Consider the following 132,750-nt stretch of genomic DNA (forward strand, 5'->3'; position numbering starts at 1 on the left):
CCTGCCCCCCTTCCTTGCTAAATACTCACTTGATAGGTAATGGCCCATCAGCTTTGATGACACCTGGCTGGGGAGTCAACTTGTCCTTTGTCTTTGAGAAACAGGCTTATCCACTCCCAAGAATTGTCTGGTAAACACGCTTCAGTCATGATTTCAGCTTATGTTCATAACTTTACATATAATGTTGCTACATACATTTCACCATAATATTATTTACCAGTAAGTTATTAGTTTTCAAATAATACCTTACAGGGCATATTTTGTACAAAAATTATTACAATAGTATGTAGGGTGTGAATACAGGGGTGCATTCTGTCACACTGGGTCAGATAAATGGTCCCGCTAGCCCAGTATCCTGTCTCTGACACTGGCCAATACCAGATGTTTCAAAAGGAATGAACAGAACATGGCAATTATCATGTGATCCATCCCCTGTCATCCAGTCCTGACTCCCAGCATCTGGCAGTCAGAGGCTTAGGGACACCCAGAGCATGGAGTGGCATCCCTGACCATCTTGGCTAATAGCCATTGATGGACCTGTCCTCCATGAACTTAGCTAATTCTTTTTTGAACCACGTTATACTTTTGGCCTTCTGAAGATCCCCTGGCAATAAGTTCCACAGGGTGACTGTAAATTATGTGAAAAAGTACTTCCTTATGTTTATTTTAAAGCTGCTAACTATTAATTGCATTGGGTGGCCTCTGGTTCTTGTGTTATGTGAAAGAGTAAATAACACTTCCTTATTCGCTTTCTCCACCCCAGTCATGATTCTATAGACCTCTCTATCATATTTTCCACTTAGTCATCTCTTTTCCAAGCTGAACAGTCTCTGTCTTTTTAATTGCTTCTTGTACGGAAGCTGTTCCATACCCTTAATCATTTTTGTTGCCCTTCTCTGTACCTTTTCCATTTCTAATATCTTTTTTGAGATAGGGCAACCAGAACTGCATACGGTATTAAAGGTGTGGGTGTACCATGGATTTATACAGTGGCATTATGTTATTTTATGTCTTCCCTTTCCTAATGGTTCCTAACATTGTGTTAGCCTTTGACTACTGCTGCATATTGAGCAGATGTTTTCAGAGAACTATCCACGACTCCACGCTCTCTTTCTTGAGTAGTAACAGCTAATTTAGTCCTCATCATTTTTGTATGTATAGTTGGGATTATGTTTTCCAGTGTGCATTACTTTGCATTTATCAACACTGAATTTCATCTGTCATTTTGTTGCTCGGTCACCCAGTTCTGTGAGATCCTTTCTAACTCTTTACAGTCAGGTTTGGACTTACTATCTTGAATAATTTTATATCATTGTTTACCCTTTTTCCCACATCATTTATGACTATGTTGAACAGTACTGATCCCAGGATAGATCCCTGGTGGACACGACTATGTACCTCTCTCCATTCTGAAAACTGACCATTTATTCCTACCCTTTGTTTCCTGTCTTTTAACCTGTTACTGATCCATGAGAAACCTTCCTTCTTATCCCATGACTGCTTACTTTGCTTAAGGGCTGTTGGTGAAGGCTTTCTGATAGTCCACGTACACTATATCCACTAGTGTCAAGTATTAGAGGGGTAGCCGTGTTAGTCTGGATCAGTAAAAGCAGCAAAGAGTCCTGTGGCACCTTACAGATTAACAGACGTATTGGAGCATAAGCTGTCATGGGTTGCATCCGACGAAGTGGGTATTCACCCACGAAAGCTTATGCTCCAGTACATCTGTTAGTCTATAAGGTGCCACAGGACTCTTTGCCGCTTTTATAGATCCACTGGATTACCCTTGTTCACATGTTTGTTTGACCGCCTCAAAGAATTCCAATAGATTGGTGAGATATGTTTTCCCTTTACAAAAACTGTGTTGACTCTTCACAACAAATCATGTTCATCTATGTGTCTGATAACTCTGTTCTTTACTATAGTTTCAATCAATTTGCCTAACACTGAAGTTAGGCTTACTGGTCTATAAGTGCCGCTGGTGCCTTTTAAAAAAAAGTTAGCTATCCTCCAGTCATTTGGTACAGGAGCTGATTTAAGTGACAGGTTACATACCATACTTAGTAGTTCTGCAATTTCATATTTGAATTCCTTCTGAACTCTTGGGTGAATACCATCTGGTCCTAGTAACTTATTACTGTTTAATTTATCAGTTTGTTCCAAAATTTCCTCTGACACCTCAGTCTGGGATAGTTCCTCAGATTTGTCACCTAAAAAGAATGGCTCAGGTTTGGGAATCTCCCTCACATCCTCAACTGTGAAAACGGAAGCGAAGAATTCATGTAGTTTCTCCTCAATGGCCTTGTTGACCTTGAGTGCTTATTTGGTACCTCTTTCGTCCAGCGGCCCCACTGATTATCAGGCTTTGTGCTTCTGATGCACTTAACTATTTTTTTTTTTACTGTTTTGGGGTCTTTGTCTAGTTGCTCTTCAAATTCTTTTTTGGCCTGCCTAATTATACTTTGGCTCGCCAGAGTTTATGCTCCTTTCTATTTTCCTCAGTAGGATTTAACTTCCAGTTTTTAAAGAATGCCTTATTGCCTCTACCTTCTTCTTTTACTTTGTTTTCTGATGGTTACATTTTTTTGTCCTTTCACTATTTTTTGTAATTTGGGGAATACATTTAATTTGATCCTCTATTATGATATTTTGTTAAAAAAAAAAGTTTCCATGCAGCCACAGGCATTTCACTCTTTTTGTGGGAGGGATAGCTCAGTGGTTTGAGCATTGGCCTGCTAAACCTGGGGTTGTGAGTTCAATCCTTGAGGAGGCCATTTAGGGATCTGGGGGAAAAATTGGGGATGGGTCCTGCTTTGAGCAGGGGGTTAGAGTAGATGACCTCCTTAGGTCCCTTCCAGCCCTAATATAAGTTGGTTACTCACCTTTGTAACTATTGCTCATATCCATTCCAATTAGGTGTGTGTGTGCATGATAGTCAGAAGATTTTTTACCTTAGCAACACCCGGTGGGTCGGCTGAGGCGCCCCCTGGAGTGGCGCCTTCATGGCGCCGAATATATGCCCCAGTCGACTCAGCGCCCCCTCAGTTCCTTCTTGCCACTACTCCAACAGAGGGGAAGGAGGGTGGGTTTGGAATGGATATGAGCAACACATCTCAAAGAACAACAGTTACAAAGGTGAGTAAGTTACAAAGTTACAAAGATGACCAAGTTGCTGCTCTACATATCTCCTGAATTGGTACATGAGCCAGGAAAGCAGAGGATGAAGCTTGAGCCCGGGTGGAGTGGGCAGTAAGGTGTGTAGTTGGGACACCAGCCAAGTCATAGCATGCACGGATGCATGATGTGATCCAGGATGAGATGCGCTGGGAGGAGACTGGGAGGCATTTCATCCGGTCTGCCACAGCAACAAAGAGCTGAGTTGTTTTCCTAAAAGGTTTTGTTCACTTGATGTAAAAGGCGAGGGCTCTGTGAATGTCTAGGGAGTGCAGCTGTTGGTCCTGTCGAGAGGTGTGCAGCTTTGGATAGAAGACCAGGAGGAAGATGTCTTGGTTGACATGGAAGGCAGAGACCACCTTAGGAAGGAAGGCTGGGTGTGATCACAGCTGTACCTTGTCCTTGTGGAACACCGTGTATGGTGGTTCCGACGTGAGGGCTCTAAGCTTGGACACACACCTCGCCGAGGTGATAGCTACAGGGAAGGCTGTCTTCCAGGAAAGGTACAGGAGCGAGCAGATGCCATCGGCTCGAACAGGACACCCCTGAGTCCTGATAGGACCAGGTTGAGGTCTCACATAGGGACCAGACGCTGAATTTGAGGGTACGGGCGTTCCAATCCTTTGAGGAACCTGCTGACCATGGGATTGGAGAAGACCGAGCGCCCATTTTTGCCCGGGTGGAAGGCTGAAATCGCTGTTAGGTGTACTCTGATGGATGAAACTGCCAGGCCCTGCTGTTTCAAGGATAAGAGGTAATCCAAGATGGTAGCTACTGACACCTGCAGGGGGCCCGTATCACCCAGAGCACACCAGCAGGAAAAACGCTTCCACTTGGCCGAATACGTGGATCTGGTAGAGGCTTTCTGCTACCCAGAAGGACCTGTTGCACCGAGCAGGAGCAATGTAGCTCAGATTGAGTTAGCCATGCAGCATCCACGCTGTGAGGTGGAGGGATCACAGGTCGGGATGGCAGAGTCATTCGTGTTCCTGCGTGATCAGGTCCGGCCACAACAGAAGTGGAATTGGAGTGACCACCGACAGCTCTAGGAGAGTGGTGTACCAGTGCTGCCTGGGCCATGCCAGGGCGACCAAAATTAAGTGGGCTCTGTCCCTGCGCAACTTGAGCAGGACCCTGTGGACTAACGGGAATGGAGGAAAGGTGTAACACAGGTGGTCTTTCCACAGTATTAGGAAGGTGTCCAACAGGGAACCCGGGGAGCATCCTTGGAGAGAGCAGAACACCTTGCACTTCCAATTCTCGCGAGAGGCGAATAGGTCTATGTGGGGAGACCCCCACTTCTGGAAGACAGAGTGGATGACGTCCGGGCGAATCGACCACTCATGAGCCTGGAAGGATCTGCTGAGGCGGTCTGGGTTCTGGACTCCTAGGAGAAAAGACATCACCAGATGGATCGAGTGGTCTATGCAGAATTCCCACAGGAGAATGGCTTCCTGACAGAGGGGGGACGATCGTGCTCCCCCTTGTTTGTTGATATAAAACATGGCCGTTGTGTTGTCTGTGAGAACTGCAACACAATGGCCCTGAAGGTGCCTGTGAAATACTTGACAAGCCAGGTGCACTGCTCTCAGCTTCCGTACATTGATGTGCAGGGATATCTCTTGTGTGGACCAAAGGCCCTGCGTGCGAAGGTTCCCAAGGAGAGCACCCCAACCCAGAGAAGATGCGTCCGTGGTTAGGGCCAGGGAGGGCTGTGGGGCATGGAATGGTACCCCCTCGACTACTGACTTGGGGGTCAGCCACCAGTTCAGGGAGCCTAAGATGTCCAGTGGTACCATGACCACCATGTCCATGCTGTGCCGGCCTGGATGGTATACGGTTGAGAGCCAGGCCTGAAGTGGACGGAGGCATTGTCTGAGGTGTCTGGTCACAAATGTACAAGACGCCATGTGTCCTAGGAGACCGATGCACATCCGTACTGTTGAGGTCAGGAAGCTTTGCAAGCCACGGATGATGTTCACTAGGGCTTGAAAACGTGCGTCCAGTAGAAACGCATGGGCAAGTCTCGAATCTAGGACTGCGCAGATGAAGTCTATCCTTTGGGTCAGCTCCAAAGTGGACTTTTCTACATTGAGCAGCAGGCCTAGCTGTCTGAATGTGCTCATGGTGAACTGAACATGAGATTGCACCTCGTCCCTGGAGTGGCCCCGAATGAGTCAGTCGTCGAGGTACAGAAACACTTGGATCTGATGTCGACGAAGGGAGGCAGCTACGACGGCCCATACACTTCGTAAAGACCCTTCGTGCTGTGGATAGACCGAAGGGAAGGATGGTAAAATGGAAGTGCTGTCAGTTGACCACAAAGCAAAGGAAATGCCTGTGTGGCAGGTAAATCGCAATGTGGAAATACGCGTCCTTCATGTCGAGGGCGGCGTACCAGTCTCCAGGATCCAGGGAAGGAATAATGGTCCCCAGGGAAACCATGCGGAACGTCAAATTTACCATGAATTTGTTGAGTCCGTGCAGGTCCAGAATGGGCCGTAGGCCCCCCCCTTTGCCTTGGGGATTAGGAAATATCGGGAGTAAAATCCCCTACCCCTCAGTTCCCTTGGAACCTCCTCTATCGCTCCAATAGCTAGGAGCGTTTGCACCTCCTGTAGAAGGAGTTGCTCGTGAGAAGGGACTCTGAAGAGGGATGGGGAGTGAGGGTGGGAGGGGGAGGAAAAAGCAAACTGAAGGCTGTATCCACTTTCCACCGTGCGTAGCACCCAGCAGTCTGACGTTATACGGGACCATGCATGGAGGAAATGGGAGAGGCAGTTGTAGAAAGGCAGGGAATGATCCTGGAAGGAGATTGGTGCTCCATCCTCGGGCGCACCTTCAAAAGTGTTGTTTGGGTCCCGCTGATAGTTTGGGGGGACCCTGGTTCTGGCCCGTCTGCTGACCAGACTGTCTTCGCCTACCACCTCGGCCGCGTCTTCTAAAGAAGTCCTGTCTGGGCCGGGGTAGGTGCGCTGCGGTTGGGGTCGGAAGGGCCTATGTTGCATTACCGGGGTATGCATGCCCAGTGAACGCATGATGGCCCTGTTGTCCTTCAGACTCTGAAGCCTGGAGTCTGTCTTCTGTGAGAACAGACCCTGGCCATCAAAGGGTAGGTCCTGTATGGTCTGCTGGAATTCAGGTGGGAGACTGGAGACCTGTAGCCAGGAGATGCAGCGCATAGCTACTCCCGAGACTAGAGTCCTAGCTGCCGAGTCTTCCATGTCTAACGAGGCTTGTAGAGATGTTCTGGTTACTTTCTTGTCCTCCTCTACTAAAGCCCCGAACTCCTCCCTGGACTCTTGAGGGATAAGCTCTTTGAACTTCTGCATCGAGTTCCAGATATTATAATTGTATTGGCTCAAGAGAGCCTGCTGGTTAGCCACTCTGAGCTGCAAGCCACCAAGAGAGTATATTTTGCGCCCCGAATAAATCCAGGCATCTAGTGTCCTGGGCGGGGCGGGGGGGGGGCTTGTTGGCCGTGTCTCTCCCTCTCGTTGATGGACTGTATGTCTGGGGTTAAGTATACAAGTACTCAAAGTCTTTGGAGGGGACAAAATATTTCCTCTCCACCCGCTTGGCAGTAGGAGGAATAGAGGCCGGAGATTGCCAGATTGTAGTGGCATTAGCCTGAATAGTCCGAATGAAGGTCAAGGCTATTCTGGACGGTGTGTAGGCAGACAGAATGTCCACTACCGGATCCTCTACCTCCACCACCTCCTCCCCACCTGGAGGTTCATGTTTTGTGCCACCCTGCAGAGCAGCTCCTGGTGGGCACGGAGGTCTATAGGTGTGGGGCCAGAGGAGGACGTACCCGCTACCACCTCATCTGGGGAAGACGAGGAGGATACCGCCGGGACTAATGGGTCCTGGGGAAGGTCTTTCTGGGGAGGGTCCGGTTGCCTTAGGTCCACCACGCTAGGGGCATGGGCCTGAACTGGGGGCAGGGCAGTCGCCTCCGAGCAACCCAGGGGAGGGCGACTCACGGGGCTCCGAGTGGGCAGAGCGAGAAGCCCCCGAGGGGACACCCTGGGCCTGATGGTAAGCCCAAGGAGTCCAAAAGGACCATTGCGGAGGACCCTGACCAGGGTCCTGGCCCTCATCCTGCCATTGGCTAGCCCCGTCCACCTCTTGGTCCTGGACGTGGTAGCCACTTCCTGTTTGAGATGACCTCGAGGCGGAGCAGGATGGCCAAGGTGGTGCCGAGTACATTTGCGGTGCTGTCTTGGCATGTGGTACCGTAGTGCGCTGGGGAGATGGAGATCAGTGTCACGACCCCGATCAGTACCGGTGGCCATATCGGTTCTGGGAGCCGGATCTGGACCTCGACGAAGATCTATAGGTGGATCGGCGCTGGGATCAACTCCGAGTAAATCGGCGCTCAGACCGGCGCCGTGATCGGTGCCGGGAGCTGGACCGGTACCGACCGTACCAAGAAGAAGATCTTTGTGAGGCGGAGTGGCGCCGCGAGTTCGACTGGCGCTGAGATGGTGATCGGTGCCGGGACTGCATGTGGTGCCGTGAACAAGACTGGCATCTGGACCAGGATCGGTGCCGTCCTATCTCACTCTGTGATGGAGGGTATAGCATGGAGGGCTTTCCTTTTTGAGGGAACAGCCTGTACCGGCGGCACTGGACGCTGTGATGGTCCCAGCTCGGTGAGCGCTATCAGGTCGCGCGCCGTGGAGAATGTCTCCAGCGTGGTCAGTGGCCTAAGCTCGACCACCGTGTGCACCGGGGAGCTTACATGTGCCGGACTCGACGGCCCTTGCCGCACCGGAGTCAACAGTTCAGGGGTTGGTGCCTTTGCCGGTCGCTCCAACACTGGACACAGCTCCGAGGGGGGCACAGGTGGTGCCAGCAACTGCAAAGGGGCAGCATATTGCTTGTGCTGCCTCTTCGGTCCCGGAGACAGGGAGCGACGCTGCACTGGTAGGGGTGCCAGAGACATCCAGTGCCGGGAGTCTTTGCCAGCGTCTGGACATTGCCCTGAGCGCTATGGTGCTGCAGGCGCGCTCCAAACTGACGAAGTCGGCGCCAGGTGTCGGTGCAGGGCTGAGGACATCGGGCTAAGTGCTGCTTCCATAAGGAGCTGCTTCAGGCGAAAGTCCCACTCCTTTTTAGTCTGAGGCTTGAATGCCTTGCAAATGCGACACTTGTCAGCTTGATGGGATTCCCCCAGGCACTTCAAGCAGGAGTCATGGGGGTCTCCCACAGGCATCGGCTTAAGGCAGGTCGAGCACAGTTTGAAACCCGGAGACCTAGGTATCAGCCCGGGTACCGGGAGGGAGGGAAGGGGAGAAGCCCCTTACCCCCCCAACTACTATTTACACTAAGAACAATAACTACTAACTACTTACTAAAGAACTATTAACAACAATTTAAACCTATTTACAACTATTAACGAGTGCTAACAAGAGAAGCTAGGGAAAGTGGAGTTCAGCTAAGCCATGCTCCACAGTTCCAATGACTGTCACGGGCGGTAAGAAGGACCTGAGCGGGCACTGGGTTGGCTGGGGCATATATACGGTGCCATGAAGGCGCCACTCCAGGGGGCGCCTCAGCCGACCCACCGGGTGTTGCTAGGATAAAAATCTTCTGAGGATCGTGCATACGGTGCGCACACACGTCATTGGAATCGATATGAGCAAGCACTCAAAGAAGACTGTTCCTTTTTATTTTCTGTTTAACTAGCTTCATCATTTTTGTGTAGTTCCCATTTTTGAAGTTAAATGCCGCTGTGGTGGGCTTCTTTGGTATCTTCCCATCCACTCCCAAGGATGTTAAATTTAATTATATTATGGTTGCTATTGCTGAGTGGTTCAACTATATTCACCTCTTGGACCTCCTGTGCTCCATTTAGGACTAAATCAAGAATTGCCTCACCCCTTGTGGGTTCCTGGACTAGCTGCTCCAAGAAGCAGTCATTAATAGCTTCTAGAAACTTCAACTCTGCATCCCATCCTGAGGTGACGTACCCAGTCAACACAGGGATAGTTGGAACACATACACGTACACTGGTAAAACTGGTTGTTTTTATCTAATGTGCTGAAGTGTGGCAGAGGCTCTTTCAAGCATGAGGCTGCACTGTTTGTTTGCAGGTTGGAAATTATGTATCCAGGTCAAACATAATTGATTTTGATCTAAAGACTATTGCAACCGGTGGTGTTACTTCATTAATACAGCACTGTGTTCCATGGGAGCACTAACTGAACAACAGAGGCTGGTAAATACATTTCCAGGGTTCCTAGCAGAAGGTGTTAAGGGATACTAAGACCTGGTATGCTGGTTAGAAGATTGATCAATCTGTAGAATATTCATGTTCCCGTAGCCCACTACTGCAGTACAAGCGTATCATGTTATTTTCAATCCAGCAAGTATAGAAAGGGACCTGGGCATTCCCACCAATGGCCCCCATTGTGTGGTGTCTCTTGTTTGCAACCATCCCTACCTCTGGCACACAGATTCTTTTCTCCTTCCCCTCATTTGTGAATGCTGCACTACCTGCACCTTTCAATGAGCTTTGACTCTCCCGTTGGCTGGGTCAGTGAGACACAAAACTTTGGGAGTCTCTCGCTGCCCTTGTGGTCTTTATGGTTCTTTCCACATGTTCATAGACTTTCTACACTGAAATGGTTAAAAATGCTGGCCAGGGCCACGAGAACAGCTGCCTTGGAATCCCTGATACAAAGTGGACATCAATATAAAGGCCACTGTTAGGCCTCTGCATGGGATTCATATTCATAGATTCCGAGGTCAGAAGGGACCACTGGAATCCTCTCTTCTGACCTCCTGCATAACACAGGCCAGACACCTGCCCCCAAACCATTCCTAGAGCAATGACATGTGGGGAAGGGGCTGGGTTCAGGCGGAGCCAGGGGAATGGCAATGGGAGCCAAAGCCTACAGGACTGCATGTGGCATCTCTAGATGAGAGAACCAGTGAGGTCCAATGACTAAGGCAGCAGCTGAGCTCTTCCATTGCTCTGCTGTGTGAGTCAGTTCACCTCTTTATGCCTGTGTTTTGGCTCTTTAGAGTGGAAGACCTGCAGTGAGGGTCTGTCTCTTACTATGTGATTGTACAGCGCCTAGCATGATGTGCTGAGCTGGAGCGACCAGAAATCATTAATAACAATAAGGGAGCTACAGCTAGGGAGTGGCGGCCTGCAGCCCATGAGTTAAAAACTGGATTTGACTTCCTTAGCCCATGTGTGTTTACTCTAGCTTCAGGTGCATTCCAGCTAACACCTTGGACCTGTGACAATGTAAACTCATTTACTATTCTAGAGCATGTTTGGTGGGACTCTTTCATTTGCTTTCCCCAGACAAAAGCTCCAGAAGGAACAATTTAAAGGAAAACCCCGCTGCTGAAACAAACACGTTATATTGAAGGAAGTATTCACAAATAGGCTGATCACCAGCCAAAAAGAAGGATAACGTCTGTTAAAGTAATTGTAGAGTATCAGGCCTCGCTATGACACTGTAGCCATAATAAATAATTAATACAAATAAATCATAATTCTTTCTTAAAATGGGAACATTAATTAGTGATGAGGTGTGTGGAACACACTTCCGTGTTTTCAGATAGGGTTTGTTTATATTTGTTTTGAGATTGCTAGTTACCAGGTGTTCTTGATATTTTATGAAAGCTCAGAAATATCATTTTGGATTGAATTTCTATTTCCATTCTCCTAAACTCAGACTCTTTTATATTCCACAGACAATGAGACCAGATATGTAAAATGTTAGTTTAAAATATTTTTTCCCTAATGACACTAGGCACTAGAAAGGCACTAGAAATTAAAATTGGTTGAAAAAAGTGGGAAAATGTAATGAATTTTGCTTTTAATTTGACCTTTTTTTAAAAAAAAAATGAAATTACAAAATGTAAAAATTCCAACCAGCTCTATACTTGGTTGAAAAAAAAGGGGGGCAGGGACATGGAGGTTGTAAAAATGTCACTGATTTTTCCTTTTTTCAAATTTACAAAAATTAGAAATCTGAATTGTCAAAATTGTCTCAGACACAGCATATAAGTAGATGTACAAAAATGTATAGATTTCCTGGCACTTACTTCATTTTTAAGGCTAAATTTTAGTAGCAAAACTCATTTTGTGCAGTAACTTATTTTCATGGACTATATTCATTCTTTGGATAGGGTCCTCCAATAATTTAAAAATAAGAAGGGGGGAGTAAAGCTATGATATGCATTTCTGTTCAGCTGCGCACAGGCAAACTCCATTCTAGAGCAGGAAGTCCCTGGTTGTTTCCCATCATATGGAGGGTGATATAACAAGAGGATAGGTCCAGCAATGGCAACTAGCCAAGATTTTCAGGGACACAACCCCTCCTCTGGGTGTCCCTAGCCCTCCAAATGCCAGATATGGGGACTGGATGAAAGGGAAGGGATCACTTGATAATTGCCCTATTCCCGCTGAAGCATCTGCCACTGGTCACTGTCAGAAGACAAGATACTGGGCTAGATGGACCATTGGTCTGACCCAGTATGGCTGTTCTTATGCTCTTGAGAGTCCTTTTGCTTTCTAAAACCAGTTCCAAACTCATGCATAGATGTTTTTGATGGGCATAACAAAGGGACACCATTCATTTAATACCCACCCCCCCGAAGTCTGACACTTCTTCACATACTCTTCTTTCAAGCAATGCTTCAGTCTCTTCAGTGATGCCAATCTGAAAACTAATTTTGTTCCTATTTTTCCATTAAATTTTTACCTTTGACAGCACTTTTTGTCAAGTCACTTTGTGTTTCTCCTTGTCTAGTCAGTTTCCCTTGCACCGGGGGGAGACAAATCATATTTAAAAAAATGAAAATTTGATTGTACAACAAAAAAGGGCAGGCGGACTCAGGGTCAGGGTTAATACCTGGAATAATTTTTAACTGTTTTAAAAAGTCACCTGATTTCAAAATGAGTGTCCCTTGAACACAGATTGGATTTCTTTTGATTCACTTGGCTGAAGGCAGTTGCCTCTGAAACACTCATCTAGCAAAGCACTTAGGCCCAGCTCCTCAAAGGTGCCTAGCTCCCCTGAAATAACTTTCAGGATCTAGGCCTTAAACACATGCATAATATCAAGCACTGATGCACTGAAGACAGTGGGACCATTCCCATGCTAAAGTGCTTTGCTGCATCAAGGCATGGGAGCAGAATAACTCTCTTGCTAGGAGGAACACAGAGGAACTCTGCAACAAATAAGAAAAATACCCTGATTAGGAAGGACAGTGCAAATCAACAGCAGATATGTTGTAAAGCAAAGGGAGCTCGAGCAAATGCAGTGAAACCTTGTTAACCCTTTGGAGTCTGTGGAAATTTATCACAGCCTTGTAAAAGTACCATGAAAAGCATCCTCAAGTGAGTGGGAGGTAGCATTTGGGAAGGCTGTTATATTGATTATGTAAGTAATACACTGTATCCAGCCATTCTAGTCACACAAGGAGCCAGATCGGTCATTAAGGCAGAGCTATCAGTAGGCAGAGGTGCGGCTCTGCCCTATAGCTCTGGGGCAGCATTGTGTGGCTCCACTCACTCCCTGTCCTTTTGGCATGGCTTGAGATTCAGGAAGCACTCGCAGGGGGCAGCTCCTGCCCTCTGGAGTGGCCATAGACTGCAGAGGTCCCTTGCCAGTGGGACACTAGGAAAGCGTTTGCATCCTCCTCCTTTTGCACCTGAACAAGGCCCAGCCACAAGCCACACTTGCAGATATACCTTAAATTCACAGTGTTATCGGTCGTAACAGCTATGGGCTGTGTCCCTCTGGTGCAGCTGAGGAGATTGTGAGGCACTGTAGAGTTCATTGCTGAACCTTGTGGATTCTCAGTACACAGAGCCCAGGATGTGGTTTCGTATGCTCTTCAGTGCATGACACTGTGGGGCTGATCCTCTGCACTGCACCTTGTGTAACAATTTATGCACATGCAAGGGGAGGATGTAAGTGGCTACCGTTCTGACCAGGTAATATTTTACGCTCCTTGGCGTAAGCAACGGCATAAGGTGCAAGCTCACGGAGAGCCAGACTCTGCGTATTTATGTGACAGAGCTCTGCTGCTTTCTCTAATGTGCTTTAGACAAGTGCACCTGCTTGATCAGATCTGTTCCTACAACCTGCTCCTGAGTTTCCAGCAGCTCCCTTAGTCAGTACTAAGTATAGCAGCCCTGCCCATTTCTGGGGCTATGGCGCCATCGAGTGGACGTTTCTGTACATGTGTGTTCTCAGAGAGAACTTGCCAAGCATTCCCAATCCTTGTTAATGTTTTCTCTGTCACCTTCTCTCTGCATTGCTTTGCCAGCTGTAGGACACGGCTCATCTGAGCTGGCATACGCTGTCAGAGGGAGTAGCTGCAGCCAGGCCCATGCTGAGGGGCCTGTCCATGCAGCGCTGAGGGGGTTAACAGAGTCCTGTTTCTTGTATCTTATCTTTTGCTCCCCGGCTATAAAATCAGGGCCGGATTCCCGCTCCTAGGGGAACACCCCCAGTGTGAGGTGGGGAAGAGGGATGGAAACCTACTGAGGCTCTCCTTGTGGACAGTGTTCCAGTGGGGAGAGGAGGTTTGCCCCCTGAAGAACAGGCCGTGGGGCCAGCCCAACCATCCCCCAATGTGGGAGGACCAGCCATCCATCTGAGACCCTGTGCCCCTGGCAGGCTGCCCCAATCCCTCCTCCCCTGCCTGCTCCCTGGCAAAGTGCATCCTATGGAACTGAGCTGATGGGGCCTCACAGCCAGCAGCTGTCATTAGGATCCCTCCTAAAGGGGGCTCCCCAGTGCAGACAGTGGGGAGGCATTAAAATAACCTAGCTGTGGCCTGTGTTATCTTTTCATGGCTGTGCAGGGCTGTGAGGGTCCAAAATACATCCCCATCCCTCCAAGGGCCCTGCCCTATCTCCTCCCCCAAGGCAGACCAAGGATCACCCGCCACGGGCCTGGAGGAATGGGGGATGATGCCACCAAGGCAGCTGACCCCCTAGCCGCATGGAAGGGGTTGATCTGCATGAGGAGAGTCTGCACTGTGCATGGAGCTCTGGGGCACAATCGGACTTCTTTGGGGCCTGATCCTGTGAATCTATGCACAGTGAGCTGTCTGCTGGGGATCTCTCTGGGTGGGAGGAGTGAGGGGTTCCTTCCTCCGCTCGGCCAAGGAGGGGATGAGAAGCTTGGGGGATGTACCTGCAGCCTTGATGCTCCCGTGGCCTTCATACTATGCGTGACCCAACTACAGAGTGTCCAAAGGATGGCAACCATGCCCTTGCCCTGCCCCCACACAGCCCTGTGTATCCCCTGAATGCTGACACAGTATCTTCCCTCCACATGCTCAGTCCCACTACTTTCTTCACACTGGTGGCTGGGCAGCAGAATGTGCCCCTCCACACGCAGGGGTGTTGAATGATATGTTTTTCCAACCAGCCCAGGATATACTGACCCTCATGCACTGTGGAGAGGGCACTTGGGCAGCCATTGCAAAAATGCGTCATGGCTAGGTAGCATTTGAGGCCAGGGGACAGGGATTCCCATTCTGATCGCTCTAAACTGGTGGGTTGTTTTTAAATTAGAGCCCAGTGCCTGATCTTCCTATGAGTAGCGGGATTCCAAAGCCTTGTGGCCACATGGCAGGAACTTCCAGCTTTGGGACTGGGCCCTGAAATCCAAGCACTTGTAGGGTACGGCGAAGGGAGCTATCAAGCAAGTCACCAGCCTCCAGCCCTCATGCTGTTGGAACTCCAGACGCTGGTGCCCTGCGACCCTGCCGAGTTCCCGCTGTGCCTCACAGCTGGTTGCTGCTGCTGCTTCGTCTGGCTCTTGGCGTCCAGGAGCTGGGTGATCTCTTCAAGGGAGGAAGTTTCCAAGTCGCTGTTCTCATCCACAAACTGCATGGGGAATGGGAGGAGACAGAATGAGCAAACATGGCGAGCATTAGCCGGTGCTGTCTTTGCTGATAATGGCCCTGGCTGATTGCAGGGGGCTGGCATGGGATTAGTATAGTGCTTGCCCTCTGCACCCAGGGGAGCATTTCCACGTGGCAAACCCTTATCATTCAAATCCAAATATACGTTTATCAAATGCTTCCTTCAGCTACTGGTTTTCTGCTGCAGCTCCCCAGCACTTCCCAGTGCAAGGCAGGGCTGGCCCAGCAGCAGAACTACTTACATGCTCAGATGTGTATTATGGAGTATGAACTACAAGGACTCCCTAGGAAACTCAAATACTCAGTTATAGGCCTGACCAGGCTGTTGGGATCATATAGTCTGACCTCTTTCATAACACAGGCCGGAGGTTCAGCCTGGGATTCCTGCACCAAGCCCACATCTTGTGGGTTGAGCTAGAGTATATATTTTAGAATGACACATCCAGTCCTGATTTAATGAAGCTGGGAGAGGAATTGGGCAGAGCTGCTTGAAGTGTGTCAAGTTACAGAATTTCCATGACATTTCAAAAACTGAAAAAAATATACATGGGGGAACAATGTTGAGATAGTTGCAGAAAGTCTTCCCCTGAGTCTATTCCTAAACAATCCCTCATGACCTATGGCCAGTGGGCACTGACATTCAGTTTTGGCTCGGCATCTGTTTCAATAAAACCAATGACATTTCATTCATTGAACAGGTCTGATACTTTATGTAAATTACAGCTACAACCCAGGCTTTCCAGGGATCTAAGGACCCAATCCTGCAGCTGGATGTGCCAGGATAGTTCCTTGTACCCTCAAGTCTCTTATAGCAGGATTGGGTTACTTTACACCCAAATACATCTTTGTATTTTCTTGGGCGAGATTTGGCCTTACTTTGAGTGTCATTCATTTACCCCACCTTCAAGGAGTGTTTTCAGGTTCCTATTGTGATTTCAGTAAGGAATCCCCTGTGTTAGTGGCTTGGCTGGGATTATTTCTGATTTATCCTACAACACCACATTGTGCCCAAGTTGCATGAGAAGCAGAAGATTTAATGTGAGGATGTAATTTGATGCTTGCTAGACTCTTTCCCATGTTCATGGGTTGCAAATCATTTTATAAATCACACTCTTGGCTTTCTGCTTTGCCAGATGAAGGCAGAGAATCTCTTTCACATTGTTGTGAAGAAACTTTTTGGTATGCTCAGTGGGACTGTTCAGGGAAAGTAATTTTAAAAAGCAATAGGACTTCAGTGCTGCAGCCACTTATGAGAAAGAGTTAATGTAATTAAAATTGAGGTTACATATGTCACATTTTTTCATCATGTCACCCCGATTAGCTCTGGACATGTTCCAGAGACTTCTGTTTAATTTCATTCCCAGGCATTTCATGTCTGTCTTTAACCATGTGAATTTCCATTTTCCAAAGATTGTGAAAAGGCAAATATTCGGAAGGGGCTACAAAATAACTGGATGATGGGGCAGATCCTCCACAGCTGTAAATCACCATCGCTCCTCCCAGCAGAGACTGTCTATGTGACCAGGCTGCTGGGCTGATTTACACCAGCTGAAAATCAGTCCCATTGGGCTGAACGCTGAGATGATGTCCGCACAGCCGCATCTAGATCTCAAAGGCTGGTTCTGGTAATGCTGCCGAACCTGCAGCTTCATGGGCTCTGAACACTGGGGGCAGATGGAAATGCTGCTGTGATACCCACTGCTGTCGCTCCAGCGCAAAGTTCTGTACAGGACGAGCTGGCCTGGAGCATCTTGGCTTCTCTTTCCTCTAGCTGGGGCATACTGCATGTTCTCCCCTCCTCCATGCAGTTGCCCTAGCTCCCTCTACAAAGACCCACCTGGTCCGGGATAGGTTCCCTATTCTCACCCCTCACGCTCCATGGTACTCTCGATCCTCACCCAGCTTATATGGCAGAACTGTTCTATGGGGAAGTATGGGAGGAAGGGGGAAAAAAATCACACACTGAGTCTTTAGCTTTGTAGCTGGGGGACCCAAATGAACAGTTGAACCAGGGACACCAGATTTACCTGAACCAACCGTGGGGCTGTCCAGACATCACTGAACTATTGTCAGCCCAGAGCATAAACACACATTCCTCCTCCCCAGTGCGAACGCTCTAAAACTCCTTCCCCTACCCCAATGGCTTGTTATTTTTTGAGTCTCTGGCTGTACAGTGGTCGCGACTGGGAAATGGTTTGAGACGATGCTGGTCTCCATACTAAATCGTTACATTCCTGAATACCAGACACTTCCCATTCTCTGTATGGCTTGCCCAGCTTTCTCCAAAAGTCTGCCTGTTGCACAAGGTACCTGGAGTTTCTTGTCTGAGTGACTTGCTTTCGGAGAATCAGAGGGCGCGGCAGGGAGGAGTTTTCTCCCACCAGCAGGCTTCCTTGCTGGCATACTCAGTGTGCGCTCCAGATTTTTAGCCATTGCGGACACCAGCGTCCCTGCACAGAGCACAGCTTGTTAGAACTGGAATCCAGGGCCCTGCAATCACATGGTCAATATCGCTGCACAACTGAATTGCTCATCAGGACTCAGAGTGGATGGGAAAGGATTTCCTTCCAGACCTCTTTTCCAGTTTAAAAGGGAACATGTTGCTGGTGAAAGGTGTCAGTGATGGAGCTCAGAAGCCAACTATAGTTCATAGAATCATAGAATATCAGGGTTGGAAGGGACCTCAGGAGGTCATCTAGTCCAACCTCCTGCTCAAAGCAGGACCAATCCCCAACTAAATCATCCCAGCCAGGGCTTTGTCAAGCCTGACCTTAAAAACCTCTAAGGAAGGAGATTCCACCACCACCCTAGGTAACGCATTCCAGTGTTTCACCACCCTCCTAGTGAAAAAGTTTTTCCTAATATCCAACCTAAACCTCCCCCACTGCAATATGAGACCATTACTCCTTGTTCTGTCATCTTCTACCACTGAGAACAGTCTAGATCCATCCTCTTTGAAACCCCCTCTCAGGTAGTTGAAAGCAGCTATCAAATCCCCCCTCATTCTTCTCTTCCCCAGACTAAACAATCCCAGTTCCTGCAGCCTCTCCTCATAAGTCATGTGTTCCAGTCCCCTTATCATTTTTGTTGCTCTCCGCTGGACGCTTTCCAATTTTTTCACATCCTTCTTGTAGCGTGGGGCCCAAAACTGGACACAGTACTCCAGATGAGATCTCACCAATGTCCAATAGAGGCGAACGATCTTATCCCTCAATCTGCTGGCAATGCCCCTATTTATACAGCCCCAAATGCTACTGGCCTTCTTGGCAACAAGGGCACACCCTTGACTCATATCCAGCTTCTCGTCCACTGTAACCCCTAGGTCCTTTTCTGCAGAACTGTTGCCTAGCCATTCGGTCTCTAATCTGTAGCAGTGCATGGGATTCTTCTGTCCTAAGTGCAGGACTCTGCACTTTGTCCTTGTTGTACCTCATCAGATTTCTTTTGGCCCAATCCTCTAATTTGTCTAGGGCCCTCTGTATCCTGTCCCTACCCTCCAGCGTATCTACCTCTCCTCCCAGTTTAGTGTCATCTGCAAACTTGCTGAGGGTGCAATCCACACCATCCTCCAGATCATTAATGAAGATATTGAACAAAACTGGCCCCAGGACCGACCCTTGGGGCACTCCGCTTGATACCAGCTGCCAACCAGACATGGAGCCATAGTACACAGGACTGGAAAGGACCTCCTGGGTCACTGAGTCCAGTCCCATGCTATCTCAGGCAACCCGATCATATCACTTGCAAACTTACCAAGCTCCGTCTTCAAACAAACAATTTGGTTGTTTGCCCCCAGTGCTCCTATTAGGAGGCTGTTCCAAAACCTCACTCCTCCGATGGTTAGAAACAGTCCTAACTTCCAGCCTCAATTCACCCATAGGACAAATACAATCAGCTGCAGGCTACCACAGCAGTGTGCCTCAATCCTGAGTTACTAAGGCTCCTGCTAAGTGTTGGAGCTTCTAGCTCCATGTCTAGTCAGTCCTTCCAAAAAGAGCTGATGTGGACTCTGGTTGTGGTGACAATTTTTGTGATGCAGATGGCTGCCAGCTAGGCAGTGGATAGAAGGCACCTGCTCATTTCGTAGACAGGGCTGACTAGCAGCCAGGGAAGAATGACTTTTGTCCACGCCCAGCATGGTTTAGCTCTGAACTGCTGGCCTGCACAAGAAAGGCTTTGTGGCTCATGGCCAATCACTGAGATTACCCAATTATTGGAGATATCGATGCAAAGTACTGACATCATGGAAGGTGGAGCCACTGGGTCATTTCCATAGATGCCAAGGCCAGAAGGAACCATTAGGACCATCCAGTCTGATCTCCTATGTAGCACAGGCCAGAGAACTTCCCCAAAGTAATTCCTAGAGCAGAGCTTTTAGAAACACAGCCCATCTGGATTTAAAAATTGTCAGCAATGGAGAATCCGCCACAAACCTTGGTAAGCTGCTCCAATGGTTTAGGGCCTGTTTAGTGCCCTCCAGCTAACTGATTGCCAGTTAACTCAACATAGTTAGCATGCGTGTAAGAAATAGTCTTAACATGCCCCAAATGTCTGTTCCAGGATAAAAGTGCCTGTAGTTGACCACGGAGCTGGGCACAGGGTGAACCACAAAGGCAATAGTTTTCACTGCCAAAAACCATTGGTTTTACTGCGGGATAATTAACACGCATTAACTATCCTGCTGGAAAGCCGTAGTGGAGACAAGGCTCTGAAGTTTTTACTGCAAGGAAGGTCGGTGAGATCAAAACTATACCTCTGCCCATGGTTCACCAGGTTTATATCCTTCAACAAACGCTTGGCGAGCATTCACACTAGCCTTTACAAAGGGGCTAGCTAAAAAACCTTTGGTGTAAACAAGTTCTTTGCCAATAATGTGTATCAGGAGTGTCATTTAAAGGGACAACTTCAATATGTGGGACTAAACATGTGGTACCCATGTAACATGCTTGCCAAATGTCTGTCTCTGCGGTGGCTGCTCCACAGATGAAAGGTGCCTACTGCTGCTCCCAGGCAATGGACATCATTTAGCTCAAGCAGGAGAAGCTGGCACGTTGGAGAGAAAAGTCCTGGATTTATTCCCCACTGGGGATTCAGCCAGGGAACCGTGGTATCTACTATAGCACCAAAGGCTTCTATAGTCGAAGGGAGCTACTGGAAATAAGTGATTCTTTCTGGTGTCCATTTGACAGCCCTTTGTATATAGTTTGTTTCATTGTCTCCCTGTATAGTCAGTTTCTATCTTGCTAGAAACTCCCCCCCCCACCCCATAAACTGACACTAAACTGGGAGGAGAGGTAGGTACGCTGGAGGGTAGGGATAGGATACAGAGGGACCTAGACAAATTGGAGGATTGGGCCAAAAGAAATCTGATGAGGTTCAACAAGGACAAAGTGCAGAGTCCTGCACTTAGGATAGAAGAATCCAGTGCACCGCTACAGACTAGGGACCGAATGGCTCGGCAGCAGTTCTGCAGAAAAGGACCTAGGGGTTACAGTGGACGAGAAGCTGGATATGAGTCAACAGTGTGCCCTTGTTGCCAAGAAGGCCAATGGCATTTTGGGATGTATAAGTAGGGGCTTTGCCAGCAGATCGAGGGACGTGATCGTTCCCCTCTATTCGACACTGGTGAGGCCTCATCTGGAGTACTGTGTCCAGTTTTGGGCCCCACACTACAAGAAGGATGTGAAAAAATTGGAAAACGTCCAGCGGAGGGCAACAAAAATGCTTAGGGGACTGGAACACATGACTTATGAGGAGAGGCTGCGGGAACTGGGATTGTTTAGTCTGGGGAAGAGAAGAATGAGGGGGGATTTGATAGCTGCTTTCAACTACCTGAAAGGGGGGTTCCAAAGAGGATGGATCCAGACTGTTCTCAGTGGTAGCAGATGACAGAACGAGGAGTAATGGTCTCAAGTTGCAGTGGGAGGGGTTTAGGTTTTATATTAGGAAAAACTTTTTCACTAGGAGGGTGGTGAAACACTGGAATGCGTTACCTAGGGAGGTGGTGGAATCTCCTTCCTTAGAAGTTTTTAAGGTCAGGCTTGACAAAGCCCTGGCTGGGATAATTTAATTGCGGATCAGTCCTGCTTTGAGCAGGGGGTTGGACTAGATGACCTCCTGAGGTCCCTTCCAACCCTGATATTCTATGATTCTATGATAAATCTCAGTAGGGCAGCAGAAAAACCCTGATATTTGTTCCCCAAAAGCATTTTTTAAAAAGACAGCACTCACACTTTCAGGGTGAGCTAGCAGAAACTAGCATTTTAGTCCATTTAAAAATGCCAAGCTAAGAGGTCCCTTTGAACAACATTATTTCTTACACCTAAAGAAGATATTGAGAAATCCCCTGGATTAATGGCAAGGTCTATTCTAAAGGGATAGAGAAGGAACCATGCACCCCACTCTCTGGGGTTTAAGAGGGGAGCAACAGTGCATTTTGAAAGCACATCAGTGTTAATCCCCTCACAAAGGCTCTGATCCAGGAAGGTACATGTGTACATGTGTATCTTTATGCGGGTGAATAGTCCCATGGACTTCAGTGGGACTGCTCATGTGGATTGGAGCCATAGTGACTTAGTAATGGCTCTGCAGGAAAACAGAAGCTGGTTTTGTTTCTCATGGGGAGGACTACCCCAGAGCAGGGTGCAGGCTATCTATCTGTGAACACCCCTTAGCTGAACCAGCAGCATGCCACTGCAACTGACTTCCAAGAGTGCAGATGCATCAGAACAAAGTCTTGCTCCTGACACCCATTATCTTGGTACCTCTGGGTCTTGTGTTAGGAAAAGCAAGGTGAGAAATGTCCTTTTCTGGGGTCTTGGCACTAGTGCATTTAGGATTCTATTCCTGGAGAATGACCACCCCATTCTCTTCACAATCAGTTTCCCCCAGGCTGAGAACGGGCTTAATAGACACTAACATAGATTTACCTCTTTTGTTGGCTTAAGCTGTCAAATGTAGAAACAGATGTGCATGCAAATCTCCCCTTTCCTTCAGTATCAGGGCATGAACTACGATAGAGATTTCTGATTTTAGCACATTAACTATATTCTGATAGATGAAAATTATTATTTATGATTCACCTGTTGGAGTGGTTCTCATGGGTGGGCTGGCTTTTCCCTCTGAGGAATCGATGTCAGACCAGTCTGATGTGGTTTCGTCATTCTGGGTCAGCCTCAAAGGGGTTTGCGCTTGCTGCAGGGTGATGGGATGTTTGAATTTCACTGGGGTGAGGCTGGCGCCGTCCTCCCCAGAGTCCTCGGAACTGAAGGGTGGGGTGCTGAAAGTAAAATGATGGAAGAAGGAAAGGTCAGACATGGAGGAAGTGGAGGGCTCTGAGCAGTTGGGTCAGGGATATCTGGGACAATCTGTGATGAGGAGACCAAGACCGTTGTCATTAAATACAGATTGGCAGTGCTTTCAGCGGTTGGCTAGAAGGTTGTGTGTTCAAGTCCCCTGGTGGGGCGAGAGCATATGTAAAACCAGCAATGAAACTTTGAACAGCAAGGTAGAGTACAGGGGCAAATATTAGGCCTGTTTTCCTTCACCCCTATTCCACTGGTACTTGCAGCAGCTGCTCCATGCACCTCAGCCCTGGCTTAGCACCACACCACTTTCAAGAGCAGGCTATCACAGCTTCGGTACCTAGCTTGTTCCCAACCAGCAGGAGGAGCAGGAATTTCTGACTGCCAATTCATCCTCTTCAGTCCAAAATGCTGCCACAAAAACTCAAGTATCTTGTCCAATTCTTTGTCTACTTCCAGCCCATCTTCAAAACCCTCAGCTGGCTTCCTCTTCCTCCCTGGGGCAAATGTGAGCTCCTTGTTCTCACTTTTAAAACCCTACACAACCCAGTTACTCCATACCTCTCCTCTGTCATCTCTTATCCCCTCCCAGTTGCCCTCTTCATTCTGCCTAAGCGGCATGGCCTCTCCGTTCTTGTCCTTCTAGTCTCTTTTATTACTAGAGCTACTTGGACATTTTTCATCAAAACATTTTTGGCATTTCATTTCATCAAAACAGTGTTGGCATTTCCTGTAGAGGGGAAAACCCCCCAAACAAAGCACTTTGATTATGTCAAAATGTCTTGGTTTGATATTCTTGGAATGAAATGTTTAGACTTTTCAGTTGGAAACAAAATTAATTGGGATACTGTTATGTTATATAATATTTGAAAAAGTTAAAGGTCAAATTGGACAAATTGAATCTCAACATCTACTCTCATTAAATTTTCACAGTTGTGAGAAGTTATGGGGGAGGCCAGACAATTATTTAAATTGACAAAAATAAAAATAAAAGTTTATTTTTAGGCAATGGCATTATCTGTTGAAATTATAAAACAATAAAAATGGAATTCTGCAAAGTCTATCTGTATTGGAGCTGGAGGTGTCCTTTCCAGCTCAGGTGGACATATCCACACGACCTCTGGTTGAGCTAGCACGCAAAAAGTAGCTACATGATTTAAAAAAAACAAACTGCAGCTGCATGGGCGGCGGGATGAACTAGTCACCCCGAGTCTTATCCCATCCAAGACCCTAGGCATGTACTTGGGGCGGCTAGCCCATCATGCCAAGCATACCCTGCTATTTTTAGCATGATAGCTCAATCATGGCTGTCATATTACAACACGTGAAAGCTCCTTCCCTGGAGGCTTTCAAAAGGAAGCTAGATAGTCTTGGATGGTTTAGACATAACAAATCCTGCACCTTACCAGGGGGTTAGCCTAGATGACCCTTGCAGTCCCTTCTCACCCCATGGTTCTGTGAATCAGAGTTAGTGCTGGTGTATCTACTCGAGCTGGAAATTCCCTAGGGTAAACATACCCTCCATGGGCCCTGCAGCTTAGACATTTCAGGTGCACCCCATGCAAAGCTTCCTGCCGCAACAAATGATCTGCATTTGCACTTCACCTAGCACTGTGGGGCCCTGGGGCTACTGCAGTCCACATTGTAATAGAATAGCGATGTCCAAGCTCGGTACGAGGCTGCTTGCCCCAGTAAGCATGCTAGTGAAAGGCATGAGTGCAATGTCCGTAGTGAGGATGGGAGGTGTGGATGGGCCTCACCTCGGATGCTGGATGGCAGCATGTCGTGAGCTGCTGGCTTTGCTTTGTGGCATTACTCTGGGCACCTCTACTGGGCTGTGGGAATAGCTGGCTTTGCTCCGAGGAGCTGGTTTGGGCGTCTCCTCCGCATAGGGCTGTAACTCAACTTGCAGTGTTCTAGGCTTGGCAGATGCAACCCGGCGAGGCGACAGGGGGCTCTTCTGGCTTTTAGCTGGAAAGGTACAAGGGACACTGAGAGCAAAGGCTAGATGGACCTTTGGTCTGACCCAGTATGGCTGTTCTTTAACACCTACAAGCTGCTTGGCCCAAGCAGGTTTTTGCCCAGCAAAATTAATTAAGCAGGATTAATGCTTGTAAATTGATGCTGTTAAACTGGATTGGCTTAAAAAAAGAAAAAAAACATACAAAATGAGTGGCTGATGAGAACTCCCATGCTTTACCATCTAACATTCTCAAAATGTCACACAGCCAATGTAGCCAGTGTTAGGTGACTTCCTTCCCCTCCCACACACACACATCCACTTCACATTGGGAGGAGAGGTCGACATATGTGACTCTGTCTGATCCTTGGCCAATGCAGTAACTCAGCTGGTGTAACAGACAGCTGTTTTTAGGCTGCTCTAAACTATTCTGAAGGATGTTTTGGTCCCTAGCTGGCCCAAAAATAGAGAAGAAGAAAGGTGGGTTAGAATCACCTTCATTCCCTCACCCCACCCACTCTCTCCACCTGCACTGTCCTTCTGGTATTTCCTGTGTGGCATTCCACTAATGTGTGCTGACACTGTGCTTTGTGGCTCGCTATAACCCCCATTTGATGCTGATAAACTGGATCTCTGCATGTTCTAGCAACAGGCAGAAGGAAGAGAGTTTGCGGACCAGGTTCTTCTTGCAGCTCTTTTCCCTTTGAGCTCTTCCCCGTCCATTCCCCAGAGCTGAGAAGTGTGCGTTTTATTTTTATATATAACTTTTTTTTGCAAGGTCACTCAAGGCAAGCAGTGCACACTGCAAGTGCAAATGGTTATTTGACACTGAATACAATATCTATCTTGCCCAGTTTTCCTTGGGGATGCACAATGGGTCACGGAAATGTCTCATGACAATAACACTATGTTGGGATTGAACTCTTGTCTGCAGCACAGGTTTCCAAAGACCGCATCGCAGCCCTTTACCTGAGACTACTGAAAGTTGCTGTGGCAAAATGTCATCATCCTTCTGGCGCTGCTTGACTTTCCAAGTGACCTCTTGAACTAGCTTGTCCCTCAAGCTGAGGAGATTTGGAAATTTCTTGGCCTTCTGCTGCTGCTGAGTCATTACGAGGGAGCTCAGATTTTTATAGGTCTGAGCTGGAATCCCCTTCGCAGCCTAAAGCAGAGAGAATTGTGGGTAACATTAAAACCAGCCCGACATAATTCTGACACTGCCTCAGATGGTGAAACAAGCCTTCTCCCCTAAGGTTTCCATCACCTCTGAAAGAGAACCCGGCCTTCTGCAAACTATGGACCTCATCTAACTTTCCATCAGATTCACCTGGCTTTGGATCCGGCCTTACACCCAGAATGGTCATCAGCATAAGATGGAGAGACTCCTACCCCATCAGGTGACCGAGTATAAGACTCCATCCATCCTTTGTGCTGCTGGTTGACATACATGTAATAAGAGTCTCAGCCCAGAGGAGTGTACGCTCCATTGATGTGTGCTGCAGCAGGTTACCTACCAGTGGTGTGGACAAGTGAGCACTCTCAACCCTCCACTCCTGTCAGCATCACGTAAGCCAGTCCCCAGACACACGGGAGATTTTCAATGATTTTCCTCACTTATCCCTGTCTACACTAGAGACTGGTGACATTCAATCCCCACCTCTCCGATAACACACCACACACGCACAAAAGTGCAACTGGTAGCACACAGGGGCGCACATCTGGACTGTACCTGCTCTGAGTAAGGCTAACCATGGGGTACATCTGCACTGCAAATGAAGGGGTGATTGTAGCAGGGGTAGATATACCTGTGCTAGCTTTAATCTAGCCAGCACAGGTAGCAATAGCAGTGAGGACATGGTGACATTGATCCTGGCGTAAGCTAACAATGTAAATACATACCCAGAGTCCCTGCTGGGCTAGTCCCCACTACCAATGTTACCCATGCCACCTTCATCTGCAGTGTAGTCATACCCACTATGCCATCCACCATCATGTTGCTCTATACCAGTGATTCAAACTTTTGTACTGGTGATCCCTTTCATATAGCAAGCCTCTTAGTGTGACCCCCCCCCCCTATAAATTAAAAACACTTAACACCATTATAAATGCTGGAGGCAAAGCGGGGCTTGGGGTAGAGGCTGACAGCTCGCGACCCCCCATGTAATAACCTTGCAACCCCCTGAGGGGTCCTGACCTCCCATTTGAGAACCCCTGCTCTACACCTGTGAAGCACCAGCGTACACAGCGAGCGTTGCTCTAGCACGGGGTGGGCAAACTTTTTGGCCCGAGGGCCACATCGGGGTTGCGAAACTGTATGGAGGGCCAGGTAGGGAAGGCTGTGCCTCCCCAAACAGCCTGGCCCCCGCCCCCTATCCGCCCCCTCCCACTTCCCGCCTCCTGACTGCCCCCCTCAGAACCTCTGACCCATCCAACCCCCCCCTGCTCCTTATTCCCTGACCGCCCCCTCCTGGGACCCCTCCCTCCTAACCGCCCCCCCCGGGCCCCACCCCCCTGTCCACCTCCCCCTGCTCCCTGTCTCGTGACTGCCCCAAACCCTATCCACACCTCCTGACAAGCCCCCTTCTCCCTGCCCCCTTACCATGCCACTCAGAGCAGCAGGAGTTCGCAGCCCCACTGCCCGGCCGGAGCCAGCCACGCTGCTGTACTGCCCGGCAGGAGCGGCGGGCCAGAGCGCAGGCGGCGCAGCAAGCTGAGCCTGCGGGGGAGGGGGAACATCAGGGGAGGGGCCGGGGGCTAGCCTCCCTGGCTGGGAGCTCAAGGGCTGGGCAGGACGGTCCTGTGGGCCAGATGTGGCCTGCGGGCCGTAGTTTGCCCACCTCTGCTCTAGCAGCTGCAATGGTGCGGTTAGTCCTCCCAGTGCAATCCCACACGTTTCTGAAGGGGTAGGAACAATCTCAGAGAACTGGCTCTGTCACCTGCAGGGTCACTCACATGCTCACTGCATGCAAGCCCTAGAGGACCTGAGGTGGACTGGGGGTGCTCCCATCTCTGCCATGCCCCACTTCAATGAAGGTCTCAGTTGCTTTTAGCTCTGCCGGCTCTCCCTGGGAAGGGTGCACCCTCCCTCCCTGGAGCATGAAGGAAGGACACAGAAACTGGATGACAAGCACTGGGCAGGGACTGTCTAGGCAGCACCTGTTACAATGGGATCCTGATCTCAGTTAGGACCTCTACATAGCACAATAACTTAAATGAAATTTGAGGTGCTCTTTATATACATGCAATGCTCCCTCACAAATATTAACATACCTGGGCTAGCTAATTAACATTTGAAACACCGGAAGGAGTGAAAGGGACAAGGAGGGAAGGGGTTGCACTGCAAATAGAGAGATGTCTCTCTCCCCGCTTTTTTGGTTTCCCCTCTCCTGATACTCACCTTCTTCACGCCCATACTCTCCAGCTTCTCCTCCAACATCTCCTCCAGAATGGGGCGGAACTGCTTCAGCAAGTTGGGATTCCTCCGCAGGGCTTCCAGGAGCCTCTGCTTCCTGTCCAGGGTATCCTCCAAGTCTGCGGCAAAACCCAAAATCACAAGGGTGGGTTTGGATGGACTGAAACTCTCAATATCAAAGTCAGAGCCAGAGACTCAGGGACCAGAGGCCTGGTCCATCTTGGGGACCCTCCTCCCTAGCAGAAGATAGATTGGTAGCTCCCTGTTCCCCAGCTGTGGCACGTTTTGAAATTTTTCTTCACAACCACAAGGGCAAGACATATATAAACAAAAGCTGAGATTCTAACATCACAAGAGGATCCTGGGAGCTGGGCCATAGGCATGTGTCTCCTGTGCCTCTGCCTTAATCTGTCTCTGCCATAACTTTCTCAATAAGGAAAGTGTGGGCCCCTTACTGAATGAGGGAGGCAACCTAGTGACAGAGGATGCAGAAAAAGCTAATGTACTCAGTGCTTTTTTTGCCTCTGTCTTCACGAACAAGGTCAGCTCCCAGACTGCTGCTCTGGGCAGCACAGTATGGGGAGGAGGTGACCAGCCCTCTGTGGAGAAAGAAATGGTTTGGGACTATTTAGAAAAGCTGGACGAGCACAAGTCCATGGGGCCAGATGCACTGCATCCGAGAGTGCTAAAGGAGTTGGCGGATGTGATTGCAGAGCCATTGGCCATTATCTTTGAAAACTCATGGCGATTGGGGGAGGTCCTGGACGACTGGAAAAAGGCTAATGTAGTACCCATCTTTAAAAAAGGGAAGGAGGAGGATCCGGGGAACTACAGGCCAGTCAGCCTCACCTCAGTCCCTGGAAAAATCATGGAGCAGGTACTCAAGGAATCAATTCTGAAGCACTTAGAGAAGAGGAAAGTGATCAGGAACAGTCAACACGGATTCACCAAGGGCAAGTCATGCCTGACTAAACGAATTGCCTTCTATGACGAGATAACTGGCTTTGTGGATGAGGGGAAAGCAGTGGACATGTTATTCCTTGACTTTAGCAAAGCTTTTGACACGGAATCCCACAGTATTCTTGACAGCAAGTTAAAGAAGTATGGGCTGGATGAATGGACTATAAGGTGGATAGAAAGCTGACTAGATTGTCAGGCTCAACGGGTAGTGATCAATGGCTCCATGTCTAGTTGGCAGCCAGTATCAAGTGGAATGCCCCAAGGGTCAGTCCTGGGGCCGGTTTTGTTCATGTTTGGGATGTATAAGTAGGGGCATTGCCAGCAGATCGAGGGATGTGATCGTTCCCCTCTATTCAACATTGGTGAGGCCTCATCTGGAGTACTGTGTCCAGTTTTGGGCCTCACACTACAAGAAGGATGTGAAAAAATTGGAAAACGTCCAGCGGAGGGCAACAAAAATGATTAGGGGACTGGAACACATGACTTATGAGGAGAGGCTGCGGGAACTGGGATTGTTTAGTCTGGGGAAGAGAAGAATGAGGGGGGATTTGATAGCTGCTTTCAACTACCTGAAAGGGGGGTTCCAAAGAGGATGGATCCAGACTGTTCTCAGTGGTAGCAGATGACAGAACGAGGAGTAATGGTCTCAAGTTGCTGTGGGAGGGGTTTAGGTTTTATATTAGGAAAAACTTTTTCACTAGGAGGGTGGTGAAACACTGGAATGCGTTACCTAGGGAGGTGGTGGAATCTCCTTCCTTTGAGGTTTTTAAGGTCAGGCTTGACAAAGCCCTGGCTGGGATGATTTAGTTGGGGAGCTTTGAGCAGGGGGTTGGACTAGATGACCTCCTGAGGTCCCTTCCAACCCTGATATTCTATGATTCTATAAGCTGACCCACCCCAGACCACATCCCTGACTCTGCTGTTGGAAAGCAGATTATACCACTTTAATGAGTAAGGTGGGGCCCATCCCAGGTTTCACTGGGAGAATCAGGTGCTCAGTTGTGCAGTTATTGTGTTGCCACACATTCACACTACGTTTCCCAGGCTGGTTGCAAATTTTCCATGCACAATCCATTTTAAATGGATTTTGATGGAAAATTGGATTTTCATCTAAACAAAATTTTTCATGAAGTGTCTACTTTCTCTGAAATTATTTAATTTTTTTGTCAAAAACCGAATCCCGCAAAACTGAAATGCTTTGCTGAAAACTCATCAGACAACATATCCCATGATGCACCATGGTCTCCTCTTGGGATTCCCTGATGTTCCACCTCCCTCTCCAAGAGAAGATTCCATGGTGCGTCCTGGGAGATGTAGTCCAACTCAGAATCATGGGCTATAGAGAAGAACGGGAGCATGAAGCATCCAAACTACAACTCCCACGAGGCACCACAGCAGTATTTCCAAATTGAAATAGTTTGGTTTTCAGCTGATTTTTTGTTTGGTAGTTTTTTTCAATTTTTCAGCAAAAATTATTTTTGTGGGAATAAATTAAATGAAAATGTGGGGTGATTATTTTCTTTTATTTTTGTCAAAAACTTCTCCCCATTTTTGACCAGCTCACAGTACATGGCTCCATCAGGCTGGGTCGGTAAGTGATTCTTGGCTTTCCCTTCCACTTAAACTCTCCGCAGAGCTTAGGGATTGCTCCTGAAGACAGCACTACTCTTCTGAGGGAGGGGTAGAGTGCTGACATCAGGGTGGCGTTACCCTCAGGGTGCTGTTAGGTTGTACGCTGTTGAGAGCCGAGGTACAGTCAGGTTCTTTCTAACAGGGAGACAGTGTGGGCCTGAGTGCAAGAAGGGCATCCTTGCTGAAAACGTCTAATCACAAGAAGCATGCAGAAGGCTGCTTGCTGTGATGCTGTTGTAATCAAGTGACCGTGCTCTGCTCAAACTTAGGGAGAAAACATTGGGGACAGAGTACCTCACCCAAAGCCTGTTTTGTCCCGAAATTCCTCCTTTTTGCACACCCTCATCAACGTCTAAAGTCCAACACCTGCATGACACCAGGAGAGAAGGACTTTCATTTATATGATAGATACCTTCTTCAGAAGACTCCTCTAGATCTGGTACCCTGGATGTTTCCTGGGTCACTGCAGAGAAGAGAAATCCTTGATGACTCAGAGACCTACGCATGAGTGGTTACATATCCCACTGGAAGGGACCTTCTCCCCAGAAAAGGAAGACTCAATCCTCTGATGAACGCTATGAAAACAGTGGTCTTCAAAGCTAGCAACTCAACAGACTCTTAGGACCTTGTAGGATGTGAGGAGGCGAGAAAGTCTGCCCCATTCGTTTGAGTGTAACTTTGTATTCATAACAGGTGGGTGCAGAGCCTGGGCCTAAGCCAGCCCTGATTACAGGATGGGTCCCATCTGAGAGGAACTAGGTGATTACTGAATAAAAGGAGCCATGGTTAAGTGCTGACAGGGTCTGGTTGGGGGAAGAGCTGGAGGGACAGGACTGAGATGGCTCCTGCAGGGTCATAAGCAAGCAGAAAAGACCGCTCTCCAGGCAGGGAGAAACCCTGGCTAAATGCAGAACAGACTGGGAGACCTTCAAGACATGAAGTGGTCCTGAAAAACTGCAATACAGGTAGAGGATCCAACCCAGAGTTGATAGAACCCAGAGTTGAGCGTGGGGCTGGGTTCCCTCACCGGCGTAAACCCTTTACAAGGGTAGCTGAGCCCAGCAAGGGAGCAGCAGATTGAGTCAAGAAGAAGCCCCAGAGAAGGTGGAAGGATTTTTTTTGTTTCTGTTATGGACATTTTGGACCTTTTAGTTGGGCCAGTTGTGACTCTGGAAGGGGAGGCCTTAAAATCCTGACCCAACTCAACTGCCAAGTTATCCAACAAGCCACCACAGCACTGGAGTGATGGTCGGCAGGGGGTGCTGGCCCAGTGTGAGAGCTGCAATACCAAGCCAGGCCACAAGAGAGTGCCTAGTGGGGAGGGGACTGTTACAGTGATGGCAGGAATATTTAAAATCTCTTTGCTGCCAAGATTGGTTTCTGACACTTCAGGGCTCTCTGCAGCTTAGTAGCCACAGCATCTGAAGGGAAGTCCTTGCTTTGCCCCGGCACTGGCATTGTGGGAAACCTCGATCTCAATGAGAAAATCTGAGATGGAACAATTCCTTATTCTTGTGCAACTGATTTACTGGAACAAAGAATCATTTGGGAGGGGCTCTTACTTTTATTGCCAGATCTTGATTTATATCTGAATCCCTAGGGGCAAGTCTACACCTCCGCGCTACATTGGCATAGCTGCATTGCTGTAGCACATCTGGTAAAGATGCTGTATGCTGACAGGAGGGCGCTCTCCTGTCAACATAATTACTCCACTTCTGTGAGAGGCAGAAGGTATGTCGGTGGGAGAGCATCTCCTACTGACATAGCACCAGTGTGGACAGCGCTTAGGTCACTGTAACTTGCATTGCTCAAGTGTCTTTTTTACACCTCTGAGCTATGTAAGTTACATCAACTTGAGCGATGGTGTAGACCAGCCCTTAGACATGAGGGTCAGAAAACTTTAGATGCTAATCAGATATTTTCCTTGCTTGCTTGCCTGAACCAGCAAGTATGCTGTAAAGGCTGTCAAGAGAGAGATGAAGTTGTACATGCAGCTGGGTGGTGCAGTCACAGCTATGGAAATCTTATCAGTTCTCACTCTCATTAACCCAAAAGACAGAACATTACCTTCAGCTTTGCTTGCAGACAGTATCTTGATCTGCAAAGAAATTATCTATCATTATCCACGATTCAAAGACTGGTTTCTTTTGTCTGCAAAGTCTAGTAACTTTTTTATCTCTAACTGGAGTTTTCACATTTGGGCACAACCTCAAAGGGTGCACAAAATAATTCGATGTAAGGCCAAAGCATAAGCTGAGTTTATCATGCATGCAAGGGAGACATTTTTGGTGGAATTATATACCAGATGGTTCCTAGATGGATGCTTTGCCAGCAGACAAAAAGAAAAGCTTTATTTATTATATATAATTATATGTAATGCTGTCTCAGTCAAAGGTCGAGAAAAGAATAAAATAATCTCCAAGCTGCAATACTAAATGTTGTCCCGTTATTATTCTGCACATGGCTTGTGCCTGCTCGTTCCCATATGTATGTGATAATGGGGGGTGTTTGTGATTTTGTGGGACTTAGGCCATTTCTACATCACAGGCATTACAATGCCAATGTAGCATCATAGGGCAGATGCTTCCTACATCTATGGAAGGGGTTTTTCTGTCCACGCAATAAATCCATCTCCCCAAGCAGTGGTAGCTAGGTCAGCAAAACAATTCTTCCATCAATTGAGGCACATCTATACCAGGGGTTAGGTTAGCTTAGCCACAGAGCTCAGGGATGTGAATTTTTCACACCCCTGAGCGGCATAGCTAGGCTGACCTAAAGTGAAGTGTAGCCCAGGCCTGAGACCCTGATTTGACAAAGCATTTTAGCACAGGCTCCTGCTTAAATCCATCCTGAGTTAGTAAAACATTTAAGCATGTGCTTAAAGTTAAGAACGTACTTAAGTGCTTTGCTGAATCAGGGCTTACATCTTTAATTGTATCATCATTATATTTTAGCTCAAGTACCAGCACCAGTTACAGTTGGGGGCCTTGAAGGACCCTTCTCGCCTACTTATAACTGTTTGCCCTTCCCCTCCTCCCCCTCAAAACCAGTAATTTTTGAGACTGAGTAAAAAACCCCAACATTTTCCCCACTGTATATGAAAATCCTCCACTCATTTTTGGATAGCTCTAGTACTTCAGCAGTTTGTGTAGGAAGCTGAAATACCTCAGGTAAATGGTCCTTACTGAGGAGAAGTGAGTGGCTTAAAAATCATACTTCAGATGCACTCTAAAGCAAATAACTGTTACTGCCTGTGTTACTGCCTGAGCTGAAGATGCCATCTTCTGTAGCTCAAAGGCTGTGGCAGACTCGTAAACTAAGTGTGGATTAGCCTCTGGAGTGGGACAGAGAGCCATGTTGTGTTCACAGGCCCACAAGAACATGGCAAGCTTACTGTTTTCTCCTGCAACCTGATAACCTTGGTCTGCTCTTTGAGCCGAGCATTGAGCGAGCCCATTTGCTGTTGGAAGCAGTCAGCAGCTATCCGTTGTTCCTGAGACAGGGAGGCCCGGAGTCTCTCATTTTCACTCTTCAACTGAGAGAGACAAGGAAGGTAATTATGAGACCTGGATGTGACGAGTATAAAATATGGTGAAAATACCATTTTGCCCGTTAGCTCAGATTGCTCTCCTGGCCAAGGTTAAGTGGGGCAGCTCCTGGATTTTCACTTTGCCTTGAGATTTTATTTTGCTTTAAGATCCAGTGGCATATTTATAAACTTCTGCTGCTCTCTTTTCCTGCTTGATCATAGATTCAAATCAAGACTAAATAGAGAGAGAAGAAATGGAAAATGCAGCTTCATTGAAATCAAAACATTTAATGGGAAAGTATCATTTTGACTAAGTTTTTGATGGGAAAATTTCATAACTAATCATTTGACTTTTTTGTTTCATTTGATGATGTTTCCATAAGGTAAAATATTTCACTATATTATTGAAACATAATGATATAAAATATTAACTACACTATAGATTTGACTTTATAATTTTGATTCAATTTGTCTATATTACTTTAAAATTAACATATATGTATCAATAGTATTAAATATATCATTGAAATTAATATGTATCATTTTGATTTTTGTTTCAATTATATTAAAGTTGAATCTGTATTAGTTAATATTTTATCATGTTTCAATATTATTGAAATGAAACATTTCAATGGTCACAAATTTTAATTTCACAAGAAATTTCAAAAGTGTCAGAATTTCCCACAAAATGGAAATTCTATTTTCCAACCAGCTCTAGTAACAAGTGACCCACAGCTGCTGCTGTCTGATGGTGCTCAGTGTCCCCTGTGAAATGGCAGCGGATGGTCACTTTCCACTTGTGGAAGCACACATGGCTGTGTCATAAAGCCACTGTGACAACTGATGGCACTGTGGGAATCTTCCCATTGAATCATAGAATATCAGGGTTAGAAAGGACCTCAGGAGATCATCTAGTCCAACACCCTGCTTAAAGCAGGACCAATCCCCAATTAAATCACCCAACAGATTTTTGCCCCATATCCCTAAATGGCCCCCTCAAGGATTGAACTCACAAGCCTGGGTTTAGCAGGCCAATGCTCAAACCATTGAGCTATCCCCCCGAAGTAGGACTTGAACTTGTGGTCATCTGGCTCCCAGCCCGGTGGTTATCCCTTTAAGCCAAAGATTATTTGACTTTAATTAGAGTCACATTGGGCCCTTATATTTCAAGCTACATTTTTGTTTACCCTAATCAATCCATGACCAGCTCTGTAAAGTGTTTCTTCTCTATTGTACGGGTGCCAACAACTGTATTTCAAAAATAAGGGATGGTTTTCTTAGTATCCCTGCCCACCATCCTCCTCCTGATATTATGACTATTATTTTATTTATTAAATAATCACCTACATGCACCAGGGCTATTTCTTGCAGCTTTTTGCAGTACTCAGTAATTCCCAATCATGTTGCACAGAGATGAAAAAATAAGGGAAGTCCCTTGTAATAACGGGCTGTTGGCAACCCTACTGCAACTCCTCACTGTAAAACCCCTTGAGCTATTTTGTAAGAAAGCTACTATTGAAAAAGACCATAAGAACAGCCATACTGGGTCTGACCAACGGTCCGTCTAGACCAGTACTGTATCTTCCAACTGGCCAGTGCCTGATGATTCAGAGGGAGTGAACTGAAGAGGGCAATTTTGAGTGATCCATCCCATCATCCAATCCCAGTTTCTGGGGGTTGGAGATTTTAGGGACATATGGAGCATACTAGCCATTTTGGCTAACAGCCATTGACTGTCCACTCTATGAACTAATCTAATTCTTTGTTGAGCCCACTTACACTTTTGGCCTTCACAACATCCCATGGCAAAGAAAAATAGTTACTATTCAACCTTTGCACTACATTGCCGGGCAACCTTCCTTGTTTCTAGTGGATGGGCCGAATTCTGCTGAGGGAGCTCTGTGCAGCTGATGTGGTCTAATAGTGCAGATGTTTCAAACTGAGGCAGAAAAAACCTTCTGCAAATGTGTCTGTGAGATGTGAGTCCAGGTGGTGCAAGCAGGATCTTACTGTGTGCCTCAGGAGCTCATGACTGATGTGCTACCCATGGGAGAACTCTCAGTCATCACTTTTAGCTTCCGTCTGGTATTTACCTCTTCCTTTTCCACCTGGTGCTCCTTCTGAAGCTCCTTCAGCTTCTTCTTCCATTCTGTTTTCTGACAAATCAAAAATACCTTTGTTTTTTCTTCGCATTCAGTTTGCCATGAGTGTGCCATTATTCACCATTACTGTGATCCAAAGTTTCAGAGGTTAAGGCTGGTGCAGAGGAGCACCTCCCAATGTTTCCATTCTCCAAGTGAACTAGCTTTCTCTGGCTTGACCTTTGGACCTCATAAGGCTGTTTCAGGGCAGCCTTAAACCTGGTATAGGGCTCTTCCTCCAACCCCACTCTGGCATAGAGGCCAGTATTCTTGTGCTCTTGTAATCTGCCATTATTTGTTAGTCAATGCATATAGGTTATTTTTTACACACTCACCCATACACCACATTAATAGTATTATGTGCAGGGTATAGATTGTTAAATTGTACTATGCTTATTCTTGCTCACTTATGCTAAGTCATATATCCCATGATGCCCTGGGACAAATATAGTTCAGTACTTGTCTTAAGGAAATTTAAAAACTGTCAAAAGTTAGCTGGACGAGTGTTATGAAACAAAGGTACAAGAAAATAATGTAAGATGTATGAATGCATTGTAGTAGGGAGTATCTTTCTGCCCCTTAACATTTGGAATGTAATAGTCAAATGACAGATGGAAAAGTACAGTGAGGCACCAAAGACAATGCTGGCTAGTTAAACTTTAAGTGATCTGAATATTGCTTTGTAACGTGTGAACAGCCATGCTATAAAAGATGGCTAGTTTAAGGAGGCATTGGGGAAGCACACCTTCTGTGTAAGGTGAATCTGCTGTGAGAATTTGCTCCCTGGAAGAATGGCATGTATTTCTCATTTTCGTATTCTACTGCTTTGTCTTTAGACAACAAATTTGGTTATTTGGTCTCTTGAACGTTTTAAAGAATGAGCCATGCGTGTAGTCAAACAATTGTAGTCAAATATATTGTAATAGCTGTTGGGAGCGACTGGCAGCCCACTCTATTTACAGCTTCACTAACTGGAAGGCTGGTGAACAACCCCATAACTTAGCAGAGGGGACAGGAGGCTGGAGAGTGAAGGTTCTATATTTCAGCTGGCCCATGACTGTGTCTAAAATAAAAAGCATGGTCAACCATGCAATGCATGCCTATGGCTTTTGCCTCTTGGGAATGTCTGCTCAAGCTGTCTTCTACCAAGGTTAACCTTGCCATAGACACAAGCATCGAGCAGAAAAGAGAGCAATGGGTCCATTTAATCAGAGAGCTTGTTTGGTCAGATAGTCCAAATCCTCACTTTGAACAGATGGAGCCTTTGTCCAGTGGAATCTCATCTGCAGAAAGAATGGACCATTCCACTGTGCATGTACCGTGGGTAGAGAGCAAGAACTATGTCTTAAAATTTCACCTCATAGGCAAAAAGGAATTGCCAGATCGGATCAGACCAGGGCTCTATCTACTCCAATACCTGTCACCAAGTTGCTTCACCTTGCAAGGGATGGTTATGACTTAAACTGCCACCAAGGAAAGTTTCTTGCCCCCATGAATTAGAGGTCAGTTATGTACTAGAGCATGAGGGCTCATAACCCTTCTGCAGAGCTGTGCATGTTGGAAAACACACGCAAGCCACGATTCAGAAAAGCACCTGGGATTATGAACATGCTAAAAATTAAGCATATGCCCAGTGCTATCCTGAATGTGAGCCCTAGTGTGCCATGAAGTTCCATGCAAGGGACATTACTGGATTTCCCTTGCCCTGTGCTATATTGCGCAGTCATGGGAGAGGTTCCCCACAGCTGGCTGATGGGAAACTGATCAGAACCAAATGGGCTGCTGCAGCTGGAGGCACTGCCTCACCTGTAATTCGATCTTCTCCCTCATGCCCTGGAGCTCTCTCTGAGTCAGTGCCCACTGCTGCTTGTCATCAGAGTCCTCATCCCGCAGGACCCCCAGATTGGATGCCACCAGGTTTTTGGCCTGCAGCTCCTGCAGTTTCTGGAGAGGATGGAAGGAGATATTTCTGCTTACGTCAGATACCAGCTAGCAATGGTACCTGATGGGGAAGTGACTCGAGCACTGATACCTGCGACTCACTTATCAAAATGTTGCATTGCCTGTCAGATGGGAGTGTCTGACCTTAGAATATTGTTTTCCTTTAGGTGAGACTTACCATAAAAATAACAATGCAACTGAACTACACACAGGCAATCCTGGCTTGATATTGTACATGACATGGCAGGGCGTGGTAGGAAGTTTCCTTGAACAGGTCAATATTTCCCCCCATTCTGAGAGAGACCCATGTGTTGCCAAACTGGGGTGCAATGGGGCATATTAAAACGCCAGGGCTACTGCAGGGCTGGAATACACAAGTCACCGAGCTCTGGAATCCCACTGACTCCACTGAGCTTGTTCAGCACCCCTTGAGGTCTCTTTTCTGTGCTGTGATTCGTTTGGGTTCCCAGCACTATTTTAAGCCAGTTTGTTTGCTTCCTAGTTCCACTGACATTTCCTTGTGTGACACTCCTTCACTTTCCGCATTGGTATAAAGGGGAGCTACACTTACCAGCCTGTGGATGAAAAACATCCTTGCCAACCTTTGATATTTTGTTCTGATCTGACGGCATTAGAGAGAAAAAGCAACGGGATTTATTGAGCCAACACACATGCCAGGGGACAAGCTGAGTATCTGTTTCAACAGAAGAACATTAACCCTCACATTTCACTCACCCCTTCCAAGGCAGAGTTCTTGCTGGCAATGTCCTTGAATTCTGTCAGGAACAACTGCCGCAGGCCGTCCATTTCCTCCTGAAACTTTGTCCTCTCCTCCTCTTTCCATCTCTCAAATCCCCTTCTTCCCTCCTCTTCTCTCTGGCGAACTATCTCTGCTTCCTGCCAAGGAAACATAAACTCCAAGCTGGAGCTGAGAGGAAAACAGAGGATTTCTAATGATTCAGACCCCCCATCTTCTGCCCCCCCCCCAGTGAAATAAGCTCTGACAATCTGACTTCACAGATCAGTCAGCTTCTCTGAGCTTAGGTTGTATCTGCACCCAAATTTTGTTTTGATTTAACAATATCAGTATATCTGAAGTGGCACCTCCCCACTCAAGCGTGGACGTAGTTATATTGGTATAAAGGTGCTTATTCCTATTAGGTATCCTGGTATGAGGCATAGTTATATCAGTATAACTACAGCCATACTAGCGCTTCTACCAGTATAACTATTTCAACATAAAATCACCACCCCAATTGACAAGAGTATGTAATTATAGAATCGAAGAAGTTTAGGACGGGAAGGGACCTCGAGAGGTCATCTAAATCACTCCTCTGCACACAGGGCAGAACTACGTATTATCTAGACCACTCCTGACAGGTGTTTGTCTAACCTGCTCTTAAAAATCTCAAATGACGAAGATTCCACAGCCTCCGTAGGCAATTTATTCCAGTGCTTAATCACCCTGACAGTTCGGAAGTTTTTCCTCAGAAACCACCCTTGCTGCAATTTAAGCCCATTGCTTCTTGTCCAGTCCTCAGTAGTTAAGGAGAAACAATTTTTCTCCTTCCTCCTTGCAACAACCTTTTATGTACTTAAAAACTGTAATGTCCCCTATCAGTTTTCTCCAGACTAAACAAAGCCAATTTTTTCAATCTTTTCTCATAGGTCATGTTTTCTAGGCCTTTAATAGTTTTCGTGGCTCTTCTCTGGACTTCCTCCTATCTGTCCACATCTTTCCTGAAATGTGGCGCCCAGAACTGGACACAATACTCCAGCTGAGGCCTAATCAGCATGAAGTAGAGTGGAAGAATTACTTCTCATATCTTGCTTACAACACTCCTGCTAATACATCCCAGAATGATGTTTGGGTTTTTTTGCAACAGTATTATACTGTTGACTCATATTTAACTTGTGATCCACTGTGACCCCCAGATCCCTTTCCGCAGTACGGCTTCCTAGGCAGTCATTTTGTTTTGTATATGTTCAACTGATTGTTTCGTCCTAAGTGGAGTACTTTGCATTTGTCCTTATTGAATTTCATCTTGTTTACTTCATTTCTCCAGTTTGTCCAGATCATATTGAATTTTAATCCTATCCTCCAAAGCACTTGCAACTCCTTCCAGCTTGGTATCGTCCACAAACTTTATAAGTGTACTCTCTGTGCCATTATCTAAATCATTGATTAAGATATTGAACAGAATGGGACCCAGAACTGATCCCTGCAGGACCCCACTTGTTATGCCTTTCCTGATTGACTTTGAACGACTGATAACTACTCTCTGAGAATGGTTTTCCAACCAGTTATGCACCCACCATACAGTAGCTCCATCTAGGTTGCATTTCGCTAGTTTGTTTATGAGAACAGTGTGAATTACCCAGAATTCCAAGTGGGCTTGTACAGCCCAGGTTGCCACAGCGTCACTGCTCTGGTACTCTAGCTAGCTAGATGAGAACTAGCTCAGATATGTCTAAAACTGGCTGCAGCCACACCCTGTGATTGCAATGTAGACATACCCTTAGTTACACCACTGCAAAAAACATGTGTAGAGCCGGCTTTGGGCTAAAGTCAGGTCTACGGTGGAAACGTTTGTTGGTATAATAATGTGAGTCAGGGCTACGACTCTATGACATTTTGATAGTGGCAAAAGCCCTAGTATAGTTGTAGTTATACTAGCAAAAGGGCCATTTGTCAGCATGGCTCATTCAGTTTCGGGGACTAGTATAAGCGATACCAGCAAAAGCACTCTTTGGCGCTAATAGGTGCATCTCCAGTAGGAGGGTTTGCTGGTATAGCACTGATTGTATATACCTGTATAGTGACACCAGCAAACCTTTTCTAGCGTAGACTAGGCCTAGAAAGTTTGAAAGTTTGTTTGTTTTTAAAGGAATGTTACTTTTAGGACATATCCAAAATTTTGTTACTGTCAAGCAGTTTTGCCTTTCACTGCAGATTTTCTGTGAAAAATTTCAAAAGAAATTAGAATTTTCCTTGATGTTGGAAAATGTTCGCTGAGTTTTTCATTTTGTTTCAGGTCAAAATAAAATAAATGTTCCCCCTTCCTCCGTTTCCCCCCAAATCCTTGGAAATGCACTTGTTTTCATACCTGAACCCTGCACTGAGTCTCAGCCTCTCTCTCAATTTCCAGCTGCATATGGGTCTCTTTCAGCTTCATTCTTAGTTCTTGAATCTCGTCCTCCATTTGCTCCACCTGCTTCTTCTTCTGTCTCTCTGTGAAGGCCATTCAAACCGAGGAACCATAAGTGACAGCCTGAATTGCCAGAAGCTTCTGCTGTGACTTATCTGGGATGTTTAGGACCTGATCCTGCTTTCATTAAAGCCAGAGGCAAAACTCTCGTTGACCTTAAAGCTTCAGGATCAGCCCTTGAGTCATTTGCCCCAGAAAAGGGGCTCAATTTTCCATGAAAAATATTTGCAAAACGTGGCACATGTTCAAATTTGTAACAAAATTAAAAATGCCAAGCCATTTTTTGCTTTTCACTGCACGTTTTTTTGAACAGCTGTTGCCATTTTAAAATAAGATACTTGGGCAAATGACTTAAGGATGGGACACATGAAGATATATGTATAACACCACTGCCCTCTGCTGGACAGAATGCATATCACAGCAGCTGCAGAGCCCTCCTTGAGTTGAGCTCAGCTTGCATTTTTTGTACCCAGCCTTGTGATTTCTTTCCTCCAGGCAACCTGTTTGTGGGTAGTGGAACAGGTGACTATGGTGTCTGTGTGGCTCCAGTTCTGAATTATCTTATCTGCCAAGTTGAAGCATCGGAATTCTGGTCTTGATAAGTGACTAAATAGATCCATAGATAGCAAAGTGCTTTACAAAGGAGATCAGTAGCATCATCTCTATTTTACAGATGGGGAAACTGAGGCACAGAAGGGGAAGTGACTTGCCCAGCGTCACCCAGCAGGCCAGTGGCAGCACCAGGCTTAGAATCAAGATCTCCTGAGTTCCAGTCCATTGCTCTAGCCACTAGGCCACTCTGACTTTCCTTTTTTTTTTGAATAAAGGAGACATCTATATGTTTTCAAATGTGTTGTTTCTCATTTTAGATGTAAATGCTTCATTACTGATTTGGGATCTTCAGCAGTGCAGATGGGCGCCTAAGGTTAGTCATGTAGATCTATTTCTATGAACCTAAATTGATTTTCAGAGATGCTGAGTATCATAGTTATTGGGCTCACTGTACTTACACAGCCCCTGGTCTCTCTGCCAGCACCCACTCTAAGTCCCAGCCCTGGGTCTGTCACCTCTTTTGAGGGGTGCGAAGATACATTTTTCCCACTCTCAGACTGGATGCTGGGTGACAATGCACTGCGATCACCTTAGCAGCTTGGACTTGGACTCAGACCCTGCAGTGCTGCTCCCATTAGGGCCTTGACAGAGGAAATTAGTGACCCAGCAGCTTCCTTAAAGGAAAGTATGATATACTTAGAACACAAGTATTTCAGAAAAAGCCAGTCTTAAAAACAATAAAGTGTGTTGCATGCCCATGTCGTTCCTCTCCAAGGCTTGCCATCCCCTGCGGCTAGGAGGCCTAAAACCCTTCCAAAAAGAAGCCAAAGGAGAAAAGCTCAGCCCCATACTCACCAGCTTCGCTGGCCTCAGTGTGTCTACGCTGAACGTGGGCTTGGAGGTAGGAGTAGTTCATGAAGGCCTTGTCACACAGCTGACACTGGGCATTAGAAAAAGCGAATGAGTGAAAGGGGTCAGATTACCAGAGTGCCACGCTCTCCCCATCCCATCCTATCTTCCCACCCCAAACAAAAAGACTTCATTCTGTTACTTGAAAGCAGAGTTCCCAACATACTTGGGACCTGTGTCAGAACCTTATCACAGCATGATTATCAGGAGTATCTTTACTCTGAGGCCAAAAGAGAACCTCTTGTAGGGGTGGAGAAGAAGAGACAATCCAAGAAGATGATTCAGAGACCGCTCAGGCTTGCAGGGAAAACTTTGGGCAAGAGATGACCAAAACAAGTCAATACTAGCCACAGGGTGATGAAGGACAAAAAGAAGGGCTTTTATAAAGATATTCAGGAGGAAAGAAATACTAGGGAGAAAGAAGGCTCATTAACAAACGAGGAGGAGGATATATTAATGATTCAAAAATGGCTGAAGTACTGCAATTAAAAAAAAATTGGTCTTCAACTTGAAAAAGATGGAAGTGAAGCTGGAGCCATTAATAAAGAAGGAAGAGCTGCAGCTAAGAGACGGTTTGGAATAGATGAATATAAATTCAATGGCTTGTAGGACATTCCCAAGTAAGGGAATTGGATGACCGATGTGATGATTTATTGGCAATCACTGGTTTTTAATAATTAATAATTGTACCCTGGGTAGGTACAATAAGACTGGAGGAAAGAAATGTGCTACCGGTTTCCAAAGAAAAAGTGATCCTAGATTTCCTGTCATATATCTATCATAGGTATTTATATGGCCCCCAGGACTGTAGAATCTGAGGACCTCAGCTTGGATCCACAAAGGGCCTTTGGCATTGCAACCCCTAATTTTTAGGTGCCTAGCAAATCACAAGAACACACTGGGATCCACAGAGCCTGAGTGAGGCACCTAAGCTCCTTACACAAGGCATGGGGAGAGAGAGGCACCTAAGAATGGGATCCACAAAGCCAGCACGCTAGGCAGGGAGCTAAGATAGCCAATGGGAGATGCTAAGGAGAAGGGTGTGCCCTAAGCCACGCCCCGTCCTGGAGTTAGGCACCTAAGTCTGGGCTGCAGGGAGGCCCGTTGCCTGGAGCTGGGCATCTTAGGTACCTCCCTCACTCCACACAAAACAGCCTGGGGGGAGAGGGAAGAAGGAGGATCTCCTCCCTTACATTTTTTAGCCCAGTAGTTAGAGCCCTTCCCCCAGATGTGGGAGATCCCAGCTCAGCTGCCTGGGGGGAGAAGGGGTTTGACCAGGCATCTGCCACCTCTCAGGGGACTGCTCCAACTGCTGGGCTAGAGAGTGATTCTCACTGGCTCTGACCCAACTGACATTTGATGAAAGAGGAATGGCTTCAACAGGAGAGACTGAGGGAGACCCACCTCAGAATGTCCCATAGCCCAGTGGTTCAGGGAGCTCACCTGAGACGTGGGAGATCCCTGGTCAAATCCCTTCTCCTCAGTAGGCAGAGGGGGGACTTGATCAGGGTTTCCCACATCCTGAGCCACCAGGGCCATGATCCAGCCAAGCATTTAAGCACACACTTACCTGGAAGAAGAGCGGTAGTCAATGGAACTCTTCACAAGGTTCCAGTTCAGATTGGCTGGATCAGGGCTGAACAGGGAAGTTTTCTGTCTAGTGCCTGGTCTAGGTCACGCTTACCTAGTGCTGCTGGGGACTGAATTGCCATTGCCTCTGAGGTCAGTGATGAAAAGGCTCCTTCCTCTCATACCTCCAGGACAATCAAGGCTGGGAGGTTATTTTTGTTCTCTGCCCCAGAGCTCACCTTGTGGTAGTTATTGGTCCCAGCCTGCAAGAGGAGCTGTTGGGTGGCAATCATCTTCTTCCGCCTCCGGCTCTCCTCCTTCACTCCCTTCAATTCCTCCGCCTGCTTGTCCAGCTCCTGCTTGGTGCGCTTCAGCTCCTCCAGGGTAGCCTGCAGCTGCTCCTCCTGCAGCGCCAGGCTGGCAGTCAGGTACTCCTGCGAGTGCAGCAGGTACTCGATGGTCAGCTGTGCCATCTTAAGGACCTTTAAGAGAACCGGGTCTGTGGGCTGCTGGCAGTGTGGACACTTCTCCGAGTCCAGGTTACAGAAGGTGACGCTGACAATGTTCTCTTGGAGCGTGGTCACGTCCAGCTCCCGAGCCACCCGCTCTACGTCTATGGCACTGAACCGCCTCCAGTCAACGCTGTCTCGACGGGCCTGGAATTTGAAGGAGGGAATTCCACCTGGATTGGTCAGCATGTTCCCAAAGACAACGCCACTAGCTGGGTAGCTCATGGAGGCGGTGTGCCCTGGCATACCCAGCCACTTAGTTTTGAAGACAGGCCAATGCAATGGGTAGTATGTATTTTGGGAGAAAGGCTGGAAAATAAGGAAAAAAGGCTGGTAAGTATGTTTATTGTTTTTCACACACACAGATCTGCACTGAGCATGCACATCTACTGTGTGCATACACAAAGCTACCTTTCACCTGCATACATTCAAATCTCTGTGATCCTACGGCTGGCCGCAACATTTTGTCAAAACATTTTTCAAAACAAAGAAATGGCTTTTTGAATTTTCGCAAGAAAGTTTCTGCTTTTGTTGGAATATTTTGGATTTTTGTCAAAAAAAAAAATCAACCAGTCCCTCCAATAGTTCGTTTTTATTTAATTTATTTATTTTTAATGAAAATCAAATTATTTTGAGGAAAATTTTCTTCAATTTTTTTTGGTAATTAAAATACATTTTTACCTACTATGTATAGAACTCACCCATACACTGAAGATGCACGTACCCATAGTTTTTGCATATACATGTATGCCTATACAAAGTCAGTGCAAACTGCTGTGCTCAACCCTTTTGAAAATCAGAGAACTTATTCAGGTGCCTAAATGTATATTTAGGAGCCAATTTCAGAAAGTCACTTTTTAATATAGTGGCCTTAGCACTCACAATGGTATGCATACACATACCTACATTGTACAAATACATATCTATGTTCATACAAACACCTCTATACAGCACACCTATACTTAAAGGCTGCATACACACCTAAAACATATGCATGCACCCATTGTGTATGAATCCCAATAACACATGGCTGTAGCTCAGTGGTTCTCAAACTAGGGCCGCTGCTTGTTCAGGGAACATGCATCCGATGAAGTGAGCTGTAGCTCATGAAAGCTTATGCTCAAATAAACTGGTTAGTTTCTAAGGTGCCACAAGTACTCCTTTTCTTTTTGCGAATACAGACTAACACGGCTGTTACTCTGAAACCCATCCTTTTTGAGTTACAACTGTTTAAATGTTCTGTCTCTCTCTCACACACACATATACACACACACAGTTCTTCACGGTAGCACACAGTTCTGACTGCTTTCAAACACCACGTGTTAACCAGATACATTGCCTGTATTGCAGCATTTTTTATTTGTGCCATCCACAGGCCAAAACCACTTTTTTGTGTGACCTAGCTCTGACTTAAATCTAAGTTATTCCATGACACAGTGTTTGGTCATTTTGTGTCCTAAAATATAGACCTACATATTAGAGCAGCTAGATAACCAGGCTTAAAAGATATTTTAAAAATCTGTAAACCTCTATATATAGTTTCAAGGAATCTTTCTCATTAGCCTTGGTAGCTGGAAATTCTGCTGGGGGTTAATATCCACAAACTGTAAAATGTAACAAGTATTTAACTGTTAAAATCAGGACATCAGTTACAGGATTCTAAAATTCTGCTCTCAGTGTTTACAATCATCCTGAATGGGATGGGATACCCGCTGTTCTATTCCTACAGAGAAGTTATTTAGAAAAATTGCCATTTATAAAATGTTACATACCATATTTTCAGATCAACTCTGAACACCAAGAAGACTGACAACAGAGAGTTGTGTAGAGCAACAGTGTGTTACTAGGTGTGTCATGTGCAATAGTAACAAGATGCCTAAGGGCAGACTATTGTAGACTTATACTGCCATCAGCCTGAGATCTCTAGGCGGTTAAAATAAACATGCGTTCATTGTCTGAAATTGTTTGAGGGAGCAGGGTGTGTGTGTCTGAAGCAAGTCATTAAGAGGGCCAGGAAATGGAGTGAGAATTTATGCAGATCTGGGTACATTTCATGAATGCAGAGCTCTATCAGATTTTTCTGAGCTTCTGTCCAGGCTGAACTCCCAAAGGAAGATAAGGCAGCACTTGTTCACAGGCTGTAGCACACTTAAATAGAGACTCATGGACCACATCCTCAGTTGGTGTAACTCAACATAGGTTCATTGACTTCAAAGGTGAGGATTTACACCAGGGGAGAATCCGTCCCATATGTTTCTCCTGAGTTGTGTCCAAGGGGGTAAAATGGAGTGACACATGGCAACAAGTTTCAGAGTAACAGCCGTGTTAGTCTGTATTCGCAAAAAGAAAAGGAGTACTTGTGGCACCTTAGAGACTAACCAATTTATTTGAGCATAAGCTTTCGTGAGCTACAGCTCACTTCATCGGATGCATACTGTGGAAAGTGTAGAAGATCTTTTTATATACACACAAAGCTGGAAATGGCCCAACTTGATTATCATACACATTGTAAGGAGCTCATTAAGCTCATAATTAAGCTCATGCTCAAATAAATTGGTTAGTCTCTAAGGTGCCACAAGTACTCCTTTTCTTTTTGCGAATACAGACTAACACGGCTGTTCCTCTGAAACCTGTCATTGTAAGGAGAGTGATTACTTTAGATAAGCTATTACCAGCAGGAGAGTGGGGTGGGAGGAGGTATTTGTTCATGCTTTGTGTATGTATAAAAAGATCTTCTACACTTTCCACAGTATGCATCCAATGAAGTGAGCTGTAGCTCACGAAAGCTTATGCTCAAATAAATTGGTTAGTCTCTAAGGTGCCACATGGCAACAAGGAGAGGGAGAGTCACAAACAGCCAGGCTGAGAGGACTCGGCCAGAGTTCCCCCCACCCAGAACCACCCGAAGCCTAATCTATCTATCCTAGGTGTGCATGTCCTGAGCCTGAGCTTGAGCCTGATCTCACCAACACCTATTTAACACAGGAGAAACCACATGGACTTCAATGGAGTTGCCCCTCATTTGCAATGGTGTCAGCAGGAGGAGAATTGGGCTGGCTGTGACTAACACTGAAACACTTGTCCTGCATCCAAGGAAGACAGGAAATGGTGAATTTGCAAATCAGCTACCTGCGGGCATTTGTCACAGTTGTATCTCCCCAGTAGTTCTCCAAGAGGGACAGTGTGCACCTGGGCAACATACTTCTGTCTACAATTGAATTTTTTGACCAAAAAATGGGATAGGCTTGTTTCCTGCTTCATAGATTTTTTGGAAGTGAATAAAAACCCTTTAAAAGCCCATCCTGCACAACCTGACTTTATCACTCATTGGGATAGAGATGGCAAGTAGGGTTGCCAGGCATCTGGTTTTCGACCGCAACGCCCAGTCAAAAAGGAACCCTGGCAGCTCTGGGAAAGCACTGCTGACCGGGCCATTAAAAGTCCAGTTGGCAGGGGCCCGGGGTTAAGGCTGGCTCTGTGCCTGCCCTGGCTCTGTGCAGCTCCTGGAAGCGGACAGCATGTCTGCCTCCTAGGCGCAGGGGTGATTGGGGGGCTCTGCGTGCTGCCTCTGCCCCCAGCGCCAACTCTGCAGTTCCCATTGGCCAGGAACAGTGGCCAACGGGAGCTGCAGGGGCAGCGGGTACAGGCAGCATGCATTGCGCAGAGCCGACTGGCCACGCCTCCGCCAAAGGGCTGGACATGCCAGGCGCTTCCAGGAACAGTGCGGAGCCAGAGCAGGCAGGGGCCTGCCTTAGCCCTGCTGCACCGCCGACTGGGAGCCCCCTGAGATAAGCGCTGCCCGGCCAGAGCCTGCACCCTGAACCCCCTGCCCCAGGTCAGAACCCCCTCCCGCATCCTAACTCCCTCCCAGAGTCCACACCCCAACCCCTTGCCCCAGCTCTGAGCGTGCGCCTGTACTACAAACCCCTTGGCCGCAGCCCAGAGCCCCCTCCTGCACCTCAAACCCTTCATCCCCAGCCCCACCCGAGAGCCCGCACCCCCAGCCGGAGCCCTCACCCACTCCCACCCCCAATGCCCTGCCCCAGCCCAGTGAAAGTGAGTGAGGGTGAGGGAGAGCAAGCGACAGAGGGAGGGGGGCCTCAGAGAAAGGGCAGGGCAGGGTAGGGCCTTGGGAAAGGGGCAGGGCAAGGGTGTTCAGTTTTTTGCAATTAGAAAGTTGGCAACCCTAATGGTAAGGCTACCATGACTAATACCCGGATGCACCATATTTCTTGCCTGCAGAAGTAATGATTGCTATTCATTGTTTATTTAGGATTTGCACTGTGGTAGTGTCTAGAGGCCCCAGTTGAGATCAGAACTCCAATGTGCCAGGCGCTGTGAAAAAACAGGCACAAACCCCAGCCCTGGCTCATAACAGTTAATCGCAGCCAGATGCATGCAAGCTGAGATTAACCCAGCCAACTCCTGTCAGTTTTCTGTGTCCTGCTATTTCACTGTTGCTGTGACAAACAAAGGGGACCCCTGAGAGTGGGACTGTCATGCAATGTGATATTCAATATGATCAGGGGACGGGAATGCTGAGCAGCGCTCTGTGAAATGGAAACCTGCAGGGATCGCTTCTAGCCTTGGGTTATCAGCTCCTGTTGTTATGGTTACCTAGGTAATAACAGTGTCGAAAGCGCACTGTACTGTTTATATATAGCAAAAGTAACTGCAGGGCTGCTGCAGAAATACAGAATTATAGAGAACACAATGTTCTAGTATATTACATATATTTATAGTATTTTAGAGAGCGTGAATGAGAGAGAGTATAGTCCTGCTGGGTGAGGAGATGGGGAATCAGTCACTTCAGGGCATAAACTGATCACTGTATGGGTCAAAAGATATATAGTAGTGTACAACTGGCTCCTTATGGGAGCTTTTGCCTTCTTCTGAAGCATCATGTGCTGCCTTAGCCACTCCTGAAGGCAGGGTCTCACACTAGATTGATCGATGAACTGGTTTTTTGTATGAGAAATCCTATGTTCCTCCCATTGCAGTCAAAGGGGATAACAGGGGTATTCTCTTCCATGAGGGAAACCAGCCCATGGAATATGAAATCTTCCCAAACCCGGGGTGGGACAAGAGAGGTAGGGAAAAAGGAGAAAAGACCTGGGTGCTTATCTCTAACCATCCAGAATTTCTGTTTTGCCGTTTGCTTTTTAAAAAACCTGGGAAATTCCACACACAAACCCAACATGAAAAGAACATTACTGAGTTTTCAAAGGCAAGCACTCAAAAGCTAAGAATTGCCAGAATTGAGGTTGTCTTTACAATCTTCATTTAGCTCTTCTTGAGCACTATGGTATGGTCTTTAATCACATGATCATATACTAATACAGACACAGACAACATTAATGCTGGCATTTCCTGACTTTTGCATGTTCAACTTTGCAACCTAAATAGTATTTTTAACATAGGTTTTTGTGTGTAATGTGTAACTAGATCTTGTGTATTGTGTGTAATTGATCAGTAGAGTTATCTGAAGCCCACCATGCCTTTGTTGTTTCTATGTAGTATTTCTGTTGTGTAAAATGCAAAAAACACAACAATCTCTTTTTGCATTGAGGGAGTGGTGCTGATTTACATCAGCTGAGGATCTGGCCCTATAAATTCAGTTTGCCTCTGTTCCAGGACTTCCTCTGCCATTACACGACTGGAGGGACCCAGTTGTTTAGCTCAGCACATATAACTAAGGAGAATGTTTCCCCCAACTCCTCTGGAAGCCCGCCCATCTCTGTAACACAGACAAAAAGAGGCATCTAGGGCTGAATCCAAATTCAATAAATTTGGCTCCCCATCCAACTTTGTAGCCAGCAAGACAGTCTGAATGAATGTCTCCAGGTTGCCTCAGCCCTGGTACACTTCCTGTGTATTGTCAGAGCACTAATTAGAATCCACTAATGAGCTGCTCCATAACACTGGAGGCAGGTGTTGTTGTGCAATCTCATTAATATTCATGGTCTCCTTGCCCTCCTAGGGAATGGTGTTTAACCTGATTTTCATCATGAACTTGGTGCCTGGCAATACAGCTCTAAGCATGCTGTTGCTTACCGTAAGTGTGTGTCGGGGTGACGGTGAACTGTTTGCCTTTGCCGTAGTTTTCCTCAGGCTCATTGATACACAGCACTGCATGGAAGGACCTTGGTGGGTGGCTTTGTTTTGTACGGTCAAACTCTATTTCCCATGGTATCAGACTGAACCAAGGGAGCCCACTGATGGCCCAACACCCCAACCCCAGGTGAGGACTCTAAATGGCAGAAGGGACAAGGCACTGCAGGGCTGTCCTCACGTAAGGAGAGCCACTCCAGCTGCTGGGGTAGGCACTGAGGCCATCAGAGCTGGGCCAGATCCTCAGCTGGTATAAATCAGCACAACTCCCTTGATTTTCAGGGCACTGTGGTGATTTGCACCAGCTGAGGATCTCTGCGTGAAATCCTTCCCCAATGAAGGCCCATGGACTACAATGGAGCCAGGACTTCACTGTGTGTCCTCAGCTGTGTCCAAGCATGTCAGAATGCTGTACGACTAACTCAGCACAGTGGTATTAACTCTCCATTGTGTAAATCTGAACCCCTCAAAAGCCCTGATCGGTTTGGCTTCCATAGCATTAAGATGGGGTTAATGTTTTGAGTTCATCCTCAAATTCCAAGGAAAAAACTGATCATAGATTAGTACAAAATGAGGCTAAGAAAAGGCCACAACTTTTAGAAATTGAATGAGGAGTTTCCTTGTGCACTTTGAGAAACCACTCCCCACCTAATCATTCTGAGAGATGAAGTAGCTGATAAATGCAGCCTCTCCAGTGTATTATTCTGAAAAGAGGCTAACTGTAAGTCTACAACTAGGTTTGGAAGGATTAGATTTTTATCGGTAAATGTCGGCAAATGTTGATTTCACTGTACACATACAAACCAACAAAAATATTTCCATAGATAATAATCAAAATATACAGGAAAGTAAAGGAAGAAAAATGCTGCTTGAGAACTTATTAGGCTCTGATTTAACACTATTTACATTGTATATTGTGATGTGATGTTTGACGGTTTGTTTTAACAATTAGAAAACTAGGGGCAGGTTATTGGAGGGGCTGAGGGCCGTCCCCCTCCTCTTACTTATTTGTATTATCAAAGCACCTGGGAAGTGCTAGGTGCTTTACAAACCCACAAGTAAAAGACAGTCCCTGCGCTAGGGAATATACAATCTAAAGATTATTTAGTTAAGGTCTGTAAAGCACTTTGAACATGCAAAGGGTGTACATCAGTGTTAATTATTATCAAGTATTATCGAGTCTTCCACCAACATTGTTTCCTACCTCTCCATTCCCATTCCCACCCCCCATCCTCCCACCCGCTATCTGAGCATTCTAGGGACATTCTGGTTATTTTGTTGGCCTTTTTTTCCCTTCTGAAAAGCACTCGAGCTGTGGGGAAGACTAAAGCACCCCATTCACACAAGAGGAGCCAGCAGCTTCTCCCCCCCACACTCCCACCCTGCTTATTTGGAAATTTGTCCCTTGGAAAAAAGTTCCCAAATGCTGGCAGCTGTATTACAGCGGAACAGCATAGGGTGGCCCTCAATTCTCAACCCTCACTCTAGGGCTACCACCTGAACAGTATTTGACCAGCCTGGCCATTTTTTTAAATAGATTTGCCAGTTGCCAGAAAAATAATTTAATCTGCTTGGTTTTTTTACGTGGGTCTAAAGATTTTCATTATTCTGCCAATACACTGGGATACATAAAAGTGTCTGTGTCCAGCTAGAGATGCTGCAGTGTTCCCACTTCCACAGTTTAAGTGATAACAGATCAAAACTGTTGAAAAGAGAGCAGCTGTCCGCCCACCAACACACAAGTGCACTGTGTGTGTGTAAGAGGGTTTGAGTCACAGGAGAGTGAGGAAACCTGTCATATTATCAGTCTTATCTACATGTATTCTATCTCTAGATACTATAAATGGGTGTTGGGGGGGGCGGTGTTGTGGAGTTGGCTTGGGGGTTGGGGTTGCAGTGGGCTTGCTTTGGAGGGTGCTGTGTTTTTTGCATTTCAAAGGTGGTGACCCCACCTCATACAGGCAAATATCCCACTGGCTTCAGAACCAGATTATAGACTTCAGGATTTGGGCCCTGGTTCAGAAACTGCTTAGCAGGCTAACAGCCCTCCCCCAGACCCGGAGTGAGTGACAGCAGAGTGCTGTCCCCTCCTTTCTTGGCAGGGTATACTTGCTCCAGACCTCCCTTCCGGGGGAAGCCACACAAAACTCTCTTTCTCCTGCATGGATGCAACAGAAACACCCTCTAACAGCTGAAGCAAGCCAGGGATTCCGTGTGCAGATCCTAGGCCTCACGGGCTGGTTGTAAAAAATCCCCACCGTCTGCAAACCTAGCACACAGCCAAGTGGAGGTGGAGTGGGATGTACCCGTGCTCGGTTAGCCTGCTAGAGACATGACACAGCAGCTAATACTTAACCAAGCGGAACCTCTGCAATACTTCCTTTTCCAAAGCATGAGTGCGAACAGAAGCTCTTTCCAACTAACACAGTGTTTCTCAGGGATCGGTCCGTGCACGGCACCAGTCCCTGAGATCTCCCTGACACAGTTTAGGAAGGCAGCAAGCTTGTCCCTGGTATCAAAAAGGCTGAGAAACGCTGGTCTGAGCCCTCCTCTGAGCTAGACTTTTTCATCCAGTATTTATTACTCGACCAGCCAGGAGAGACTGCAAATCCCAGCCCAAGGACACAAGAAAAGCAAATCCTTACCTGTCCCCAGAGAGGGAGAGTTTGGAAAGAGTCTAGAAAGGTCGCCTTGGAGTGATGAACGCAGAGGGTTAAAGTGGTTCCTAACACAGAAGGGCCATGCAAAGCTGCATGGAAAACAGGGAGGGTTTCCTGTGCTGTAACACTACACCCCTCCCTGCATCTCCCACCGGGAAATTCAAAGCCACCCAAGAAAAGCAGCTGTTAGTGCTTAGCTCAAGCAAAATCCCAGTTCCCTTCTCCCAGCATAGGGAGAAAAATACATCTCAGCCTATGCCTATGTGCTGATGAAAGCAGCCTGCCCTGCCTCCCCCTCCCCCGAGGCGGCTTCTCCAGGGAAAAACAAATGGTAAAATGCTCCCTAAAGCCAAGCTGTTGCTCTGGCAACACTTGGTTTGACTCTCCTCTACCATGTAGCCTCTTGACATTGGTGTAGCTTTAGGTACTTCAGTGCAGTTACTCCTGATTGACTGTGGTGAGTGAGAGGAGAATCAGGCCCCATGATTTAAGGGAACAGAGCTCAGGGTTCACTGTGCGTGTGGATACATGTACATACTCCTGCTAGTTAATTCTACTGTAACTTGTGCAGCATAGAAAAGGCTACAGCTTGCAGTCCACTTGTTAGCGGCTGTGTTTACAAAAGACACCATATCACAGATGGCAAACATTTGATAATGGGTTATTAAACTGCTATCCCCTGGGCTTTGGATTTCTAAACAGCCTTTCAAGCAGAGCAGAAACAGATTTGCTATTTAGACTTGTTTGAGGTCTGGGCTTGAAAGGATTTGAACTAACACTGGGAAAGACTCCAGCTTACATTTCTTTCTAAGTAAATGAAACCCTCTAATAAAAGGCCAGGAGACTAAAAGCTGGGAAGACCTTCTGCTGTTGTGGCTTGCAAATCATACCACAGGGAAGATAGGGGGAGGGTTTATTTGTACCACAGAGTGGAGGTAAACATCATGATGAATTACAAGGGGTGAGGGTGAAGGATCTTGTCATTCTTCTCCTAAGGTGTAGCTACACTGCAGCTGGAGGTGTAATTTCCGGGACAGGTGTAAGGATTTAGGGATGAGGACCCAGGTCGGCAGAGCCCGGGACACCACCACCCAGGGCCCATGCAAAGTCACAGCCAGGGAGCATGGAGGAGAGTAGGAGCTGCAGGACGTACGGCCCAAGTGACCCAGAGTGACAGTACCTTGTGGCCCTTTGATTTGCCAGGAGCCCTATTTAACCCTGGAGGGTGCCCCAGGAAGGTGACTCCTGACTGCAGCCTGGCACTATCTTTGGTCTCTGACCCTCATTGACTTTGATCCTGACTCTTATTTATTGAGCCTGGATCTAGCAATTCCTCTGACCACTGTCCCTGCTGTGTGGATCCCAGCCCAGCTGTAACTGCTTGGCCACACTGCCTGTGCCATGGTCTCTTACATTCTGTAAATATTCATGTGCTACCTCTGATTGAGCCAACATGCTAAAAACTGCCATGTAGCCACAGCCTGGCAGAGGCCAACTGCCTGCGGATGTACGAAAGTTCGTGCTTTCTCTGCCCTAATGCGTATTTAATTATTCATACAAAGTGGACCAAGCTTCATCAGGAGAGACTCTCACATCAGAATACCCCATAGTTCAGAGGCTTGGTCAGTCCCCTGAGAGGTGGGAAGCCTAGGTTACAATCCCTTCCCCTTGCCAGGCAGAGGGGGGAATTGAACTGGCATCCCCTTCACCGGGTGTGAGTTTCCCCAACCACTGGGCTAAAGGTTATATGGGAGGCCTCCTTCCCCTGCCCATTTTGTGCTGAGTTAGGAGTGCTCAGAGCACACCTACCAGACTGGGCCCTGCAGGCAGCGCATGTGAGTAGAGGCAGAAACAGGTGCCAAGGGAACTTAAATCATGAGTTCAGCACCTGCTGGGTTAGGCAGTAGCTGAATGGGGGGTTTTGTGGATTGCAGTAGTGCCTAAAACTGGGTTTTAGGTGCCTAAGTTCTGTTGGGGATCTAAGCCTTCATCTCCATGCCCGAGTTCTCCAGCTGTACAATGGGGAGAATAGTACTTCCCATCCTCACAAGTTGTTGGGAGACGAAATTCAATAATTTAAGTGAGCTGCCCAAATGCTATAAGAATGGGGCCACATAAGTACTTAGATATATTAAGAAACAATGAATAAACACAACCCCCTTTCCTCTTCAGTCCATCCCAGAAGCTTGAAGGAGGCTTGAGAGGGGAATACAAATTCAGAGCCACTGGAGTGGGTTAGATATTTTATTTATATGTGAATTTAAAATGTCACTGTCCAAAAGGTAGTGTACACCATAGCTGTTTATTTTTCCTCTCTTCTGCTTCAATGTAAATGAACACTTGGAGTGGGGAAAGTTTGAGCTATGATTATCATTATATTCATTATTACTGAACATTGATATTACAGTAGCACCAAGAGGCCTCAGCCAGTTTGGAGCTTCATTGCACAAAGTGCTGTACAACCACACAGCAAATGGCAGGGAAAAATTTCCGAAAGCATCTAAGGGGCCAGATTTTTAAAGGCATTTAGGCACCTAAAGATGCAGATAGATGCCTAATGGGATTTGCAAAAGTACTTTTCTGCATCTGTAGACACCAAATATCTTTGAAAATCTGACCCTTGGGTTCCTAGGTCGCACTAATTTTCAGTGGATACGTGGCTCCCAAAGCCAACATGACTTGAAAATGGGACTCAGGCTCCTAGATCACTTAGCTAGTTTGGAAAATTGTACCCTAAAGGACAAAACTTACCATTAGTGATGACATGATGATATTTACACCCCCACCTTCCTACACATTTGGGGAGAGGGATAGCTCAAGGGTTTGAGTATTGGCCTGCTAAACCCAGGGTTGTAAGTTCAATTCTTGAGGGGGCCATTTAGGGATCTCGGGCAAAAACTGGGGATTGGTCCTACTTTGAGTAGGGGGTTGGACTAGGTGACCTTCTGAGGTCCCTTCCAACCCTGATATTCTATGATTTCATTAGGTCCTAGGGAAACTTGGGAGAAGAGGTGGTTTCTGAGAGACTTTCCTACGAAGTGGTCTGCAGACAGAAAATGGCTGAGTCACTGACTAAGAGGAGGTACACATTGTGCAGTTTATTTTAGTCACAGGACTATCAGGGCTGGAAAGGACACCTCGTTTGGCTAGATCTAGTCATTCAGTCTTATTTCATTGCATATGACCACTGCCTTCTGTGCCTTGAATAAGGGCCTTATAAGTGGTGGGGCAGTATGTTTTGTACAGATTTTCCACTAACGTGTTACTTCCTGCAACCACAGTCTTGTGTTCCTTGTTCATGAAGTTCCACAGGTGCAAAGCATAGGAGTTGTTGAAGTCAGGGCTTCTCTTCCAAACCTTGTAGTACTGCCTCCATGCTGGGTAAGGGATGGGGTAGAAACGCTGAGGATGTAAGAAGGAAATGTTCTGACAGCTCTGATCCTCCACATTATGGAAATTGGTCAGGTTACACAAGGCTTGCAGCCTTCTCGTCATTAAGAGGGGTCCTTGGTTTCCCCAAATGCGTCCATTGTAGTTTCGAACAAAATCTTTCATGCAATCCCAAATGAACCAGTGATGGTGAGGAAAGCCAAAAATCCCACTGCTGGAGACCTGGGAAGCCTCGGCTGCCAGGAAGTTTGTCACTGGAATAGGCCTGATGGAGATGACATCTGTGTCCATGTAGGTCCCACCGTATTTCCAGATGAGTGCAAGTCTGCTGGCATCAGAGCTGACATGAACCCAGTGTTTTTCCTGGATTGCATTTACCTGCAGAGTTGGAAAGGGATCATAGAGATGCAATTGACTCCACTTCAAAACACCTGATCCCATTAGCTATATATTCTATAAAACTCTTAACAGTATCTATCCTTACTTTAATCCCTTTAAAATTAATGGCTGTTTCTCTTTTTCAGTTATGAAACTTTTCTAGAAAAAGGCAAGAGCAGATGTAGGTTTTGTTCAATGTGATTCTACAGGTGTTTCCAAGGTGCAGTAAACTCCAAGGAAATATGCAACATTTATGAAATAATGAGAATATGAATTATGAACTAATTTCCACAAAAACAACCTCCCCCATCTCAATTTACACACACTGTCTGATACCAAGCCCGTGGGATTCAATTGAAAGATTCTCATTGATTTCAGTGAGCTTTGGAATAGGCCCCTCCTGGCAATCTCTAAAGAGGATAAAAAGTGAGAGAAATTCAGGCCTTGGGTTATGCTGGTGCACGGAGGGCTGGTGTACCAGTATAGCAGCCAGGTCCCTGTTTATTCTCCAGACTCTCCACTTCCATTTAAAAATAATGGAAATAATGACGTCCTTAGCTATAATGGTTGTCAATCGACCCATGGAAACATGAAACAAGTGCAGAATAATGCAGTGAAGTCTACCTGAGTTTTCAGACAGGACTCAAAGGACTCAGAACAAGAACTCAAAGGGGTGTGAACTCCCTGAACAACAGTTCTGAGAGGCCTGGTTGGAACTTGGAAGAGCATCACTGCCTTTTTTCCCCCCCCAAAATTGATCTCTGAATGACCCTCTCACTTCTAGAGCTTGTCCCCAGACATTTTCATTGCTGGGTCTGACACCTTTAACAAGCACTGAAATCATTTTCACAAACCTTAAAAGCTCACTTTAAATTCACGCTGACTGAAATTTTTCAAATACAACCTTTTTTATCAATACATTGCCTTTTTTGAAAAAAAAATGGTGATTAACCATATTTTATCAAAATGGTTAATCAAAATTATTGAAATGTTCCATTTACCACACCTCCTGTCATCAGGAAATGGTAAATGTCCATAACAATTTCAATAAATATTTTGACTAACGCATGGCAAACTGTCATGAACAAGGGGTTGATATTGGGTGCAACAAAATGACAACAGCTTCAAAAAAAGTGCAAAAATGTTTTCATTTTCCACCACCTCTACTTTAAATCTTGTTCAAAAACATTTCCTCTCACCTTGTGATACCATGGCAGCAGAGGTGTCTCCTGGAACAAAGTTTCCATCTGGAAAGGAAAAATGAAGACATTCTTCATAGCAGATAAAAGTGAGAAGGCTGTGTAAGTGGAATTTGAATCCAGCCATGTGCTATTGTTCAGCCCTTTCATGAAGAAAACAACAGGTCTGTCACGGTAGATCCTGGCAGCAGACTCCACAGAACATGAAACCAGTGGAGGAGGCTCAAGGCGATCTGTGGTCTCCACAAAGATGATGCTTCTGCTCTGGCTCACAACATCCTCTTGCATCAGGAATTGCTCAGCAATAGGCATGCATGAGAAGATGCAGCCAGACCTCAGGGAGAGTTTATAGAACAGGGCAAAGACAAAGACAAAAAGGAACCAGAGTACTATTTGGATCTCCTTCAACATTCTTGCTTTTCCTTGGACATCTGAATCTTAATAAAAAAGAAAGAAAGTCAATGTCTGTGGTTCATTGTTTATCACTGGGAGAAAAAACGTGACAGGATAGGATTTCAAAAATTACTACTACCTTGGATTATTTCTTATGAGATTGAGAGCATATTACAAAACTGGGGACTCAAGAGTTAAACTAAATCACATACCTGAGTTGGCATAAGCCTTGGACTCACGCTGCAGTTTATGAAAATGACTTGTTAACCGTCTATGGCAGTGGTTCCCAAACTTGTTCCGCTGCTTGTGCGGGGAAAGCCCCTGGAGGGCTGGGCCAGTTTGTTTACCTGCTGGGTCCACAAGTTCGGCCTATCGCAGCTCCCTGTGGCCGCGGTTCACTGCTCCAGGCCAATGGGAGCTGCTGGAAGCAGTGGCGAGTACATCCCTCTGTCCGCGCTGCTTCCAGCAGCTCCCATTGGCCTGGAGCAGCGAACCGCGGCCACTGGGAGCTGCGATCAGCTGAACCTGCAGAAGCAGCAGGTAAACAAACCGACCTGGCCCGCCAGGGGCTTTCTCCGCACAAGCGGTGGAACAAGTTTGGGAACCACTGGTCTATGGGTTGGAGCCCTGAAATTTGCAGTCCTCAAACCAAAGATGTTCTCTACTGATCTTAATGGAATTCAGTGCACGAAAAGGGCCCTAGGTCATAACAGGAAGGAGAAACTGCCTGGACTCTAGTTGAGTGGCATGCTGCACACAAGCAAGCAAGGGACCCTCCTGAGCTAAGGTGGTGGGTGTTTGAAGAAGACCCAGTTAAAGGCACCGATGAACAACCTTCTCTCTTGTCTTAGGTGTTCCATATAAAGGAGCAGAAGAATCAGTCACACCTTTCAGATTATATGAAATCCCAAAAGAAGTGGGTAGTGTATTTTTGTATGTATATTCTCACTGCAGGGCATTGGTAATATTAGAAGAAGCCCAGTCTACTTGGCTGTGCAGTCCCTGTGGAAGCCAAGTTATTATCCATTAGTCTGTTTTCTTTTGGCTGCATGAAGTGAAAAATAAATGCATAGGCCAAATTAGGCATTCCTGCACAACCCAGTAGATCAGAAGTTGCTGCATAAGAGGCAGAATTTGGCCCTATATCTGGACTGGACTGTTTCAGGTGCGTTCACTCTGGGTGTGCCGCTTGATTGCATGTTACCAGTGCATATCCATTATAGTCAGATCTGCCAATACTCATTAGCCAGCCTGAGGTTTTGAACAGCAGCCTCAGTACCTAAGGGGGCCACTTGTTTTATGTTTAGGATAAGGCTGCAAGAAAGAAAGTGATACATACCTGGGCTCCCATTCCAGTGTATGGCATGGGGGTGATTGTTTGACAGTTGTGGATTTGAGGTGTCTGAAGGGGAAATCTGTAGTAACCATCTATAATACTCGCCAAGCCTGCGAGTAAACTGAATAAATTGTACTTCTAGTAAAGTTAGGAGATACACCCACATTTCTTTGTCTGGTAATTTGTTTTATTAACTAATTAAACAGATCAGAATATAGACAAAGTACCATGTACTGCACACCAATCATCAGACACAGATGAACATGATATGTTGGGGAAGAGTCAACATGGCTCTTTGTAAAGGGAAATCATGCCTCACTGATCTATTAGAATTCTTTGAGGGGGTCAACAAGCATGTGGACAAGGGTGATCCAGTTGATATTGCATACCTGGGCTTTCAGAAAGTCTGTGACAAGGTCCCTCACCAAAAGTTCTTAAATAAAGTGAGCAATTGTGGGATAAGAGGGAAAGTCTTCTCATGGATCAGTACTTTGTTAAAAGATAGGAAACAAAGGGTAGGAATAAGTGACCAGTTTTCACAGTGGAGGGAAGTAAATATCAGGGACCCCCTGAAGGATCAGTACTGAGACTGGTGCTATTCAACATATTCATAAGTGATCTGGAAAAGGGGGTAAACAATGAGGTGGCAAAGTTTGCAAATGATACAAAATCAAGATAGTTAGTCCAAAGCGGACTGTGAAATGTTCACAGGGATCTCACAAAATTGGGTGACTGGGCAAGAAAACGGCAGATGAAATTCAGTGTTGATAAATGTGTTGCCAGCACCCAGTGCCAAGAGGCAAAACAACAGCAGGGGTTCATTACCCAGTGTGCTTCACTCAATAATCACAATGGGGTGGAGAAGCAGAAAAGTTTATTTGCAGCTGCAAACAAGGTACAGGGAGAATAGAATCTCAAATCCTGCACTACCTCATATGGTTTAGTCCAATTATTCTGTCTGACAGCTGCATGACTGAGTCCACACAGTAGCAACTCCTTATAGGAGGTGAGGTGGGTCATAGCCTGATTGTCATTTGGGTCCCACCTAGGATCCTTTATAGGAACCTGATCATCTGGGGTTGGGATATTGTTATGGTCCTGGTCATATCGCCTCTTTGCTTCCTCCCTTGCTTTAGCTATGACCTGTTCTCGTTCAACCTCAGTCAATAATGTTCGCAGAAGGACATTACAATCATCCCAGTCTGGCTTGTAGCTGCTAAGACATCCCTCAAAAACTGATACAAACTTGCTTGGGTTGATAGAAAATTCTCCAGCCTGTGCTTTGAAAGCGGCCAGGTCCATAGGATTAAAAGGTGCATGAGTATTGACCTGCATGGTAAGGGCTGGTCTACCTTCCGCTGCATTTCGAGCAATTTTAGTCTTGGTAAGTAACGGGTATAGTCCAGCAAATGGAGCTCGAACCTCACTATGAGCTTCACTAGGAATCTTACTCTGAGCCTCGCTCTGTGTGGCTGTAGGGGTCGAAGGGGACACCGGATCTGCCATTACATTTGGGGTGGGGGTCCGGGGACTGACATTAATTGCTACCGGGCCAATCTGGGTTAAATTACAGTGTTGTAAAATATCAGTACAAGACCACAAGGTCATAAACAAGTAAGCATATGAATGCTCATTCCACTTCCCCATTCGCTGACAGAACAGGAGTAACTGGAGGATTGTATTATGATTTAGTGATCCTCTGGGAGGCCACTGTTCCTGGTCCTCTAATTGGTACTGAGGCCAGTCAGCTGTACAAAATCACTTCAATTGTTCCTACCTTATCCAAGGGAGCAGTTCCCCACTGTCGCCCGCAGCTGCTTCTCCACTATGTGAGTGCGTTGCACCATCGTGCCCTCCGGGGTTGATCAAACTGCATCTCCTCCAAGGCCCCCGATGAACTCACTGGTGCGTGCTGTGCGTTGGTTGTCGCTGCAATCCTCGACCTCCAGAAGAGATCCAGGCAAGGCTAAATAGCAGCCTCGTCGCCCCACGTTGGACGCCAAAAGCTGTTGCCGACTCCCAGTCCCAAGAGGCAAAACAACAGCAGGGGTTCATTACCCGGTGTTCTTCACTCAATAATCACAATGGGGTGGAGAAGCAGAAAAGTTTATTTGCAGCTGCAAACAAGGTACAGGGAGAATAGAATCTCAAATCCTGCACACCAGAGCAGGTCATTACACACACTTTTATATTCCTTAATGCTACTGCACTACACATCAGCCAATTAAAACTTAATACTCTGCCTTCCTTATATGGGTTACAACAATGTTTATTTCCTGCAACGTCTAACAAGCATTCCTAGCAACTTAAACAATCAGCACATTCTGTCTGGCCTTGTAACTATCTCCTATTATCTTTAACTTGGCGTCAGCAAACCTTACACTATAAGGCATTATCTGCGGCTGCAACATTGTTTTAAGAGCAAAAGAGCTTACTCAAACCAGCCAGGCCTGAATTCTATTAAGGGGGGTTAAGAAGAAGCCCTTAGGCCTTCAGCAGGGAGACCTCCTCGACCCTTATGGCCTTCCATCCCCTCGACTTAACTAGTGGCCATGCCCTGGGGTCTCCAACAAATGCAAAGTAATGAACATTGGCAAACATAATCCCAATTATACATACAATATGTTGAGGTCTAAGTTAGCTGTTACCACTCAAAAAAGATCTTGGAATCATTGTCAATAGTTCTCTGAAAACATCTGCTCAATGTGAAGCAGCAGTCAAAAAAGTGAACAGAATGCTAGGAAGCATTAGGAAAAGGATAGATAAGACATCAAATATTATAATGCCACTATATAAATCCATGATACGCCCACATCTTGAATACTGCAGGCAGTTCTGTTTGCCCCATCTCAAAAAAAGATATTTTAGAATTGGAAAAACTACAGAGAAGGGCAACAAAAATGATTAAGGGTATGGAACAGCTGCAATATGAGGAGAAATTACAAAGACCGGGACTGCTCAGCTTAGAAATGAGACAACAAATGGGGGATAAAATAAAGTAGTATATAATCATGAACGTGTGGAGAAAGTGAATAGAGAAATGTTATTTAATCTTCCACATAATATAAGAATCAGGGATCACCTAATGAAATTAATACAGTAGACAACAGATTTAAAACAAACAAAAGGGAGTACTTTTTCTCACAACACACTGTCAACCTGTGGAACTCGTTGCCAGAGGATGTTGAATAGGCCAAAAATATAACTGGTTTCAAAAAAGAATTAGATAAGTTCGGGGAGGATAAGGTCCATCACTGGGTATTAGCCAAGATGATTAAGAATGCAACCCCATGCTCAGAGATTTAGGGACACACAGACTGCCAAAAGCTGGGATGGGATGACAGCTGGGATGGGATCACTCAAAATTACCTTGTTCTGTTCATTCCTTCTGAAGCAGCTGGCACTGACCAAGGTGGGTGTCACAGGGTGCTCCACTCACCTCTTGTCTGGCACACCTCCTGCTGACCACTCTGGGGATTAGTGCTTGAGCTCAACACCTCCTTCCACAGTTTCCACACTGTCACACCATCTTTCTCTCTCTGGTCTGCACCCCCTCTCTCACTCCAGGAACCACAGCATCCTCTTTGTGACTTAGCCCTCCAGCCAGGTCACTCAGGATTCCCTCACTTCCAGGGTACACTCCTTCAAATCTCTGTCACTTCCAGTGACTCAGGCAGTCTTCCTATTCACTGCCCTGCTGGTGCCACTTCCCCAGTCACAGGTGGGGGAATCCGGGTGGGTTCTAGTCCAGGGACCCTCAACCCAGCAGCTCTGAGCTTTCCTATCACAGCCTTCACTGCTCCTTCCCTTGACTGCTTTCTACAACTCCTAGTTCCCCTCCTTTCTCTGGGTAGATCAGCTCTAGACACTCCTCCCTCTTCCCAAGGTGTGACTGCCCTTCCTAGCAGCAGCCCCTCTGTTGCCAGCTTCTTGGCTTTATAGGCCCCGCCTGTTCCTGCCCAGGTGAACCTGCTTGCAATCAGTTCCCCCGCTCCATGGCTCTTCCTCCAGGTGCAGGCTGTGGAGTTAATAGGCCTACCCACCTCCAGTCTGTGTGGGGTGGAAACCCCATCACATACTCTCCCACTCAGGATTGCTACCCATGCTAGGGAAGGGGGCAGGCATCATCTCCCCAGCTTCCTACAAAGCTAAGCACACAGACCATCCCTCTCCTGCTTTATATCATCCTTCATGAGAAGACCACCCGCATGTCATCTCTTAATTTCTTCCACTAGGTTTCTGGGTCATGCACAGCCACCTGAAAGACCTGCTCTGTAGCTACCAACCTCCCCTGCAGCTGCTTCATCTTCTCCAGTGAGTCCCCCAGAACCCTCTCTCCCAGAGTCTGAGTTCCCACAGTCTTGTGGTTCATCTTGGTACTAATTCCTACATGCTTCAGCTTTCTCCCTGGGGATTTTCCTCCTCCCCCACAGTCTCAGCTGCCTCTCCACTTTTCCCACAACATCTATAGGTTCATTATGGGCCTCTGTTTCTCCTTTCTTTTATTGACTGTCTTTTTTTTCTCTGGTTTCAGAGTCGCAGCCATGTTAGTCTTTATCTACAAAAAGAACAGGAGGACTTGTGGCACCTTAGAGACTAACAAATTTATTTGAGCATAAGCTTTTGTGGGAAAGCTTATGCTCAAATAAATTTGTTAGTCTCTAAGGTGCCACAAGTACTCCTTTCTTTTCTCTGTAGGTGCAATGTCTCATTATATGGCCCTTCTCCCCACACCAAAAACAGGTTCTCCTCTGACCCAATCGCTTCTTGAGTGGGGCTTCCTGGGCCCTTGCCTCCTGATATGACTCTTTCCTTTCATCTACTTCGGGACACTCCCTCTTCAGCTGCCTCTTGCTCCCACAACCTTAACACCTTCAGGGTTGGGCCTCTGATCTCCTAGTGCCAGACCGTTTCTGGCCCTTCCACCTTCTCCTATTTCCCGCCTGTAGGATCCTGCATGCTGTCACACCATCTCTCTCTCTGTCTCTCTCTCTCTGGTCTGCAGCCCCTCTCTCACTCCAGGAACTGCCGTGTCATCTTCATGACTCAGCCCTCTGGCTAACTCCCTCAGCATTCCCCCTTCCAGGGTACAGTCTTTCAAAACCTCTGTCACTCCCACAGTGACTCTATCCTCCAAAGTATTGGCAACCTCCCCAGGTTTGTGTCATCTGCAGACTTGATCAGTGTGCTCCCTATGCCTACATCCATGTCATTCATAAAGATGTTAAACAACACTGGACCCAGAACAGATCCCTGTGGGACCTCACTTGAGACCTCCCTCCAAATTTATATTCCATTAATAGTTTTATTTGTGGTTGTTTAACCATTTATGTATCCACTTAAGGGTAGTTCTGTTGAGCCCTCATTTCTCCAGCTCACTTATCAGCATGTCATGAGGGACTGTGTCAGAAGTCTTGCTGAACTCCAGGTATATTATGTCCACTGCATTCCCCCTATCCACCAGATCAGTTACCCTGTCAAAGAAGGAAATCAAGCTGATCCTCTCTGGATTATCAGACACTTCTAATATCACCCAGGAGTTCCTGCAGGGTTGCAGGGAATACACTGTGTGGAGCAAATTCATAAATTAGAAGTGCATGTTCTTGTGCTCTGCTTAGCAGAGGAAATTTACAAAAAAAGCCAAAAATAACACATAGACTCATAGCCTTTAAGGTCAGAAGGGACCATTGTGATCATCTAGTCAGACCTCCTGCACAGTGCAGGCCATAAAATCTCACCCACCCACTCCTGTAATAGCCCCCTAACCTCTGACTGAGTTTCTGAAGTCCTCAAATCATGGTTAAAGGCTTCAAGTTACAGAGAATTCACCATTTACACTAGTTTAAACCTTAAAGTGACTCGTGCCCCATGCTGCAGAGGAAGGTGGAACCCCTTCCTCTGGGTTTCTACCAATCTGTAAATTCCTTTCCAACCTAAAATATGGTGATCAATTAGACCCAGAACATGTGGGCAAGACCCAGCAGGCAGACACCTGTGAATGAATTCTCTGTAGGAACGCAGAGCCCTCCTCATATAGTGTCCTGTCTCCAGTTGTTGGGGATTTTTGCTACTGGCAGTTACCAATGGGCCACATGCCATCATAGGCAGTCCTGTCATACCATCCCCTCCATAAACTTATCAAGCTCAGTCTTGAAGCCATCTAGGTTCTTTGCCCCCACTGCTTCCCTGAGAAGGCTGTTCCAGAACTTCACCCCTCTAATTGTTAGATACCTTTGCCTAATTTTGAGGCTAATCTCGTTATGGCCAGTTTATAGCCATTTGTTTTTGTGTCCACGTTGGTGTTTAACTTAAATAACTCCTTTCCCTCCCTGCTATTTATCCCTCTGATGGATTTATAGAGAGAAATCATATCACCCCTCTGCCTTCATTTGGTTAGGCTAAACAAGATAGGTTTTCCATTCCTCTGATCATCTTAGTAGCCCTTCTCTGCACCAGTTCCAATTTGAATTCATCTTTTTTAAACATTGGAGACCAGAATTGAACACAGTATTCCAGATGAGATCTCCTTGTATAATGGTACTAACACTTCCTTGTCTCTGTTGCAAATACCTTGCCTTGTGCATCCTAGGATTGCATCGGGAATGGTGAAAAATGTGGCACCTGCCATATCTTCTAGGTGTTCATGTTTGGTTGGCATATGATGATATTCTTTTATAATGCTGGCATCTGGTTCCTTGGGATCCTAGCACAAGCACAGATATCTCACTGTTTTTCTCCTGTGGAGGGTGGGATTTTTCAGAAGCTCCCAGCCTTTATCTAACCTTTCTCTCAATGAAGTTAATGGGAGTTTTGCCCCGACTCCAGAGTATAGCCAATGCTGAGTTCGTTTGAACATTGCACCCTGAGTGCGTTACTGTGTATACTTCAAAATGATGCCCGTGCCCAGGTTCTCATTTGGGAGGTTCCTTAGCTCTGTCATTTTCATCGATAGATATTCTGTTCTCTTTGTAGTTTGCTCTGAGAGACATGCTTACTTTCCTGAAGGCATTTATTGCGCTTCTTTCTTTACAGTTATTTTATCTATCATTGACATCTTTCCTCCTGGAAACACCGCCAAGGGTTCTTCGTCGAGAGATGTCCCTGTGGGTGCTCCACTCCAGGTGTTGGTGTGCCCCTGCACCTTCACTTGGAGATTTTTACAGCAGTACTTACACGGGCCACGCACAAGCGGTGCCTGCCTCATGCCCCAAATGTGCCTCAATAATGCGCACGTGGACCTGGCTTCTCAGTTCCTTCTCTACCGTCCCTGGTCTGAGACAGAGCTCAGCAATCTTGTTCAATTATTTCTTGCTTTAGATAGTTAGTTGTTTATACAGTTTATCTCATTTTTTTAGTCAGATAAGCTTCCTTTCCCCTTTCTTCTCTTAATTTTTTTTCCTTCCCAGTTTTTTTCCTGTCAGCTAGACAGTTTATACTATGCCTGGCTCACAAGGTTTTAAGAGATACACTACACACTATATAGTCCAGCTCCTTCTATCGTGGCACCACAATTTATTAATTCCAGCGATTTGCTAGTCTTGCCAACTCCAGATTCCCTATTACTTGGTACCGATCTCTCACCAGAACCATTGTCACAACACCAACAGCTATTCCCTATTCCCTCTCACTTTTCTAGTGATGAGGACGATGAAGTGGAGGGAGTTTTTTCACCATAGCAGTCCTCCATCCTTCACACTCCTGCTAGCATGGGACCAAGGAGACCACAGTCCTCATATTCTAGGGACTTACCACCCTTGTATGGACATCCGTGGATGGGACCACCCATGCCCTTCCCTGGACAATGGCATTATTGGAACCTGTGGGGGTCCTGTAGCAGGCACCACAGTAGCTGGTACAACCCACACAGAAGCAACACTAGATCTTCTCCTGTATAGATACCCAGATTCCTAGGGATCCATACATCAATGCGACGGATGGACAGGAGCAACCTGCAATGGTGCACACAGACAAGGAGGCACCTGAACCCTCTCCAAATAATAATAATTCATCCATCTCACAAGAAGAGGCTATGCCCCCACCCCCAATAACAGCGGATTATTTTACTCATTTTCAGGACCTCTTCAAAAGAGTGGCTAATGAGCTCAAGATTACTGTAGAGGAGGTGTCGGAGACTAAGCATGAGCTGACTGACATATTACAACCTTCGACCTCCTCCAAGATCACTCTAGCCATTATGGACCCTGCCAAGAATATTTAGCAAACCGCAGCCACCATACCCTCTACCTGCAAAAGGGCAGATCGGAAATACTATGTCCCCTCCAGGGGCTCAGAATTCCTTTTCATGCATGCAGCACCAAATTCACTAGTAGTAGAAGCAGACAACCAAAGAACAAACAGCAGCATTTCCAGTCCACTCCTTCTGACAAGGACAGCAAAAGAATGGACCTATTTGGGTGCAAAGTTTATGCATCATCCACTCTACAACTGAGAGTCGCAAACTACAGGCTTGGAAGAGATGGGGAGGGGGGGGGAGTGACCGCTGGCAAACTGATTAACATGCATGTAGTTTCTTTTATTTTTTCTCTGTAATACTTGAACTGTAGGAATCAATGTGCTTGCTTAGAAAGAGCTGGGTGGCAGTTCAATGGTGGCAGTGTCCAGAGTCGTAATGAGGCATTTTAGTGCCCTGGGCGAGCAAGCATATCTGCACCCCCTGCTGTTTTTTCCATCATTTTTCCTCTCCATTTTTCTGCCCCTGTGGTTTTTTTGCCCTGGGCGGCTGCCCACCTGCCCCTCTCCCCACACCCTGGTTATGGCCCTGGCAATGGCACTGTTTGCCACCTCTGAGAAGAAAAGCAAACCCGGCCTGCTGATGCAGTCTGACTTTCCTGGGGAATTCACAGTGTAGGCAGAGAGCTGTGCAGCCTGGAAATACCCCAGTCAGGAGGGAGGGAGACATGTGTTTCTGCCCAAGAGAGGTGAGGGCTGGGGAGCTAGGAGCCTGAGGGTGGGTGCCCTGGCTGGACCTCAGAGGGGGAACACGGGTGCAATTGCCATGAACTGTAACAGTTGCAATGGCAATAAGCCACCCTGCTTTGCTTTTTGCAAGCTGGGTAGTTGTTGTCTCTTCTTTCCAGAGCAGATTTTTTGTTTTCTCCACTCACTCCCAGCTCCCTTTTTACCACACTGGGAGAATTAAGATTTAAAATTCTGCTTGTGGCCTTTATAAAAGAGATCGCTGCCCTGATGCAGGGAGTTCAGATTCAGACATAGCTTCACACGCTGATCGATCTTCACACGCTCAGCTGCTGCTGCCCTCTGAGAATGCAGTGGAGAAGCACTGTGGCATCATCTCTCACCATGATGCTGTCCCTGCCCCCTCTCTCATGATGGGTCCAGGGTCTGGGGCCAGTCCGGAGGTTCCGCCACCTTACCCTGAAGTTAGGAGTTCAGCTCTAGTGGTGCTGGCTAGGTTACTTCCTGGAGGTTACTCAGCTCTGGCCTTGCACGCTGTGCCTTTTGCAGAGAGGTGCCTGTAGCTGGGGTCCAGTGGCATATCGGTCCTTCCAGCAGGGATTCAGTACTTGGACACAAGTCAGATAAAGGGGAAGGGGGGAAAAACTTCTGCCATGTGGCAAGATATTTTTTCCCCGCAGGTTTCTGGGTGGGGCTCAGGCTGGTGCTGTTTGTGAATTGTAAGAGGAACCCCTAGGTCAGTGATACTCAGACTGCGGCTCATGAGCCCCAAGTGGCTCTTTAATGTGTCTCCTGTGGCTGTTTGCAGCACATAGTATTAAAGCCCCATGTGATTTAATTTAAGTGATTAACGAGTCAGGATGCTTTTACTATGTTATTAACCAATTAAGTTATCGTCTTGTGCTAAGTTATTAACTTGTTTGTTGTGAGAATAAACTAAATATTTCCCCTCTCATACTAACTAAATATGAATAGTACTATAGTAAATGAAACCATGAACTCAAACTACAGTGGCTGTTCTGGTAATATTGATCATTAATTTGGCTCCTGAACCACTGAGGTCTGCGTATCACTTCCCTAGGTACTTGTGCCTGGCCCTTTTTGCTGCCAACCTCACCTGGCAAAGGCTTACATACAGATATGGAGGTGTAATGCTGTAAAATGTGACTGAAAGTAAGACCAAAACTGTGTAGCTGTGTACAGCTACAAAAATATACGGGGATAATATATGCCCAATAGCAGGCAAGGATGGCAATTCCCTCCCTCTCCCCCAGTGCCAGGAATGGAGCCCACCTCTTCGTTGCCAGGAAGACGTTGGAGGCATAATTCTTCCCCTCACAATTACGTGCGTATGTGTGGCTTCCCCTCAAGATTAAAAAATCATGAGATCATCAGTGATGGTTCTTCCAAATCTGCCTCCTGATTCATGAACTCAGAGGGATGGGAAGAGACTTTGTACCTGTCTCTTGTTCATCTGTGTACCGGCAGTGTCATTACAGGATAAGTATAAAATTAAAGAATTAGAGTTAGCTGAAGCTTGGCTAAGGAGGTATGTCTGTGTCTGTTTGTGTTGTAAAGAAGGCCCCAATCATTGAGTAACAAAGGCCATGAGAGTAATAAGTAGTATTACTCACAGTGTGGGAAAGATGTCTGGTTCCAAAAGTAACTAATAAACTAAAGAGCTGCAGTAACAAGACAAAGAAAAACGGTTTTAAAAGAAAAAAGCCCAAACCTTCCCACTGTTCTGCTGGCAAGCAAGGAGTGGGGGAGAAAATAAGAAAGGAAAGGTTTTGGAAGAAAGGAGGTTATAAATCTTATTTGGATTAAGACTGGAAATAAGGATGAATTGTCTCAAATTCTTTCTTTAGCTGAAGCCAGAAACTGGCAGTGACATCACTTGTTTGTTAAAGGATATGAAAAATAACATCTTAAAGGGTTCATTTGCTATTACCTGCCTGACCACGTTGCAGCCAACCAGTATGGGTCTAAGCATCCTGCGGGTAGACCATTTGTAAGTATCTTGATCAAATGCTTATAAAAGTTTGGATGTAATAAATTGCTTATTAGTTAGGTTTTTTAGGCATGTTTAGAGCAATTGAATAAAGTGGCCATTGGATTTAATAAAGAAATTTATGATGAAATTGGTGCTTGGTGATTCCCCATATTAATATTAATAATTTAAAATATAATTCCAACATGTTGGCAACCCATGAAGGGATACCAGACATTAATTTCAGTTGCTCTGAACCCCCAGAGTGAAGGGGTAGTTACCTCTCCTCTGGGACCAATATCGAATTCTCTCCTAAAGAGAAATTCGGTCGTATAAGGGAAATGGAAGGTACTTTGGATACCTGTGTGGACAGCTTTTTGGTAAAGAATGATGGAGAAATGTTGCAGAAATACTAAAAGCAAAACACCTTTGGGCAATCATGGAGACAAATATTAATGCTGCCTTCTTCAACAATTTTAAGGTAAAGAAAGCACAGCTGGGTTACCGAGCTTATACTTTGTGGCTAAGTCTTTCCAGGCAAAGTGCACCACCTGGAAGAATGAATGCAAAAAAAGCACAAAAGTAAGCTCAGTACCATCGAGAGAAATTGGCTGATGAATGTGTCACTTTGGGAGATAAGTAAATGACTTAAGCAAGAGAAAGAGGAGTTAAAAGTAGCTTTTGCACAACAGAGTGTGCGGAGTATTCAACGGTTGGGGGGTTGTGGAAATGTTAAAGAGTGAAAGTGTTATAAGAAGAGAATATTTGGTTTGGTGATAAAACCCAGTTGTGGCGATACAACTTGGTAGAGTCACACTAGGTGGAACCCTGGTAGTCAAACAAATTACACAAGGGGGTCAAATAATGGCTACTATCACCAATATGTTTTTGTCCCCTTTACAGCCATTCTGAGGGAAAATGGGCCCTTTCCCCAAAGGAATGATTTGTAAATAATCAATTGCAGCAGGCAGAGATTCGAATAATTTGACTATGAACAATTTAGTCAAAATCACTAGCAGGAAATAAGGAGTTTCCATTGGAATTTGACTGCCTCCAAATGTACAAGATGGGAATGGAATCTGGTTATTAAGCAGTGCAAGGGATTTTAAGCAATTTTATTTTGAAAAATGTAAATATATTTTGTAACTGTGTAAGGTTTTAAGGACCTAAACCAACACTCCTGGTTTGTAAAACTCTATTTTGTATGTTTAAAATGAATTGGCTTTTTTTAAAAAAATGTTTTTTTAGCTGAAGTCAGTAATTGGCAAGGACATCACTTGTTTGTTAAGGGGTATAAAAAGTGAACTCTTTTAAAGGGGTCTTTGCTAATACCTTCTTGACCACGTTGGAGCCAACCAGTATGGGTATAGGCATACTTATAGCCCGTTTATAGGAATCTTGATCAAATGCTTATAAATGTTTTATTACTGGTTAGATATGTAAATTGCTTATTAGTTAGGCTTTTTAGGTATGTTTAGAGCAGCTGCATAAAAAATCATTTGGCCTTTGTATTTCATAAAGGAATTTATGGTGAAATTGGCATTTGGTGATTCCCCATATTAATATTAAGAATTTCAAATATTATTGATCATTCCAAGTCATCTCAGTGCTCTTTGTGCCTTATAAAATAAATTGCACTTGCACTCTGTGGACATGTAGCCACACTCCCTTTGTCCCCACCTGTCCCAGCCTTTTATAGATGTGGTGGACTGCTAGAAATAGTGGCAGTAACACAAGACACTGGGGGAGCTGGAACAAGAGAGAAGTGTGTTTGGCTGGTTTGCAAAGGACACTCATTCAAGCTCACCATGGTGAGGTTGGAGACAGCATGAAAAGCCTAGGATGTGGTTTTGGAGGTAAGAAGATGGCATGGAGGAAAGACAAGGTCATGGGGGTATGATCAAGAAATAGTTTTATAGGAAGCTGCAGTGAATGTTTTGGATAATCTGTGTAAATGGTTCATACGTCTCTGAGCTCAGCCCTGGCTTGATCCAGGGCCAGAGATTAATTGTGAGCTGGATGTTGCTTGCTGGGATCCAGGTGTGGGTGCAAAGTGAGAAAAGCTGCTTCTAAGGAATATTTAAATTAAACCACAGTGTAATTTTGGCACATCTTTGAAACTGCTGTTTCCTTCCACTTTGATCCAAAGGGTCAAAAGTTTGTCCAAATTCTTTTTTAACATTTACATATAATAATCTTAAATGTAAGAATTGCACTATAGTTTTGGCAGAAAAGGCGCTTTCAGCTAAACCCCTGTTTTCAAGTGCTTTTATAGCCCATAGCTTAGTGTTGCGTGGCCCCTCCGGGAGTGATCCACCAATGATTTGACTTTTCTACAGCACCCAGCACCCAGCACCCCTTTAGTTCACTCTGAAGAAGCTCATAGAAATGTAGGGTGCAAGGGATCTCAAGAAGTCAAGAGGATCAGCAAGCAGCAAAAGACCAGAAGTCTGAAGTGCAGACAATGCAATGTTTATTAGGGTTAGTTTCCAAGGAAGCATATTCCGAAGCCCTTCACACCAGTCAGGCTTATCTCTATACACCGATAGAGCCTGTTTCCCAATGTTCCCTTTCCCAGCTCTGATGCCACAGAGCATTTACCCCATCTCCCCTTTCCCAGCTCTGACACCACAGAGTCTTGCCTGTGTCCCTGTTCCCTGTTCCCGTTCCCCACCTTAGCAAGCATGATTCCAATTTCCCTTCCACTTCCTGTTTGACCCCCGTTTATAACCCCAATTATATCCCACTACACTAATTAATTTACACCTAGCAAAATTAATTATACAGCAGACAGAAACAATTAGAGAACCAGACAGATTAACAATAGAAAAGTGGGGGCCATAAAGATAAAACATACAGAAATGAGGGTTTCCCAGCCACAGTGATTGATAAGTGAGTTCTTGCCAGACAGGATGCTATCAAACTAAGTTTTCTTTAACCATCTTAAGATCTGTTTCTTTATCTGGTGGTGATGGGCACTATCAGGACAGGATCTCCTTCCTAACAGCCCAATACCACCTTATTTCAATGTGACTGGTTTGAAATGCGAGGATGTGGCCATACGCTTCCCAGCTTATGGCTGCCCCTGCTGCTTAGCCAAAGGCCTTAGCCTAAGAACAAGACCTCAGACTATCCTAGTGAGAGAAGGCCCATACACAGGTGGACTGTGGTTTTGATTCTTTGTTTTTATACCCCTGTAACTAGCTAAGTGATAAAAATACCCCTAAGTTCTTAAAGTATAGGCCTTTACAGGCAGGCCTGAATATCTATATTCTAACACATTCCAGTACTTATGCTTCCCATCCAACCTTTTGCTCATCGTTTACTCCCATTCTAACACAACTGGAGAGCCATCACTACAGACAGATGGGCCCTAGAGGTCATTCAATTGGGCTATTCCATCCCCTTCCTGTCCGTACCAACCACCCCCTCCCCATCCCACCCCTCTTCGGGGACCCCCTCACGAACACTTGCTCCACCAAGTGGTGCAACATCTTCTACAAATAGGAGCAGTTGAGATGGTGTCCGATCAGCACAGGGGAAAGGGTTTTTATTCCCACGACTTTTTGACAGAAAAGAAAAGTGGGGGATGGCGACCCATCCTCGACCCAGGTGACTCAACAAGTTTGTCAAAAAGCAAAAATTCAGACTGGTGACCCTCACAGCCATAATTCCAGCACTGGAGCAGGGAGATTGGTTTTCAGCCCTTGACCTGCAGGATGCTTATTTTCATGTAACTATACACCCTGCCCACAGGCGTTTTCTCAGACCTGTTACGGGTTCAAATTACTACCAATACAGGGTTCTGCCCTTTGGCATCTCAACAGCACCCTGCGTCTTTTCCAAGATTCTCGTGGTGGCATCGACGCACCTACAGAAAAAAAGGAGTCATAATTGACGATTGCCTGCTCAAGTCACAGACTCTCGGGGAGGCCATCCAAGCCACGCAGATGACCATTGACTGCTTCCAGGGTCTGGGCCTACAAATAAACAAAAACAAATCCACATTAACTCCTACTCAATGACTGGAGTTCATAGGCGCTCACCTTGATTCTACAACCGGACTTGCATCTCTCCCATCCGACAGATTGGACATCATAAAGAATCTTGTCACCAGGTTGCAAAACAGCCTGCAGGTCACTGTCCAGGACCGACGGCAACTTCTCGGCCATATGGCCTCTTGCACTTTTGTGCTCAAGAATGCATGCCTTTACATGTGGTGCCTGCAGGATTGGATGACCACTGTCTACAGACTGAATGTGCACGACCTAAACAGAATTCAATCCATACCCACCAAAGTCGTGGACTCGTCCACACAACCTCTGTTCCAGAGTCCCATTCATGCAAGAATCCTCTTCCAACATAATTACCATAGATGCTTCCCTCATGGGCTGGGAGGCACACATGGCACACCACACCACTCAGGGACTCTGGTCCCCTACAGAAGCCTCACTACATATAAATCTTTTAGAGCTTTGAGTGGTCTGCAACGCCTGCCTCCAATTTCTCCCGTACATCCAGAACTGTCCCATCAGGATCATGACCGACAACATCGCCTGCATGTTTTATATAAACAGACAAGGGGGAACTTGATCCCGCTCACTCTGCACGGAGGCTATGAAACTTTGGAATTAGTGCCTCCAACACAATATCCAAATTTTAGGATCATACTAATAGCCCCTACATGGCCCAGACAGGTGTGGTACCCATTTTTAACGAGGATATCAGTTTCCCCACCCATTCCACTTCCCCCCTTCCAAACCTAGAATCACAATGCAGGGGTCAACTACAACACCCCAAAGTAATGATGCTGCACCTCAAAGTATGGCTCCTCAGTGGTTCTCTATTGAGGAACTAGACGGCTCTGAACAGGTACAAAGGGTACTATTACATAGCAGAACACAATCCATACATACCACCTATCTTCAGAAATGGACTAAGTTCGCTCACTGGTGCTCCACCAAGAAAACTGGTTCTGCTTCTGCCCCTCCTTCACTGATGTTAGACTATCTTTTAGAACTTAAAACTAACTGTGGTCTCCTTTGGCTCTGTAAAGGTACATCGGGCAGCAATTATGGTGTTTCACATGGAGACACTGCTATCTTTGCCCCTCCCATCACAAAGCAGTTCCTCAAGGGCTTCCAGACCCTATACCTAGCCATTAGACCACCCGCTCAACCCTGGGACCTACACTTGGTCCTCACATGCTTGATGTGCCATCCATTTGAGCCACTTGCAACATGCTCCCTTCTCCATCTATCCATAAACACTGCGTTTTTAGTTGCCATTACATCTGCCAGACGTGTAGGAGAACTTGGAATGCTTACGGCTGACCCACCATACACTATATTTTATAAGGACAAAGTCTTGCTCTGAACGCATCCTAAATTTCTCCTGAAGGTGCATTCCTCCTTCCACCTCAATGAACCTATCCACCTACCAACCTTCTTTCTTAAACCACATGCAAACACTTTTGAATCAGCAATTCACACACTCGACATGTGCAGAGCATTGTCCTTTTATTTGGATAGGACTAAGCCCTTTAGGGCTTCCCCTAAACTTTTCATTTCAATCGCAGAACGATCCAGAGGCAAACCCATCTCTACCCTGTTGGATAGCAGACTGGATCCGCCTATGCTACCAACTAAAGAAGATGAATCCTCCAACTTCTGTTAGAGCACACTCCTCCAGATCTGTGGATCAACATCTGTGGCATTGTTATGTAACATTCCCCTCACAGATATTTGCAAAGCCGTCACCTGGGCTTCAGAGCATACCTTTTCTAAACATTATGCTCTTACCCAGGGAGCCCTGACCGACATTTGAATGGGCCGAGCTGTGCTGTCTACAGCTTTCTTACCAGCTCCAAAGTCCCTACCTCCTTAAGAGTTACTGCTTTTCAGTCACCTGGAGTGGAGCACCCACAGGACATCTCTTGAAGAAGAAGAGGAGGTTACTCAACTGAGCAGTAAGTGCCGTTCTTTGAGATGAGTGTCCCAGTGGGTGCTCCACTACCCACTCTCCTCCCCTCTACTTCGGAGTTTGGAGTGATCTCCATTGTGGAGAAGGAAATGAGGAGCCCAGGCTGCGCACGTACGTTATTGAGGCACATTTGGCTTGTGAGGTGGGCACCGCGTGTGCATGGCCTGTGCGAGTACCGCTGTAAAAATCTTTGAATGAAGACACAGGGGCGCACCAACACCTGGAGTGGAACACCCACAAGGACTGTTACCTTTCAGCTCTGTGTTCTTGGGGAACCAGGGCACAGTACGCAGCCTGTCTGACTCACGAAAAACCTTCCCTCCCTCAGCTTCCACTTGAACCAAAACCAGTCAAAAGAAAGATTTACAAAAAGCAATGAAAAGGCAGTGGGAGACACACCTAAACCCCTGGGACAAGGGTGACAGAATTAAGGAAACTCCCCTAGCCTCATTTGCATTGAAGATGGGACAGGGAAGCATCTCCAGTAGCATACAGAATGGAGAACAGAGATTCCAAGGCAAGAACTGCATGGAACTCTGGGACCAGAAAAGCAGGGAAGCACTGCATGATGGGGGATCTCTGCTCCAGTTGTTAATAAACCAACACCTGCACACACCCACCTCAGTAATTATCAGACCAATTCTAGTAATAAATCCTTTATTGATATCCAAAATACGGAAGCTCCCTAGTTGCATTGTGAGCTCCCTCCAAGGAACACCACCCATAGCCAGGAATGATCAGTTCCTATTGTCTAGCCTGAACAAAACAACTTTGGTATACTTAGTTTACCCATAAACAAATCTAGTGTTCTCCCTTGAACCCTTGAACCTACCAGAAACCCTACCCATAAGTGTTCTGATGCCTGGATCCAAAATCTGAATCAGTTCCATTGGGACTTCCTCTTCTCCTGACTGATCATGCTGGAGGTCATGCAGATCATGCTGATCTCTGCCTGTCTCCAGCACTCCGGACCCTCAGCTACTACCACCATCTCGGTACCCCGATTGATTCAAGCTTCATGGAGTGGTGAGAACCCAGCGCTCTCTCTCGCTCTCTCTCTCTCACTCACTCACTCACTCTCTCTCTCTCTCTCGGTATAGCCTTCTGACCCTGACTTGTGTGTTCAGTTATAGTTTCATGGAGTTAAGCTTCACGGAGTGGTGAGAACCCAGTGCTCTCTCACTCTCCCTCTCCCTCACAGGTGTTTGTCCAACCTGTTCTTAAAAACCCTACAATGATGAGGATTCTATAACCTCCCTGGAAGCCTATTCCAGAGCTTAACTACCCTTAGATTTAGAAAGTTTTTCCTAATGTTTAGCCTAAATCTCCCTTGCTACAGATTAAGCCCATTGCTTCTTTCCCTACATTCAGAGGACATGGAGAACAATTGATCACTGTCCTCTTTATAAAGCCCTGAACATAAATATTAATATTTGAAGACCATTATCAGGTCCTCCCTCAGTCTTCTTTTCTCAAGACTTTTAGCTCAAATTGTAAAGCTTTGATCATTTTTGTTGCTCTCCTTTTTACTTGCTCCAGTTTGACCACATATTTCCTAAAGTGTGGCACCCCGAATTGGACACATATTCCACTATCACCCCCAGATCCCTTTCAGCAGTACTACCACCAAGATAGTTATTTCCCATTTTGTAGATGAGCATCTGATATTTCCTTTCTGAGTGAAATATATCACACTTATTTTCAGTGTCTCATTTTGTTGAATTCAGAACCATCCTCCAATTAGTCACTCCACTCCATTGTCCAAGTCATTAAGGAAAATATTGAATAGCACTGGACCCAGGACTGACCTCTGTGGGACCCCACTAGATACGCCCTGCCAGTTTGACTGCAAACCATTGGTACCTCCTCTTTGAATACAGTCTTTCAACAGCTGTGCATCCACCTGATAGTACATTAATCTAGACCACATTTCCCTACTTTGCTTAAAAGAATGTCAAGTCTCCTCCATCTCAGTCCCTCTGCTTTAACCCCTAGGGTTAAATGAAACCTCCTGCTGCTGTTTTGCCTCCATGACAGCCAGCAACTGTCTGCAAGTTTACTTCTGCGATTCACATACATGTCTAGATTCCTGGCCTGTTATAAGGTTTTGGTGCCCTTCCTTGCACTGACTATTCTCATTAGGCAGGTTTTTTCCCCACGTCTTGCTGAGCAATAACCTCACACAGAGCATCTCGGCTACCATCTTTACATCTGTAAGATTGCCTGTCCAGGCACTTGCAAGATCTGTAAAGCTTTCGTAGACTCTGAATTTCTCAGCAAACGCTCAGACAGCACCTTCACAGCCCATGACCAACCTATCTTTAGTTGGGGATTTTCTAAATTAAATGTTTAAAAATTTTACAGGGTATAATGTCATACAGGACAATCAAAGAGACAGAGCAAATTTGGGGTTACCTGCAATGGGAGGTTGAACTCAATGACCCAGGAGGTGCCTTCCAGGACAATTTAGGCCTTACAGGTTCCAAGACACCAGTACAAATAGGTTAGCCATGACTGGTGGAGGGATTTGTCCATGCTGCACGACATTTCTCTGTAGGTGTCATAAACAGAGGTAACAAGCCGGTCTTCTGCTACCCCGCCCATCCAATCACCAAAAACAAAGCCAGAAAGCCAGGAGGATGGGGTTAATGAAGTTTAGGCCCCATGTGATTACAAGTGTCAATAATCTAAAAAGATAAAAAGTGATGTAAGGGGAAGAGAGGCAGATACATGCTACCATGGTACAGTCCTAGGCCTGCAAAAGTCACCAAAGAGGGTAGCCTGGGGAGAAGAGAGAAAGAGCTCAGGAGAACTTAGGATAATGTTCTCCTAACATTGTCAAGGAATAGGCTGAGTTGAGAAATGTGGCTGATGGAAATGAGCCTCATGTTCCTTCGACAACCCCAGCCATTTGTCATAATGGACTGCAGGGCTACCTGTGCTGATATCTAAAAGTCTCTGGTACTCCAAGTGATATGGACTCTTTCAGAGTGCCGTGGGGTTGTAGTCTCACCTGCCAGTGTGAGAGTCTGGGCAACAACCCTGGATAGGACACAACTGAATAGGCGTTTGACAGTCTTATCCTAGCTCCCGTTAGAGCACGTCACGAAACCACCCTGCAGTTAAGAAGTCTGTTTGAGAGAGGCTCAGTATCCGTACAGGAAGCATAACTCAGATTACGACTGTGGTGAACTGAAAGAGCTCTGGTAGGCGCTTGTGCAAGAACTACCAGGTTACGCTTGACTCAGACCAGGCTCTTAACCAGTCACTTTCTTGAGCCTTTGCAGTACTGAGTACTTATTATTTAAATTCCTTACACTGGCTTCCTCTCAACTTTGCATACAATACTACTTTTCCCCAGGTAATGCTCATCACTAAGACATTGGCCATAAAAAGCTTTGGTTTGCACCCAGCAGAGTTACTGAGCCTTCTCCTCAGCAGCTGAGAGCTGGTCCTGAAGAGACTTCTCTTTATTCTGAAGAATCTTAGAAATAGCAAACCCATTAAATCACCTTTGCTTGGGTTTCTGTTTCACGTGTTTTATATCTCAGCAGTTTGGGATCTGTTTGATTTTGTTCCATAAGATGCTGAGGGTATTTTCCCTACAAATCTGCTTCAAGAACAATTTGGTTGCATTGGCTGCCAAAGCGAGGGTAAGCAAATGAATCAGACAAAAGACTAAACTCAGCGAACCCACATGGCTACAATTTGGATTTGGCAACAAGTAGCGGATGTTCAATATATGACAGTGTGGTACCCGGAACTCTGCAGAGAAAAGCAAAATCCCCAGAATGTTCCTTGGATCGGTTCAGAGCAATTCAGGGCCAAGGTAGTTCCTTGTGAAACGAAATCAGCATCCCATGGCTGCACGCTGCTCCTGGGTTCAGTATTGTAGCTTCAAATATAGTACTATTTCGGAGTGCAGATGCACCCACACAGACCTTCAAAATGGCCACAATTGTCGTTTCACCACCCATTTACCAAATTGTACCAAAGTATGTCATAAACCACGGGTGCCGTGAGAAATTTTTACTCGTCCATCCCTATGGAGCCATCCCCCACCGCAGCGGCTGGCCTCATGCCTTGCCCACCCAGTCTGTGCCATGCTCAGCCCCCATCTTCTAGCCCTGCCCACACAGGTGCAGTGTCACTCCCCATCCCTGGACATAATGCAAACCTCCAACATGGTGAAAAGTGTCCTCTGTGGTTGGTATCACACTGAACAAAAGTGTCAGCCATCAGTGTGGGATTTCATCTACCTCTGCACCAAACCAAAGAGGGTCATTTTCATGAATTCTCCCTCAGCAACTACCTGAGTCCCACTGCAAACTAGGTGCAGATCTCCTCTGGCTCCTTCCCCTCAGGATCAGTTGGGTTGGTGCAGACAGAACGGGAACTCCTGTGGCCCCCACATGCTCAAGAGCTAGCCTCATCTTACTAGAGGCAAATGTAATACACTGGCTTGGTGTCATGTCTTTCACTAGTGGCTAGTTTACTCTGAGGAGAATAGTGTATCTAGATTCTTACATGGCCACCGTCAAGAAAGCCGTTGAGTGTTTGTTGCAGACTTACAGCTAATGATGTTTCTTCTTTGGGGCCTGCTCCTTCTCCCATCAGCCTTGATGGTGCAGAATCAGGCTCCTAGTGCACAGGGTGCTGGGTTCTGTTCCTGTTACGTTCATGGAACACACACTGTGGAGTTAGATAAAATATTCTTCCTGGAAGGTTGCAATGTCACTCTCCTTTATTTCTTAAAATCCAGAACCTTACCATACAAGAACCAAAAACAGAGAGAGACAAAGCAGGCTGCTCCCTAAGACAGAGGCACAACTCACCCCCACCTTACCGACTGCTGAAAGACCCAGGCTGCACATTTCCCTGTGAGAGAGGGATGGTGCTGCTTTGCCTTCTCCTCAGAGGCTATAAACCATGTGATAGCCCACACATAAGTTACCATGCAGCTTTCTAAGCAAGCACATTTAGGCTTAAGGTTTGCTGGACAAACCAAAGCATTGGAAAAAAGATAGCTTGGAGTTGGTATGAAACAATTTTTTCAAAAAACTTTTGGTGAACCAAAAAAGTTGAAAACAATTGCATTTCAAAGTGCTGTGTCCAACCTGAAAGAAAACATTTTCTCAAGGTGTTTTTTAAACCTTCTTTAACAATAACATTGCAGTAAAAGTTGAAATGAAAAGTTGTTTCACAACACAATGCTTTGTTTAGAAAACGTTGAGAACAAAACATTTTGATCTTTTTGGAGTTTGGTTTCCCCAAGCAAAACAATTTGGTGAATTCTGCACAAATTTGCCAAATGTTTCAGTTCACCCAAATCTGCACTTTTCAGCCGAAAAAAAAAAAAATGTCACCCAGCTCTTGTCAATGGTGCTCGAACCCCCTAAGGAAACCCGTGCAGCAAAAGATTGAAATCGCAACTAAGCCTGTCAGGGAGAAGATGTTATCTAAAAGGTGTTTGCACACATCATCTTAGGGAGTTCTAAATAGCCCCAGACCTTTGGGATTTGGGGGCCTGTGTATAAAGTATCTGTGCCAGGTATATGGAAAATCAGCAGTTACAGCATGTGCCTACAGGACAGTTGAGGAGTTTGGGGCTGCCCGGGGATGGCTGTTTATCCAAGTCATTCTATTTCTACATCTCTTTTAAATGCAATCTTCTGCTGAACAGTGTCCTTTGGCCTCTTGATAGGCTGTATTTTAAGCTCACAGCCTTGATTCAAACTGGAGCAGAGGTGATCTGAGAGCTCGAAAAACCATGGTCTGTCGTACTCTGCAAATCACATTCTCCCTCTGCTGCCTGTTAATGATTCAGAGAATTTTAATGTTTGATTTTTATATTTCAGTCATGAACAGTCCTACAAACATCCTCCCATGCTGGCCCCTGTGGGTATGTGTACACAGCCCTGGGCAGCAGACCCCTCCCTAGGCCTTACAGCCTCAGCTCCAGCCCAAGCTGCAACGCCATGTACACAGCTGTTTTGGGAGCACTAGCACAAGCCCCGCTAACCCGAGTTGGTCGCCCCAGGCTGGGAGGCTCGCTGCCACGGGCTGGGCAGCCATTCCCAGAGTCAGACATTCCTAGGAAGGCAAACAGATACGCGGCCCTCCCCTTAGCCTGTTTCTGTGACACACATTGTGCCTCTGCAAGAGTGGGACATCGTACCCGCAAAGCCTGGGGGCTCCCTGCAGACTTCCAGGAATCCCTGTTGACGCCTATAGCCCTGCCTCAGCCACTCTCAGACACTGGTTTGAGACCTGGCACAGCTATATCAATGGACTGCTGTTTGTTCGCCCCTCAGGGGAGGACGAGACTTGGTCCCTGGGGTGGAAGGAGGGTCCAGTGGTTAGGGCCCTGGCCTGGGGCTTGGGAGACATGGGGCCTGTCTATATGGTGCTTTACTCCGCACCAGAGGGGTGTACATTTCGTCTGCACTAGCGTGTCTCACACCAACGGGCCCACTTGGCCCCTGCTGGCGCGCCCCAGAACTTCCCTGGTGCACGTTAGCATCACACTGTTTGAATGGCTCCACCATGGAGCTGTGCTGACTGGGCCCAGTGAAGGGTCTGGCCACCCTGTACTCGTCTGTAGGGTACCAGCACTGCTGCAAACAGGGCCAGTGGTACAAATGGGCTGGCTAAGGAATTTGGGGTCTGTGAAATGCCATAATTAAATGGACTAGATGCAGTGACTCTATGGTCAAGAGGGAAACAACCAGGTGAGAAGTTGGTGGATCATAGCGTGCATTTGCCTGGGTTCCCAGAGCCAACGCAGGCCAATAATACATAATGCAGAGTTGTAAAAGGGCTGTGACAGGGTAATTTCCGGCAATATCCTGAGCAAACCTTATTGAATTGAGTTTCTGTTTTCATTGTGGGCTGGGATTGTATGCACTCCATGGGGGAGGGGAGCACAGCCCCCCAGACACTAATATAAAGTCACTCAGTTGTAACACCTCCAGAGAGACTGCGTCCAGGTCCAGTCCACACAAGAGATCCACTTCCTGGACACTACAGTGCTAATAAACGATGGTCACATAAACATCACCCTATACTGGAAGCCTCCTGACCGCTATTCCTACCTACATGCCTCCAGCTTTCACCCTGACCACACCACACGATCCATTGTCTACAGCCAAGCTCTGCGATACAACCACATTTGCTCCAACCCCTCAGACAGAGCAAACACCTACAAGATCTCTATCAAGCATTCTTACAACAACAATACCCACCTGCAGAAGTGAAGAAACAGATTGACAGAGCCAGAAGAGTTCCCAGAAGTCACCTTCTACTGGACAGGCCTAACAAAGAAAATAACAGAACGCCACTAGCCGTCACCTTCAGCCCCCAACTAAAACCCCTCCAACGCATTATTAAGGATCTACAACCTATCCTGAAGGATGACCCAACACTCTCACAAATCTTGGGAGACAGGCCAGTCCTTGCGTACAGACAGCCCCGCAACCTGAAGCGAATACTCACCAGCAACCACCTACCACACAACAGAACCACTAACCCAGGAACCCATCCTTGCAACAAAGCCCGTTGCCAACTGTGCCCACATATCGATTCAGGGAACACCATCACAGGGCCTAATAACATCAGCCACACTATCAGGGGCTCATTCACCTGCACATCTACCAATGTGATATATGCCATCATGTGTCAGCAATGCCCCTCTGCCATGTACATTGGTCAAACTGGACAGTCTCTACATAAAAGAATAAATGGACACAAATCAGATGTCAAGAATTATAACATTCATAAACCAGTCGGAGAACACTTCAATCTCTCTGGTCACACGATTACAGACATGAAAGTTGCGATATTACAACAGAAAAACTTCAAAACCAGACTCCAGCGAGAGACTGCTGAATTGGAATTCATTTGCAAGTTGGATACAATTAACTTAGGCTTGAATAGAGACTGGGAGTGGCTAAGTCATTATGCAAGGTAATCTATTTCCCCTTGTTTTTTCCTACCCCACCCCCTCAACCCCCCCGTTCCTCAGACATTCTTGTTAAACCCTGGATTTGTGCTGGAAATGGCCCACCTTGATTATCATACACATTGTAAGGAGAGTGATCACTTTCGATAAGCTATTACCAGCAGGAGAGTGGGGTGGGGGGAGAGAAAACCTTTTGTAGTGATAAACACCCATTTTTTCATGGTTTGTGTGTATAAAAAGATCTTCTGTATTTTCCACAGTATGCATCCAATGAAGTGAGCTGTAGCTCACGAAAGCTTATCCTCAAATAAGTTGGTTAGTCTCTAAGGTGCCACAAGTACTCCTTTTCTTTTTGTGAATACAGACTAGCACGGCTGTTACTCTGAAACCTGAGTTAAAACTGACTCAGGGCCTGCTTTCTGATCCATCGAATGAACAGACTGTCCAAGGGGCCCCCCGCATCCTTAGGGAAGGCTTAGAAGGTCTGACACTGACCAGAGGCCTGGTGGAGATGGGGAGGGGGAGTGACCGCTGGCAAACTGATTAACATGCATGTAGTTTCTTTTATTTTTTCTCTGTAATACTTGAACTGTAGGAATCAATGTGCTTGCTTAGAAAGAGCTGGGTGGTAGTTCAATGGTGGCAGTGTCCAGAGTCGTAATGAGGCATTTTAGTGCCTTGGGCGAGCAAGCATATCTGCACCCCCTGCTGTTTTTTCCATCATTTTTCCTCTCCATTTTTCTGCCCCTGTGGTTTTTTTGCCGTGGGCGGCTGCCCACCTGCCCCTCTCCCCGCACCCTGGTTATGGCCCTGGCAATGGCACTGTTTGCCACCTCTGAGAAGAAAAGCAAACCCGGCCTGCTGATGCAGTCTGACTTTCCTGGGGAATTCACAGTGTAGGCAGAGAGCTGTGCAGCCTGGAAATACCCCAGTCAGGAGGGAGGAAGACATGTGTTTCTGCCCAAGAGAGGTGAGGGCTGGGGAGCTAGGAGCCTGAGGGTGGGTGCCCTGGCTGGACCCCAGAGGGGGAACACGGGTGCAATTGCCATGAACTGTAACAGTTGCAATGGCAATAAGCCACCCTGCTTTGCTTTTTGCAAGCTGGGTAGTTGTTGTCTTTTCTTTCCAGAGCAGATTTTTTGTTTTCTCCACTCACTCCCAGCTCCCTATTTACCACACTGGGAGAATTAAGATTTAAAATTCTGCTTGTGGCCTTTATAAAAGAGATCGCTGCCCTGATGCAGGGAGTTCAGATTCAGACATAGCTTCACACGCTGATCGATTTTTACACGCTCAGCTGCTGCTGCCCTCTGAGAATGCAGTGAAGAAGCACTGTGGCATCATCTCTCACCATGATGCTGTCCCTGCCCCCTCTCTCATGATGGGTCCAGGGTCTGGGGCCAGTCCGGAGGTTCCGCCACCTTACCCTGAAGTTAGGAGTTCAGCTCTAGTGGTGCTGGCTAGGTTACTTCCTGGAGGTTACTCAGCTCTGGCCTTGCACGCTGTGCCTTTTGCAGAGAGGTGCCTGTAGCTGGGGTCCAGTGGCATATCGGTCCTTCCAGCAGGGATTCAGTACTTGGACACAAGTCAGATAAAGGGGAAGGGGGGAAAAACTTCTGCCATGTGGCAAGATATTTTTTCCCCGCAGGTTTCTGGGTGGGGCTCAGGCTGGTGCTGTTTGTGAATTGTAAGAGGAACCCCTAGGTCAGTGATACTCAGACTGCGGCTCATGAGCCCCAAGTGGCTCTTTAATGTGTCTCCTGTGGCTGTTTGCAGCACATAGTATTAAAGCCCCATGTGATTTAATTTAAGTGATTAACGAGTCAGGATGCTTTTACTGTGTTATTAACCAATTAAGTTATCGTCTTGTGCTAAGTTATTAACTTGTTTGTTGTGAGAATAAACTAAATATTTCCCCTCTCATACTAACTAAATATGAATAGTACTATAGTAAATGAAACCATGAACTCAAACTACAGTGGCTGTTCTGGTAATATTGATCATTAATTTGGCTCCTGAACCACTGAGGTCTGCGTATCACTTCCCTAGGTACTTGTGCCTGGCCCTTTTTGCTGCCAACCTCACCTGGCAAAGGCTTACATACAGATATGGAGGTGTAATGCTGTAAAATGTGACTGAAAGTAAGACCAAAACTGTGTAGCTGTGTACAGCTACAAAAATATACGGGGATAATATATGCCCAATAGCAGGCAAGGATGGCAATTCCCTCCCTCTCCCCCAGTGCCAGGAATGGAGCCCACCTCTTCGTTGCCAGGAAGACGTTGGAGGCATAATTCTTCCCCTCACAATTACGTGCGTATGTGTGGCTTCCCCTCAAGATTAAAAAATCATGAGATCATCAGTGATGGTTCTTCCAAATCTGCCTCCTGATTCATGAACTCAGAGGGATGGGAAGAGACTTTGTACCTGTCTCTTGTTCATCTGTGTACCGGCAGTGTCATTACAGGATAAGTATAAAATTAAAGAATTAGAGTTAGCTGAAGCTTGGCTAAGGAGGTATGTCTGTGTCTGTTTGTGTTGTAAAGAAGGCCCCAATCATTGAGTAACAAAGGCCATGAGAATAATAAGTAGTATTACTCACAGTGTGGGAAAGATGTCTGGTTCCAAAAGTAACTAATAAACTAAAGAGCTGCAGTAACAAGACAAAGAAAAACGGTTTTAAAAGAAAAAAGCCCAAACCTTCCCACTGTTCTGCTGGCAAGCAAGGAGTGGGGGAGAAAATAAGAAAGGAAAGGTTTTGGAAGAAAGGAGGTTGTAAATCTTATTTGGATTAAGACTGGAAATAAGGATGAATTGTCTCAAATTCTTTCTTTAGCTGAAGCCAGAAATTGGCAGTGACATCACTTGTTTGTTAAAGGATATGAAAAATAACATCTTAAAGGGTTCATTTGCTATTACCTGCCTGACCACGTTGCAGCCAACCAGTATGGGTCTAAGCATCCTGCGGGTAGACCATTTGTAAGTATCTTGATCAAATGCTTATAAAAGTTTGGATGTAATAAATTGCTTATTAGTTAGGTTTTTTAGGCATGTTTAGAGCAATTGAATAAAGTGGCCATTGGATTTAATAAAGAAATTTATGATGAAATTGGTGCTTGGTGATTCCCCATATTAATATTAATAATTTAAAATATAATTCCAACATGTTGGCAACCCACGAAGGGATACCAGACATTAATTTCAGTTGCTCTGAACCCCCAGAGTGAAGGGGTAGTTACCTCTCCTCTGGGACCAATATCGAATTCTCTCCTAAAGAGAAATTCGGTCGTATAAGGGAAATGGAAGGTACTTTGGATACCTGTGTGGAAAGCTTTTTGGTAAAGAATGATGGAGAAATGTTGCAGAAATACTAAAAGCAAAACACCCTTGGGCAATCATGGAGACAAATATTAATGCTGCCTTCTTCAACAATTTTAAGGTAAAGAAAGCACAGCTGGGTTACCGAGCTTATACTTTGTGGCTAAGTCTTTCCAGGCAAAGTGCACCACCTGGAAGAATGAATGCAAAAAAAGCACAAAAGTAAGCTCAGTACCATCGAGAGAAATTGGCTGATGAATGTGTCACTTTGGGAGATAAGTAAATGACTTAAGCAAGAGAAAGAGGAGTTAAAAGTAGCTTTTGCACAACAGAGTGTGCGGAGTATTCAACGATTGGGGGGTTGTGGAAATGTTAAAGAGTGAAAGTGTTATAAGAAGAGAATATTTGGTTTGGTGATATAACCCAGTTGTGGCGATACAACTTGATAGAGTCACACTAGGTGGAACCCTGGTAGTCAAACAAATTACACAAGGGGGTCAAGTAGTGGCTACTATCACCATTATGTTTTTGTCCCCTTTACAGCCATTCTGAGGGAAAATGGGCCCTTTCCCCAAAGGAATGATTTGTAAATAATCAATTGCAGCAGGCAGAGATTCGAATAATTTGACTATGAACAATTTAGTCAAAATCACTAGCAGGAAATAAGGAGTTTCCATTGGAATTTGACTGCCTCCAAATGTACAAGATGGGAATGGAATCTGGTTATTAAGCAGTGCAAGGGATTTTAAGCAATTTTATTTTGAAAAATGTAAATATATTTTGTAACTGTGTAAGGCTTTAAGGACCTAAACCAACACTCCTGGTTTGTAAAACCCTATTTTGTATGTTTAAAATGAATTGGCTTTTTTTAAAAAAATGTTTTTTTAGCTGAAGTCAGTAATTGGCAAGGACATCACTTGTTTGTTAAGGGGTATAAAAAGTGAACTCTTTTAAAGGGGTCTTTGCTAATACCTTCTTGACCACGTTGGAGCCAACCAGTATGGGTATAGGCACCCTGGGGTTAGCCCATTTATAGGAATCTTGATCAAATGCTTATAAATGTTTTATTACTGGTTAGATATGTAAATTGCTTATTAGTTAGGCTTTTTAGGTATGTTTAGAGCAGCTGCATAAAAAATCATTTGGCCTTTGTATTTCATAAAGGAATTTATGGTGAAATTGGCATTTGGTGATTCCCCATATTAATATTAAGAATTTCAAATATTATTGATCATTCCAAGTCATCTCAGTGCTCTTTGTGCCTTATAAAATAAATTGCACTTGCACTCTGTGGACATGTAGCCACACTCCCTTTGTCCCCACCTGTCCCAGCCTTTTATAGATGTGGTGGACTGCTAGAAATAGTGGCAGTAACACAAGACACTGGGGGAGCTGGAACAAGAGAGAAGTGTGTTTGGCTGGTTTGCAAAGGACACTCATTCAAGCTCACCATGGTGAGGTTGGAGACAGCATGAAAAGCCTAGGATGTGGTTTTGGAGGTAAGAAGATGGCATGGAGGAAAGACAAGGTCATGGGGGTATGATCAAGAAATAGTTTTATAGGAAGCTGCAGTGAATGTTTTGGATAATCTGTGTAAATGGTTCATACGTCTCTGAGCTCAGCCCTGGCTTGATCCAGGGCCAGAGATTAATTGTGAGCTGGATGTTGCTTGCTGGGATCCAGGTGTGGGTGCAAAGTGAGAAAAGCTGCTTCTAAGGAATATTTAAATTAAACCACAGTGTAATTTTGGCACATCTTTGAAACTGCTGTTTCCTTCCACTTTGATCCAAAGGGTCAAAAGTTTGTCCAAATTCTTTTTTAACATTTACATATAATAATCTTAAATGTAAGAATTGCACTATAGTTTTGGCAGAAAAGGCGCTTTCAGCTAAACCCCTGTTTTCAAGTGCTTTTATAGCCCATAGCTTAGTGTTGCGTGGCCCCTCCGGGAGTGATCCACCAATGATTTGACTTTTCTACAGCACCCAGCACCCAGCACCCCTTTAGTTCACTCTGAAGAAGCTCATAGAAATGTAGGGTGCAAGGGATCTCAAGAAGTCAAGAGGATCAGCAAGCAGCAAAAGACCAGAAGTCTGAAGTGCAGACAATGCAATGTTTATTAGGGTTAGTTTCCAAGGAAGCATATTCCGAAGCCCTTCACACCAGTCAGGCTTATCTCTATACACCGATAGAGCCTGTTTCCCAATGTTCCCTTTCCCAGCTCTGATGCCACAGAGCATTTACCCCATCTCCCCTTTCCCAGCTCTGACACCACAGAGTCTTGCCTGTGTCCCTGTTCCCTGTTCCCGTTCCCCACCTTAGCAAGCATGATTCCAATTTCCCTTCCACTTCCTGTTTGACCCCCGTTTATAACCCCAATTATATCCCACTACACTAATTAATTTACACCTAGCAAAATTAATTATACAGCAGACAGAAACAATTAGAGAACCAGACAGATTAACAATAGAAAAGTGGGGGCCATAAAGATAAAACATACAGAAATGAGGGTTTCCCAGCCACAGTGATTGATAAGTGAGTTCTTGCCAGACAGGATGCTATCAAACTAAGTTTTCTTTAACCATCTTAAGATCTGTTTCTTTATCTGGTGGTGATGGGCACTATCAGGACAGGATCTCCTTCCTAACAGCCCAATACCACCTTATTTCAATGTGACTGGTTTGAAATGCGAGGATGTGGCCATATGCTTCCCAGCTTATGGCTGCCCCTGCTGCTTAGCCAAAGGCCTTAGCCTAAGAACAAGACCTCAGACTATCCTAGTGAGAGAAGGCCCATACACAGGTGGACTGTGGTTTTGATTCTTTGTTTTTATACCCCTGTAACTAGCTAAGTGATAAAAATACCCCTAAGTTCTTAAAGTATAGGCCTTTACAGGCAGGCCTGAATATCTATATTCTAACACATTCCAGTACTTATGCTTCCCATCCAACCTTTTGCTCATCGTTTACTCCCATTCTAACACAACTGGAGAGCCATCACTACAGACAGATGGGCCCTAGAGGTCATTCAATTGGGCTATTCCATCCCCTTCCTGTCCGTACCAACCACCCCCTCCCCATCCCACCCCTCTTCGGGGACCCCCTCACGAACACTTGCTCCACCAAGTGGTGCAACATCTTCTACAAATAGGAGCAGTTGAGATGGTGTCCGATCAGCACAGGGGAAAGGGTTTTTATTCCCACGACTTTTTGACAGAAAAGAAAAGTGGGGGATGGCGACCCATCCTCGACCCAGGTGACTCAACAAGTTTGTCAAAAAGCAAAAATTCAGACTGGTGACCCTCACAGCCATAATTCCAGCACTGGAGCAGGGAGATTGGTTTTCAGCCCTTGACCTGCAGGATGCTTATTTTCATGTAACTATACACCCTGCCCACAGGCGTTTTCTCAGACCTGTTACGGGTTCAAATTACTACCAATACAGGGTTCTGCCCTTTGGCATCTCAACAGCACCCTGCGTCTTTTCCAAGATTCTCGTGGTGGCATCGACGCACCTACAGAAAAAAAGGAGTCATAATTGACGATTGCCTGCTCAAGTCACAGACTCTCGGGGAGGCCATCCAAGCCACGCAGATGACCATTGACTGCTTCCAGGGTCTGGGCCTACAAATAAACAAAAACAAATCCACATTAACTCCTACTCAATGACTGGAGTTCATAGGCGCTCACCTTGATTCTACAACCGGACTTGCATCTCTCCCATCCGACAGATTGGACATCATAAAGAATCTTGTCACCAGGTTGCAAAACAGCCTGCAGGTCACTGTCCAGGACCGACGGCAACTTCTCGGCCATATGGCCTCTTGCACTTTTGTGCTCAAGAATGCATGCCTTTACATGTGGTGCCTGCAGGATTGGATGACCACTGTCTACAGACTGAATGTGCACGACCTAAACAGAATTCAATCCATACCCACCAAAGTCGTGGACTCGTCCACACAACCTCTGTTCCAGAGTCCCATTCATGCAAGAATCCTCTTCCAACATAATTACCATAGATGCTTCCCTCATGGGCTGGGAGGCACACATGGCACACCACACCACTCAGGGACTCTGGTCCCCTACAGAAGCCTCACTACATATAAATCTTTTAGAGCTTTGAGTGGTCTGCAACGCCTGCCTCCAATTTCTCCCGTACATCCAGAACTGTCCCATCAGGATCATGACCGACAACATCGCCTGCATGTTTTATATAAACAGACAAGGGGGAACTTGATCCCGCTCACTCTGCACGGAGGCTATGAAACTTTGGAATTAGTGCCTCCAACACAATATCCAAATTTTAGGATCATACTAATAGCCCCTACATGGCCCAGACAGGTGTGGTACCCATTTTTAACGAGGATATCAGTTTCCCCACCCATTCCACTTCCCCCCTTCCAAACCTAGAATCACAATGCAGGGGTCAACTACAACACCCCAAAGTAATGATGCTGCACCTCAAAGTATGGCTCCTCAGTGGTTCTCTATTGAGGAACTAGACGGCTCTGAACAGGTACAAAGGGTACTATTACATAGCAGAACACAATCCATACATACCACCTATCTTCAGAAATGGACTAAGTTCGCTCACTGGTGCTCCACCAAGAAAACTGGTTCTGCTTCTGCCCCTCCTTCACTGATGTTAGACTATCTTTTAGAACTTAAAACTAACTGTGGTCTCCTTTGGCTCTGTAAAGGTACATCGGGCAGCAATTATGGTGTTTCACATGGAGACACTGCTATCTTTGCCCCTCCCATCACAAAGCAGTTCCTCAAGGGCTTCCAGACCCTATACCTAGCCATTAGACCACCCGCTCAACCCTGGGACCTACACTTGGTCCTCACATGCTTGATGTGCCATCCATTTGAGCCACTTGCAACATGCTCCCTTCTCCATCTATCCATAAACACTGCGTTTTTAGTTGCCATTACATCTGCCAGACGTGTAGGAGAACTTGGAATGCTTACGGCTGACCCACCATACACTATATTTTATAAGGACAAAGTCTTGCTCTGAACGCATCCTAAATTTCTCCTGAAGGTGCATTCCTCCTTCCACCTCAATGAACCTATCCACCTACCAACCTTCTTTCTTAAACCACATGCAAACACTTTTGAATCAGCAATTCACACACTCGACATGTGCAGAGCATTGTCCTTTTATTTGGATAGGACTAAGCCCTTTAGGGCTTCCCCTAAACTTTTCATTTCAATCGCAGAACGATCCAGAGGCAAACCCATCTCTACCCTGTTGGATAGCAGACTGGATCCGCCTATGCTACCAACTAAAGAAGATGAATCCTCCAACTTCTGTTAGAGCACACTCCTCCAGATCTGTGGATCAACATCTGTGGCATTGTTATGTAACATTCCCCTCACAGATATTTGCAAAGCCGTCACCTGGGCTTCAGAGCATACCTTTTCTAAACATTATGCTCTTACCCAGGGAGCCCTGACCGACATTTGAATGGGCCGAGCTGTGCTGTCTACAGCTTTCTTACCAGCTCCAAAGTCCCTACCTCCTTAAGAGTTACTGCTTTTCAGTCACCTGGAGTGGAGCACCCACAGGACATCTCTTGAAGAAGAAGAGGAGGTTACTCACCTGAGCAGTAAGTGCCGTTCTTTGAGATGAGTGTCCCAGTGGGTGCTCCACTACCCACTCTCCTCCCCTCTACTTCGGAGTTTGGAGTGATCTCCATTGTGGAGAAGGAAATGAGGAGCCCAGGCTGCGCACGTACGTTATTGAGGCACATTTGGCTTGTGAGGTGGGCACCGCGTGTGCATGGCCTGTGCGAGTACTGCTGTAAAAATCTTTGAATGAAGACACAGGGGCGCACCAACACCTGGAGTGGAACACCCACAAGGACTGTTACCTTTCAGCTCTGTGTTCTTGGGGAACCAGGGCACAGTACGCAGCCTGTCTGACTCACGAAAAACCTTCCCTCCCTCAGCTTCCACTTGAACCAAAACCAGTCAAAAGAAAGATTTACAAAAAGCAATGAAAAGGCAGTGGGAGACACACCTAAACCCCTGGGACAAGGGTGACAGAATTAAGGAAACTCCCCTAGCCTCATTTGCATTGAAGATGGGACAGGGAAGCATCTCCAGTAGCATACAGAATGGAGAACAGAGATTCCAAGGCAAGAACTGCATGGAACTCTGGGACCAGAAAAGCAGGGAAGCACTGCATGATGGGGGATCTCTGCTCCAGTTGTTAATAAACCAACACCTGCACACACCCACCTCAGTAATTATCAGACCAATTCTAGTAATAAATCCTTTATTGATATCCAAAATACGGAAGCTCCCTAGTTGCATTGTGAGCTCCCTCCAAGGAACACCACCCATAGCCAGGAATGATCAGTTCCTATTGTCTAGCCTGAACAAAACAACTTTGGTATACTTAGTTTACCCATAAACAAATCTAGTGTTCTCCCTTGAACCCTTGAACCTACCAGAAACCCTACCCATAAGTGTTCTGATGCCTGGATCCAAAATCTGAATCAGTTCCATTGGGACTTCCTCTTCTCCTGACTGATCATGCTGGAGGTCATGCAGATCATGCTGATCTCTGCCTGTCTCCAGCACTCCGGACCCTCAGCTACTACCACCATCTCGGTACCCCGATTGATTCAAGCTTCATGGAGTGGTGAGAACCCAGCGCTCTCTCTCGCTCTCTCTCTCTCACTCACTCACTCACTCTCTCTCTCTCTCTCGGTATAGCCTTCTGACCCTGACTTGTGTGTTCAGTTATAGTTTCATGGAGTTAAGCTTCACGGAGTGGTGAGAACCCAGTGCTCTCTCACTCTCCCTCTCCCTCACAGGTGTTTGTCCAACCTGTTCTTAAAAACCCTACAATGATGAGGATTCTATAACCTCCCTGGAAGCCTATTCCAGAGCTTAACTACCCTTAGATTTAGAAAGTTTTTCCTAATGTTTAGCCTAAATCTCCCTTGCTACAGATTAAGCCCATTGCTTCTTTCCCTACATTCAGAGGACATGGAGAACAATTGATCACTGTCCTCTTTATAAAGCCCTGAACATAAATATTAATATTTGAAGACCATTATCAGGTCCTCCCTCAGTCTTCTTTTCTCAAGACTTTTAGCTCAAATTGTAAAGCTTTGATCATTTTTGTTGCTCTCCTTTTTACTTGCTCCAGTTTGACCACATATTTCCTAAAGTGTGGCACCCCGAATTGGACACATATTCCACTATCACCCCCAGATCCCTTTCAGCAGTACTACCACCAAGATAGTTATTTCCCATTTTGTAGATGAGCATCTGATATTTCCTTTCTGAGTGAAATATATCACACTTATTTTCAGTGTCTCATTTTGTTGAATTCAGAACCATCCTCCAATTAGTCACTCCACTCCATTGTCCAAGTCATTAAGGAAAATATTGAATAGCACTGGACCCAGGACTGACCTCTGTGGGACCCCACTAGATACGCCCTGCCAGTTTGACTGCAAACCATTGGTACCTCCTCTTTGAATACAGTCTTTCAACAGCTGTGCATCCACCTGATAGTACATTAATCTAGACCACATTTCCCTACTTTGCTTAAAAGAATGTCAAGTCTCCTCCATCTCAGTCCCTCTGCTTTAACCCCTAGGGTTAAATGAAACCTCCTGCTGCTGTTTTGCCTCCATGACAGCCAGCAACTGTCTGCAAGTTTACTTCTGCGATTCACATACATGTCTAGATTCCTGGCCTGTTATAAGGTTTTGGTGCCCTTCCTTGCACTGACTATTCTCATTAGGCAGGTTTTTTCCCCACGTCTTGCTGAGCAATAACCTCACACAGAGCATCTCGGCTACCATCTTTACATCTGTAAGATTGCCTGTCCAGGCACTTGCAAGATCTGTAAAGCTTTCGTAGACTCTGAATTTCTCAGCAAACGCTCAGACAGCACCTTCACAGCCCATGACCAACCTATCTTTAGTTGGGGATTTTCTAAATTAAATGTTTAAAAATTTTACAGGGTATAATGTCATACAGGACAATCAAAGAGACAGAGCAAATTTGGGGTTACCTGCAATGGGAGGTTGAACTCAATGACCCAGGAGGTGCCTTCCAGGACAATTTAGGCCTTACAGGTTCCAAGACACCAGTACAAATAGGTTAGCCATGACTGGTGGAGGGATTTGTCCATGCTGCACGACATTTCTCTGTAGGTGTCATAAACAGAGGTAACAAGCCGGTCTTCTGCTACCCCGCCCATCCAATCACCAAAAACAAAGCCAGAAAGCCAGGAGGATGGGGTTAATGAAGTTTAGGCCCCATGTGATTACAAGTGTCAATAATCTAAAAAGATAAAAAGTGATGTAAGGGGAAGAGAGGCAGATACATGCTACCATGGTACAGTCCTAGGCCTGCAAAAGTCACCAAAGAGGGTAGCCTGGGGAGAAGAGAGAAAGAGCTCAGGAGAACTTAGGATAATGTTCTCCTAACATTGTCAAGGAATAGGCTGAGTTGAGAAATGTGGCTGATGGAAATGAGCCTCATGTTCCTTCGACAACCCCAGCCATTTGTCATAATGGACTGCAGGGCTACCTGTGCTGATATCTAAAAGTCTCTGGTACTCCAAGTGATATGGACTCTTTCAGAGTGCCGTGGGGTTGTAGTCTCACCTGCCAGTGTGAGAGTCTGGGCAACAACCCTGGATAGGACACAACTGAATAGGCGTTTGACAGTCTTATCCTAGCTCCCGTTAGAGCACGTCACGAAACCACCCTGCAGTTAAGAAGTCTGTTTGAGAGAGGCTCAGTATCCGTACAGGAAGCATAACTCAGATTACGACTGTGGTGAACTGAAAGAGCTCTGGTAGGCGCTTGTGCAAGAACTACCAGGTTACGCTTGACTCAGACCAGGCTCTTAACCAGTCACTTTCTTGAGCCTTTGCAGTACTGAGTACTTATTATTTAAATTCCTTACACTGGCTTCCTCTCAACTTTGCATACAATACTACTTTTCCCCAGGTAATGCTCATCACTAAGACATTGGCCATAAAAAGCTTTGGTTTGCACCCAGCAGAGTTACTGAGCCTTCTCCTCAGCAGCTGAGAGCTGGTCCTGAAGAGACTTCTCTTTATTCTGAAGAATCTTAGAAATAGCAAACCCATTAAATCACCTTTGCTTGGGTTTCTGTTTCACGTGTTTTATATCTCAGCAGTTTGGGATCTGTTTGATTTTGTTCCATAAGATGCTGAGGGTATTTTCCCTACAAATCTGCTTCAAGAACAATTTGGTTGCATTGGCTGCCAAAGCGAGGGTAAGCAAATGAATCAGACAAAAGACTAAACTCAGCGAACCCACATGGCTACAATTTGGATTTGGCAACAAGTAGCGGATGTTCAATATATGACAGTGTGGTACCCGGAACTCTGCAGAGAAAAGCAAAATCCCCAGAATGTTCCTTGGATCGGTTCAGAGCAATTCAGGGCCAAGGTAGTTCCTTGTGAAACGAAATCAGCATCCCATGGCTGCACGCTGCTCCTGGGTTCAGTATTGTAGCTTCAAATATAGTACTATTTCGGAGTGCAGATGCACCCACACAGACCTTCAAAATGGCCACAATTGTCGTTTCACCACCCATTTACCAAATTGTACCAAAGTATGTCATAAACCACGGGTGCCGTGAGAAATTTTTACTCGTCCATCCCTATGGAGCCATCCCCCACCGCAGCGGCTGGCCTCATGCCTTGCCCACCCAGTCTGTGCCATGCTCAGCCCCCATCTTCTAGCCCTGCCCACACAGGTGCAGTGTCACTCCCCATCCCTGGACATAATGCAAACCTCCAACATGGTGAAAAGTGTCCTCTGTGGTTGGTATCACACTGAACAAAAGTGTCAGCCATCAGTGTGGGATTTCATCTACCTCTGCACCAAACCAAAGAGGGTCATTTTCATGAATTCTCCCTCAGCAACTACCTGAGTCCCACTGCAAACTAGGTGCAGATCTCCTCTGGCTCCTTCCCCTCAGGATCAGTTGGGTTGGTGCAGACAGAACGGGAACTCCTGTGGCCCCCACATGCTCAAGAGCTAGCCTCATCTTACTAGAGGCAAATGTAATACACTGGCTTGGTGTCATGTCTTTCACTAGTGGCTAGTTTACTCTGAGGAGAATAGTGTATCTAGATTCTTACATGGCCACCGTCAAGAAAGCCGTTGAGTGTTTGTTGCAGACTTACAGCTAATGATGTTTCTTCTTTGGGGCCTGCTCCTTCTCCCATCAGCCTTGATGGTGCAGAATCAGGCTCCTAGTGCACAGGGTGCTGGGTTCTGTTCCTGTTACGTTCATGGAACACACACTGTGGAGTTAGATAAAATATTCTTCCTGGAAGGTTGCAATGTCACTCTCCTTTATTTCTTAAAATCCAGAACCTTACCATACAAGAACCAAAAACAGAGAGAGACAAAGCAGGCTGCTCCCTAAGACAGAGGCACAACTCACCCCCACCTTACCGACTGCTGAAAGACCCAGGCTGCACATTTCCCTGTGAGAGAGGGATGGTGCTGCTTTGCCTTCTCCTCAGAGGCTATAAACCATGTGATAGCCCACACATAAGTTACCATGCAGCTTTCTAAGCAAGCACATTTAGGCTTAAGGTTTGCTGGACAAACCAAAGCATTGGAAAAAAGATAGCTTGGAGTTGGTATGAAACAATTTTTTCAAAAAACTTTTGGTGAACCAAAAAAGTTGAAAACAATTGCATTTCAAAGTGCTGTGTCCAACCTGAAAGAAAACATTTTCTCAAGGTGTTTTTTAAACCTTCTTTAACAATAACATTGCAGTAAAAGTTGAAATGAAAAGTTGTTTCACAACACAATGCTTTGTTTAGAAAACGTTGAGAACAAAACATTTTGATCTTTTGGGAGTTTGGTTTCCCCAAGCAAAACAATTTGGTGAATTCTGCACAAATTTGCCAAATGTTTCAGTTCACCCAAATCTGCACTTTTCAGCCAAAAAAAAAAAAAAAATTCACCCAGCTCTTGTCAATGGTGCTCGAACCCCCTAAGGAAACCCGTGCAGCAAAAGATTGAAATCGCAACTAAGCCTGTCAGGGAGAAGATGTTATCTAAAAGGTGTTTGCACACATCATCTTATGGAGTTCTAAATAGCCCCAGACCTTTGGGATTTGGGGGCCTGTGTATAAAGTATCTGTGCCAGGTATATGGAAAATCAGCAGTTACAGCACGTGCCTACAGGACAGTTGAGGAGTTTGGGGCTGCCCGGGGATGGGGGTTTATCCAAGTCATTCTATTTCTACATCTCTTTTAAATGCAATCTTCTGCTGAACAGTGTCCTTTGGCCTCTTGATAGGCTGTATTTTAAGCTCACAGCCTGGATTCAAACTGGAGCAGAGGTGATCTGAGAGCTCGAAAAACCATGGTCTGTCGTACTCTGCAAATCACATTCTCCCTCTGCTGCCTGTTAATGATTCAGAGAATTTTAATGTTTGATTTTTATATTTCAGTCATGAACAGTCCTACAAACATCCTCCCATGCTGGCCCCTGTGGGTATGTGTACACAGCCCTGGGCAGCAGACCCCTCCCTAGGCCTTACAGCCTCAGCTCCAGCCCAAGCTGCAACGCCGTGTACACAGCTGTTTTGGGATCACTAGCACAAGCCCCGCAAACCCGAGTTGGTCACCCCAGGCTGGGAGGCTCGCTGCCACGGGCTGGGCAGCCATTCCCAGAGTCAGACATTCCTAGGAAGGCAAACAGATACGCGGCCCTCCCCTTAGCCTGTTTCTGTGACACACATTGTGCCTCTGCAAGAGTGGGACATCGTACCCGCAAAGCCTGGGGGCTCCCTGCAGGCTGCCAGGAATCCCTGTTGACGCCTATAGCCCTGCCTCAGTCACTCTCAGACCCCGGTTTGAGACCTGGCACAGCTATATCAATGGACTGCTGTTTGTTCGCCCCTCAGGGGAGGACGAGACTTTGTCCCTGGGGTGGAAGGAGGGTCCAGTGGTTAGGGCCCTGGCCTGGGGCTTGGGAGACATGGGGCCTGTCTATATGGTGCTTTACTCCGCACCAGAGGGGTGTACATTTTGTCTCCACTAGCGTGTCTCACACCAACGGGCCCACTTGGCCCCTGCTGGCGCGCCCCAGAACTTCCCTGGTGCACGTTAGCATCACACTGTTTGAATGGCTCCACCATGGAGCTGTGCTGACTGGGCCCAGTGAAGGGTCTGGCCACCCTGTACTCGTCTGTAGGGTACCAGCACTGCTGCAAACAGGGCCAGTGGTACAAATGGGCTGGCTAAGGAATTTGGGGTCTGTGAAATGCCATAATTAAATGGACTAGATGCAGTGACTCTATGGTCAAGAGAGAAACAACCAGGTGAGAAGTTGGTGGATCATAGCGTGCATTTGCCTGGGTTCCCAGAGCCAACGCAGGCCAATAATACATAATGCAGAGTTGTAAAAGGGCTGTGACAGGGTAATTTCCGGCAATATCCTGAGCAAACCTTATTGAATTGAGTTTCTGTTTTCATTGTGGGCTGGGATTGTATGCACTCCATGGGGGAGGGGAGCACAGCCCCCCAGACATTAATATAAAGTCACTCAGTTGTAACACCTCCAGAGAGACTGCGTCCAGGTCCAGTCCACACAAGAGATCCACTTCCTGGACACTACAGTGCTAATAAACAATGCTCTCATAAACACCACCCTATACTGGAATCCTCCTGACCGCTATTCCTACCTACATGCCTCCAGCTTTCACCCTGACCACACCACACGATCCATTGTCTACAGCCAAGCTCTGCGATACAACCACATTTGCTCCAACCCCTCAGACAGAGCAAACACCTATAAGATCTCTATCAAGCATTCTTACAACAACAATACCCACCTGCAGAAGTGAAGAAACAGATTGACAGAGCCAGAAGAGTTCCCAGAAGTCACCTTCTACTGGACAGGCCTAACAAAGAAAATAACAGAACGCCACTAGCCGTCACCTTCAGCCCCCAACTAAAACCCCTCCAACGCATTATTAAGGATCTACAACCTATCCTGAAGGATGACCCAACACTCTCACAAATCTTGGGAGACAGGCCAGTCCTTGCGTACAGACAGCCCCGCAACCTGAAGCGAATACTCACCAGCAACCACCTACCACACAACAGAACCACTAACCCAGGAATCCATCCTTGCAACAAAGCCCGTTGCCAACTGTGCCCACATATCGATTCAGGGAACACCATCACAGGGCCTAATAACATCAGCCACACTATCAGGGGCTCATTCACCTGCACATTTACCAATGTGATATATGCCATCATGTGCCAGCAATGCCCCTCTGCCATGTACATTGGTCAAACTGGACAGTCTCTACATAAAAGAATAAATGGACACAAATCAGATGTCAAGAATTATAACATTCATAAACCAGTCAGAGAACACTTCAATCTCTCTGGTCACACGATTACAGACATGAAAGTTGCGATATTACAACAGAAAAACTTCAAAACCAGACTCCAGCGAGAGACTGCTGAATTGGAATTCATTTGCAAATTGGATACAATTAACTTAGGCTTGAATAGAGACTGGGAGTGGCTAAGTCATTATGCAAGGTAACCTATTTCCCCTTGTTTTTTCCTACCCCACCCCCTCAACCCCCCGTTCCTCAGACATTCTTGTTAAACCCTGGATTTGTGCTGGAAATGGCCCACCTTGATTATCATACACATTGTAAGGAGAGTGATCACTTTAGGTAAGCTATTACTAGCAGGAGAGTGGGGTGGGGGGAGAGAAAACCTTTTGTAGTGATAAACACCCATTTTTTCATGGTTTGTGTGTATAAAAAGATCTTCTGTATTTTCCACAGTATGCATCCAATGAAGTGAGCTGTAGCTCACGAAAGCTTATGCTCAAATAAGTTGGTTAGTCTCTAAGGTGCCACAAGTACTCCTTTTCTTTTTGTGAATACAGACTAAAACGGCTGTTACTCTGAAACCTGAGTTAAAACTGACTCAGGGCCTGCTTTCTGATCCATCGAATGAACAGACTGTCCAAGGGGCCCCCCGCATCCTTAGGGAAGGCTTAGAAGGTCTGACACTGACCAGAGGCCTGGTGGAGATGGGGAGGGGGAGTGACCGCTGGCAAACTGATTAACATGCATGTAGTTTCTTTTATTTTTTCTCTGTAATACTTGAACTGTAGGAATCAATGTGCTTGCTTAGAAAGAGCTGGGTGGTAGTTCAATGGTGGCAGTGTCCAGAGTCGTAATGAGGCATTTTAGTGCCCTGGGCGAGCAAGCATATCTGCACCCCCTGCTGTTTTTTCCATCATTTTTCCTCTCCATCTTTCTGCCCCTGTGGTTTTTTTGCCCTGGGCGGCTGCCCACCTGCCCCTCTCCCCGCACCCTGGTTATGGCCCTGGCAATGGTACTGTTTGCCACCTCTGAGAAGAAAAGCAAACCCGGCCTGCTGATGCAGTCTGACTTTCCTGGGGAATTCACAGTGTAGGCAGAGAGCTGTGCAGCCTGGAAATACCCCAGTCAGGAGGGAGGGAGACATGTGTTTCTGCCCAAGAGAGGTGAGGGCTGGGGAGCCAGGAGCCTGAGGGTGGGTGCCCTGGCTGGACCCCAGAGGGGGAACACGGGTGCAATTGCCATGAACTGTAACAGTTGCAATGGCAATAAGCCACCCTGCTTTGCTTTTTGCAAGCTGGGTAGTTGTTGTCTCTTCTTTCCAGAGCAGATTTTTTGTTTTCTCCACTCACTCCCAGCTCCCTATTTACCACACTGGGAGAATTAAGATTTAAAATTCTGCTTGTGGCCTTTATAAAAGAGATCGCTGCCCTGATGCAGGGAGTTCAGATTCAGACATAGCTTCACACGCTGATCGATCTTTACACGCTCAGCTGCTGCTGCCTTCTGAGAATGCAGTGAAGAAGCACTGTGGCATCATCTCTCACCATGATGCTGTCCCTGCCCCCTCTCTCATGATGGGTCCAGGGTCTGGGGCCATTCCGGAGGTTCCGCCACCTTACCCCGAAGTTAGGAGTTCAGCTCTAGTGGTGCTGGCTAGGTTACTTCCCGGAGGTTACTCAGCTCTGACCTTGCACGCTGTGCCTTTTGCAAAGAGGTGCCTGTAGCTGGGGTCCAGTGGCATATAGGTCCTTCCAGCAGGGATTCAGTACTTGGACACAAGTCAGATAAAGGAGAAGGGGGGAAAAACTTCGGCCATGTGGCAAGATGTTTTTCCCCCCCAGGTTTCTGGGTGGGGCTCAGGCTGGTGCTGTTTGTGAATTGTAAGAGGAACCCCTAGGTCAGTGATACTCAGACTGCGGCTCATGAGCCCCAAGTGGCTCTTTAATGTGTCTCCTGTGGCTGTTTGCAGCACATGGAATTAAAGCCCCATGTGATTTAATTTAAGTTATTCACGAGTCAGGATGCTTTTACTATGTTATTAACCAATTAAGTTATCGTCTTGTGCTAAGTTATTAACTTGTTTGTTGTGAGAATAAACTAAATATTTCCCCTCTCATACTAACTAAATATGAATAGTACTATAGTAAATGAAACCATGAACTCAAACTACAGTGGCTGTTCTGGTAATATTGATCATTAATTTGGCTCCTGAACCACTGAGGTCTGCGTATCACTTCCCTAGGTACTTGTGCCTGGCCCTTTTTGCTGCCAACCTCACCTGGCAAAGGCTTACATACAGATATGGAGGTGTAATGCAGTAAAATGTGACTGAAAGTAAGACCAAAACTGTGTAGCTGTGTACAGCTACAAAAATATACGGGGATAATATATGCCCAATAGCAGGCAAGGATGGCAATTCCCTCCCTCTCCCGCAGTGCCAGGGCTGGAGCCCACCTCTTCGTTGCCAGGAAGACGTTGGAGGCATAATTCTTCCCCTCACAATTACGTGCGTATGTGTGGCTTCCCCTCAAGATTAAAAAATCATGAGATCATCAGTGATGGTTCTTCCAAATCTGCCTCCTGATTCATGAACTCAGAAGGATGGGAAGAGGCTTTGCACCTGTCTCTTGTTCATCTGTGTACCGGCAGTGTCATTACAGGATAAGTATAAAATTAAAGAATTAGAGTTAGCTGAAGCTTGGCTAAGGAGGTATGTCTGTGTCTGTTTGTGTTGTAAAGAAGGCCCCAATCATTGAGTAACAAAGGCCATGAGAATAATAAGTAGTATTACTCACAGTGTGGGAAAGATGTCTGGTTCCAAAAGTAACTAATAAACTAAAGAGCTGCAGTAACAAGACAAAGAAAAACGGTTTTAAAAGAAAAAAGCCCAAACCTTCCCACTGTTCTGCTGGCAAGCAAGGAGTGGGGGAGAAAATAAGAAAGGAAAGGTTTTGGAAGAAAGGAGGTTGTAAATCTTATTTGGATTAAGACTGGAAATAAGGATGAATTGTCTCAAATTCTTTCTTTAGCTGAAGCCAGAAATTGGCAGTGACATCACTTGTTTGTTAAAGGATATGAAAAATAACATCTTAAAGGGTTCATTTGCTATTACCTGCCTGACCACGTTGCAGCCAACCAGTATGGGTCTAAGCATCCTGCGGGTAGACCATTTGTAAGTATCTTGATCAAATGCTTATAAAAGTTTGGATGTAATAAATTGCTTATTAGTTAGGTTTTTTAGGCATGTTTAGAGCAATTGAATAAAGTGGCCATTGGATTTAATAAAGAAATTTATGATGAAATTGGTGCTTGGTGATTCCCCATATTAATATTAATAATTTAAAATATAATTCCAACATGTTGGCAACCCACGAAGGGATACCAGACATTAATTTCAGTTGCTCTGAACCCCCAGAGTGAAGGGGTAGTTACCTCTCCTCTGGGACCAATATCGAATTCTCTCCTAAAGAGAAATTCGGTCGTATAAGGGAAATGGAAGGTACTTTGGATACCTGTGTGGAAAGCTTTTTGGTAAAGAATGATGGAGAAATGTTGCAGAAATACTAAAAGCAAAACACCCTTGGGCAATCATGGAGACAAATATTAATGCTGCCTTCTTCAACAATTTTAAGGTAAAGAAAGCACAGCTGGGTTACCGAGCTTATACTTTGTGGCTAAGTCTTTCCAGGCAAAGTGCACCACCTGGAAGAATGAATGCAAAAAAAGCACAAAAGTAAGCTCAGTACCATCGAGAGAAATTGGCTGATGAATGTGACACTTTGGGAGATAAGTAAATAACTTAAGCAAGAGAAAGAGGAGTTAAAAGTAGCTTTTGCACAACAGAGTGTGCGGAGTATTCAACGGTTGGGGGGTTGTGGAAATGTTAAAGAGTGAAAGTGTTATAAGAAGAGAATGATTGGTTTGGTGATAAAACCCAGTTGTGGCGATACAACTTGGTAGAGTCACACTAGGTGGAACCCTGGTAGTCAAACAAATTACACAAGGGGGTCAAGTAGTGGCTACTATCACCAATATGTTTTTGTCCCCTTTACAGCCATTCTGAGGGAAAATGGGCCCTTTCCCCAAAGGAATGATTTGTAAATAATCAATTGCAGCAGGCAGAGATTCGAATAATTTGACTATGAACAATTTAGTCAAAATCACTAGCAGGAAATAAGGAGTTTCCATTGGAATTTGACTGCCTCCAAATGTACAAGATGGGAATGGAATCTGGTTATTAAGCAGTGCAAGGGATTTTAAGCAATTTTATTTTGAAAAATGTAAATATATTTTGTAACTGTGTAAGGTTTTAAGGACCTAAACCAACACTCCTGGTTTGTAAAACCCTATTTTGTATGTTTAAAATGAATTGGCTTTTTTAAAAAAAATGTTTTTTTAGCTGAAGTCAGTAATTGGCAAGGACATCACTTGTTTGTTAAGGGGTATAAAAAGTGAACTCTTTTAAAGGGGTCTTTGCTAATACCTTCTTGACCACGTTGGAGCCAACCAGTATGGGTATAGGCACCCTGGGGTTAGCCCATTTATAGGAATCTTGATCAAATGCTTATAAATGTTTTATTACTGGTTAGATATGTAAATTGCTTATTAGTTAGGCTTTTTAGGTATGTTTAGAGCAGCTGCATAAAAAATCATTTGGCCTTTGTATTTCATAAAGGAATTTATGGTGAAATTGGCATTTGGTGATTCCCCATATTAATATTAAGAATTTCAAATATTATTGATCATTCCAAGTCATCTCAGTGCTCTTTGTGCCTTATAAAATAAATTGCACTTGCACTCTGCGGACATGTAGCCACACTCCTAGATGCTCAACACTAATCTCTAACTTTGAAATAACTTCAAGTCTCTCCCAGCGGCTGCCATGTCGGTGACCAGAGTCAGGGACCTTCCATCCTTGAGGTTTTCCATGTGCTTACTAACTCTTTTTCCTCCTGTAGCATCCAGGGCATTGGCAGTGAGGGCTGTCGTGTCCGCTGGACTAGGATCAGAGGTAGAAGTCAAGACAAGTTACAAGCCAAGTCAGGAGACTGATGCTAAGGTTAAGCCTAGCCAGGGCCAAAGACAGGAGTTAGGACCAGTTCCCAAACCAAGCCACGCGATGGGTACCAAGATCAAGTCAGGGCAGGGTAAAAGGCAGAACCAAGACAGGGCAAAGGACAATGCCAGCAGCAAGCCACAGTCTGCACTGTTATTCAGACAGCTAGCTCAACTTCCTGATTTAAATAGTTGATGTGGACTAATCAGACAGGTGCAAGGTTCTGTCACTCGGGTCTCTGTGGGCATTACATCCTGCAGTGCCTAACTCCCAAGTAATTGTTAGGTGGAAGTTTGCCCAGCTTCCTGGTGATGACATGGAGATGTTGGTCACCCTGCAAAGCTGAGTTTTAGACCCACAGTTCTTTATACATCCACTTTTTTGATGAGCCCCTGTGCTGATGCTGGCGCAATTGTACTGTGGTGAAACAGGCAGTGGAGCACAGCAAGACCAATGGGGATACAAGAGAGCTGAGTGTAAAGCTGGACAAATCTTTTTCTCCTAGTTGCTTTTTTTTTAAATATGAATTTTTCAGGGTTTGAAATTATTCGCTCGATCTGGGTCAAATTTGAGGTATGGTTTTGTTTGTAAAAAACAATTTTCAAAGTGTCAAAATGCCATTTTGATTTTAAATTTGGCCAGTTTAAAACAAACAAACAAAAATTACACACACACAAGGGATGAAAATCACCTGAAGCAGCAGCATCAAATTGAAAAACTCAGAGGGGAAAATTGTTTTGAGTCACCAAAATGTTTTGTTTGACTCAACACGAATAAAAAAATTGTTTGGGGTCGACTCAAAACATTCCAGTGAATACCAACGAATTTTGGTTTGTTTGTTTGTTTGTTTGGATTTCCCCCCAATTTTTTTTTTAAAAGTAGTTTCTGTTCAGCTGGAATTGGTTTTTCAGTTCAGATCAGCCCCTGAACTGAGAGATCCATGTTGCAGAACAAATCTACACTACATAATTAAGGCGACCTAAATTACATTGACGTACAGCTGGTGCAGTAATTAAATCACTTTCTCATGTCCACACTACCCTCCTTGTGTTGGCATTGCACATCCTCACTAGCACCGCTTGCATCAGTGCAGAGACCAGTGCACCACAGGTAGTGATCCCACTATGCATCTTACCACCATCTAGCGCAGGGTTTTTTGGGAAGGGTTTGCTATGCCTTGGTGGTGGGGGGGGGAAAGAAGTCACACGGGGTGACTGGGAACATGGGTTCAAAGTCCCACAATGCAGTTTTCTCCATCCCATAATTTTATCTGCATCCCATAATGTTCCATGCCTCTTTTCAAAAGCCTTGCAAACCCGCTGTGATAAATGAAGTGGGGGGAGGGAGCTCCCTTTGATGAACACCCAGCCAGCCAGTTAGCTGTAAAATCCCTCTTGGTAGCTGTTCTTTACTTGCTTTACCTGTAAAGGGTTAAAAAGTCCCCCAGGTAAAGAAAAAAAGGTGGGCACCTGATGAAAAGACCCAATGGGAAGGCTAGAACTTTTTAAATTGGGGAAAGAAACTTTCTCTTGGTCAGTTGTTCTCTGGGCTGCAGGGACAGGAGTAGCAATGCTATAAGCAGGAATGCTGTGTAAGGTTTGAACCGGGTATGAAAAGGTATCTTCCATACCTAGAATAATTTAGATAGGGAATGTTTAGTTAGATGCGATTAGGTTTATTTCTTATTTTGGCTTGTGGATCTCCTCTGTGCTAACCCCTGATGCTTTTGTTTGCTTGTAACTTTTAGGCTGAACCCCCAAGAAAGCTAGTTTGGGTGCTTAATTTTTGTAATTGCTCTTTTAAAATCTAGCAAAGCCTAAGTTCCGGATGTATTTTTTTTCCTTTTTGTTTTTAATAAAATTTACTTTTAAGAACAGGATTGGATTTTTGGTGTCTTAAGAGGCTTGTGCATGTTGTTTGATTAGCTGGTTGCACAGCTAATTTCCTTTGTTTTCTTTCTCAGCTCTTCCGCGAAGGGTGGGGGGGGGTGAAAGGGCTTGAAGGTACCCCACAGGGAGGAATTCCCAAGTGTTCCTTTCTGGGTCAAAGGTTTGGGTTTTTTTGCATTTGGGTGGTGGCAGCATCTACCAAGCCAAGGTCAGAGAAAAGCTGTAACCTTGGGAGTTTAATACAAGCCTGGAGCGGCACGTATTAATGTTTAGAATCCTTGCAGGCCACTACCTTCTGCGCTCAAAGTGCCAGAGTGGGGATTTAGCCTTGACAACGTCTCACTCAGTCTAAAGTCTGATGCAAGCTGTAAGTATATTTTCAAGCAATGCAGAACTGAAAAAGGTAAGTCCTGGGCTTTTTAACAATCCGTTAGCTGTTTCACAATTAGTCTGAGCAGCATTTGCCTGAGCAAAACCTGGAGCTAACATAATAGTGCCAGGAAGGGTTCTCCAGCTGTTGCTTAATTTGGAATATACTTGGCACTCTGAGTCCCAGAGAAGAATGCTGGTGTTAATCAACATAGCTACACTGACTGTAATGGAACTCCATGGATTTACACCAGCTGGGAATCTGTCACATTGATTTCAATGGAGCGATGCTGATTTATACCAGTTGAGGATCCAGACTGGCCTTCCAGCACCAGTAACGCTGTCCCCAGAAAGCATTGGCCTGAGCTGTTACTGGTAGCTGGAGAAGCAGGGCAGAGCCTGAAGCTCCCCTAATTCCACTCCCTGAGGGGAGCAGACCTAGAGTCTGTAGGTCAGGATGGCACACAAGGGGGAGTAGTGACACCTTATTTCCTGTGTACATCCATCGGTGACTGATATTGCAGCCACATGCAGCATCTTTGGGCATCATATTGTAGTTTAGGTTTAAAACAGGAAAACGTCAAAAGGCCATTGTAGTGAGATGAGCCAGGCAGTGTGGGCTGTGGAATATCCATAGCCCTTTGTCTCAATACAGGTGACGTGTATTTGTGTGTTCCTGATTCACAGGGGCAGGTTTCTTGCTGAACCTGGAACACTAAGGGGTGACTAATGCAAATTTCCCAACACCAGTTATACAAAACCCCAGATTTTGAAGCTTCCTTCTGAGGAGAGGGCCAGTGACTGGTGATTCCTATTACAGGAGGTGAGTGACCAAAGGTGAAAACTGTGTAAAGAAACAGCTGAACTGTCCCCAGAGGGGGTCTGGTTCTTGACCTGAAACCTGACATGAACTGGACCCAACTGAGGAGTCTGAAAGACTGACACCTACCAGAGCCCTGTGTTGGAGTTGAGGGGTGGCCTCCGGCCCTCTATAGAATGTGTGTAGGTTGGTTGGTTGGTTTTTGATTTTTCTGTAACCCTTTTGCCCAAAGAATAAAGTTGCTTTGCTATGTGAAGTCTGGTTGGTACCTGGGTTACACTGTTGTAGCCCCTGGGGAAAGGTTCACCACAGGTGCTGGACCCTGGTCAGATCTGCTGGGCAAATCACAATGAGGTGCTGGCGGACTGCAAGCCTAAACCCTGGTCTGGAGAGAGAAAGATGTGGTCTCTGCCCAAGACAGGAGACTGCTAGGAAGCCAAACCTTAAGTGAATGCCCTCAAGGAAGACCAGAAGAGGGAGGGGTCAAAGGTGCAGTAAACCCTGAAACTGAGTCACCCTCCCCAGTAATTCCATAGAGGTGAAGTTCTACAGATTGTTTGGGGCCTTGCTGGGCACAGGAGGGGGCAGAGCCAGGATCAGCCCCTCTCTGGTCTCCATTGTACCTGGTAGATTTCTGCTGGGAAATCCACACAGGAGTTAATGATGCTAGAAGCTGCCCTATGTCCCCTGCATGGCTCTGTGTTAAATTAGATGGCTGTCCAGAAAGACGCTGGAGCTATGACCCCTGTTTTGTGGTGCAGTACAGTTTTGTATATGGGGTGGGCTGGAGAGGCTGGGTCCAGGAGTACCCAAGAGACTAGGGAAATTGCTATAAAGGGGATACGTTACTGGTTGAAAACCATATTCAGAGTGGTTATCAACGGTTCACCATTCATCTTGGAGGATGAGGTTCTGAAAAGGTCTGTCCTGAGTTTAGTTCTAGTCCAGGGGTCTCAAAATCCCAGCCTGCGGGCCATCTGCAGCCCGAGAACCTCCCAGCTGCAGCCCGAGGAAACTTTTAAAAAGGTTATTTCATCCGGCCCTCATGGCTGCTAGCCGAGGGGGGTGGGAGGTGGGGGGGCAGCGGGCAGGAGAGATTCACATGCCCCTCCTCCCAGAGGAGAGACTAGGGTGACCAGACAGCAAGTGTGAAAAATCGGGACGGGGGTGGAGGGTAATAGGAACCTATATAAGAAAAAGCTCCAAATATCGGGACTGTCCCTATAAAATCGGGACATCTGGTCACGCTAGGAGAGACCCATGCAGCCACGCTGCTTTGTCTGTCTGCTGCAGGCGCCACCCCCCGCAGCTCCCATTGGCTGGGGGAGAGGGACAGAGAACCATCTCTAGTCTCCGGGCAGAGTCAGCCATGGCGGCAGCATCATTAGTTGCTGGGCAGAGTCAGCCATGGAACTCAGCATCACTAGTCACCAGGCAGAGTCAGCCAGGGTGGCATGAGGCCAAGGGAGTGAGGTGACATTATTGGTCCGCTGGAAGGATTCGAGGACTGGCACTGGCCCTAAGGTAAATTGAGTCTGAGACCCCTGTTCTAGTCAATATTTTCACTAATGACTTGAATAGTGGAGTGGAGAGTATGCTCATAAAACTTGTGGATGACCCCAAACTAGGAGGGATTGAAAGCACTTTGGAGGACAGGATTAAAATTCAAAATGATCTTGACAAATTGGAGAATTGGTCTGAAATCAGCAAGATGAATTTCAGTGGAAACAAGTGCAAAGTATTACTTTTAAGAAGGAAAAGTCAAATGCACCACTTCAAAATGGGGAATAACTGGCTAGGCAGTGGTTCTGTAGAAAGGGATCTACGGGATACAGTGGATCACAGCTTGAACATGATCCAACAGTGTGACACAGTTGCAAAAAAGGCTAATAGTATTCTGGGGTGTATCAACAGGAGTGACATATGGCAGATATGAGAAGTAATTGTTCCATTTTACTCAGCACTGGTGAGGCCTCAGTTGGAGTACTATGTCCAGTTCTGGGTGCCACACTATAAGATAGATACAGACAAATTGGAGAGTGCAGAGGAAAGTTAGAAAAATGATAAAAAGTTTAGAAAACGTGACCTGTGAGGAAAGGTTAAACAAAACTGCCCATGTTTAGTCTTGAGAAAAGAAGAATCAGAGGACTGGGAGACCCGATAACAGTCTTTAAATATGTTGAGGCCTGTTCTAAAGAGGACTGATCAGTTGTTCTCCATGACCACTGAAAGAAGGACAAGAAGTAATTGGCATAACTTATAGCAAGGGAGATTTAGGTTAGATATAGGAAGAACTTCCTAACTGTCAGGGGTGGTCTAGGGTACTTGGTCCTACCTCAGTGCAGGGGGCTGGGCTTGTTGACCTCGCAAGGTCCCTTCCAGCCCTACATTTCTGATTCTATGGCATTCTGCCATCTATTTGATTGCAGTTCATTTTTATATGCCAGGGATTTTTCCCCCCAAGTATGTAAAGTTACTCATTAAACTTTATGGCTTTGAACACTTTGACTGCAGTTGCTGTTAGGACAGGAATTTTACTCTTCATGTTCCTTTATTTCTGCACTCCCTCTTTTGTTAGCCTCCCCAATAATTCCCTTTGTCTTCATTTTCCCCTTATAGACTTCAAGGACAGAAGGGATCATCATGATCATCTAGTCTGACCTCCTACCCTTTGCAGGCCACAGAACCTTGCCCAGACATTCCTGTAACAGACCCCAACCTCTGGCTGAGTTACTGAAGTCCTCAAATCATGCTTAAAAATTTCAAATTACAGAGGATGCACCATTTACACTAGTTTAAACCTGCAAGTGAACTGTGCCCCACGCTGCAGAGGAAGGTAAAACAAAAAAAACCAAAAAACTAGGGTCTCGCCAAATTGACCCAAGGGAAAATTCCTTCCCAACCCCAGATATGATGATCAGTTAGACCCTGAGCATGTGGGAAAATTTCCTTCGTGGGTTTATTTTCCAAAAGCAGAAAACTGGGACTTGGCCCATTGAGCCGTGACTAGTACAATAGGAATGGAGACTTTTAAATTAGTCCCCAAATGCAAATAGAACTATTAGTCCAGTTAAGAGGCAGAAAATTGTAGCCTACTTTGAAAAACTGCCTTAGTTCAGGAGACACAGGGCCTCCTGCCCCACTGCATTGCTGCAATGTTACATCAGTGTAACTGCACTGAAATCAAGGGCGTTACCCCTGTGAAAAGCTGGGGTAATGTAGCAGGTAATCAGGCCCATATACTTCTTGCTGTAACACAGTACTTGTAAATGTATCACTCTGAAAGGGACTTTCACAAGAATGCTTTTCCTTAAATAAAAATATGTGACAAATGATACTGCTGCTGACTTCATCCTAGGAAATCACACTCAAGTGAAATTCAGATGCACAGTGGCCATAGGTGAATAGAGCAGCAAGAGGACCCTTGGTGAAGCAACCAAGAAATCTTTGGAGCTGGTTGAAAATGTGTGTATGTAATGCCAACAGACCCTGGTCGTCGGCGGGCGGGATTGAACCTGGGGCCTCTGGAGCTTAGAGCATGAGCCTCTACCACATGAGCTAAAACTTAACCCCCTGTTAGCTAGGGCTATAAAGCAGACTTATTTTATCTTGCTCTTTAAGTGGTCTTGGGGTTACTAGATGGGACAGAACACCACACCCAGGAGGTGTGTGGGTTACATGTGCACATAGGGAGGTGAAGTTCTGAGAAAGGTACTGTTTTTTCAAAATATTGAAAAAATGTTGATGAAAATGTCATCAAAATTTTTAATGGGGGAGGGGTGTCTTAAAAAAATTCAAACTATTCTACCAAAAATATATCAGAATTTGAAAAACTTCAAACAGGTCTACAAATCTGTAGTATCTTAAGATGTTTTGATTCTCAGGATGCATGAAAAAATGGTTATTTAAACCAGGCAAGGCTGCTGAATCTGGGCTATTTCCTCTTGGGCGGTGATTTGAATTACATGCTGCAGTGAAAAATCCCTGGGATTCAGCCGAGCTGATGACATCTGTGGAAGGAGAGCAGAATCTTGAAGAGATGGAGGTGAGGTTTCCTCAGCTTGATTTTTTTTTTTAAAATTAGATTGGGGTTCTAGAAGTGCTACAGATCTCTGTTCCATAGTTAATGCTGTGAACTCATGTTCTTTCTGGCTAGTGGGAAAGTACTGGGTGCTTTGCTGATGGAGATTGTCAGAACCTCCTTTAAGGTGGGCAGGCTGCCAAGTGTGCATAAGAAATGTGTGTTTCCTCTGCTGCAGAAGCCGTCACTTCACAATGACAGCTTGGCCTGGTCTCTTCCAAAGACACCATTGTGACTAGATTCCTGCTCTGGGGTCTCAGATCCTTTGGGCAAGATAGTTCAGACCTCCACCAGCTCTTGAAAGTCTGGCCCTGTGGGGTTCCAGTAATGCACCTCATTCTGAGACTGCCCGCCAGTGGCTCATGGCCATCTCCAGAATATTCTGTTTAAGTTCCTCTCTGAGCCGGGTCACAGGGTTCCTCCCCTTAGCCCCACCAGAGCCCATCCCAGCCCTTGTTGAGTAGCTCTTCAGGGCACTGCTTTGTATGAGCTGAGTGTTGATCTTAGCAATGTTCCTTGGTGTCATGCACTGGGCATGATAATCGTGCATTGCCCCAGCCTCTCATCATGCATCCCCAAGAGGCTGGGCTGGCTGAGAGTCAGGCAAGTGGTGTTTTGCTGACATAGTTCGAATAAAGAGTAGCTGGCTGTTCCCCCAGAAGGTTCATGTGTCAGATTCTTCTCCATTAACCGATGACTGAGGTCCACTCAATGGGGCTGTATGGGTGGAACTGAGAGCAGACTCTGGCTCTACAAGTTTAATGGACCAGTAAACACTGGTACTCAAATTCTCCTCTCAGCTGCATATCAGTACAGCTCTACTGAAGCCAGTGGCATTGTTCCAGTCTGATGGAAGGCTCCAAAGTTTTACAAGGTGTTTACGGTGCAGTTGTAACACTATTATGAGAAACAGAACTCTGAGCTTAGATCTTGGCAGGTAAGTAAAAGAGCTAAGTTAAAGTTCCAACTATTTTGTTCACATTTATTTACAACTTTTAACTCTATGCATGTTCTAGTAAAGGTTTGGGATCTTAAATAGTTTTTTTAAAAGGCAACTCAGCTGACCTTTAAAGAGAGGGAAGTCCTGTTTCCTTCATTAGCACAAAGAATTAACTCATACTATCACTGTGAGGGTGATACAACTTCATTGGCTGTTCCTTACTGATTTTGGGCCATATTCTTCTTCAAGTGACATTAATGTAAATATGGAGCACCTCCACTGAAGTACACGAGCGTAAAATTTAAATGAGATGAGAATCAGGCCCTGGTATTTTACTTCCCAAATGTAGAAATGGTTTGAACCCCAGGGCCTGGCCCACCAACCAGCCCACTGGTTCCAAACTAGATACGAAAGCTGTTGCACTGTAAACAGATTTCAATCACGGATCCTCCATTTGTCATAACTGGTAGGGGAGATTCCTTCTGTTCTTCTACATACTTTTCAGAGAGGCAGATCTTGGCTAATGCCACAGGCCGAACACATGCTGCATTCTGTATTTGGCACTGGTATGACTGCTGCTGGAGTAACAGGGTTCCGAAAAGAACGAGATAAGTTTAAGATGGATAGGTCCAGCAATGGCTGTTAGCCAGGATGGGCAGGGATCCAAACCATGCTCTGAAGTGTCCCTAGCCTCTGTTTGCCAGAAGCTGGGAATGGGAGACAGGGGGTGGATTACTTGATGATTACCTGTTCTGTTCGTTCCCTCTGGGGCAGCTGGCATTTGCCACTGTTGGAAGAGAAGATATTAGGCTAGATGGACTATTGGTCTGACTCAGTATGGCTGTTCTTATGTTCTTGTGTTCTTATTCAGGTTCTGATGTTTTAAACCTATTACATGCAGTTTAGATTCTTGCTGCTTTTAAAACGTTTTATTTATGAAAAAGTGTCACAGTCCAGAGCAACTACACCTGTATTGCCCACCATAGTGCACCGAAGGCCCCACTCTCAGGATTTCAGCTCCCCACCCATCACTTCTCTAAACAGATCCATTCTTTTATAAAACAAGTTATAAAATCGTATAGCTTTAGTGCCTATATGATTATAAATTATGCTATGGAAACCCCTAAAGCTGTATTGATAAGACCTGCTACCAGTCGCCTTCTTCAAATTTGTGATATTGTTCACATCCTGTGGTTGACATTTCTCTGCTTTTTGTCTTCTGCCTTGTCAGTTGATAGATTCAGTTCAAGTTTTTTCATTATCTCATGTTTATGTTCAAATTTCTGTTGTTCTTACGTTTAGATGCATAATCTGTTTTCTAGTTATCCTATCTAAACTCTATGCAATAGTAAGCTTTTCTCCTTCCCCCCCCATCTATTTTCCTTTTTTAAAAAACATCTTAAATTTAAATTTGACTACTGTTGAAGGACTTTCTCCTTTCCTTAGTTTGAGAACTTTTCTTGAATACTATCAGGCTTGATGGTGGATGATGACCCTCTTCCAGCAAACTCCAAAAAGTTCCACTGGATTTGTAAATAGTTATCTGTTTTCCTTCTCCCCTGTAAACTCTGACTTAGGGAATTAACATGAGTGAAGTTTTCTAGTACCAGAATTTCCCGCACTTCCTGAGACAAGTCAATAGGTTTAGAGGAGTCACCCTTCTTCCACCAGCTTGCTATGGTATTTCTAGGAGCAACTAGGAGGTGAGTGAGTAAATCTTTATGACTTTTGCAAGGTGCAGCATTTTCAGGACAATTAAATAAAAATACCAAGAGGTTAATTGCAAGCTGCCACTATCTCCCTTACGCAATCTCAATGGCTATCCAAAATGTCTTAACTTTTGGGCTCATCCACCGTATCTCCCATTTCATTATATTCTCTTCAGCATTAGCCTGTCCCTGTACCATAAATTAATTTAATTTTAAGGGTCATGAGGTACCATTGATAAAGAATTTTATTCTAATTTTCGTTTATTAATTGGTTTATTGATGTGAGGGAACCATTGCTCCATATGTTCTTCCATTCCTCAGTTTTGCTGTCTGTGCCTACGTCAGCTTTACATCCTTTCACGAACATGGTTATTTCTTCTAACTAGCAGAGATTATTCTATGAGTAATCAGTTCTCTATGAGTTATACAGTAGAGCATAAGCCTTTGTGTTTCATAGGTGTAGGGAGTGGTTTTCCAAAATCCATCAATTTCCTACTTAGGTTTGCCTATTTGAAAACTCTCAATTATAGGTATTGATATACTGGAATTCTGGTGTGTCTTGGAAGTTGTAATTCATCAAATTATCTAAAAGTATTGACTCTAAACAGTTGGCCAAATTCTGATATACCTATAAGTTCCCAAATGTCAAAACTTCCCAGGCTTTTATTGCAGTTTAATTCTATATTAATTTCTATGGGTGTTAAAGGTAATGGGTATGTGTTTAGCTTTCTAAATAACTTATCTAAGCTGCTCTTTTTGCTTGTTCTATCTCTAACCCTGTATCAGGGTTTGGTGTTACCCAGTACATCAGGTTTCTGTTATGACTAGCGTGATAACAGAGCTTAATGTTTGGTAGAGCCATGCCCTTTGTAAGGTAGGTTAGTTAACTCTGGGTTTCTTATTTCCCCAAATGATTTAGGTTTGCCATGGATTGCCATTGAGCTAAGACTGGAACTAAAACCAGAGTGTCTAGAAAAGGAGACTAATTAGGGGTAAGATACTAATTTTAACAGCTGCAATTTTGCCTGACAATGAAATCTAATTTTGGCCAATTATCCAAATCTGTTTTTATATCCTTAATTGGAAGTATAGTTAATATTATACAACACTTGCCATCTTTTAGAAATGCATATTCGCAGGTACCTGATTGAGGTAGTTACTCATTTGTATTTATCTTTTAGATCTTTTTCCCACATCTACATACAGGAGTTATGACTTGTTTTAAATCCTGACACCTCACCAAATGTTAAGATTTCCTCTTGCAATTCTAGTAGTGTATGAGCTGGATTAATAAAAAAATACCAAGACATCATCTGCATGTAAGGCTAATTTGTGTTCCTTGATTCGTATTGTAATTATTTCTGATCGATTGACTCTATTAGATTCTAAGGCCAGAAAGGAGTATTCTGGCCATCTAGTCTGACTTCCTCAAAGTAATTCGTAGAGCAGAGTTTTTAGAAAAACAGCCAATCTTGATTTTTAAAATTTGTCAGCGATGGAGGATCCACCATGACCCTTGGTAAATTGTTCCAATGATTTAACACTCTCACTGTTAAATTATTCCTTATTTCCAGTCTGATTTTGTCTAGCATAAACTTCCATTGGATTGTGTTCTACCTTGGTCTGCTAGATTGAAGAGCTCATTATTAAATATTTGTTCCCCGTGTAGATATTTAGACTGTAATTAAGCCACTCTGTGACCTTCTCTTTGTTAAGCTAGATAGACTAATGGAGCTCTGTCTATCACCATAAGGCAGGTTTTCTATCCTTTAATCATTCTTGTGACTCTTCTCTGACCCCTCTCCAATTTATCAACCTCCTTGAATTGTGGGCACCAGAACTGACTCACTATTCCAGCAGCAGTCGCACCAATGCCAGATACAGACATAAAATAACTTCTCTACTCCTACTTGAGAGCAGGGCCATAACCAGGGTATGGTGAATGTGGCAAGTTGCCAAGGGCACAAAGCTGCGGAGGCCAAAAATGGGGCAGAAAGATCAGATCCCTTCTGCCCTCTGAGGGACCCCACTGTAAACACACCCATTTGATGATTCCCTGTTTACAATTACATTTTGAGACATAGCTTAGCCAGTTTTTACTTCATTTAATATGCTATATTAATTTTATATTATTTTAGTTTTTTAATCAAAATGTCACATGGCATCAAGTCTAATGCCTTACAAAAGTCAACACTACTACCTTAAGCAACCAAACTTGTAATCTCAAAAACAAATCAAGTTAATTTGTCATGAAAAAAAAATCAAGTTAATTTGTCATGATCTGTTTTCCATGAACCCATGTTGATTTGCATTCATTACATTACCCTCTTTAGTTCATTATTAATCAAGTCCCTCCATTATCTTGCCCGGGAACGATGTCTGACTGACAGGCATATAATTACCCGGGACATCCCATTTACCCTTTTCAACATTGGCACAACATTAGCTTTCTTCCAGTCTTCTGGAACTTCTCCAGTGCTACAAGACTTACTAAAAATCAGCATTAACAGTGCAGTGAGTAACTCAGCTAGTCATCCGGTTATCCACACCTGCTGATTTTAAAATGTTTAATGTTTGTGGTTTCTGTGTAACTCCTCCAGAGATACTAGCAGAATAGAGAGAGTGTTCTCGCCATATGATGAAATTGCATCACTGGTTTTCCCCCAATACAGAACAGATATACTTTTTGAACACCTCTCCCTTTTCTCCATTATAACTGATAGTTCTAACATTTCCATTTAGTAATGGACCGACACCATTGCCAGGATTCTTTTTGTTCCTAATATATTTTAAAAACACCTTATTGTTCTTAACTCTGCTGGCCATAAATTTATCTTTGTCTCCCTTGGCTTCCCCTATCTATTCTCTACAATTCATAACTTCTGATTTATATTAATTACTATCTACTTCCCCTTTCTTATAATATTTTGTAAAAAAAAAATACCTGCTTTTGCTTCTCCTCTAAATCAGGATTATTTTTTTTAAACCAGCACGACCTTCTCCCTTGATTTGTGGCTTTTGGGGTATCTAGTAAGGTGTTTTTAAATGTTTTTTAAATTATTATTCACATTTTTCTGGTTCATTTCTTGCTCCCAACTGATTTTGGCTCATAATTGTTTTCAGCTGTGTGAAATTGGCCCTATTAAAGCACCAAGTATATATATGACTGGTCTGGACTTTGTTCTGCTTGCACATTATACATATGAGTCATAACCACTTGTACCTAAGCTACCATTAACTTTTAGTTCTGTGACCCATTCCTCCTTTGTCTGTTAGGATAAAGTCTAATACAGAATTCCCCCATGTTTGACTGCAATACTTTCTGAGTTAGGAAATTGTCATTATTATATTTAGGACGTCCAGGGATGGTTTAGAACTGGCAGCATGAGACCAATTTTGAGTGACCTATGCTGGAAAAGTCTCCAATCAGGTTTTTTCCTCTTATACATTGTAGATAGGTGCATAAGGAGGCCATCATCCTGTTCCCTAATGTGATTTGATGGTCTGCAGCAGACACCAACTAGTACCTCATCTTGTGTCTTATCTCCTAGGACACTGATCCACAAGCATTCAAGATCATTTTCTTCCAAGTGGTCAGTGACTTAGAAACAGGTGATGCCATTTTTACATACTGTGCCACTCCCCTTCCCCTTTTGCCCACCTGATCCTTTCAAACATGTTATTATCACAGCAAAAAAGAGGTGATAATGGGCATGTACCTCTAAGGAGGGGGAAATTTTCTGATAGATATCCTTTTACTTTTATAGTTGCATTTGTCTTATACTCCAGTCCATATGCTATTTTAAAATTTAGGGCCTAACCCAAATGTATCTAGAGTTTAATAATTTTAATTTTAAGAACTGACTGTTTACTCTATCAAAAGCTTTTTCTGCATCAAGTGATAAAAACAGATGGGTCTCTTTGGTAGATTCTGAGAGGGTCTGGTCTAAAGCTCTGTGAACATTATCCAATAGTTATCTGTTTAGTATAAACCCTGTCTGGTCTCTCGTAATGTATCTAGGTAATTTTTTCAGTCTGTTTGCTAGGACTGAAACATATATTTGTGCAACTTGATTTAATAAGGAGAGGCCCTCTAAGAAACACACTTGGATAAGTCCTTACCAGGTTTTGGGATAACTACAATTTGTGCTTCTCTCCAGGATCTTTCTTTTGATATTTCACTGAAGACATCTGTTAATTGTTGCATTAGATATACCCTAAACACTCTAACAATTCTGGAGGAAATCCATCAGGGCCAGGCCATTTACCATTTTAAGGGGCTTAATAACCTCTAGGACTTCCTCTGGTTTAATATCTTCCTCCAGGGATTCTAGGTCTGCATGTTCTAGTTTTGATATGTTAGCTTTAGCTAAATATTCCTTTATCAGTTTATGGTCAGCTGACTCTAGGGAGTAAAACTCCCTATTGACGCTTTTGCCAACTTGTCATATTTTTGAACGAGTTGTTAGTTGATTTGGAGTTTTCCAGACTGAAGGTATAATTTTACTTAAGTGTTTTTGGTCTGTTAGCTAGTAATTTATCGCTTTTGTTCCCCTTTTCATAACACAATTGTTTTGTGTGTCTGATCGCCTGTTCAGCTTTGTCTGTTTGTAGTAAATCTAACTTGCTTGTGGCCTCTAATTTTTTTTAAAATGTTCTGTGATTGATATTTCTGCTATAACTTCAATTTTTCAACCTCATTGAGTAATGTTTGCATTTCCTCTCTCTAACTTTAAGATAGGATTCTTTGTTAATTAAGCTGCCCCTAATCACTGTTTTGAAGGCCTACCACTGAGTGCTTTTTAAAATCTGGTCAGCATTGTTTTTCTTAAATTGCTTATACCTGATTTCTTGAACTTTTTTCTGATCATCTACTAATGGGGTGTTTAAGCTCCATTTTTTTTAGGTGTCTCCTTCCAGTTTCTAATAAGAAATGGTGCCATGAGTTGAACAGGAGATACAGCCTTGCTACTTTGATGTTCCTGTATTAAGCAAAGATCAAGAGATTAGAATAATAAGTTCTTGCATATATTCTCTTGGGTATTGAAAAGGAGTAGTCTCTTTCCTTTGGACTAAGACACCTTCAGGAGTCACACAAATCATCTTTAGTAATTAAAGATTACAAATTGACTGAATTTTCTACTTTACTATACTGCTGTCTGTATCTAGAACACAATTATCACCTCCAATAATAACAGTTCCTTCTCTAAGATCTTCTAATCTGAGATAATTTCCTGAAAAAAAGGCATTTGACCTTGATTAGGAGCATAAATCCTAAAATTAGCAGTCTATCACCAACTGTGCCTTTAACTAGTAGACATCTGCCTACATTATCCGTATATTTATTCTTTAATTTGAAAGATATGTTTGGCAGTAATGATTGCTATTCCTCTTTTATTTGATGTTCCTGGAAAAATATAAGAAGTGTGGAACCAGTTACCTTTGAGGGATTTATGTTCTTATTTAAGGTGTGAGGTTTTGTTGTTTTTTTTTTTTTTTTTGTAGAAAACATATCTGGGGCCTCAGTTTTAATAGCTTGAAAACCCTTTTTTTCCCTTTTTAAATTACGGTTAGGACTGGTAGCATTTATGGAATTCAGTTCAATCATATTAGCCATGATCAAAGAGATTTAAACTGTTATTTGGTAGATATAATTGTATGAAGAAAAAATAAAGCCAAATATTGGAATTTTTATCTATCAGAAATTTTTAGAATACAGATTTTTAATTGAAAGTCTGTTTGTGCCATTGGTACGTCTCTCTCCTCACTGAAACAAAAAGTCTTATTCAACATGAAATATCCATTTTCATTCTTTGGATCCAAAGAATTTTCGAGATTATTTTTTAATTTTAATTACTCCTAATCAATTTTCCTCCCTGTCAAGGCTGATTCCCCACTCTGGCACTTAGAGTGCAGAAGGTGAGGGCCCGCAAGGATTCTAAAAATTAATACTGACCACTCCAGGCTTGTATTAAACTCCCAAGGTTACAGCTTCTCTCTGTCCTTGGATGGGTAGATGCTGCCACCACCCAAGTGAAAAACCCCCTTTTGAGAACCCAGAAAGGCGCACTTAGGAATTCCTTCCTGTAGGATACCCTCAAGCTCTTTCACACCTCTGCCCCCCGGGGAAGAGCTGAGAAAGAAAAGCAAAGGAAATAAGCTATTGCCACCAGCTAATTAAACAACATATGCACAAATCTCTTAGGATACCAAAAAAACCGAAACAACCCCCACCAATCCTGTGCTTAAAAAAGGTAAATTTTATTAAAAACAAAAAGAAAGAAAATATATATGGAACTTAGGCTTTGCTAGATTAAAAAACCCACTTATAAAAATTAAACATCAAGAGTAACCTTCTTGAGTTCCACCTTAATGGTTACAAGCAAAACCAAAGAGTTAGGGAGTTAGCACAGAGGAGTCCACAAGCCAATAAGAAATAAAAGAAATAACCCTAATCGTGTCTTCCTAGGCCAGTGGTGGGCAAACTATGGCCCGGGGGCCACATCCGGCCCTCCAGAAGTTTTAATCCAGCCCTCGAGCTCCTGCCAGGAAGTGGGGTCTGGGGCTTGCCCTGCTCTGGCGCTCCAGCTGGGGACCAGGGTTGGGGTCTTGCCCCACTCCATGTCCCCCTTCTGGCTTCTACGTGTAGGTGCAGCCAGAGGGCTCCGCACGCTGCCCCCACCCCAAGCGCTGCCCCCGCAGCTCCCATTCGCTGGGAACCGCAGCCAATGGGAGCTGCAGGGGCGGGGCCTGCGGACAGGGCAGCGCACAGAGACACCTGGCCGCATCTCCACATAGGAGCTGGAGGGGGGAGATGCCGCTGTTTCTGAGAGCTGCTTGAGGTAAGCGCTGCCCGCAGCCTGCCCCCCGAACCCCTCCCATGCCCCAATCCTGATCCCCTTCTCACCCTCCAAACCCCTCGGTCCCAGCCAGAAGCACCCTCCTGCACCCTCAACCCCTCATCCCCAGCCCCACCCCAGAGCCTGCACCCCCAGCCGGAGCCCTCCTGTCCTTCAACCCCCGATTTCATGAGCATTCATGGCCTGCCATACAACTTCCATACCCAGATGTGGCCCTGGGGCCAAAAAGTAACATCTCTATACAGTTGCATTAGCCTTTGTAGCTGGAAATTTTAATGTGGGTTAAAATCTACAAACTGTAAAATGTAGCAACTATTTAACCATTAAAATCAAGACATCGGTTGCAAGATTCTAAAATTCTGTTCTCAGTGTTTACAATCATCCGGAATGGGATGGAATACCTGCTGTTGTACATTCCTACAGAGAATACTCCTGAGGGCATTCTGTGCCAAAAAAATAAAATTCTGCACACAATATTTTAAAACTGCAAAATTCTGCCAATTGTATTTGTCAAATAAATGTAGAGGCTCCAGCATGGTATTGGGGAGCACAGGCCACTGGCTGCACAGAGGTGGGAGATCATTGTGCAGCTCCCACCCCCGGACACGGACTCAGCGGTGAGGCTGCACACAACCCTGACATGGTGCAAAGACGGGGCCTGCACCAGAAATACCCCATGGCCTTGCCCCTCCATGCCAGGTGCACCAGGTAGGCTCAGCAAGGCAGGATCCAAGAGTGGTGGGGTTTAGTGTGGGGGGATCCAGGTGTAGGTTGAGAGGGTTCTGTGTGGGGTAATCCAGGTGCAGGCAGCTCAGTGGGGGATCTGGGTGTGGAGGGGATCTGGATGTACAGGGGTTTGTTGGGGGGTTCTGGTGCAATGGTAATGGGACTCTGGAGGGGGGTCCAGGTGAAGGTCACTGAGACTCAGCGGAGGGGGTCTGGGTGTCAGGGACTCAGTGGGGGTCCAAATGCTGGGGGAGTGGGGCTCAGTAGGGTGGGGATCCAGGTGCAATTGGGTAGGCTTTGTGGGATGGGGATTAGGGTGCTCATTGTGGTGGTCCAGGTGCGGGGGGAGTGGGGCTCATCAGAGGGGTTCTGAGTGCAGGGGGGATGAAGCTTGGCAGGAGGGTATGGTTATGACGGGGTCTGGATGCACAGGAGTTGGATGGATGGGGGAGCCGCTCCCTGTACAGGGATCCTTCCCCCTGCAGCTGAGGAGCGATGGGTGCAGGAAGCATGGGGGGAGTGGGGCAGTTTGCAGAGCTTCCTGCAGCCAGGGTAGAAATCTGGGGGTGCATCTGACCCAGCCCCAGTTGCTGTGTAGAGGAAGAGGAAGTCCCATCCTGCCCAGCCGAGCCAAGACTAGCAGCTGAGCCTAGCACAGGTTAGGAGCGGTGGTGAGCTGGAGCTGGTTTGCACCGGTTCGCTAGAACCGGTTGTTAAATTTAGAAGCCCTTTTAGAACCGGTTGTTCCGCAAGGGACAACCGGTTCTAAAAGAGCTTCTAAATTTAACCAGCCAAAAGTGGCTCCTTAGACGCCGACTTCACGGGTGCTCCAGCCCTGGAGCACCCAAGGGGAAAATTTGGTGGGTGCAGAGCACCCACCGGCAGTTCCCCACCCCACCCCTGGCCCCAGCTCACCTCACCTCCACTCCACCTCCACCTCCTCCCCTGAACGCGCCGCCCCGCTCTGCTTCTCCGCCCCCCCAGGCTTCCCGCGAATCAGCTGTTCACACGGGAAGCCGGGGCAGGCTGAGAAGCAAGCGGCGGCTTCCCGCTCAGGCCCAGGGAGGCGGAGGTGCGCTGGGGCGGGAGGCGCGAGGAGGGCCACCCGCGCCACAGCAGGTAACCCTAGGGGGGCACAGGGGAACCGCTTCCCGCCCCAGCTGACCTCTGCCACCCTCAGCCTGAGCAGGAAGCCGCTGCCTGCTTCTCAGTCCTCCCCGGCTTCCCATGCAAACAGCTGATTTGCGGGAAGCCGGGGGCGGAGAAGCAGAGCGGGGTGGCTCATTCGGGGAGAAGGCGGAGCAGAGGTGAGCTGGGGCCGGGCGCGTGCTCTGCACCCACCAAATTTTCCCTGTGGGTGCTCCAGCCCCGGAGCACCCAGGGAGTCAGCGCCTAAGGCACCACTTTTGATGTGATCAGTGGGGGGAGCAGCTGCTCCCCCTGCTCCCCCCCAGCTACACTTCCCCACCCCAGGAGCCAGAGGGACCTGCTGGATGCTTCCTGGGAGCTGCCCTAGGTAAGCACCGCCTGGACTCTCCACCTCGCCCCCCGGCAGGTGCCTCTGGCTCTTAGGGGTGGGGTGGGCACCCACTATGGTGGCCCATGAGACCCTCCTGCCTGGTTCTGGGGGCAGACAGGGGAGGGGGGTGGATGGGGCAGGAGTTCTGGGGGGCGGGGGTGTGCAACGACCCCCTTGTGGGGTGAGGAGGGAACCCATTGTTAAAATTTTGGCAGCTCATCACTGGGTAGGAGCCAGCAGCCGGGACTTCCCCAGTTCCGCTTCCTGCCCCACAGTGATTTACCTCTCTGCCAGCTGCCCTGGACACCCGAAACATACTGTCAGGGAGGGTTGCATGACCGCTCTTGTGACTTCCTTTTGCTGTGGGGAAGCAAAGAAATCTGCAAAGGACATAAATTCCATGCATGCACAGTGGTGCAGAATTCCCCCAGGAGTAAAAGAAGATATTTAGACAAAATGCCATTTATAAAATATTACATACCATATTTTCAGATCAACTCTGAACACCAAGAGGACTGACAACAGAGGGTTGTGTAGAGCAACAGCATTTTACTAGGTGTGTCGTGCAATAGTAACAAGATGTCTAAGGATGGCATGTTGCAGAGGATATCATAGGACGTAATCACATTAACCACGCCATCAGGGGCTTGTTCACCTGCACATCTACCAATGTGATATATGCCATCATGTGCCAGCAATGCCCCTCTGCCATGTACATTGGCCAAACCGGACAGTCTCTATGCAAAAGAATAAATGGACACAAATGTGTCGTCAGGAATCATAAAAAGAAAAGGAGTACTTGTGGCACCTTAGAGACTAACCAATTTATTTGAGCATAAGCTTTCGTGAGCTACAGCTCACTTCATCGGATGCATACCGTGGAAAGTGTAGAAGATCTTTTTATACACACAAAGCATGAAAAAATACCTCCTCCCACCCCACTCTCCTGCTGGTAATAGCTTATCTAAAGTGATCACTCTCCTTACAATGTGTATGATAATCAAGTTGGGCCATTTCCAGCACAAAACCAGGTTTTCTCACCCCCCCTCCTTAACCCCCCCACACACAAACCCACTCTCCTGCTGACTGGACTTCTACATAGAGTGCTTCTGCTGATGTGCTGATGGGCTGAAATTGTGGAAAAGCAGCATCACTTGCCCCATAACCTCAGCCGTGCGGAACACAATGCCATCCACAGCCTCAGAAACAACTCTGACATCATAATCAAAAAGGCTGACAAAGGAGGTGCTGTTGTCATCATGAATAGGTCGGAATATGAACAAGAGGCTGCTCGGCAGCTCTCCAACACCACTTTCTACAAGCCATTACCCTCTGATCCCACTGAGAGTTACCAAAAGAAACTACAGAATTTGCTCAAGAAACTCCCTGAAAAAGCACAAGATCAAATCCGCACAGACACACCCCTGGAACCCCGACCTGGGATATTCTATCTACTACCCAAGATCCATAAACCTGGAAATCCTGGGTGCCCCATCATCTCAGGCACCCTGACAGCAGGATTGTCTGGCTATGTAGACTCCCTCCTCAGGCCCTACGCTACCAGCACTCCCAGCTACCTTCGAGACACCACTGACTTCCTGAGGAAACTTCAATCCATCAGTGATCCTCCTGATAACACCATCCTGGCCACTGTGGATGTAGAAGCCCTCTACACCAACATTCCACACAAAGATGGACTACAAGCCATCAAGAACACTATCCCCGATAATGTCACGGCTAACCTGGTGGTTGAACTTTGTGACTTTGTCCTTACCCATAACTATTTCACATTTGGGGACAATGTATACCTTCAGATCAGCGGCACTGCTATGGGTACCCGCATGGCCCCACAGTATGCCAACATTTTTATGGCTGATTTAGAACAACGCTTCCTCAGCTTTCGTCCCCTAACGCCCCTACTCTACTTGCGCTATATTGATGACATCTTCATCATCTGGACCCATGGAAAAGAAGCCCTTGAGGAATTCCACCATGATTTCAACAATTTCCATCCCACCATCAACCTCAGCCTGGTCCAGTCCACACAAGAGAGCCACTTCCTGGACACTACAGTGCTAATAAACGATGGTCACATAAACACCACCCTATACCGGAAACCTACTGACCGCTATTCCTACCTACATGCCTCTAGCTTTCACCCTGACCACACCACACAATCCATCATCTACAGCCAAGCTCTGCAATACAACCACATTTGCTCCAACCCCTCAGACAGAGACAAACACCTACAAGATCTCTATCAAGCATTCTTACAACTACAATACCCACCTGCGGAAGTGAAGAAACAGATTGATAGAGCCAGAAGAGTTCCCAGAAGTCACCTACTACTGGACAGGCCTAACAAAGAAAATAACAGAACGCCACTAGCCATCACCTTCAGCCCCCAACTAAAACCCCTCCAATGCATTATTAAGGATCTACAACCTATCCTGAAGGATGACCCAACACTCTCACAAATCTTGGGAGACAGGCCAGTCCTTGCCTACAGACAGCCCCCCAACCTGAAGTAAATACTCACCAGCAGCCACATACCACACAACAGAACCACTAACCCAGGAACCTATCCTTGCAACAAAGCCCGTTGCCAACTGTGCCCACATATCGATTCAGGGGACACCATCACAGGGCCTAATAACATCAGCCACACTATCAGAGGCTCGTTCACCTGCACATCCACCAATGTGATATATGCCATCATGTGCTAGCAATGCCCCTCTGCCATGTACATTGGTCAAACTGGACGGTCTCTACATAAAAGAATAAATGGACACAAATCAGATGTCAAGAATTATAACATTCATAAACCAGTCGGAGAACACTTCAATCTCTCTGGTTACGCAATTACAGACATGAAAGTTGCTATATTACAACAAAAAAACTTCAAATCCAGACTCCAGCGAGAAACTGTTGAATTGGAATTCATTTGCAAATTGGATACAATTAATTTAGGCTTGAATAGAGACTGGGAGTGTCTAAGTCATTATGCAAGGTAACCTATTTCCCCTTGTTTTTTTCTAGCCCCCCGCCCCCCAGACGTTCTTGTTAAACCCTGGATTTGTGCTGGAAATGGCCCACCTTGATTATCATACACATTGTAAGGAGAGTGGTCACTTTAAATAAGCTATTACCAGCAGGAGAGTGGGGTGGGAGGAGGTATTTTTTCATGCTTTGTGTGTATAAAAAGATCTTCTACACTTTCCACAGTATGCATCCGATGAAGTGAGCTGTAGCTCACCAAAGCTTATGCTCTAATAAATTGGTTAGTCTCTAAGGTGCCACAAGTACTCCTTTTCTTTTTGCGAATACAGATTAACACGGCTATTACTCTGAAACCTGTCAGGGATCATAACATTCAAAACCCGGTAGGAGAACACTTCAACCTCTCTGGCCACTCAGTAAAAGATTTAAGGGTGGAAATTTTGCATCAGAAAAGCTTCAAAAACAGACTCCAATGAGAAACTGCTGAGCTTGAATTAATATGCAAACTAGATACCATTAACTTGGGTTTGAATAGAGACTGGGAGTGCCTGAGTCATTAGACATATTGAATCTATTTTCTTAAGTATCCTCACACCTTCTTGTCAACTGTCTAAACAGGCCATCTTGATTACTACTACAAAAGTTTTTTTTCTCCTGATGATAATAGCTCATCTAAACTAATTACCCTCTTACAGTTTGTATGGTAACTTCCAACTTATCTGTATGTGTGTGTGTGTGTATATGTATATATATATATATATATCTTACTATATGTTCCATTCTATGCATCTGATGAAGTGGGCTGTAGCCCACGAAAGCTTATGCTCTAATAAATTTGTTAGTCTCTAAGGTGCCACAAGTACATTCAAAAAACAGTCGGAGAACACTTCAGTCTCTTTGGTCACTCAATTACAAACCCAAAAGTGGCAATTCTTCAACAAAAAAACTTCAAAAACATACTCCAACGAGAGACTCTGAATTGGAATTAATTTGCAAACGGGATACAATTAACTTAGGCTTGAATAAAGACTGGGAGTGGATGGGTCATTACACAAAGTAAAACTATTTCCCCATGTTTATTCCACCCCTCACTCCCTGCTGTTCCTCAGACTTTCTTGTCAACTGCTGCAAATGGCCCACTTTGATTATCACTACAAAAGGCTTTTCCCCCCAGCTCTCCTGCTGGTAATAGCTCACTTTACCTGATCACTGTCCTTACAGTGTGTATGGTAACACCCATTGTTTCATGTTCTCTGTGTATATAAATCTCCCCACTGTATTTTCCACTGAATGCATCCAATGAAGTGGGCTGTAGCTCATGAAAGCTTATGCTCAAATAAATTTGTTAGTCTCTAAGGTGCCATAAGTCTCTCATTTCTTTTTGCGGATACAGACTAACATGGCTGCTACTCTGAAACCAGCTCAGTAGTTATCAGACCAATTCTAGTAATAAATCCTTTATTGATATCCAAAATAGTGAAGCTCCCGAATTGCCTTGTGAGCTCCCTCCAAGGAATACTGCCCATAGGTAGGAATGATCAGTTCCTATTGTCTAGCCTGAGCAAAACAACTTTGGTATACTCCCTTGAGTCATCAGTTTCGCAATAAACAAATCTAGTGTTCTCCCTTGAACCATTGTTCTTTCCCTACAAAAAACCTTACTCATGCTCAAGTAAGTGTTCTGATGCCTGGATCCAAAATCTGCAACAGTTCCACTGGGACTTCATCTTCTCCTGACTGATCAAGCTGAGGGCTCTGTTTATCTCCAGCAGGCCGGATGCTCAGCTACCACCACCACCTGGGAACCCTGATCAATTCAAGCTTCACAGAGTGATGAGAACCCAGTCCCCCCCCCCCCCCATATAGCTTTTTGACCCTGACTTGTGTGATCAGTTATAGTTTTCTAAACCTGACTTTTATAATCAAATTTAAGTTAGATTTAATATTATAACTGTTTTGTTTGTTTGCCTCCCCTATGGTTATTTCCTGGCAATAAATAACTTTCATGGTTAAGCTGGTTGTCTCTCTCTCTCCCTCCCTACCCCCTTGTGGGTGTTCTGTTCTGAACCCCCTGTTCACTCTGCAGCAATGCTCATCGTACCTAAGCTAAAGATCCCTGCAGCACCCAAAAATCCTGTGGCGGTTGCTCATCAAGTGGGTTACTACCAGAACAATTGTAATGTGAAAGTGGGGATAGGGATGGGCTGAACCTGGGACATATGAGGGTGGCAGATTGAAAGTGCTGCTCGACCCAGCCAGCTCAGGCGTGCTCTATTCCAGTGCGGTGCCCAGGGCATAGGAGGGTGACAGCTGGGAGGTGCTGTTCCACCCAGCCTGCTGAATCCAAGGTCCTATGAGGGTGACAGCTTGGAAGCCTACTGAATCCAGGGATATATAAGGGGTCAGCTTGGGAGTGCTGATTAACCCAGTGTTATGTTCAGCTGGTGTTATCTGGACTGGTGATTTGCTAGGTCACTCCAATCCTTGACTCTGGGAGCCAACCTTACCCTGATCTGCTGTGAGAACCCCCACTCCTGGGCTGTTCACACCCCACCTCTGGCATGTAAGCTGCTCCCAGCGACCTGCAAGCAAATGAGACTAGCCAATATCTCTGGTCCCAGACACAACCCTAGGAACCTCCTCCAGTTATGCCTGTTGGACACTGCAAGCTTATATGAGTTCATCAATTTAACAAAGAAATTTATATGTTCCAGCCTTGTTATCCCAAGAGGAGTCTCTGACATGCTTCAGACCAAACACACTGCTTCAGGTAGAATAAACAGACAGATTTATTAACTACAAAAGATAGATTTCAAGTGATTATAAGTCAAAGCACAAGAAGTCAGATCGGGTCAAATGAAATAAAAGCTAAATGCATTCTAAACGGATCTTAACATTTTTGGTGCCCTTACAAACTTAGATACTTCTCACCACAGGCTGGCTGGTTGCGCTTCAGCCAGGCTCTCCCCTTTGATCAGAGCTTCAGTTGCCTGGTGGTGGTGTCTGTACATGGAGGTGGAAGAGAGAGAGCTTGGCAAACGTCTCTGCCTTTTATCATGTTCTTTCTTCCCTCTTGGCTTTGCCCTCCCCTTCAGAGTCAGGTGAGAATTACCATCTTGTAGTTTCTGACTGACCAAGGGAAGCGGGGTGACTCACTCTAGAGTCCAACAGATCCTTTGTTGCTGCCTAGGCCAGTTCCTGTGATCCTGTGTTCCTGTGAGGTTGGGCTGGGTTTGTCCCATACATGCCCTGATGAGGTGTGAACTGCCCCTCTGTTCCTGGAGTTTTGCATGAAATTACAACCTATAAAATTACTATAACAACAATGCTCAGTGCATCATGAACCTTCTGAAGACCCCCACATGACAAACTTTGTATTGGTTACCACACAATCATATTATAAGGATGAACATGGAGGTACAGGGTGTTCCCCCGAAGTACAGAGTGTCACAATGACCTCACCCTGGAGCCCTCACCCCTAGCTGGAGCCCTCACCCTCTCCCGCACTGCAAACTCATTGAGCCAGCTTGATGAAAATAAGCAAGTGAATGAGGGTGGGGAGAGTGAGCGACAGAGGTAGGGGGGATGGAGTGAGTGGGGGCAGGGCCTCGGAGAAGGGGTAGGGTTGGGGCCTCAGAGGAGGGGTGGGGCAGAGAGTGGGGCAAGAGTGTTCAGTTTTGTCCAATTAGAAAGTTGGCAACCCTAGTGTACATACTCTCCCTAGTTAATTCTACTGTAATTGATGAAGCAGACAAAAGGCTACAGAATGCACTCTGCTTGTTAGCCGCTTTGTTTACAAAAGATACCGTATCACAAATGGAAAATGTTTGATAACGGATTATTAAATTGGCATCCCCTGTGCATCCCCTGTGTTTAGATTTCTAAACAGCCTTTCAAGCAGAGCAGGAAGGGATTTGCCTTTTAGACTTCTTAGAAGTCCGGGTTTGAAAGGATTTGAATTAACACTGGGAAAGAATCCAGCTTACATTTCTTTCTAAGTAAATGTAATCCCCTCATA

The 132,750-nt window shown here is 45.7% G+C and overlaps 2 protein-coding genes across 3 annotated transcripts; both read right to left on the minus strand.

The window, feature by feature from the left end:
• Positions 1-13,161: 13,161 nt before the first annotated feature.
• Positions 13,162-53,557, minus strand: DZIP1L (DAZ interacting zinc finger protein 1 like). 2 transcript variants are annotated; one of them, XM_048864288.2, is made up of 16 exons: positions 53,474-53,557; positions 44,448-45,026; positions 42,586-42,670; positions 41,077-41,201; positions 38,705-38,866; positions 37,835-37,972; positions 35,981-36,043; positions 33,753-33,893; positions 32,426-32,456; positions 30,771-30,821; positions 27,752-27,885; positions 25,324-25,516; positions 24,155-24,365; positions 22,173-22,369; positions 17,401-17,540; positions 13,162-15,052 (listed from the first exon to the last, which is right to left on the minus strand). In XM_048864288.2, exons 2-16 carry the CDS (start codon positions 44,961-44,963, stop codon positions 14,873-14,875), a joined length of 2,367 nt encoding a protein of 788 aa, XP_048720245.2. In that variant the 5' UTR covers positions 44,964-45,026; positions 53,474-53,557; the 3' UTR covers positions 13,162-14,872. The 2 variants fall into 2 exon arrangements, with proteins under 2 accessions (XP_048720245.2, XP_074988394.1); XM_075132293.1 differs by lacking the exon at positions 30,771-30,821.
• Positions 53,558-56,328: 2,771 nt separating this feature from the next.
• On the minus strand, positions 56,329-62,026 carry A4GNT (alpha-1,4-N-acetylglucosaminyltransferase). The gene is made up of 3 exons (XM_048864291.2): positions 61,962-62,026; positions 58,456-58,892; positions 56,329-57,256 (listed from the first exon to the last, which is right to left on the minus strand). Exons 2-3 carry the CDS (start codon positions 58,864-58,866, stop codon positions 56,660-56,662), a joined length of 1,008 nt encoding a protein of 335 aa, XP_048720248.2. The 5' UTR covers positions 58,867-58,892; positions 61,962-62,026; the 3' UTR covers positions 56,329-56,659.
• Positions 62,027-132,750: the final 70,724 nt, after the last annotated feature.

Source organism: Caretta caretta, chromosome 9, assembly GCF_965140235.1.
Source record: "Caretta caretta isolate rCarCar2 chromosome 9, rCarCar1.hap1, whole genome shotgun sequence".
NCBI classification, from domain to species: domain Eukaryota; kingdom Metazoa; phylum Chordata; order Testudines; family Cheloniidae; genus Caretta; species Caretta caretta.

Bases quoted from the DNA above. Each gene is read 5' to 3' on its own strand.
- DZIP1L (XM_048864288.2), bottom strand. From the start codon at position 44,963: ATGCCAGGGCACACCGCCTCCATGAGCTACCCAGCTAGTGGCGTTGTC. The intron at 33,894-35,980 runs GTAAATACCAGA...TGTCTCTCTCAG, and splicing joins ACCAGGTGGAAAAGGAAGAG to TTGAAGAGTGAAAATGAGAG. The intron at 25,517-27,751 runs GTGAGTATCAGG...TCTCTGCTTTAG, and splicing joins AGAGTATGGGCGTGAAGAAG to GCTGCGAAGGGGATTCCAGC.
- A4GNT (XM_048864291.2), bottom strand. From the start codon at position 58,866: ATGTTGAAGGAGATCCAAATAGTACTCTGGTTCCTTTTTGTCTTTGTC. The intron at 57,257-58,455 runs GTGAGAGGAAAT...CCAACTCTGCAG, and splicing joins TGCTGCCATGGTATCACAAG to GTAAATGCAATCCAGGAAAA.